Source organism: Mirounga angustirostris, unplaced genomic scaffold (genome assembly GCF_029215605.1).
Source record: "Mirounga angustirostris isolate CCGP_5_RB_7025 unplaced genomic scaffold, mMirAng1.0.hap1 SCAF_34, whole genome shotgun sequence".
NCBI lineage: Eukaryota > Metazoa > Chordata > Mammalia > Carnivora > Phocidae > Mirounga > Mirounga angustirostris.
Genome location: NW_026991742.1, coordinates 131,284 through 275,462, shown reverse-complemented (window position 1 = coordinate 275,462; position 144,179 = coordinate 131,284). Strand labels below are relative to the sequence as shown.

Below are 144,179 nucleotides of genomic sequence, written 5' to 3'. Positions count from 1 at the left end.
AACACAAAACCAGCCCTACAGGAAATCTTGAAAGGGGACCTCTAAGCAAAGAGAGACCCTAAAAGCAACATAGACCAGAAAGGAACACAGACAATATATGGTAACAGTCACCTTACAGGCAATACAATGGCACTAAATTCCTATCTTTCAATAGTTACCCTGAATGTAAATGGGCTAAACGCCCCAATCAAAAGACACAGGCTAACAGACTGGATTCAAAAACAAGACCCATAGATATGCTGTCTGCAAGAGACTCATTTTAGAACCAAAGACACCCCCAGATTGAAAGTGAGGGGGTGGAAAACCATTTACCATGCTAATGGACACCAAAAGAAAGCTGGAGTGGCAATCCTTATATCAGAAAAATTAGATTTTAAATCAAAGACTGTAATAAGAGATGAGGAAGGACACTATATCATACTTAAAGGATCTATCCAACAAGAAGATCTAACAATTGTAAATATCTATGCCCCTAACATGGGAGCAGCCAATTACATAAGGCAATTAATAACAAAAGCAAAGAAACACATCGACAACAATACAATAATAGTGGGGGACTTTAACACCCCCCTCACTGAAATGGACAGATCGTGTAAGCAAAAGATCAACAAGGAAATAAAGACTTTAAATGACACACTGGCCCAAGTGGACTTCACAGACATATTCAGAACATTCCACCCCAAAGCAACGGAATACACATTCTTCTCTATTGCCCATGGAACATTCTCCAGAATAGATCACATCCTAGGTCATAAATCAGGTCTCAACCGGTACCAAAAGATTCGGATCATTCCCTGCCTATTTTCAGACCACAATGCTTTGAAACTAGAACTCAATCACAAGAGGAAAGTCGGAAAGAACTCAAATACATGGAGGCTAAGGAGCATCCTACTGAAGAATGAATGGGTCAACCAGGAAATTAAAGAAGAATTAAAAAAATACATGGAAACCAATGAAAATGAAAACACAACTGTTCAAAATCTTTGGGATGCAGCAAAGGCAGTCCTAAGAGGAAAGTATATAGCAATACAAGCCTTTCTCAAGAAACAAGAAAGGTCTCAAGTACACAACCTAACCCTACACCTAAAGGAGCTGGAGAAAGAACAGCAAATAAAGCCTAAACCCAGCAGGAGAAGAGAAATCATAAAGATCAGAGCAGAAATCAATGAAATAGAAACCAAAAGAACAGTAGAACAGATCAACGAAACTAGGAGCTGGTTCTTTGAAAGAATTAACAAGATTGATAAACCCCTGGCCAGACTTATAAAAAAGAGAAGAGAAATGACCCAAATCAACAAAATCATGAATGAAAGAGGAGAGATCACAACCGACACCAAAGAAATACAGACAATTATAAGAACATATTATGAGCAACTCTATGGCAGCAAATTAGATAACCTGGAAGTGATGGATGCATTCCTAGAGATGTATCAACTACCAAAACTGAACCAGGATGAAATAGAAAACCTGAACAGACCTATAACCACTAAGGAAATTGAAGCAGTCATCAAAAATCTCCCCCCCCCAAAAAAAAAGCCCAGGGCCAGATGGCTTCCCAGGGGAATTCTACCAAACATTTCAAGAAGAATTAATACCTATTCTTCTGAAACTATTCCAAAAAATAGAAACGGAAGGGAAACTTCCAAACTCATTTTATGAGGCCAGCATTACCTTGATCCCAAAACCAGACAAAGACCCCATCAAAAAGGAGAATTACAGACCAATATCCCTGATGAACATGGATGCAAAAATTCTCACCAAAATACTAGCCAATAGGATCCAACAGTACATTAAAAGGATTATTCACCATGACCAAGTGGGATGTATCCCTGGGCTGCAAGGTTGGTTCAACATCCGCAAATCAATCAATGTGATACAATACATTAACAAAAGAAAGAACAAGAATCATATGATCCTCTCAATAGATGCAGAAAAAGCTTTTGACAAAGTACAGCATCCTTTCTTGATCAAAACTCTTCAGAGTATAGGGATAGAGGGTACATACCTCAATATCATAAAAGCCATCTATGAAAAACCTACAGCAAATATTATTCTCAATGGGGAAAAACTGAGAGCTTTCCCCCTAAGGTCAGGAACGCGGCAGGGATGTCCATTATCACCACTGCTATTCAACATAGTATTGGAAGTCCTAGCCACAGCAATCAGACAACAAAAAGAAATCAAAGGCATCCAAATTGGCAAAGAAGAAGTCAAACTCTCACTCTTTGCAGATGATATGATACTTTATGTGGAAAACCCAAAAGACTCCACCCCAAAACTGCTAGAACTCATACAGGAATTCAGTAAAGTGGCAGGATATAAAATCAATGCACAGAAGTCAGTGGCTTTCCTATACACCAACAACAAGACAGAAGAAAGAGAAATTAAGGAATCCATCCCATTTACAATTGCACCCAAAACCATAAGATACCTAGGAATAAATCTAACCAAAGACACACAGGATCTATACTCAGAAAACTATAAAATACTCATGAAAGAAATTGAGGAAGACACAAAGAAATGGAAAAACGTTCCATGCTCATGGATTGGAAGAACAAATATTGTGAAGATGTCAATGCTACCTAGAGCAATCTACACATTCAATGCAATCCCCATCAAAATACCATCCACTTTTTTCAAAGAAATGGAACAAATAATCCTAAAATTTGTATGGAACCAGAAAAGACACCGCATAGCCAGAGGAATATTGAAAAAGAAAAGCAAAGCCGGCGGCATCACAATTCCGGACTTCCAGCTGTATTACAAAGCTGTCATCATCAGGACGGCATGGTACTGGCACAAAAACAGACACATAGATCAATGGAACAGAATAGAGAGCCCAGAAATGGACCCTCAACTCTATGGTCAACTAATCTTCGACAAAGCAGGAAAGACTATCCAGTGGAACAAAGACAGTCTCTTCAACAAATGGTGTTGGGAAAATTGGATAGCCACATGCAGAAGAATGAAACTGGACCATTTCCTTACACCACACACAAAAATAGACTCCAAATGGTTGAAAGACCTCAATGTGAGACAGGAGTCCATCAAAATCCTAAAGGAGAACACAGGCAGCAACGTCTTTGACCTCAGCCGGAGCAACTTCTTCCTAGAAACATCGCCAAAGGCAAGGGAAGCAAGGGCAAAAAGGAACTATTGGGACTTCATCAAGATAAAAAGCTTTTGCAAAGCAAAGGAAACAGTCAACAAAACCAAAAGACAACCGACAGAATGGGAGAAGATATTTGCAAATGACATATCAGATAAAGGGCTAGTATCCAAAATCTATAAAGAACTCATCAAACTCAACACCCAAAGAACAAAGAATTCAATCAAGAAATGGGCAGAAGACATGAACAGATATTTTTCCAAAGAAGACATCCAAATGGCCAACAGACACATGAAAAAGTGCTCAATATCGCTCGGCATCAGGGAAATCCAAATCAAAACCTCAATGAGATACCACCTCACACCAGTCAGAATGGCTAAAATTAACAAGTCAGGAAATGACAGATGTTGGCGGGGATGCGGAGAAAGGGGAACCCTCCTACACTGTTGGTGGGAATGCAAGCTGGGGCAGCCACTCTGGAAAACTGTATGGAGATTCCTCAAAAAGTTGAAAATAGAGCTACCATATGATCCAGCAATTGCACTACTGGGTATTTACCCCAAAGATACAAAAGTAGGAATCCGAAGGGGTACGTGCACCCCGATGTTTATAGCAGCAATGTCCACAATAGCCAAACTGTGGCAAGAGCCAAGATGTCCATCGACAGATGAATGGATAAAGAAGATGTGGTATATATACAATGGAATAGTATGCAGCCATCAAAAGGAATGAGATCTTGCCATTTGCAATTACGTGGATGGAACTGGAGGGTATTATATTGAGTGAAATAAGTCAAAAAGAGAAAGACATGTATCATATGATTTCACTGATATGAGGAATTCTTAATCGCAGGAATCAAACTGAGGGTTGTTGGAGTGGGGTGTGGGGTGGGAGGGATGGGGTGACTGGGTGATAGACACTGGGGAGGGTATGTGCTCTGGTAAGCGCTGTGAATTGTGCAAGACTGTTGAATCTCAGATCTGTACCTCTGAAACAAATAATGCAATATATGTTAAGAAAAAAAAAAGAAGAAGGTAGCAGGAGGGGAAGAATGAAGCGGGGGAAATCGGAGGGGGAGACGAACCATGAGAGACGATGGACTCTGAAAAACAAACAGGGTTCTAGAGGGGAGGGGGGTGGGAGGATGGGTTAGCCTGGTGGTGGGTATTGAGGAGGGCACATTCTGCATGGAGCACTGGGTGTTGTGCACAAACAATGAATCATGGAACACTTCATCTAAAACTAATGATGTAATGTATGGGGATTAACATAAGAATAAAAAAAAAAAAAAAAAAGAATCAGCGAGGTGACAGCAGGACCGAAGATGATGGAAGTAGAGTTCACAGAGAAAAAATGGACAGTAGTTAGTGACTGGCTGGATGCAATTATAGCATCTTAGATCAGTTGTCCCTATAGCTTGGGGATGCTTTCCTGCCTCAGGTCTCCTGGGGGAAGGAGCAAGACTGACACCAAGATTGATGAAGGCTTCAGGACCCACTGAGCAAAGAGTTAGTAGTGCCAATCAGAAACAGGAGAGCAAGGGGTCAGCCTGTTTGCAGCCTACGTTTATGATTGGTTTAGGATGACTTGGGTCAAGGTCACGGATGTAAGACCTCAGCCAAGCACGAGGTTAGAGGACAGATTAGTCTCCAGACAAGGAGATGAGAGGATCTGCCAGGGCAAAGTCACAGGAATAGGTCAGCATCATGGCAACATAATCAAAACACAAAGCCAAGAAGAAACAATCCCCAGAAATGGATTTTGGCTGGGGAGCTTGGTAAGGATAGGATGTAAAAGGAGCGTTTGGTAGAAGGCCAGGTGTATAAACTGAGTATAACATATGTACAGTCTAGGAATGGGATCTCTGCAGGCATCAAACAGGACAGATGCATGAACCAGAACGAATGAGTGGAGCACTTTGTATTTATTTGTGCAACAAATAATTTTTAAAAGATTTGTTTATTTATTTGAGAGAGGGCATGGGGGATGGTGGCAGATGAGGAGGGAGAGGAAGAAGCCAACTCCCCGCTGAGCGCACAGAGCCCACACAGGGCTCAAACCTATGACCCCGAGATAATGACCTGAACCAAAATCAAGAGTCAGAAGTTCAACAGACTAAACCACCCAGGCACCCCTGTGCAACAAATATTTTTTTTTAATTTATTTGAGAGAGAGAGAGAGCACGAGAGGGGGAGGGGGGAAAGGGAGAGGGAGAAGCAAACTCCCTGCTGAGCTGGTAGCCTGACGCAGGGCCCAATGCCAGTACCCCAGGATCATGACCTGAGCCAAAGGAAATGCTTAATGAGCTGCCCAGGTGCCCCAACAAACAAGAAGGTCACTTTCACTAAGATTTAAGCTAATGGAAATTAAATCCAAGGACATGCCATTTCACACATGACAGATGGGCTAAAACTTAAAAATCTGTCAATGCCAAAATTGACAAGGATGTGGATTTGTGAGCGGTGCAGAATGAACTGATTCACTGCTGGTGGGAATATAAATTGATTTAGTGATTCTCAACAGCCATCTAGCAATTTCTAGTAGTTAATGATGCATATACCCTACAACCCAGCAATTCCACCCTTGGTGTGTACCCTAGAGCAGCTTGCCCAAGTGTGCAAAGACAAGAACATTCACTGCAACATGCTGCTTTTGCTGGCAGTGGGGAAGGTCATCAAGTCATCTCTAGGAGAATTGGTAAATGATACATAGCTATCCAATAGGATGCTATATGGTAACAAAATGAATAAATTAGTTACATATATCAACACAAATGATTTTCACAAGGTTAAATGAAAAAAAGTTGAATATGGATGCATACACTATTTAATTCCATTCTTTTTTTTTTTTTAAGATTTTATTTATTCATTTGACAGAGAGAGACACAACGAGAGAGGAAACACCAGCAGGGGGAGTGGGAGAGGGAGAAGCAGGCTTCCCGCGGAGCAGGGAGACCGATGTGGGGCTCGATCGCAGGACCCTGGGATCATGACCTGAGCCGAAGGCAGATGCTTAACGACTGAGCCACCCAGGCGCCCCTAATTCCATTCTTTTAGAGTAAAAAAGAATGCTAAACACTAAATTCAGGAGAGTGGTTGCCTCTGGGTATTGGTGGGGACTTTGATCAGTAAGTAAGGAAGTCAAGGGGCTTCAGTTTTTCGATTATGCTTTATTTCTGATGGCCGAGGGAATGTATGCTGCTGTTGTTCTATTATTTATGACTTCTCCCATGTATAAAATGTTTGATTACGGAGCTCTTACTGCTGTGTCTGTGAGCACACTCTTGGAAAAGGATGAGACAATGAATGAGCAGCGTTCACTGAGAGGCGTGGAGGGGTCGGGACAATTGATGAGACCTGTGACTGTAGTTTAAGGCGAGCGGGCAAGATGGGACAAAATGCAAGGAGTGGCTCCAGGGAGAGGGAGCATCACAGCTGCATCAGGGACACAAAGATTGGAGCGCTGGGTAACAGGGGAGTCTTGGGCATGGCTGATCCTTGCGTGCAGGCAGCTTCTTGGGGAGGAGAGGTTGAACGGTGAGGGGCCACCTGGAGAGAGGTCCTGAATTGAGACCAGAGGGTGGAGCCTTTGCACTGTGCACAAACCAGTCATTGCACGGCTGCCCCCTGGGAGGGGGGCCCTGCAGCTGCAGGCAGCTCCTCAGAGGGACTTCTCTGAGCCATCAGCAGCTAGCACTCCCGGCCACGGAGGAAATGAGAGGCTTTGTCCCAAGGAGCGCATCTGGGCAGCACACTGTAGCGCTGGCTGCAGTCCACCTTGGCACCACTCGGATCCAGGAGCGTCACAGGGGTCACCACTGGAAGAACATCTCTAGGATTCTGCTTGCTTCCTTTTGTGGAAATTTACAAGAGGAAGGTTGACCCGATCTTGGAGCCCCTCCTCCTGGGTGGGGGAAGGCATGTCACTGTGGTGTTGGCTTGCATTTCCTACGATCTCATGATGAAAATCGCCCCATGTGCTCACTGGGTCGTCTGACTATCTTCTTTGGAGAAATGTCTATTATTTCCAGTGAGGTTCTTTAGGTTCTTAAGTTGGAGGGGTTTTGTACACATTCTAGATGCAAGACTCGTATGAGATTTGCAAATATTTCCTACCATTCTTTGGGTTTCCTTACATCCTCTTGAGATTACCCTTTCATTCACAAAAGTTTTTAGCAACGTTGAAGTCCAGTGTCTCCGTTTTCTCTGTTGTTGCTTGGGCTTCGGGTGCCATACAAGAGACACCATATTGCCAAATCCAAGGGAAGGAAGATCTGCCCCTAGGTGCTCTTAGCTTCCATTTGAGTGTTAAGAATTTTCGCTCTTAAAGTTCATTCTTGGATCCATGTGGAGTTCATTTTTTATAGGGTGGAAGGGAATGCTCTGACTTCACTCCTTCGTATGTGGATATCCGGTTTCTCAACACCGTTTGTTGGAGACACTGTTTTTGCCTCATTGAATGATCTTGGTCTCCGTGTTCGAAAACAACTGACTGTACATGTATGTATTCCTTGATTCTCAGCAGTATCCCATTGATCCATATGTGTTGGTCTTCTCTGCTCATACATTTCGGGAAATATTATAATCTCGTACAGAGTTTTTCAAATTCTTAGGATTATTTGCATAGAAGATCATGTCCTATATAAATAAACTTTTTCTTCTTCCTTTCCATTTGTGAGCTTTTAGTAACTAATCTTGTATAATTTCTCTGACCAAACTTCCATAACAATATTGAAATGAAGTGGTGGACATGGGCATCCTTGACTTTTTGGGGATTTTAAGGAGAAAACTCTCAGTCTTTCACCACAGAGAATGATATACATATGAGTTATTTTTCATAAATATCTTTTATCATAATTTTTAAAGAATTATTTATTTATTTATTTATTTATTTATTTATTTATTTATTTGAGAGCATGCAAACCCAAGATTGGGGAGGGGCAGAGGGAGAGAATCTCCAAGCAGACTCCCGACTGAGTGCAGAGCCCTCCCTGGAGCTCAATCTGAAGACTCTTGAGATCATGACCTGAGCCCAAACCAAGAGTCGGACACTCAACCCACTGAGCCACCCAGGCACCTCTCCTTTATCACAATTTAAACTTCTATTTCTATTTCATTGAGAACACTTGTTATGAAAAGGTTTGGATTTTGTCAAAGCTTATCCTACAACAATTGACATGGTCATGTTTCTTCTGGATGTGGTCTAGGACACTGATTCGCTACGTTGAACAGCCTTTGCATTCCCGGTGTAAATCACACTTGGTCATGATGTAGAGTCCTGTCAATGTGCTGCTAGATTCTGTCTGCTAGAATTCTGTTGAGGATTTTTGCCTCGCGCTTCATAATGGATTTTGGCCTGCAACTGTCTTTTCTTGTAAGGTTTCTTTGTCAGTCTTTGGAATCGGGACAATGCTGGCATTCTAGGGTGACGTGGGAAGTGTTCCCTCCTCTTGTACTTTTTTCAGACTTTCAGAAGGATTGGTATTCCGTCTTCTTTAAACGTGTGGGACAAATCACCAGGGAAAACATCAGGTTCTGGACTTTTCATTCTTGGGAAGTTCTCATGACTGCTTCAGTCTATTTACTTATTAGAGGTCTGCTCAGGGTTTCCATTTCTTCTGGAGTCACTTTGGTAGTTTGTGTGCTTCTCAGAATGATCTGCTTCATCTCAGGGAGCCAATTGGTTGGTATAAAGTGGTTCCATTTTGTCTTTTTGTCAATTTTGGTAAGTCTGCAAAAGTAAGAACTGTTGTTTTCACTGATTTTTCTCACGTGCTCTTCTCTTCCATGTATCTCTGCCCTAATCTTCATAGTTTCCTTTGCTCTACTAACGTTGATCTTCTCCTTCGACTGAACCAGAGGAACCTTCGAACTGTTCCAGATGCCAGCCAGCCAGAGGGCCATTGTCTAGGTCTGGGTTGTTGGGTAGAGAAGCAATACAGACTGGAGTGGATCAGGCTACCTGGGCAATTTCTACCTCACCTGGCATTCCAGGTCACCCCCAGACCGTCATTTCAGGCTGAAGCTCTCCTCCTGCCAGGCATGATGCCCAGCAACAGACTGACCTGACTTCCCATGAACCACTCACGACCTTACGGCCTTCTGTGCTCTAGGAACAAGCAGACTAGCTGAATTTTGCCAAGGAGCACTGCCCATGAGCAGAAAACCTGCATAGCTCAGGGCACCGTCTTCTGTGTGCTTCCTTCACACCTTCCCATGTGTGGGTCACAGCCACCTGTGCCCATGGACACCCTAGAGCACCCATTCACCCAGGGTGTCGGATCAATGCAAAGTCAGCCCTTCAATTCTGCCACCACACCCCCAACACAACAGCCAAGACCAAAAAGAGCGCTCACTCCAAGTCCTGGGACCAGCTCAGATGCAGCCCCTACCTGCGCAGCAGGGACATCGCCTACCCGCTCTGCATGCTCCTCCAGCCCGATGGAGATGTGGACGACATTAGTGTGGGTTTTGTCCCAGGATCCTTGATGGCCAGGAAAAGGAGGTGACTGTCCCACCCTTTCTCCCTGACAGACATCCCTTCCTGGAGCCTGGGTCCCCACTCCACAGCCACAAGGTGCCAAGAAGACTCAGTCTCTAGAAGCTTCTGGGCTAGATGCTGACCGGGGTTGCCTTACACAGTCTGGTGTTTCTGCTGGCCTTGCCGTTCCTCAAGTTCCGGAGTGGACCTCCCAGTCGTCGCTGGAAACCTCAGGCATCATCTCAGCCTCTGTCAGCACCTCCCCCTCCTCAGCCTCCATCACATCTGTGGCAGCCTCGGACTCACACGAGTGCCGTGTCTCGGGGTCTGCAACCACGGCTCCTCGCTGCCGCTCTCCATGCAGCAGGTGGGCGCTGCTGCCTCAACCCCATCAGCCTGGACATGAAGATCGGCACCATGTCCAAGAGCATCCCGCTGAACTGGGCACGTGGAGCGTCCCTTTGGTCTCCTGACTCAGACGTCTCTGAGTAATGACCTCACTGGAACAGCTAGCTACTCTGACAAGAAGCCACCTCTGGACCTTCCAGGCAGCATGCCCAGGCCTGGAAGGACGCAGACGACCACCACGGCCCCCACTCTACACAGGAGGAAACTGCGGCAGCCTCCTCACCTCCGGCTGGTGCTTGCTTGGTGATCCATGCTTGGGTGGGGACAATAACATGCCCACCAAGCTCCTTCTAAATCTACGATGCTGTGGCTCTGGTAAGACTGGCCGGATTGTGTCCCCTGAACCCCCCAACCCGCAGTGTCCCCTGACTCCTTGCCCAATATCCAGAGAGCCCTGCGTGATCGGGTCTAGACATGCTCCCCAGTGTGCACCCCTCAGCCCACTCCAGCCTGTGTAGGGCCTTCGTCCCCCAGGGAGCCCGGCAGGAACTTGCCCCTCAGAACCCCTGCCGTCCCTCCCTATGACCCCCATCCAGGATGGCCTCACCTCCAAGCCTGGGCTCAAAGTCTCCTTCCTCTGGCTCCTCTGTAAGCTCAGGCTTTGGGTCAGATTGAGCTGGGTTCAAACCCACAGCAGGGCCATGTCACGGCCCTGTGACTGGCAAGCTCCTGTGGGAACTCCTGGGACCTCAGTTTTCTACTTTGGAGATGGGGTCAGTGACTCCCACCTCAGGAGGATGGGTTGGGGTTGAAAGCAGGGAGATGAAGGTGCGTGAGTCCTGGATTTTGGGGAGAGGGGCTGCTGCCAGGAAGACAGGGGGAGGGGATGTAGAGGAGGAAAAGGCAGCCTGACCTCCTCCCTGCCACACGTGTCCCCATCACCCTCCCCTGACCCCCCCGCCATGCACTGAGATGAACACTGAAGTGGAACGTGGGGGCCAGGACAGCAGCGGGGGTATATTTCATTTCTCTCTAGTCCCAAGGTCTCCATGTCCACTCAGTCCAGCGGCCCTGCCTGGCGGGACTGGGGCTGGCCCCCGGCCTAAGAGGACGTGAGGGTCACTGAGCAGGCAGTGGAGATCGGGACACGGAGGACCAAGGCCACAGCCAGCCCCTCGGGGTTGCGCAGGCCTGCTGGCAGGTGGGGTCCCGCGCAGGCGCTGTCTGCTGGGCCGTGTGCGCCTGCGCAGGATCCACCTGCCTCCGACCCACCGTTGGTGGGAGGGCCCCGCCCACCCAGAGTGCACCTGCGCCACGTCCACCCAAAAGGTGGGAGCCGACCGGCCACGCTGAGCCATGCTAATGAAGGTCCTCCTCCAAGCCCTCATGGGACAGTCGGCAAACTGAGGGCAGGAGAGGCAGGGACTGGCCTGGGACCCACCAGCTGAGCAGAGGCTAGAGGAACAGGGAGGGTTCCAGCTTCCGAGGCCAAGCTTCACCTCGCAGGGGGTTTCCTTGGGAACGAGGGCCCCTAAGATCTGCCCACACTCCCATGTGGGGGCCTTTCCTCTGGTCACCCTCGCGCGGGCACACGTACGCACAAGGCTCTCTGCGTGCGCGCGAGCAAGCGCACACACACTCACACACACACGCACACACACACAAACTCCCCAGGGGCGTCCAAGGGGGCGTGGACCCTGGAGGGGACAAGGGGAATGAAGGAGGAGGTTGGACACAGCTGGGCCTTGGGCTGTGGGCATTGTCTCCTGGGAACATGCCCGGGGCCGTAGCATGGGGCTCAGGGGAGACATGCCAGGCTGATGGCCCGGGCGTCCCCAAGATGCCCAAGGGCTGTCACAGGCACCCACATTCTAGAGACAGCCCCCTTCCTACTCAGTTCACTTGGCTGGAGATGCTGCAATCCTGCTGTATCCCGAGGTCCCCAGGATGTGGTCTCAGCGAAGCCGACAGTGAGAGCCGTTGCCTCCACTGCAGACCTGGGGTCAGGTCCCACCCCTGACACCTCTGACCATTTGCCTGGAGGGGCCCAAAGGGAACACAGGGAGGCCCAGAGCCAGCCAGGCCAGCCAGACACCGCTGTGATCCGACCGGGCAGCCCAGCGCCCCTCTGTGTGTGTGTGTGTGTGCAGAGGTCTCAGGCAGGGTAGCCCACCCTGAGCAGGAGCAGGGTGATGAGGCGCCAGATGCCTGATGGGTGAATCATGTTGACACCCCGGGTCAAGGCTGGCTGGGAGGGACGGGGTGTGCTGGGGCGGCCTCCTTCTCCCCAGGGTTGATCCGGAGCCCTGTCGATACATGTCACTGCACCCCGGGCGCAGGGCTGTGCCCGCACGGGGCTGTGTCTGATCTGGGGGCAGCAGTGGGCCTGGGCAGGAGGATGATGAGGACGGCCGGGCAGGGCTGTGATGCCTCCAGGCCGGGCGCCGCTCACTGTCTTCGCAGAGTCCCATGGAAGAAATGGGGGACAAGCTCGTCAACAGGAGCCTCACTCGACGGCTCCCCGGCGTGGGGCACGTGCATCAGGCAGTCGGTAAGGGCTGGTGCGGGCTCAGGGGGAGTGTGGGGACGAGGGCGCTCCAGGACCGGGCTCGGGGAGGGCCGGGAGGGTCTCCTGCCCCGACGCCATTCGGGACACTGACGACCCGGGGTGCCACGACGGCTGTGCCCCTTACGTGGCCATGATCTCAACCCAAGGGGTCTGGGCTGCTCCCTTCACACACACACACACACACACAGACACACACGCCAAACACACACACACACCCAGTCCTTCAAACACACACACACACACACACACACACACACACCTGGTCCTTCACACACAGACACACACACCCGGTCCAGCCCCAGCCTTGGCCAGGTACAAAATCACCCTTTACATACGTGGAAGATGATCCAAACCAATTTGGATATTCTGTTGCACTTCAGGACACGGACAGGAATAGTTTTGCAGTTTCTGTGTTGTGAACTGTCCCTCCTTTATCCACAGAGCAGCCCCACCGTGAACCTGAGTGGGCCCTGCCGCTGGGGGCGAGCCAGAGGCAGTGGGCGGTCCCTGCTGACAGCCTGAGGAAGCTGGTGGAGCCGGGCCAGGCCCTCTCCTGTGGCCCCTCTCCCGGAGCACCTCCCAGAGGAACGCCTCCCCAGCCCTTCCCACACCTGCTGCTCACCAAGGTGAGCAGGGCCCCCCGTCCCGCCCGGAGACTCCCCCTCACCTGCGGGCTGTGTGTTTCGGGGCTGGCACGTCCCCTCTCCGACCCGCAGGTGTCTCCTGGGGACCCTGCGTGCCACGAGGCCAGGCCCCACACACGGGGTTGCCGTCGGGCCTGTTGGGACCGCTCCCCGACCCTGTGGCCGGCCCACGGGGAGGGTGGCCTGGGGCTGAGGCCGTTCCTCTCCACCGTGAAGGAGCTCTCTGCCCCAAGCCTCGTTGTCTTGTGTCCAGGGCAAAGCCGCATTCCTGGCTGTGAGGAGGTTTCAGATTCCATCTGGGGCTCCCATCCTGGGTTAAGCCAGAGCAGGCATCCCTGGGGGCTGGCAGAGGGGCCCCAGAGCCACTCAGACATCTGAAAGGTGCTGGCTGGGCTTCATCGACTCCACACATGGACAGGAAGCCACTTCTAGACATTTCCCATACTTCAGGGAACAGGGCAGACAAATGTCCCTGCCCCGCGGGCCTCTTTCTAGGTGGGGGTCCGCCGCTAAGCCTAGACACAAAGCAGAGATGGGCACACGACGTTCCATGGGACGCCCTGCCGGCCTCCTCTACATACGGATCCCTCTGCTCTCATTGTCCGAAGGATGACGGGCCCTAGGACGAAGAAGAGCCCTTGTCTCCGAGGTGGTGAGGGAACGTGGGGGACCGGTCAGGTGCGGAGCCATGGGTCTCGTGCACATCTGCCGCAGGGCTGGGTCATGGTACAGGAGGTGTGGGCCGGTCGTCTGTGCACAACTGGCCATGACACACCTGGCTGGCCTTCTCGGTGGGGAGGCCTGCGTGCCTGGTGCACCTGTCCCCCACCTACCCCTGGAGGAGCAGCCACGTTCAAGCCTTTCCATGTCCGACCCTCAGGGACAGTTGGGAACCTGGGTCAAGAGAGGCAGGGACTGGCCCAGGACAAATGAGGGGTGCAGAGTCCAAGGAGCTGCTTTCCATTCCTAGGCCAGTCCCAACCCTCCCATGAGGTTTGCTTTGGGGGTGAGAGCCCCTCAGATCCTCGGGAAGAGCTACCCACCCCGTCCCATGTGGGGACATGACCTTGGCATCCCCAGGCACGTAGAGGCACGTGCACCTGCACACCCAGCCCCCCCACACCCCCCCACACACACACACCACTCTGACTGCCCAGCTGGGGGTCGGAAGGGGAGGACACCCTGGGAGCGAGGTGGGTGACAAGGGGGAAAGAAGAAACAGGTTGCAGACAGCTGGGCCATGGGGCAGGGCATCAGGAATCCTGGCAAGGACCCAGATCCATAGCATGGGGAGGGGAGACAGGCCAGGCTGAGGGTCAGGGGTCCCCGAGGGGCCCAGGGGGTTTGCCAGGGCACTGGGAGAGGACTGGGTCTGGGTTCCGGTGTCCATCACCAGCCTGGGCACTTGGAAGCAGGAAGAGATACCCACCCCCAAGTCCAGAGGGGCTACAGCACAAAGGCCTCAGCTTACTCTTCTGTCACTTGGGCTGTAGAGATGCAGTGTCCCTAGGGTCCCACAGGCTTGTGGGAGAGCCTGTTGGCCCTGGATCTCCATCCCCGACCCCCTGTGCTCCCAGTCCTGGGAAAATGCTTTGTCCTCCCTCGAGGTCCTTCGGAGCAGGGGACAGACTGGGGGCTTGGGGGCCTGAGGACCTGGGTACGCAGAACGTGGCAGAGCACTGACCACTAGTCTGGGGACCAAGGCCAAGACCCTCCTTGTTGCAGCCTCCGGGTCTCCATTTGGAAGAGGTTCCAGATTCACTGCTCTGGTCCGGGTGACAAGGCCTTAGGAAGGAATGGAGCACCGGGACAGAAGAGGGAAATACGGACAGGGGAGGCTTCTGAGGTTTCTCACATCACCCCTGGAGTCCACAGATCCTGCTCCTGTGAGAGACACAGAGACAGAGACAGAAACAGAGAAGGAGACAGAGAATGAACACACGACAGAGGGAACCAGAAGAAGTCACAGACTTTCCTCCATCAGCTTGGAAATGACATCCCAGCATTTGGCCCCATTCTCTTCCTGAGAGTGCGGTCACACAGGCCATCCACCCCGGAGGGGAGGGGATTCCACAGGGATGTGTGAGCAGGATGCGGGAATGCCCGGGAACCACTGTGGGGACTGCCCAGCACATGGGCGCAGACGAGGCCCCGGGCCTGAGCCTAAACCTAATGGGAGCCCCTGGAAGTGTGCGTCACCAGGGGACAAGGTCGGAATCCGTTCATTGCAACCTTCCCACAGGGGCTGGGAACAGGCAAGAAGGGGGTGGCTTTGCCCAGACCCCAGAGCAGACCCAGGCCCCTCTGAGCTGTGCTCCATGTCCCGCCCAGCCCCTGGCTCATCCTTGCAATCCCAAGTGTGCACCAGCCTCCTGTGAGAGCAGGTATGGAACATGTGTAGAGGTCCTAGCCCTGATGGCGTCCCTAGAAGCAGAAGCCAGAATATCCCCAATGGGCAGATGGGCAGACTGGGTAGGCCCTGAGAGGCACAGGGTCTGTCCTTGGTCACAGCCCCGGGCACGCGCAGGAGCCCGGTCTGAACCCAGCTCTGCGTCCTCACAGCGGGGACACGGGCTGCACCCAGGCCTTGGGAAGGCTGTGGGGGGGCTGTGAGGGAGTCATTGTATGGATGGGGCATGGGGGGAGGGGGAGCATTGAGCAGCTGGGGGAGGGGGCCCTCGGGGGCGGGGCTCTTGTGTGAGGAGGAAGTTGGGTAAGGGGACCCCAGGCAGTGGTGACCTCACTTCCCTGACAACAGAGTCCAACAGCATTTGGAACCCAGGTAACAAGACACCCACATTCCAGAGACAGCCCCCTGCCCAGCTCATTTCGTTGGAGATCATCCAACCATGAACATGTGGGCTTGTTGCCTCCCTAAGTCTGGATGCTGCAGGCTGAAGAAAGCCCGCCCTGCAAACGCTGGCCCCCGCTGGGGATGTCCGATCAGGGCTCCCCACCGCCTCTGGCCGTTTGGCCGGAAGGCCCGAAAGGTGACTCCAGGAGGCCCAGAGCCGGCCACCCAGCCCCACAGGGTCTAATCCACCTGTGCAGCCCCAGGTCCCCCTCCGTGTGTGTGTGTGCGTGCGTGTCTGTGTGTGAGTGTGCGTGTGTGTGCGTGTGTGTAAAGAGGGGTCATGCGGGGTGGGGCCACCGTGAGCAGGAGCAGGCTGATGAGGGGTCAGATTCCCAGTGGCAGGTCTTGTTCAAGGTCAAGGCTGGCTGTGTGGGATGGGGTGTGCGTGCCCTACCCCTTCTACCCAGGATTTATCCCGATACCCCTGCAGGGATGGGTCACTGCATCCCGGGTGCAGGGCTGTGCCCTCACAGGTCTGTGTCTGATCTGGGAGCAGCAGGGGGACTGGGCAGGAGGACAGTGAGGATGGCCGGGCAGGGCTGTGATGCCTCCAGCCGGCTACCCGTCCCTGTCTTTGCAGAAGGCCACGGAAGACCTCCCGAGGCGGCTGGCGGACATGCCCTCCTCCCTGACGGAGGGGTTGACCCCACAGGCATCCCCCAAAACAAGTGCTGGGGATTGCCAGGCAAGACCTCCAACACCCCCCAGACCACTGTCCCAGGTGGTTGGTCACCGGACAGTGGTCCAGGAGCCGGAGCCCACGGAGACCGAGCCCGAGGGTGGGAAGGCTGGGGCTGGGTGTTTGTGGTGTGTGGGGATGGGTCGGTGCTGGCCCCACAGGGACGAGCCCCCAGAGGCTGGTGTGGGGCCTGGAGCAACGACTGGGCTCAGAGCACCCAGCGGGTGGACTGCGGTCGGGGAGACGCCCCGGGGAGGGCTCCTTCCTGGCTGCGGCTTCTCTGGGAGGCCCTGGGCTGGGTTCTGTCTCTGCAAAGGCCCACGGAGAGCGGGCTCGGGGTGAGCTTTTCTCTTCTCACAGCTGCCCCACCACCTGAGGAGCTAGAGCCGGTTCCATCTCCATCGGCAGCTCTGGACGGAATGGTGGTGCCTGCAGCGACCTCAGGGGGAGACCAGGAGCCGGCAGGTGACCCGGCACCCACCCACGGACAGCCTGACGTGGACCAGGAAGAACTTGCACCTGCCCCGGACCCAGCTCCTGCCCTGGATCCTGCCCCTGACCCAGCTCCTGCCCTGGATCCTGCACCTGCCACTGCTCCAACCCAGCTCCTGCCCCTCTTCCTACCCCTTCCCCTGCCCCTGCCAGAGCCACTGCCCCTTCCCCTGCCCCTGCCCCTGCCTGAGCTCCTGTTCCTGCTCCTTTTCCTGCTCCTGCTTCTGCCCCTTCCCCTGCCAGACCTGCTGCCCCTGCCCCTGCCCGAGCTCCTGTTCCTGCTCCTGCTTCTGTGCCTTCCCCTGCCCCTGCCCGAGCTCCTGTTCCTGCTCCTGCTTCTGCACCTTCCCCTGCCCCTGCCTGAGCTCCTGTTCCTGCTCCTTCTCCTGCTCCTGTCCCTGTCCCTGCCAGACTCGCTGCCCCTTCCCCTGCCCCTTCCTGGGCTCCTGTTCTTGTCCCTGACCCTGCTCCTGCCCATAACCCTACCCCTGCCAGACCTGCTGCCCCTTCCCCTGCCCCTGCCTGAGCTCCTGTTCCTGCTCCTTTTCCTGCTCCTGCTTCTGCCCCTTCCCCTGCAAGACCTGCTGCCCCTGCCCCTGCCTGAGCTCCTGTTCCTGCTCCTTTTCCTGTTCCCATTTCCGCCCCTTCCCCTGCCAGACCCACTGCCCGTTCCCCTGCCCCTGCCTGAGCTCCTGTTCCTGCTCCTGCTTCTGCCCCTTCCCCTGCAAGACCTGCTGCCCCTGCCCCTACCCCTGCCCCTGCCTGAGCTCCTGTTCCTGCTCCTTCTGCCGCTGCCCCTGCCCCTGCGCCTGCCGGAGCTCCTGTTCCTGCTCCTTACCCAGGTCCTGTCCTGGATCCTGCACCTGCCATAACTGCTGATCCTGTTCCTCCCCTTTCCCCTGCCCCCAGCCCTGCTCTTACAACTGGCCCTGCCCCTGGCCCTGCTCTTACACCTGGCCCTGCCCCTGGCCCTGCCCCTATCCCAACCCCTGCCCCTACTCTTGCTCCAGCAGGGCTCCCAGAGCCACATCCAGAGCCCACAGCCCTGCGGGGAGAGCTCCTTGTACAATTACCCTTAGGTCCATCGCCGGACCCCGACGCCCCGCCAGATTGTGTCATCCCCTCCCCCTATGTTCTTTCTCTCTGGTTCATATTGTTATTTTATCTTTTCATGGTCTGTATACTGTTTATTATTTGTTTTAAATAAAATTACTTGTTTTCAACTGAACATGTGATGAGCATAAGTACATTCCCAACGCTGTGCCACCACACCCCAGAACATTGCTGCGGAATATCTCATGTCTCAAAGGAGTCCCCGAACCAGAAGCCCCCCTGCCCATTTCTCCCCCAGCCCAGACCCTGGAAACCCCTAAGCTGCTTTCTCTCCCTATTCTTTTACTTGTTCTGGATGTTTCTGTACGTGGAATCATGCAATAGGAGCCTTTGTGTCTGCCCACTTATTTTCAAAGGGGACTCGTTTTCTTCTGTTTATTTGTCATAAAATTTCCCTTATTCGATATTGAAATCCCCGATTGATTACAGATCAGATGTAATCAGAGAGGCCACTTTAGGAATTATGGGCACAGGGACGCCTGGGTGGCTCAGTCGTTAAGCGTCTGCCTTCGGCTCAGGTAATGATCTCAGGGTCCTGGGATCGAGCCCCGCATCGGGCTCCCTGCTCCGTGGGAAGCCTGCTTCTCCCTCTCCCACTCCCCTTGCTTGTGTTCCCTCTCTCGCTGTGTCTCTCTCTGTCAAATAAATAAATAAAATCTTTTTTAAAAAAAGGAATTATGGGCACAATCTCGGGGCAGAGACCCCTGTTCCTGCTGGGACACCACAGCCTGACCCCAGACAGGAAATGGCTGGTTACTCCTGTGGCCCACACAGAAACCAGGGAAACGCAGAAAGCTGGAAGACACACCACAAAGCAAGGCCAGAGAAAGGTTTCACCTGACTCTGGTCCAAACCACGCTCTGAGTCCCACCCAGGAAGGCACGTTCATACCAAGAGGAGCTGACACGCACCCGGATACAGACATTTCTTTTCCCTTGACTGGGGGGTTGGCCAAGGTGGAGAGCGGTTTGTGGACCTCCGTGGTGTTGCTCACAATGACCACTGCCCTTTTTGAGCAAATACCATGGGCCAGGAGGGTGCGGTTGCTTGACCGACCTCCAGTGGTTCGGCTTCACTCACAGAGAGGGAGGGCCTGAGGCTCAGAGCACAAGAACTCAAACCCCAAAGCTCCCCTAGCTCCAGAATAGGCCTCAGTGCCAGCTGCAGCCCCTAAGGAGACCCTGAAGGCCCAGGGTCCCACCAGTGAGGGGCTGGGGGGGGGGCGATGAGGGGCCTCACCCAGAGTCTCCCAACAAACGGCAGCTGAGAGTCAGGCCAAGGCAGGCGGTGGGACTGACGCTGGCTCCTGCCAGGCTCCTGGCAGCATGAGCGATGGCAGGCTGAGCGATAAGAAACTAATAATTTATGTTTCCAGCTCCCGCGGCCCGGCGCCAAGGGAAGGCTGGGCCACAGCCTCCTCCTCACACTGAGCGGCCGCAACCCTTTATTGCACAAATTATTAACGACCAAAGAATGAATGACTCTGTAATCAGATCAGGGCTGCCAGCACTTCTCATTTTGTTTATTTGTATAAACTCTGAAGCCAGGGTCTAGCCTGACCTCAGAAAGTCAGTCTCATGCTAGACGGGTGTGCAGGGCCCCTCCTAAACAGAGCACACCCCTCTCTCACCCTCACCCAGGACTCCACGGGGTGCTGAAGACAGAAGGTGTCGAGGAGGGGGACAGGGAGGTTGGTCTGACTGGGCTGGGCCCCGGGGCCAGGGTCGGAACTCTGTCCTTCAGCCTGCCTCAGGGCCATCTCCTACCCGTTCTCAGGGCCAGGGGTAGCCCAGGGCTTGGTGGCGAGAGAAAGCTCCCCTGTCCCTGCATGAAAGCCTCTGATCCCTACCTGTCTTTACCCTTCTTCCCCAGTGCCTGCTTTGTCACACTGATGGTCCAGGCCAGCAGCAGCCCCAGGCTCCGTGCCCCACTCTGTCCGCTTCTCCTGCCTGGCCTCCCATCCTCTTTCCCCTTCTCAGGCTGATCTCTCCCCTGCCCTCCCTTTTCCTGTCCTTCTGCTGGGCTGTGCTATCCTCCCTTGGGTGCAGGGACTCAGGCCATTAGGTTCCTGTGGCAGCGCGGAGGACTGAGCTGCCTATGGCCCTCTCACAAGCCCACTTTTAATCCCATTGACCTCTCGTTATAATACAGAGCATAAATTCAGATTTGGAGAGCTTATGTTCCATCATAAATTGGGCCGGCAGACTTCCGATCAACAAGATAAAGCTGTCTCCTGTGAGGTGGGTGTTTTATTAGTCTTGGCCTCAGTGCTGCAGGCACTGGGATTGGGGGACGGGGGTGAGTCCTCTGCTCTGGAACCCTCCCGTGCTGTTCAGAGCAGCCTGATGGTGCCCAGGGATCTGAGTGCTTCCTATCATCATGGGCAGGCACCAGGAACCTAGTCATCCCCTGGACCTGGGCTGTAAATGCCCTTAGACCCCCATCCCCACATCACCAATCTGAGTGGCCACTACTCAATCCCCAGGCTGGGCACTCGAGGGTCAAGACGGAGGCTCGGTGTGCACCCAGGCATGTGCATGTCTGTGCCCCACCCTCCCTGGTAGACCTTTGAGAACCTGGCCAGAGCCAGAGTAGGGTTGGGGGATGGGGGGAGCAGCTGGACCTGCCTGGAAACCCTGGGGGCAAAATGGCTGGAGGAGGGGGGCCCAGAAAGAGGGAAGTCAAACCCCCGGTTCCAGAGATGTGATGGCCTGGTCCAGCTTTACTTGCAGGTGTAGACACAGGCAGAGTCCCTACAGGCAGAGATGGGGAGGTCTTGGCAGCTAGGGCCACTCTGGGCCTGGGCTCCTGCCACTCACCCAGAACTGGGAGTGATGTCTGCTGGCCTTGCCTGCCCCTCCCTAGAGGTCAGGTCTTTCTTCAAAATCTCAGTCTCTGTCAACACCACCTCCCTCTGCCACTGCCACTTCCAGCTCAGCTTCCGTACCAGCCTGCCAGAATCACTTCTCAGTGAAGTCACCCAAATCAGCATCCCCAGGGGGGGCTCCACTTGGCCCTTCTGAGCACCCTCGTCTGCCCAGGGCCTCAGCAACACAGTAAGAAACCTGTGGGTCCAGGGTATGTGCTGGTGTTCTGGGGTGCAGGACACCCTGACAGGAAAGGAAGGCAATCCAGGGAGGCTTCTTGGAGGAGGGATTGCTGCTGTAAGTCTTGAAGATAAGCAGGTGGGAGCAGGGCCAACATCACCACCAGGCACAGAGAGCATAGAACCTGGATCCCTGGTGCCTTTAGAGATGACAAAGACATTTTACTTTAATTTCCCTTAAAACCAGAAGGAAAAAAAATAATATAATAATAATGAAGATTAAATAATATATCTACCATGGATTATATTTGTCTTTATATCAATAGGGTTATAAAATATAATTTAAAATTTTTCAATGGAGGAAAGGACTCCCAAATGCAGAAGTTGCTACACAAGTGGTAACGGGGCCACAGAATAGTGATATTAGGGAGTGACGCCCCTGGGCAAAGGCAACAACTCAGCCATGCTCAGATACTGAAGAAGACAGGGAAACAGGAAGTTGAGCCCAGGGGCAGAGGCAAGGCCTGGAGGCCAAGGGTCCCAGACTGTTCCCAAAGGAGCCCCTGGAGAGCAAGTTGGCCAGATGTGCCCATCAGGTACTGGATGAGTGGGGGCAGAGTCTGGGAGTATCACAGAAATATCATAGGTGAGAGGGGCCAGACTAGGTATTAGAAGGAAAGGGATCTAGAAGGGAGCACATATGAGGTTTGCTGATTGGCTAATGGGGAGGAGTATGGTGCCTGCTCTCTGAGGGACTGCGAGCGAGATGGGGATGACAGCATGGCGGTAGGAAAAAGACTCAGGGGGCTGTGGGGTGGATGCACAGGGCAGGCTATTATATTATTTTCTTCCTTCTGGTTTTAAGGGAAATTAAAGTAAAATGGCTTTGTCGTCTCTAAAAGCACCAGGGATCCAGGTTCTATGCTCTCTGTGCCTGGTGGTGATGTTGGCCCTGCTCCCACCTGCTTATCTTGAGTGTCTGGACTGAAGCTAGAGACTCAGGTTCATAGTCTGTAAAGGAAACCACAGAAGTCTTATGAAAGAGAAGAGTGCCTAGGGTCCCAGACTGTTCCCAAAGGAGCGAGATGGGGATGACAGCATGGCGGTAGGAAAAAGACTCAGGGGGCTGTGGGGTGGATGCACAGGGCAGGCTATTATATTATTTTCTTCCTTCTTGTTTTAAGGGAAATTAAAGTAAAATGTCTTTGTCGTCTCTAAAAGCACCAGGGATCCAGGTTCTATGCTCTCTGTGCCTGGTGGTAGAACCCACCCACTTACCCAGTCACCCATCATCCACTCATTCACCCGTCAGTCCATCCCCCCACCCATCTACCCCTCAACCCAGCCTATGTTTGAGGGGCGGGTGAGGCAGAAATGAGAGGCGAGGCTGATCTGAGGGGATGGTCTCAGGGCATGTGCCCATGAGTGAAGCTCATCTAATACATAGCAAGGCGTCAACTAGAAGCACTAAGAAAAATCCCAATGTATTGAGGCCAAAATCACGGTATCAAGCAGAAGCTGACAATTCGCTGAGGACCATGTTCCTGGATGGAAGATGGGATAACCCAGCAGGAGTTCTGGCTTTGCCCCTCACCAGTCATGAATCACCCTGTCACGTCTCTGAGGCCCCGGGAGCTCAGGAGCCCACATATACCTGCTGGACCTTAGACACACAGTTACTCAACTGCCAACATGTGGCAGACTCATATTTTGGCAAGGCCACCCAGCCTGGAAGAATGGTCTGTCTGTTCTCCTGGGAGGGGTCTATAGCACGCTGACCTCTGTTAGCATCTGCATGTACACAGAGCATCAAAGGTCAGGATCCTTTGTCCTGAGCAGGGCATGAGGACTCCACATTTGGCGATGCCCATATTCCTCTATGCAGAGGTAAAACCCCCTCAGACCAGCCCTGGTCCCTCCGGTTGCCTCTTCTGCTCCCACTTCCCCCAGGCCCCCAAGCAGCCTAGCCAGTCTGCAGGTGGGAAGGCCCCCAAGGCCAACCTGGGACTATTAAATGCCCCGGAGAAATTGGCAGGTTGTGGCCTTGGACAGAGCCCTGGAATTGCTGCCCCTCCCCTGCCGGAGGTAGGTGTGGGTCTGGCCTCTGCCGATGGGCTCTGCTCAGGGTCTCAGCCCGTACCAGGCTGTGCTCTTCAGCCTACCCACTTCTGAGACTGCACCTGGGGCACCGTGCATAACTGCACACGGTTGGGCATCACAGAGTTCCTGTTCTCATGGCACAGTGTGCGGGGCCACTCCGCGCAGAAGGTGAGTTGACCCCATGGAGGACTTAGTGGGTTGCAGTAATAAAGGAACCCTCACACCCAGGGGTGCCTGGGTGGCTCAGTTGGTTGAGTGTCTGACTCTTGGTTTCGGCTCAGGTGGATCTCAGGATCATGAGATTGGGCACCCGCATTGTGCTCCCCACTCAGCATGGAGTCTGCTTCCCCTTTCCCTCTCTCTCTGTCCCTCCCCCCACCAAATAAGTGAATCTTTAAAAATAATAAAAATAAAGGAAACTCACACCCAGACAGGCACTCACAGATGTCAGTGCATTCGGGGCACCCCACAGGGATGTCACCAACTCAACCAGCCCTTGGAGGAATGGGCCCACTGGCAAGGAGGACCGGGCCTTGGGTGGGGTCAGGCTAAGTCGATGACCTCAAACAGCCAGCCTGGGCTGGACTCGTGAAATCGTGAATTCACTGACCACCTCGGCTTGCTACTTCTTGAGGCGACAAATCCATGCCGCCAAAGTGACTGTTGGTCTTCCTGGTGAGCCTGACGGTGGGACTGTGTGTGAGGTACACCCAGACCACACCTCCTCCCAGCGCAGGCAGGCGCAGAGTTGCAATACTGCTGCAGCATAGTGGATGAGGCCTTGCCAAGAGGCCTGAGAACTTTCTCTCTCTCTCTCTGATGAAGAGGATGCCTGTGGCCAAACTCTTGAGAATCTTCTGGGGACAGGAGGGTATTCAGAGTCCTGCCTGGGCAGAAGCCCAGTGGACAGGTGCTGGGAGAAGAGGTGAGCAGGGATGGGGCTTCCCCAGGGCAGGGAGGCCAAGCTGGGCTGAGTGGGCCACACCAGGATGGACCCCTGTATGCAGCCCTCAAATGCTGACACGGGGGTATGTCAGAAAACAAAAGTCCTGCTCATAGGGAGCTCACACTCTGCAGGAAGTCCAACGTATTAACAGTTGCTCCCAGAGCCAGTCTGGACTCCCTGTGCAGCCTGGGAGTCTTTCAGAGCTGGGCCTGGAGACAGCAGCTGTAGCCCCCCCCCTCCTAGCCCTCCACCAACTGACCCCTCACCTCCAGTTTCCCTCTGCCTCCAGGCTTTCTGTGCTGAGGGTCCCCACCTGAATGTCCCCTCTTCTCCTTCAACTTCCACCTGGCAGTCCTGGCAGAGAGCCCACGGGAGCCCATTCTGCCCCATCATGCTCATCATGCTCCACTCCAAGGCCCCTCCCACATCCAAGCCCACTCCTCCCCCAGTACCCACTCCCCCCCATGGGAGCCTGACCGCTGCCCTACGACTCTGAGGACAGCACATCCTAATGTCTCTATCAGGACTGTGGTCACAGGTCTGCCCAGGCCAAGACAGCTGACCATGCAAAGAGTAAACATGTGACCAGCCGAGTTGGGATTGACCCTCCAGGGCCTATACCCCCACAATGAGGAGCGTGGGTCCCTAAGGCCTTCATGTGGGATCTACGCTGACTATGAGCTGATGTGGACAGCAAGACTGTGGTCACAGGAGGAGGGAAGCACATTCACATATAAGCACACAGTATGGACACACACGAGCACACAGGAAACCCTACACTCTCAGGTAAGGGTCTCCTCGTCTCTCACACTCAGCCCCTGCTGGCACATTCCTGGGACGTAGGGGTGTAATGGGACTGGAGCTGAGTCTGCGTGCTGCACCCAGCTCTACTACTCCACTCTGGTCATCTCCCTGACCTGACATCTGAAAGAGGGGGTGACTGGTGCTGCAGAGGCTTGTGCCATGAGGGATGAGGACCACGTGGGGCTTTGGCACCCACATGCACCCAGCAGGGCACCAGCTGCGTCCGGGGGTCCCCCCAACCCCGTTTCCACCCCAAGCCATGTCCAGGCAGTAGGCTGGCAATGTCGACAGGGAGAGAAAGGGGTGACACCAGCCCTCATGCCCATTCACTGGGATAGATTCTTTGGTCCCTAGGGGCCCTGGAAGACTCTGCTCCTGCCCTTTACTTGGCCCTACCTTGGAGTGGACCCCCCAGGTCCTGCACTCTGGGCCCATTTATGGAGAAAGCATCTAGGGTGTGCCAGGCCTGCCTTACCATGCTGACCAGGGCACATGTAGCCACATCTTACCCTGACTGCTCTCCTCTGAGCCAAAGGGAACCCACAGATTTTGAGCCCCTATCTCATTTTTCAGATGGAGAAACTAAGGTCCAAAGAAGGGCAGAGAAGACTGGGTCCTTCAGTGGCTAGCCAGGAGGACCCAAATCTCAGGCCCCTGCAGAGTCTGCCGTCCTTACCACCTGTGTCAGCCTACCTCAGCATAACCCTGGCCAAGAAGGGTCCACAGCCCCCGGCAGGCTGCTCTGGGGCAGGTGCTGCTCTCTGTCCCCAGTGATGCCAGCAAGTGGGTGTCTTCGTCCCTCCTCAAGAGGGGCCAAGCAAGCAGAGCCAGTGGTAGCCAGACTCCGACCCATGTTGCCAGACCAGCAACTTCCTCTGTACGACATCAGTGTACCCAGCGCACCCTGTGTGTTGAGCTCATTTGTGTCCTTGTATTGGTGTCTGAGAAAGTGTGTGTGTGTCCCAACTTCTGTGTAACACAGCAGGTGAGTATCGTGTAACCAGTGCTCTCCGGCAGCGTGTGCCCTGTGGGTGCCCCAAGTCTGCACACCCACGGGAGAACGTAAGGTGGACCCTAGGTCCTATCTCTTTCTCCTTTAAATGGCATATGTTAAGGTCAGTGAACAGACTGGGCTCGGAAACATCTCTACTCCTGAGACAGAGACGGCATGGCCTGCCGCCAGCTCATGGCTGGCCAAAGGTAAGGCATGTCCTCGCAGGGCAGCCCCTCCTGTGTCTGACCTGCAGCTGGAAACAGACACATTCCTCCCAGAGCAAAGCTCCGGCCACTCTTGTAGTGAAAAGAAGGGGAACCTGCCCCTCAATGTTCATAGCAGCAATGTCCACAATAGCCAAACTGTGGAAGGAGCTGAGATGCCCTTCAACAGAAGAATGGATAAAGAAGATGTGGTATATATGTACAATAGAATATTCCTCAGCTGTCAGAAAGGATGAATACCTACCATTTACATTGACATAGATGGAACGGGAGGGGATTATGCTAAGTGAAATAAATAAATCAGAGAAAGACAATTATCATATAGATTCACTCCTATGTGGAATGTCAGGAATAGCACAGAGGACTACAGGGGAAGGGAGGGAAAACTGAACAGGAAGAAATCAGAGAGGGAGACAAACCATGAGAGACTCTGGACTCCGGTAAACAAACTGAGGGTTACAGAAGGGAGGAGGGTGGGGGGATGGGGTAACTGGGTGACGGGTATTAAGGAGGGCACATGTTGTGATGAGAACTGGGTGTTATAGGCAACTAATGAATCACTGAACACTACATCAAAATCTACTGATGTACTATATGTTGGCTAATGAATTTAAATTTAAAAAATTAAATAAAATTAATGAATAAAAAATAAATCCACGGCAGGAAATGGAAATAACCCAGAGGGCGCCATGCTCCTGGAGGCTGAGCTAGCGGTCACGGCCAAGGCCTCTGGCGGTGAGGTCACCGGGGTTCTGAGAGGTGGCTCGGTGCACCCCTGACCCTGAAGCCCCATGGCCATGGCAAGGTGCAAGGACTGGGAGGGAAGACCCAGCCAGGACCCGTTCTGGCTCCACGGCTGCTACAGGGCTGCTCCCAGCCCCACCAGGCGGTGTCTGTTTAGAACCAGGGAGAAAACCTTTTCCCTCAATTGTTCTTTTTAAAAATGGTTGCTCAGCATTGACACAGAAAAACTTCTGACATAAAACTGGAGCCGTTCACAGCTGCAAATGACCCAGAAGTGAAAAAAATGTAGTGAACGCAAAGAGAGGACGTTGTATCCCCAGGCAGGCCTCCTGTGAGCAGGTGCGGCTGGGGCACTGGACACGCCAGTGCAGGCTCCACAGTGTCCCTCGAGGGGACAGAAGTAGGAACCTGCTCTGATGGCTCCGCTGAAGTCAGCACCCCCTGCTGGAGACGGGGACAGCCCCTCATGAGTTCCAGGTGTCCTGGTGATTCTTGGGCACGGCCCAAATCTCAGCTTCTTCATGACCCGGAGCCAGCCCAGCAGCTGCACCCAGGTCCTCCAGGGCCAGCCCAATAGCTGTGGGTCCCGCAGGTCCTCCAGGGACAGCACCTTGGTGGGCTTGTGGTCCAGCAGGTACCTGTTCAGGTGGCTCTTATCGTACCACATGGCCTCAATCCCATTGGCCCAGTTGACCACCATCACCTGGTGACAGGCTGAGGTCAGTCGGTGAACCTCCGCCACAACCCCCCAAAAAAGGCCCCCATGTAGTAGAAGTCACCCTGGTCCTTGGGGATGTGGGCCTGGGACTGGGACCAGCGCTCATAGCTTAAGTCCTCATGGGCCACCCAGTAGAAACCGGGGTGCAGGGTGCCAAAGAGGGGGGACAGGATCTCCACGCCCACGTGGTCACAGAACTTCATGTCCACATCCCCGCACACCATGTCATCCACCTCATAGAGGAAGCACTCCTCATAGAAGCAGCTCATGATCGCCATGTGCTGCATGGACACATCCTGCCAGTGTGGGGCACCGCGGACCTCAAGAACCACCACCCTTCAGTGCTCCTGGAGGGGCACACGGGACACAGCAACCAGCTGGTCGGTGAAGACATAGTAGATGACCCTGTGTCCACCATGAAGTGATTCTGCAGGAACAGCTCCAGGATGACCCCGTATCCACAGGGGCAGGGGACAGGGCAGGAAGAGGGTCACTGCCAGAGGCTGGCAGCAGGACCCCAGAGCTGGGGGTCATGGACGTGTGCACCTTCTTCATGGGGACAGGCCCTGGGCTGCTTTAAGCAACAGCCACCTCCTGACATGTCCTGAGTGAATCTGCCGGCAGGGCCTCCCTACCTTCTGCTCCCAGAGATGGGGGCCATCAGTGCCCCATCTTACAAAGGGGAGCCTGAGGCTTGGGAGGCTGGAAACCCATGCAGCCGCACAGTCAGCATGCTGGAGCCAGGAACACTCCCCCTGTGCTGAGCTCCTGGGCAAACCCTGCAGGTGCCCTCCCCTAGCTGCCCCCCTGCAGGTTCTGTCCCCACCTGCCATGAGTTGAGCACCTTTGGGCACAGCCTGTGTTTCTATGTCCTACAGACTGGGTAGAATCAGCAGGGCCGGCCAGCTGCCCCACTTTACTTTGAGTGGGCTGTCGCTGGTCCCCAACAGAGCTGTCTCCACCCCCTATAGGGTCCTCCCTTGAAGGCTACTGGGCCTCTGGATGACAAGGTCCATCAGTAAACCACTGGTGTTCCTAGGAGGGGTCACCCTCGAACTCCCCAGATCAGGAATCAGGTTCAGCCTGTGGAGAGGGAAGGGGAAAGATGACCCCTGGAAGAAAAGGGGGCTTGCTTAGACCCCAGCCTTGAATCCAAGGGTGTAGCTTCTGGTTCCAGGTCTACATCTCCCCGGCCCCAAGAAGTTGGAAGTCTTGTCCAACTTCCTTACATGGCTGGTCCCCCTTTGAGGGGACTACCTGCCCCTCACTATGGGGACAGCAGCTCCCCCATTGTCAGCAAGGGTTGTGAGCCCCTCTGAGACTGATTTTTTTAAAGACTTTTTTTTGACAGAGAAAGAGACAGCTAGAGAGGAAACACAAGGAGGGAGAGTGGGAGAGGGAGAAGCAGGCTCCCCGTTGAGCAGGGAGCCTGACATGGGACTTGATCCCAGGCCCCTGGGATCACGACCTGAGCCGAAGGCAGACGCTTAATGACTGAGCCACCCAAGCGCCCTGAGACTGATTTTTTTACGCAGGCACTAAGACTACTTCCCTGTGCCTGCCCCCATACCTCGCAGGTTAGTAAATCGCTCACACAGGGAAGGCAGGTACTACATTTAAGTTGGGGATGAGCACACACACCCAGCAGACATGAGTCAGGTCACCAGGGGGCAAGTAGAGGCCCAGCCAATGGGAGAACAAGCCAGACATGATGCAAGGGGAGAGAAGAGTGCTCCTGGCAGAGGGCACAGAGAATGTAAAGGATTGGTGTCAGGCCCAAGGCACATGTGGGACAACCAAACAGCTTGGTGGCCCACAGAGGGGGGCTGCGGTGGGAGAGGTGAGGCTGGAGAGGACAGACAGGTGGGGAGCGGATCGCAGAGAGGCTCAAAGGTTATGTTCTGAAACGATCAATCTGGTTACCGGACGAGAATGGTCTCTATACAGCAGAGGACAGGGAGACCCTAATCCTAACCTCTAACCCTTAACCCTAACCCCTAACCCTAACCCTAATCAAACATCATGCTCAATTTTGAGGACTAACAGCTCTACTCTGAACTCACAAACAAGTCCATCATTCTGGCTTTCACTCATTGCCCAGTCTTGTACTGAAAGTTCTACCCAAAACAATAAGGCAAGAAATAAGGCGCCCATATGTGAAAGGAAACAGTAGAACTAGATCTTTTTGGAGACCAGAGATGACATCATCTTATACAGAGAGCTTCTTAAAAGAATCAACAAAAAATCATTACCGCCAGTTACCTAATTCAGCAAAGTTACAGAGCAAAATATCAATACACAAAAATCTCTCTTATTTGGATACACTAGCAATGAATCATCCAAAAAGGAATTCAAGAAAACAATTCCATTTTAGGGAACATCAACATTGACCAAATACTTACGGATAGATATAATCAAGGTGCAAGTCCTGTCCACCGGAAGTTACAAAACATTGCTGAAAGAAAGGGAAACTTGAATAACTCTGAGGACACCCCACGGTGATGAAAAGACATACTATTGATAAGATGGCAATAGTACACAATGCGATGTGGAAATTCAATGTGTTCCGAAGGAAATTCACAAAGGCCTTTGGGAAGAATTGCACAAGCTAATCCTAACAGTCATATGGAATTTCAAAGGACCACAAGATAGCCAGAACAATCTTGAAAAAGAAGTTCAAAGGTGAAAGGTCATACTTCCAATGTTCAAATCTTAATACAAAGCCAACAATAAGTCAAACGTTGTGCTATTGTCGTAAAGGTATGCATACACCCTGAAACAGAGAATGCATTGTATGTTAATTAACTGAGTTTAAATTAAAATTTTTTTCAATAAATAAAATAATTTTTTTAAAACAAGGTATGCATACAGATCAGTGGGATTGAACTGAGAGCCGAAATAAACCCCTTCATCTATGGTCCACTGAATTTTGACAAGGGTCGACAACATTACATTGGGAGACAACTGGTTATCCATGTGCAGAGGAACGATACTGGACCCTTACCTCATACCACATAGAAACATTAGCTCAAAATCAGTAAAGGCTTAAATGGAAGAGGTAAAATTACGAGAAATAAATGGGGCTAAATCTTCATAACCTTGGATTTAGCAGTGTTTTTAGATCTGACACCAAAGCATAAGAAAAGAAAGAAAGAATAGATAAAATCATATCCCCCAAATTAAAAATATTTTCAGGGCGTCCAGGTGGCTCAGTAAGTTAAGCATCTGACTCTTAATTTTGGTTCAGATCATGATCTCAGGGTCATGAGATCAAGCCCCATGTCAGGCTCCACGCTGAGTGTAGGGCCTGCTTGAGAGTCTCTCTCCCTCTCCCTCTGCCCCCGACCGCTCGCACACTCTCTCCCTCGCTATTAAAACAAATGTTAAAATAATTTTAAAATCTTGGTACATCAGAAGTTACTAACCTAGGGGCGCCTGGGTGGCTCAGTTGGTTAAGCGACTGCCTTCGGCTCAGGTCATGATCCTAGAGTCTTGGGATCAAGTCCCGCATCGGGCTCCCTGCTCAGCAGGGGGTCTGCTTCTCCCTCTGCCCTCTTCCTTCTCGTGCTCTCTGTCTCTCATTCTCTCTCTCTCTCAAATAAATAAATAAAATCTTAAAAAAAAGAAGAAGTTACTAACCTGAATATGAAAAGACTGCCCCCAGAAGGAAGGAAATATCTGTACCTTATGTATCTAGTAAGAGTCTGTTGTCCAGAATATATAAAGAGCTTTTACAACTCCTCAACAAAAAGACAACCCAATTTTTAAAATGGACAAAGGACTTTGATAGACCCTTCTCCAGAGAAATCATGGGGAGTTGGGTGTTTAATGCATACAGAGTCTCCCTCGGGGAGAATGAAAAAGTTCTGGAGAATGATGTATAACCGTGGGAACTCAGCTAAGGCCAGAGAACTGTGTACCTAAAATGTTTTAGGTGGTAAATGTTATTTATGTTTAGTCACAGTGAAAAAATGAATGAGGGACTGATGCATGTCACAACATGGATGGACACTGAAAACAGCCCAAGTGACAGAAGCCAGACAGAAAATACCACTCAGATTAGAGCCATCTGTACTATTCCAATCCATCAGGGTTGTGCAAATAGCAGGTCTCAGGAGCAGCTCCAGAAAAAGAAAACTGAATCCGAATGGAGAAAGACATTTCAAACAGTGGGGCAGGTGGCGACAGCTGAAGTGGGTCTGTGGTCTGGGTTATAATGTGGAAAAGGAGATGATTTCCTCATTTAGGGTTACGTGGTGCTTCTGCATGAGAGTGTCCCTGTTTGGGGTAAAACGCACTGAATCACTCCGTGTGAAGTGATAAATGTAGTAAGGAGACGACAGCTGGGGGGTCTGAGTGTGGAGATCAAGTGTATTTGTGCTGCTGTGACAGGTTTACCACACTTTGAAATCTCTACAGAGTCAACTACTCTTCCAAACAGCCATGTCAGCACCAGGTCACAGAAGCAGAGATGACATCAAACTCCAGGATGGAGGCCAAGCCCTCCCAGATCCAGTTCACCCATCATGGAGCAGCCACTCGCCCTTGTAGGAGGCCACATGGTGGCAAGAGACTCGTGGGAGGATTAGGTCGGTGCCCCCTGTCTCTTGGGTGCAGTAGAAGCAGTAGAATCTGGAATTCCAATTTTCCACAGTGCTCCACCAAAAACTGGTTAGAACTGTGAAAATGCATGAAGGGAAGCCTCAGGAAAGTGGACTGGGGACGCCAGAAGGGGAGGCTGGAGGGGGGAGCCTGCCACTCAGGGTCGGTTACAGGAACAACTGTCAGTTACAGACCCAACATTAGAACCCTCCACAGGAGAGACTCACCAGTCACAGGCCCCAGAGGGGAAGATGCAGGTTTCACCTCCTCCAAGAAACCCACCACCCCTGCAGCTCAGCAGGTGACAACCCTCCATCACCTGAAGCCCTGCTTTTCTCCAGTGGACTTTCCTTCAAAACAACCCTCCCAACTTCCCCCACCTTCCCAAGAAATAATGTTTCTCTCCTTTCTTTTTCTTTTTTTTAAGATTTTATTTATTTATTTGAGAGAGAGAATGAGAGACAGAGAGGACGAGAGGGAGGAGGGTCAGAAGGAGAAGCAGACCCCCCGCTGAGCAGGGAGCCCGATGCGGGACTCGATCCCGGGACTCCAGGATCACGACCTGAGCCGAAGGCAGTCGCTTAACCAACTGAGTCACCCAGCGCCCTATTTTTATTTTTTTTTAAAGATTTATTTATTTGACACACAGAAAGAGAGAGAGAGCAGGAACACAAGTAGGGGGAGTGGGGAAGGGAGAAGCAGACCCCCCGCCGAGCAGGGAGCCCGATGCAGGACTCGATCCTGGGCCTCCAGGATCAAGACCTGAGCCGAAGGCAGTCGCCCAACCGACAGAGCCCCCAAGGCGCCCTCTCTCTTTTCTTTCTTGCACTTGCCTGTGATGTGGCCGTAGCTTGCTTGTCCTGGATTGCAAGTCTCTGCTATTCCCAAATAAACCCATTTTGCTGGTAAAATAACTGGCAGTTTTAGTTTAGGATTAACAGAACTAACAAATTCGATAAATTTGCAAGAAACGAAACCAACATACAAAAATCAGTTGCATTTCTATGTGCTCATAACAAACTATCAGAAAAAGAAGTACAGAGAACAATGCATTTCCACCTGCATCAGAAAGAACACTATATCCTGGAATCCATTTCACCAAGGAGGTGACGGACCTGTTCTCTGACACCCTGATGACCGGCAACGAGGGAGACACACGGAGACGAGGAGACACTCTGAGCTCACGAAAGAGCGGACACTGTGAAAATGTCTACTCTGCCCAAAGCCGTCTACACAGTCCGCGCCGTCGCTGCCCAACTTCCAGCCGGGTCTTCACAGACCCCGAACCAACAGCCCCGAAGCGGGTGTGGACGCGGGGAGGACCCCGCAGGGCGGAGGCCGGGGGAGCACGAGCACCGCGGCGGGAGGCCGCCCCCGACCACAGACTGCCGGAGGAGCCCCCGGAACCGAATCCGGGCGCGCATAAACACGTGCGCGTGGGCCGCCGGGGCAGGTCCGAGGCCCGAGAGCGGAGGCCCGACAGCCCCGCGCGCCACACCGCCCACGAAGCCCCGGAAACGCCCCGGTCTGTGCACCCGCCCTTCCTCCGCGGGGTCCCGTGAGCGCGGACCCCCTCAGACGGCTTCTCCTCACCTTCTCCTCCCACCGCGGGTCCTGAGGAAGCTGGGCTCCTGCCCTTGTGGACGCCGCCCCACATCCTCCACAGCGGGTCCTGAGGAGGCCGGGCTCCTGTCAGCGTGGACGCCGCCCCGTGTCCTCTACAAGCCTCCGCAGCGGGTCCTGTGGGTATGGACGCGGACCCATGTCCTCCCGAAGCTTCCACAGCGGGTCCTGAGGAGGCCCGGCTCCTGTCAGCGCGGACATCAGGTTCCGAGGTCCGGCTCCTGTCCCAGCGGCTGCGCAGGCCGGGCTCCGGGCGGGAGCCGGGGTCGGGCGCCCTCTGCAGGCGGGGGACGCAGTGCAGGACAAGGTGAGCTCAGCGGTCAGTGGAAGCACCTGCTCGCTCCGGGGTCCCGCGAAAGCCATTAAATTCTGAAAATTCAAGCTGAATGGAGCCCAATATCCCCCCAACTTCTCCAAAATTAGCTAAGGAACAATTAATTGGAAACAATATGGAAGGACAACACTCCCTTACCCAAACAGTGCCACTGAACATGACCCTGCCCCTGACTGAACATGATTCTGACACAAACTTCATCTCAAGCCTGGTCCTGACCCTCACCCAGGACCCTAACCCTAGCCCGCAACCTGAACAATGTTCACAATAATCAAAAGGTAGAAACCATGCAAATGTCCATCAGTGGCTAATGCATAAACAAAGTATGGTTAAGGGTTTGGGTCTGGGTTCAGGGTCAAGTTTGGGGCAGGGTTCTAGATCAGGGTTTGGGTTTAGGATCAGGGTGAGGGTGAGGGTTTTGGGTGAGGGTGAGGGTACTGGTTAGAGTTAGAGTTTAGGGCTTTAGGCTTATGATTTAGGGTTTAAGACTTAGGGCTTAGGGGATAAAGTTCAAGGTCAAATTTGGGGTTTGGGTTCAGGGCTCATGACTCAGAGTTCGGGTTCAGGGTTTGGGTTCATGGTTCAGGGTTTGGATTCAGGACTTGGTTCAGAGTTCTGGTGTGGGGTTCAATTTCAGGTTTGGGATTCAGGGTTCCAGTTTGGTGTTTAGGGTCACGTTAGGTTTTAGGGTTAAAGTTAGGGGTTAGCGTTAGGTTTAGGGATTACACATGTTCTTCAGTTGTCATCATGGACACAAAATTTCTATCTGAAGTTTCTAAATCTGAAATCTATTTAGTCTGGGTGTCAGGAGCTTGTTCAGATTTTAGGGTCACAGTAACTGCCTACCAACAGCATTCTGACCCTAGAGTTTCCCAGTCACCCAGATGCTATTTGTTTTTGTTTTTTTTTTTCTTGGTTCAAACATGCCCTCTCCATAGAAGGGTGAGCTGGTGGCAAATTTGGGGTGATTTCACAGTGGTAGAGGTGTGAAACCAAATATTGTGGAAATGTCCATAGAAAATGAAAAAGGAGACAAATAATTTGTCGACTCCTGATTCTTCCACAACAACAAAGACCAAGTTCCCGACAGAATCTGATAATGTTCCCTAGGAAGGACTATGGTACTCATTACCAGTACCAAAAGAGGGCCCCCTCCCCTGGTTTAAACTAAGAATCACAGGAGGATACTTCCTATTTTGTTGTCAGAAATAAAATTTTATTATTTGGATGTTCCAGTGGACAATATGTGGAGGGCATTGCCAACATTTCCCACTCTCCCCAAATCCTCATCAACACACGGATACAATGCAGACAACATAGTAATGCACTGCTCATTGGAATTCCAAGAACAAGGAGGGCTATTAGAACTAATAAAAATATATCTACTATTAAACTCAGAAAAAGCACTCTTTATGGGCACTTAATGAGGACCCCTAGCCTTAAGATCTAACATCTCATCCTATGGAATCCACCCATAAAAATCGTCAATAACAATAGCCTGCCAACCACTGTAACCACCCCACGATTTACCTATAGACTTGTAATACACACTCCAACCGCTAGAGGCACACTTCTCAGCAGCCGAACAGGACTTGCCCACCCCCGGGGGAACAACTGTTACAGTGATGTAAAAAAATCCCACTCCTTGGAAATCCCAGCCGTGAGGACAAAGGCACAGAAACTACACCCATAACTTAATAAAAGACAGACATCTCGTTAGCCAGATGCTGCAGATCACCACCACTCTCACGAAGTCACTCCACAGTGGACTCCAGATCTGTCTTCTTCCCAGGATTACGAGGTGCGCCACATTCTTCCAATATGCCACCCTTAGAACAAAACCTTTAACTGTCCTCGTCGGTCCTGTGTGCAGGCTCACAGTGAGCCCTGCGAAAGCCAGACACCTTCTTGAGAGCACTCAGCCTCTTGCGCATATCCTAGCAGATAGAGGGTGCCGCCGCTCTCCCCAACTTCTGTACCAACTGGAAAATACTTTGAACAAGTCTTGTCATACTCCATACAAAAGGCATATTCTTCATCTGCAAAATTACTGACGGTGAAACACCACGGATTCCTCGCACCTTCTTGAACCTAGGTAAATTGGAGATACAGATTGGCCAGAGCTATTATCCCCAATCCCCATACCCCCCGCACACACACACCCTTACCTTGTGCATTCCAGACTAGTTTCCATCAGCTTTGCTCATTCTCAGCCATTGTGTCTGCAGAATAGTAGAGTAGAACTGAGGTGCCGGGACTGAGGTGCTAGGTACTAAGCCAGCACCTTGGACCCACTCACTACCAGAAATCAACACTCATTTTATCAACAGATGCATCACAGAAGATGTTGCCACCATAGCAATTAGAAAAGTCGTTACAACAGAGGAACTAACAACCTGTACCAGTCTCCACGGCCCCCTCCCTGGCTCCAGGGATTGGCTCATCCATGGACATGTGACCTGGTCCCAGCCAGTGAGGTGGCAGGAAACTCGGATCTCGGCCTGCAGAGCATAGCATGGGGTGGACCACCCAGGCCGGGGGCTTTTCCATCAGGACTGCAGAAGTGGCCTAGGCGAGGCCAGTGCCAGCCCCACAGAGGGCCCAGGAAGCCAGGGGCTCGATAACATTGCTGAGGGCTGAATCGAACTCGTCCTGAAGCCCACGCATGCTAGGTCCTCCACTGACTCCCAAGAACCGTAAATGTGCTCACGGTCTTGGCCTGAACAAGATGACCGTCTGCGTGGTATATACCCCGCAAGATGTACCCTCCACGCAATGGGGACATATTCAGCAAAACCATACCTACATGTACTTCAACCAACATCTCATGGGAAGCTTGCGGCATTCAGATAAATGCGGGGGAGTTCCTAGGCCTTAATTATTGGTCAGTCTCGCTATCATCTTTCCTTTCAAGTTTAGGGGCCGGGTCAGGCAGGATAGATCCCAGTGTACGCCCACGTTGCCATTTCAGAATAAGAGCCCTCTCCCCCACCGTCCATCAGGTTGCAAATCTGGGGTGTGGGAAACTACCACCCATGGGCCAATGTGACCTCCCCCTGTATTCTGTAAATTAAGTGTGGCTGGAACATGAGCTATGGAAGGTCTGTGGCTGCTTTCAAGCCACAGTGCAAGAGTGGAATCATCGTCAGAGAGACCATGTGGATCGCAACGTCTAACAGAAAATCTTTACAGAAGACTTTACAGAAGAGTCTGTGCCAATCCCTGTTCTAAAAGGTAATATTATCATGTCACTCCTTTGACTAGAACGTAGCACCTTCTGGGTAAAATCTAATTTCTTTACCCCCACAGGCAAGGACTTCCATTGTTTTAGCCAGAACTGCATATCCATCCTCCTCTATTTATACCTTTAATGGCACATCTACATGTCTGCTGCCCAGTGTGAATTCACTGTAGTTTACATGGTACTGATGCTCAGAAATGGAGGTGTAAGTGTGAACATGTGAGTGTGAGCGTGTGTTGACTCTTTGTTAGCCACGGTATGCGAGTAGAACACAATACAGTAGCGTGCTTTCTGTCTCACAGTGACGGCCACATTATGTGGTTAACTAATGACATCAGAAGGAATCCACCTTCATAGAACAAACTTCGTCTGGGAAGATTCTCAAATCCCTTGTCCTGGGCCCTATGCTCCACCGCGGCTGGGGGCACACAGAGGGACAGAGATGCCTATGGTTCCAGGACAAAAGATCCCGAAACCAATTACTTACCTGTCATCCAGCCAGGCAGCTGTGAGAGAGATCTACTCGTAGCAGAAAGGACAGAACGAGAGACAACAAATGACAACATGGAGTGACAAGTGCCACTACAGAGGACGCTCAGGAGGACTGGGGTTTGCAGGGTTGGCCAGAGCAGGGGCAGGGGGACCAGGAATGCTCCAGGAGGTTGATCACAGTTGTGTCCTTGCGTGGCTACACGTGTCAGTGTGACTGGCCATTGGCCAGACAGGAAATGACAGGGGGGGAGGGGGGGGGGTCGCTACAAAAGAGATTTCTTTCCATACAATTTTATTTTGCATGCTTTTCTGACTCCCTAAAGCTGGATGAGTATAACATGAGGTATGTAGTTTGCCATTTCTTTAAAGTCTGAGGTACGGTACACAGAGCACACTTGAGATTTATTTTTGTTGCTTTCGCAGTCTGATGACTTTTCCTGCCTTTATATCTGACCCAAGGACAGGGAACAAAGTCAACACAGATTTGCACACTTTGAAATGTCAACAGAAATCTGCAAACCCAGGTTCCCACAGGATTGGAAGTTTAAGGACCAGAGTGACAAAAAGGGGAGGAAGATAGCAAGTAACCAAAAGAAGATGTCATGTGTCTGTGAGCTGGCCACCTTCTCTACCTGTCAGAAGGAAGCCATGCCTGACAGGAGGGAGCCACACCTGGACCTGGTCTCTCTGGGCTGCCCTTGAGCAGAGCAGAGGATGTGCTGAGCTGGGTGTGGGTGTCGGGGGAAGAGATGGGCAGCTGGCCACAGATGTTACCTGCCAAGTACCTGTAGGACCAGCTCCCGGTCCTCAGCTAAGGTTAAACAATAAATACGTTTAGTTACATATTTACTGTGACAGGAAAGGTGCTCAGTGCTTTGGGTGACTATATTCTTAAAAACACTTTATGGAGGTATGACTGACATACAAAAAGCTGTCCATAATTAATATATGCACCTTGACCCTGAACCTAACCCTAATATCTAGTTAAGATATACTCGATTTAGAATATGGCTTATAAATTATATGGTGGTTTTTAGTAGCTAGGGGATCCAGGGACCAACCTATTCCATCTTCTTCTCCCTTGAATTTGACAGATTGGAACATATTCTGCCACGTGCTATGTGGAGAGCGGCCACACGGGGGCAACAGTGAGTAAAGAGTAGGGCAAACCCGGGCACAAAGCCAATTCTTCCTTTATCCTGTAAAACCTTGCTCATTCAATGTTCACAGATCATTCTATAGATTATTAAAAGTGTGACTTTGCTGAACTTTTTAAAAAACAAACTAATTCTTTGAAACCATTAAAAATATAAGATGTTTTAAAAAATCTCGGAGTTGGCGAGCAGATGAAGACCCAAGGGCCTGGGAAAAGGCTGTGACTATTGAATATGTTCAGATCTAATTAGGAAACAAGTATGATTTACAGTCCACTTATTTTCACAAGGAATTTGTGTCAACTAACAGTACTGAACCCACACAAAAGAGTGCAGCTCAGAGGAAAACAAAATGAGAATCAACAGCCTCAAGAGGCAGAGAAAGAGCCACACCCGGGAGCAAAGAAGACATACCACAGAGGCTAGGCTCAGGCTGATTTGCAGCCCGTAGGTCCTCTGGAGCTAGAATGCCCCCAATGCCCCTGGGGGTCGTGGGTCGGGCAGAGCTCAAACCCTGATGCTGCATTGTTGTAACCAGTGACAGGTCTCCTGGTCACTTCCTCCATGAGACACCCCCCACGCCCTGACTACTCCAGCCCGCTTCTGGGAATTCCCATTCCTCTTTCTGACCCCGTTGTTTTTCCCTTCACTTACAAAGTATATAGTATGTTTACCTACATACTATTCTGTCATTTAAACGTTTTTGACATGTTCTCACTGCACTGTACTTTGCATCATCCACCCTGATGTATAATCACTTGTTGCATTGCATGACTTAACTGGGGACTAGGAATACCCTCACGGTGTCATGGGGCTAGTGTCCTGGGCAAGGTCCTCACTAGGTCCTCATCCTGCAGCTGTTGCACGAAGGCCTGATCCAGGCACTGCTGTTTTCGTGCAAGCAAGACAGCACAAGGCAAATAAGCCAAAACCTTGGGTTTCAGTTCGGATACTCATGGCCCCTCAGCCACATCAAATGGCGTGAGGGCACACCCTGAATATACTTGCTAGTCCAATGTTGCCCTAGGGAATTCCCATGGAACAGCCATTGTGTCAAATGGGGGAAAGCAGTGTGAGTGGGGAGGGTGGGAGTTAGAATTCCTGAGATAGAATCAGTCTTGGAGACTGCTTAGCACTTAATAGGAGTTCATTACATAGTTCTTGAATGAATAAATGAATCTAAAAACATTTCCTAATTTTAGAAATGATGAGCCTGAAGCTCAGATTAAGTGACTCACCTAAATTGTACTGGAAATTGGTGACAGAGCCAGACCGAGATCTGAGATGGCCTCCGGCATGATCCCCCTGAGTGGCTTTAGCTCGAGCCATAATCACGCATTTAAATTTTCTGGACTCCCAGGCTCTCATGTGGCTCTTCATGTGGCATATTCTGGGAACAAAGGTCATGTCAGTGTCACAGAAACCTCTTACACTGGTTATAATGAGACGTTGTGAGGTCAATGGAATCCCAACCCATAGGCCATCTCACAGTTTGTCTGCAAAGATATGGTTGGTGGGAAACCCACATACTGACAGAGGGTTAGTGTCAGAATACTACTGAGGTTAGGTGCAGGGTCAGGGTGGGGATGAGGGTCAAGGTCACCCCAAAGGTCAAGGTTAGTGTGAAGATAAGAATCAGGGTGAGCAGGGTCAGGGTCATAATCAGTGCTTTAGGGCTACTGTCAGGGTCAGTTTTAGTAAATGGTCAGAGTGAATGTCAAATTATGACTCATTTTGAAAGTTAGGATCCAGATTACTGTGACAGTTGGGTCCAATTCATGTTCAGGGTGAGAGAGGGTTCCAGCTCAAAGTCAAGATCAGAGTCAGAGTGAAGGTAAGGGTCAATTCTGGGTCAGTATCATGGAGAATGCCAGATTCAGAATCAGGTTAAGGGTACACTGCAAGGTCAGTAACATGGTGAAGGTCAAACAAGGTAAGGGTCACGTTCAGGACCAAGGATAGGGTGAGTGTAGGGTCAGGATCAGGGCCCAGTGTGACATCAGCATGGTGGCCGCAAGAGTCTTCCCTTTTTTCCTCTCCCCTTTTATTTACAACTACTTTGACATTCATAATCAAACAAAAGTGCCTCTGCTCATCACACCAGGACACCCAGATTTCTATGCACCTGTGCATCAGAAAGTAGGTGGACAGGACTGTGAAGCGGGTTGCAGATCCAAGGAAGTTGATGAGCCTGCCCCACCCTGACTTGCTATGACAGGGGAAGGGTCATGGGATCAAGCCCCACATCAGGCTCCCTGCTCGGCACAGAGCCTGCTTGTCTCTCTCCCTCTCCTTCTGCTCCTCCCCCTGCTTGTGCTCTCTCTCTCTCTCTCAAATAAGTAAATAAAATACTTTTTAAAAAGAAAATAAAAAGGGGGGCGGAGCAAGATGGCGGAGGAGTAGGAGACCTGGATTTCGTCTCCTCTCAGGAATTCAGCTGGATAGGGATCAAACCATTCTGAACACCTACAAACTCAACAGGAGATCGAAGAAAAGAAGAGCAACAACTGTCTCAGCAGAAAAGCGACCACTTTCTGGAAGGTAGGACGTGCGGAGAAGTGAATCCGAGGCGATATTCGGGAGGCTAGACGGCGGGGGAGGGGCCTCCGTCGGCCGCTTCTGGCAAGTGATAGAAGCACGGAGCACAAAATCGGAACTTTTAAAAGTCTGCTCCGCCGAGGGACGTCACTCTGGTGGCTAAGCGGGGGGTGGAACCCTCCGGGACAGTGTGGTCTCAGGACCCTCGGGGTCACAGAAAGACCGGGGGTGCCTGAGGGCAGCAGGGCTCCCAGGTATCGGAGCGGGGAAGCCGGCTGCAGAGGCGGAGCCCAGGCGCGGGCTCTCAGCTGGGGTTGCCATTAACCGCGATCCGCGGCCCAGTCGGGCCCCTGCTCCTCCAGCAGGGACCCAACAAGCGGCAGATCCGGGGAGACTCACCTTCCTCCCCCGGGAGGAGCCGCGCGGGAGTGCACCGCAGGGATCTGCTGGGTTTGGAGACTCCAGACCGGGTCCGGTGCCAGAGATAGAAACGCGTGGTCACAGGCCGGTTGAGCACGGAGTGCAGCTGCAGACCGGGGAGACGGGAGTGACTGACGGCTTTTCTCTGGGGGCTCACTGAGGAGCGGGCCCGAGTTCTCGGCTCCTCCGGGGCGGAGATTGGGAGGCCGCCATTTTCACTCTCCGCCTCCAAAGCTGTACGGAAAGCTCGCAGGGAACAAAAGCCCCGGAGAGCAAACCCGAGCAGATGACTTAGCCGGGAGGGGGCAAGGGCGGGGCTATTCCGCCTCCGGCAGAGACATTTGGAAAACACGGCAACAGGCCCCTCCCCAGAAGATCAGCGAGAACAGGCAGCCAAGACCAAGTTTACCGATCAATGAGAACGGCAGAACTCCAGCGCTAGGGGAATGCTGCACATAGAATTCACGGCTTTTTTACCATGATTCCTTAGTCTTTTAAAGTTAATTTTTTTTTAACTGTCTTTTTGTCTTTTTATTTCTTTTTGAATTTTTCTTTTTCCCTTTTTCAAACAACATCTTATCAATCCCTTTTTAAAAAAAAAACATTTTTATTTTTCATTTTTAGAGTCATATTCTATCCCTTCATAGTAGTTACCCATATTTTTGGCTTATATATATAAGTTGTTCTCTCTTTAAAATTTTGAGATAGTTTCTTCTAACAGATTAAAATATACCCTAAATCTCTAGTATATGGTGTTCTCTATTCCCCTGCCTGATCACATCCTCTCCCTTTTTTTTTCTTTTTCTTTTTTCTTTTTTTAAATCCTCTTTCTTTTTTCAAACAACTTCTTATCAATTCCTTTTATAAAATTTTTTATAATTTCCATTTTTACAGTCATTTTCCATCCCTTCATCATATCAACCCTTATTTTTGTACATATATAAGTTTTTCTTTCTTTAAAATTTTGGGAGACACTTTCTTCTAAAAGACCAAAACACACCCCAAATCTAGTGTGTGGCACTGATCTATATACCATATAGATCATATTTGATCACATTCTGGTTTTTCTTTTGTTGTTGTTCTTTTGTTTTGTTTGTTGTTGTTTTTATCTTTATCTTTTTCTTTTTTTTTTTCTTTTTTTTTTTTCTCTCTTTCCCCTTCTTATCCCACTGCTTCAGGTCTTTTCTGATTTGTTTAGAGTATATTTTCTGGGGACGTGGTTACTCTGCTAGCATTTTGTTCTCTCATTAATCTATTCTCCTCTGCACAAAATGACGAGACGGAAAAAATCACCTCAACAAAAAGAACAAGAGGCAGTACCGACTGCCAGGGACCTACTCAATACGGACATTAGTACGATGTCAGATCTAGAGTTCAGAATCATCACTTTAAAGATACTAGCTGGGCTTGAAAAAAATATGGAAGTTATTAGAGAAACTCTTTCTGGAGAAGTAAAAGAGCTAAAATCCAACCAAGTAGAAATCAAAAAGGCTATTAATGAGGTGCAATCAAAAATGGGGGCACTAACTGCTAGAATAAATGAGGCAGAAGAGAGAATCAGTAATATAGAAGATGAAATGCTGGAAAATAAAGAAGCTGAGAAAAAGAGAGATAAACAACTACTGGATCATGAGGGCAGAATTCGAGAGATAAGTGATACCATAAGACGAAACAACATTAGAATAATTGGGATCCCAGAAGAAGAAGAAAGAGAGAGGGGGGCAGAAGGTATAATGGAGCAAATTATAGCAGAGAACTTCCCTAATTTGGGGAAAGAAACAGGCATGAAAATCCAGGAAGCACAGAGAACCCCTCTCAAAATCAATAAAAATAGGTCAACTCCCCGACATCTAATAGTAAAACTTACAAGTCTCACAGACAAAGAGAAAATCCTGAAAGCAGCTCGGGAGAAGAGATATGTAACCTACAATGGTAGAAACATTAGACTGGCAACAGACCTATCCACAGAGACCTGGCAGGCCAGAAAGGACTGGCAGGATATATTCAGAGCACTAAATGAGAAAAATATGCAGCCAAGAATACTCTATCCAGCTAGGCTGTCATTGAAAATTGAAGGAGAGATAAAAAGTTTCCAGGACAAAAAAAAACTAAAGGAATTTGCAAACACAAAACCAGCCCTACAGGAAATCTTGAAAGGGGTCCTCTAAGCAAAGAGAGACCCTAAAAGCAACATAGACCAGAAAGGAACACAGACAATATATGGTAACAGTCACCTTACAGGCAATATAATGGCACTAAATTCCTATCTTTCAATAGTTACCTTGAATGTAAATGGGCTAAATGCCCCAATCAAAAGACACAGGCTAACAGACTGGATTAAAAAACAAGATCCATCGATATGCTGTCTGCAAGAGACTCATTTTAGACCCAAAGACACCCCCAGATTGAAAGTGAGGGGGTGGAAAACCATTTACCATGCTAATGGACACCAAAAGAAAGCTGGGGTGGCAATCCTTATATCAGACAAATTAGATTTTAAACCAAAGACTGTAATAAGAGATGAGGAAGGACACTATATCATACTTAAAGCATCTATCCAACAAGAAGATCTAACAATTGTAAATATCTATGCCCCTAACATGGGAGCAGCCAATTATATAAGGCAATTAATAACAAAAGCAAAGAAACACATCAACAACAATACAATAATAGTGGGGGACTTTAACATCCCCCTCACTGAAATGGACAGATCATCTAAGCAAAAGATCAACAAGGAAATAAAGACTTTAAATGACACACTGGACCAAATGGACTTCACAGACATATTCAGAACATTCCACCCCAAAGCAACGGAATACACATTCTTCTCTACTGCCCATGGAACATTCTCCAGAATCGACCACATCCTAGGTCATAAATCAGGTCTCAACCGGTACCAAAAGATTCGGATCATTCCCTGCCTATTTTCAGACCACAATGCTTTGAAACTAGAACTCAATCCCAAGAGGAAAGTCGGAAAGAACTCAAATACATGGAGGCTAAAGAGCATCCTACTGAAGAATGAATGGGTCAACCAGGAAATTAAAGAAGAATTAAAAAAATACATGGAAACTAATGAAAATGAAAACACAACTGTTCAAAATCTTTGGGATGCAGCAAAGGCAGTCCTAAGAGGAAAGTATATAGCAATACAAGCCTTTCTCAAGAAACAAGAAAGGTCTCAAGTACACAACCTAACCCTACACCTAAAGGAGCTGGAGAAAGAACAGCAAATAAAGCCTAAACCCAGCAGGAGAAGAGAAATCATAAAGATCAGAGCAGAAATCAATGAAATAGAAACTAAAAGAACAGTAGAACAGATCAACGAAACTAGGAGCTGGTTCTTTGAAAGAATTAACAAGATTGATAAACCCCTGGCCAGACTTATCAAAAAGAGAAGAGAAATGACCCAAATCAACAAAATCATGAATGAAAGAGGAGAGATCACAACCAACACCAAAGAAATACAAACAATTATAAGAACATATTATGAGCAACTCTATGCCAGCAAATTAGATAACCTGGAAGAGATGGATGCATTCCTAGAGATGTATCAACTACCAAAACTGAACCAGGATGAAATAGAAAACCTGAACAGACCTATAACCACTAAGGAAATTGAAGCAGTCATCAAAAATCTCCCAAAAAACAAAAGCCCAGGGCCAGATGGCTTCCCAGGGGAATTCTACCAAACATTTCAAGAAGAATTAATACCTATTCTTCTGAAACTGTTCCAAAAAATTGAAACGGAAGGAAAACTTCCAAACTCATTTTATGAGGCCAGCATTACCTTGATCCCCAAACCAGACAAAGACCCCATCAAAAAGGAGAATTACAGACCAATATCCCTGATGAACATGGATGCAAAAATTCTCACCAAAATACTAGCCAATAGGATCCAACAGTACATTAAAAGGATTATTCACCATGACCAAGTGGGATTTATCCCTGGGCTGCAAGGTTGGTTCAACATCCTCAAATCAATCAATGTGATACAGTACATTAACAAAGGAAAGAACAAGAATCATATGATCCTCTCGATAGATGCCGAAAAAGCTTTTGACAAAGTACAGCATCCTTTCTTGATCAAAACTCTTCAGAGTATAGGGATAGAGGGTACATACCACAATATCATAAAAGCCATCTATGAAAAACCTACAGCAAATATTATTCTCAATGGGGAAAAACTGAGAGCTTTCCCCCTAAGGTCAGGAACGCGGCAGGGATGTCCACTATCACCACTGCTATTCAACATAGTATTGGAAGTCCTAGCCACAGCAATCAGACAACAAAAAGAAATCAAAGGCATCCAAATTGGCAAAGAAGAAGTCAAACTCTCACTCTTTGCAGATGATATGATACTTTATGTGGAAAACCCAAAAGACTCCACCCCAAAACTGCTAGAACTCATACAGGAATTCAGTAAAGTGGCAGGATATAAAATCAATGCACAGAAGTCAGTGGCATTCCTATACACCAACAACAAGACAGAAGAAAGAGAAATTAAGGAGTCGATCCCATTTACAATTGCACCCAAAACCATAAGATACCTAGGAATAAATCTAACCAAAGAGACAAAGGATCTGTACTCAGAAAACTATAAAATACTCATGAAAGAAATTGAGGAAGACACAAAGAAATGGAAAAACGTTCCATGCTCATGGATCGGAAGAACAAATATTGTGAAGATGTCAATGCTACCTAGAGCAATCTACACATTCAATGCAATCCCCATCAAAATACCACCCACTTTTTTCAAAGAAATGGAACAAATAATCCTAAAATTTGTATGGAACCAGAAAAGACCCCGCATAGCCAGAGGAATATTGAAAAAGAAAAGCAAAGCCGGTGGCATCACAATTCCGGACTTCAAGCTCTATTACAAAGCTGTCATCATCAAGACAGCATGGTACTGGCACAAAAACAGACACATCGATCAATGGAACAGAATAGAGAGCCCAGAAATGGACCCTCAACTCTATGGTCAACTAATCTTCGACAAAGCAGGAAAGAATGTCCAATGGAACAAAGACAGTCTCTTCAACAAATGGTGTTGGGAAAATTGGATAGACACATGCAGAAGAATGAAACTGGACCACTTCCTTACACCACACACAAAAATAGACTCCAAATGGTTGAAAGACCTCAATGTGAGACAGGAGTCCATCAAAATCCTAAAGGAGAACACAGGCAACAACCTCTTTGACCTCAGCCGAAGCAACTTCTTCCTAGAAACATCGCCAAAGGCAAGGGAAGCAAGGGCAAAAATGAACTATTGGGACTTCATCAAGATAAGAAGCTTTTGCAAAGCAAAGGAAACAGTTAACAAAACCAAAAGACAACCGACAGAATGGGAGAAGATATTTGCAAATGACATATCAGATAAAGGGCTAGTATCCAAAATCTATAAAGAACTCATCAAACTCAACACCCAAAGAACAAAGAATCCAATTAAGAAATGGGCAGAAGACATGAACAGACATTTTTCCAAAGAAGACATCCAAATGGCCAACAGACACATGAAAAAGTGCTCAATATCGCTCGGCATCAGGGAAATCCAAATCAAAACCTCAATGAGATATCACCTCACACCAGTCAGAATGGCTAAAATTAACAAGTCAGGAAACGACAGATGTTGGCGGGGATGCGGAGAAAGGGGAACCCTCCTCCACTGTTGGTGGGAATGCAAGCTGGTGCAGCCACTCTGGAAAACTGTATGGAGGTTCCTCAAAAAGTTGAAAATAGAGCTACCATATGATCCAGCAATTGCACTACTGGGTATTTACCCCAAAGATACAAAAGTAGGGATCCGAAGGGCTACGTGCACCCCGATGTTTATAGCAGCAATGTCCACAATAGCCAAACTGTGGAAAGAGCCAAGATGTCCATCGACAGATGAATGGATAAAGAAGATGTGGTATATATATTCAATGGAATATTATGCAGCCATCAAAAGGAATGAGATCTTGCCATTTGCAACGACGTGGATGGAACTGGAGGGTATTATGTTGAGTGAAATAAGTCAAACAGAGAAAGACATGTATCATATGATCTCACTGATATGAGGAATTCTTAATCGCAGGAAACAAACTGAGTGTTGTTGGAGTGGGGGGTGGGGTGGGAGGGATGGGGGGACTGGGTGATAGACACTGGGGAGTGTATGTGCTCTGGTAAGCGCTGTGAATTGTGCAAGACTGTTGAATCTCAGATCTGTACCTCTGAAACAAATAATGCAATATATGTTAAGAAAAAAAAAAAGAAGAAGAAGAAGAAGGTAGCGGGAGGGGAAGAATGAAGCGGGGGAAATCGGAGGGGTAGACGAACCATGAGAGACGATGGACTCTGAAAAACAAACAGGGTTCTAGAGGGGAGGGGGGTGGGAGGATGGGTTAGCCTTGTGGTGGGTATGTAGGAGGGCACATTCTGCATGGAGCACTGGGTGTTATGCACAAACAATGAATCATGGAACACTTCATCTAAAACTAATGTTGTAATGTAAGGGGATTAACATAAGAATAAAAAAATTAAAAAAAAAAAAAAAAAAGAAAAGAAAAAGACATTACAACTGAGACTGCAGAAAAACTGGATTGTGAGACTAAACAATTACAAGCCAAAAACTCAGATAACTTAGAAGAAACAGATCCATTCCTAGAAACAAGCAACCTACAAACTGAATCAGGAAGAAATAAAAAATCTGAACAAACCAATAGAGACTGAAGAAATTGAATCAGGAATCAAAAACCTTCCAACACAGAAACCTCCCTCAGGACCAGACAGCTTCACTAGAGATTCTACCAGACAGTCAAAGAAGAATTAACACCAATTCTTCTCAAACTCTTCCAAAATATTGAGGAGGAGGGACTACTTCCAAAATCACCTTGCGAGGCTGGCATTGCCCTGATACCAAAGCCAGAGAAGGACGCCACAAGCAAAGAAACCTACAGACCAATATCTCTGATGAATCCAGATGCAAAAACTCTCAACAACATATTACCAAACTGAATTCAAGAACATATAAAAAGGATTATACATCACGAGCAAGTAGGATTTATCCCTGGAATGCAAGGATCATTAAACATACACAAATCAATAAATGTGATCCATCACATTCATAAAATAAAAGGGAAAAAATCACATGATCATCTGAAGAGATGCAGAAAAACCACTTGACAAAATACATTATTTCATAAAAACCCTCAGCATATCGGGTATAAAAGGAACATACCTCAGTATATTAGAGGCCATACGTTATGAGCCCATGGCTAACATTAGACTTGCTGGTGAAAATTGAAAGCCCTTCGTCAAGAAGCAGGAACAAGACGTGGATGCCCACACACACCACTCTTATTAAGTTTGGTATTAGAAGTCCTGGCTAAAGCAATTAGGACAAAGAACTAACAGGCATCCAAATCAGGAAGGAAGAAGTGAATCTGTCACTGTTTACAGATAATATGATTCGGTCTATAGAAAATCTAAAAGGCTGTTAGAGGTCAGTCAAGTTGCAGGATACAGAATCAACTTACAGAAATCGCTTATGTTCCTATACACTAAGAATGAAACATCTGAAAAAGAAATAAAGAAAACTACCCCATTAACAATAGCATCAAAAACAATAAAATATTAGGAATAAATTTAACCAAGGATGCAAAAGTCCTGTACAGTGAACTATAAGACTTTGTTAAAAGAAATCAAAGAAATGGAAAGACAAACAAATGGAAAGACATACTCTGTTCATGGATCAGAAAAATTTATATTGTTAAAATGTCCTTCTTGAGGAAAAAAGAACAAAACCAGAGATATCACACTTCCTGACTTCAAATTACACTACAAAGCTTCAGGAATAAAAACAGTATGTTACTGCATAGACAGACAAAAATAGACACATAGACCAATGGAACAGAATAGAAGGCACAGAAGTGAACCCCTGCTTATACAGTCAAAAAATTATTCAACAAAGAAGCCAAGAACACACAATGGGGAAAGGACAGCCTGTCAACAAGTGAGGTGGGGAAAACTGGATGAGTACATGCAATGAAATTAGACCCACCAGTCACAAAAATTCACTCAAATAGATTAAAGACTGAAACAGAAGGACCTGGTACTATAAAACTCCTAGAAGTAAATATAGGGAGGAAGATCCTTAACGTTGCTTTTGGCAATGATTCCTTGAATATGACACCACCAGCACCAAAGACAAAAGTGAAAATGAACAAATAGGGCTCCAGGAAACTTAAAACCTTCTGCACAGCAAAAGGAACCATTAACAAGACAAAAAAGCACTCTACAGAATGGAAGAAAATTTTTGCAAGACATACATTGGATAAGGAGTTGAGTTTTTTTTTAAAGATTTTATATATTTATTTGACAGAGACAGACACAGCAAGAGAGGGAACACGAGAAGGGGGAGTGGTAGAGGGAGAAGCAGGCTTCCCACGGAGCAGGGAGCCTGATGCAGGGCTCGATCCCAGGACCGTGGGATCGTGACCTGAGCCAAAGGCAGACGCTTAACGACTGAGCCACCCAGGCACCCTGGATAAGGAGTTATTACTGAAAATATATAAAGAACTCATACAACTCAAAATCAAAAAAATCTGACTGAAAAATGGTTGGAACGAGACCTTTCTCCAAAGAACACATCCCAGGGCCAACAGACACATGAAAAGATGCTCCACATCACTCATCATCAGGGAAATGCAAATCAAAACCACAATGAGATATCACTCACACCTGTCAGAAGGCCTATTATCAAGAAGACAAGAGATAAAAATTGCTGGCTAGGGTCTGGAGAAAAGGGAACTCTTTCATGCTGGTATGCATGTACATTGACTCAACCACAATGGAAAACAATATGAAGCCTTCTCAAAAATTAAAAATAGACCCAACAATGATGCAGTGTGATTCCACTTCTAGGTATACACACAAAGGAAATAAAAACAGGGTTTTTGAGAGAGATATGCACTCCTATGTTTACCGCAGCGTTGTTCAAAATAGCCTGTAAGTGAATGGATAAAGAAGATGTGGTATATAAATACAATGGAATATTAGACAGCCATGAGAAAAGAGGACATCCTGCCATTTACAACAACATGGTGGACCTTGTGGAAATTATGCTAAGTAAAATAAGTCAGACAGAGAAAGACAAATACTGTAGGACATCATTTATAAGTGTAATCTAAAAAACCCAAACTCACAAAAACAGAGCAAAATGGTGGTTACCAGGGGTTGGGGAGTGGAGAGGACAGGGCAGATGTTGCCTAACGGTACAAATTTATGATGAACAGTGAGCACAGACAACAATATTGTATTATAATCAACAAACTTGCTAGGAACCTAGAACTTAATTATCCTAATGACTAAAAAGACAGGATAATTATGTAATATGATAGAGGTGCTAATTGTTGCAATCATTCCATGATATATAATGTATTAAGATACATAAATGTATCAACATGTACACCTTAAATTTATACAATGTTGTATGTCAAATATATTTCAATTAAAATAATGGATCAGAGTCAAGATCTGGGTAAGTCTATAGGGTGAATATCAAAGCAAGGTTGTGCATCAGGGTCACAGTCGAGGATAGGATAAGGGCCTGTGTCAGTTAAGGATTTGAATAAGGTTCAGGGTCAAGGTCAGGGTTAAGTGAAGTTTCATGATCAGTATGTGGGTGGATCAGGATCATGAGGGTCAGGAACATAATCAAGTCCAGCTGAGGTTCAGTCAGATCACTGTTAGTGGAAGGGTCAAGATCAGTGTTAGGGTGAGAATCAAGAAGAGGGTGAGGGTTAAATTCACATGAAGTCCAGGATAAGGGTCGGTGACAGAGTGAAGCGTCAGGTTAAGGCTGAGTTTTGTCAGCAAGGTGTGAGGGTGTCTCAGGGCCTGAATGACAATCAGTCACATCAATCCAGGGTTGTTGAGTGTTAGAATCAGGGTCAAGACCAGGGTTCAGAGTAGGCTCAGATCTGTGTGAGGGACAGAGTCTGGGTGACGGTTGCATTTTGGGGTCAAAATCAGAGTCTGGTTTATCAATAAAGGAAGATCAGGGCTAGGGTCAAATTTAGATGACTGTCACTTTTATGGTCAAGGTCATGACGAGAGTCTGGGTGAGGATTATGGTCAGAGTCAAAGCAAGCCTCAGGGTTAGAGTTAGGATAAGGTCACAGTCAGGGTCGTGGTAAGGGTCAGATAGCATTAGGATATTTTCAGTGTGAAGTTCTTACTGAAAATCAGGGTTATGTGAGGGATGTAGTCAACATCAGTGTCAGAGTCAGACATGATCAGGGGAGGGTCCGGGTGAGACCCTCAGGTAAGAGTGAGGTTGAGTGAAGGTCAAGTTGTGGGTAGGATTAGGGAGAGCATTACTGTTAGAATGAGGGTAAAGCTTAGGGTAGAATCAGAGTCAGGGTCATAAGTCAAGTTCAGAGTTGGAATTAGGGTGTGTGAGGTTGAGGTTCAGGGTTAAGTGAAACAGGGTCATGGTCAAGGTGAAGGTCAAGTGTCACAGTGAAGTTGGTCAGCAAGCCCTTCCCCACCACCCAGCACCACATGCAGCTTTTGCAGATGCCACCTCCTAAAACGCTCTCCTGCACTGAGCTCACCTGCTTGGAGTCCTCAGTGCTGCCTAACCCTCCCTGCCGACCTCCATGGGGATACAAGTGTCACGAAGGCAGGGATCTTGGAACAGAATGTTTTGTCCATTGATGGATTCCAAGCACTCAGAAGAATCTGTGGCCTACAGTAGGTGTTCATTTGAAAGCTTATTTATTAAGCAATGAGTATCCATTAAGGTATTTCTAGAGGGAAAAAGTACATCTGGAAATAAAAGAAACTGTTCACAGTAGTTCTCTGTGGAAAAATTACAAGAAACGTTCATGGTTGACTTGACACATGTCCAAACTATTTAAAATTTTTAAAAATTAATGTTGATTATTTTATAATGACCAAAAATGGATTCTTCCACTTTGAGAAAAAACAAAGAACTCCAGGTAAAGTTCCTGGTAAAGTGACAAGAGACTCATTGCACTGTAGCTATTACCCAAACCTCAAACAACTGGCCACCTTTTGGGGAGCCTTGGAACATCCTCAAAGAAACCCTACTCTAGTTCTCTTCTCTAAGGAGGAAAGACAAACCAAGAGACAAGACAACAGAGAAGGTCTATTTATTCAACAGCAGCTTTGAAAAGGAATCCTTGAGACAGTGAGGTGATGTATTTCCCCATTTCTACTTCACTTCTTTGCACATGGTTCTGTCCTTCGCAGGCTAGAGCCTGATCCAGAAAAGGTGACTGTCTTAGATGTATGTATACATGACCTTGGAGGGCACAGTCTGGAGGTGCAGATGGATGGGACATTTGTAAAAGTGGGACAGCAGAGTCTCACTGTAGCCCACCAGGAAGTAGAACTTCTGTGCCCTCAGGACCAGGGCACAGATATCCAACTGGTTAGCCCAGCGCTTTAAGATCAGCTGGACAGTCAGACACCCTGGGAAGGTGCCCAGCATGAACTTTAGGAGGGAAACATCCTCCACTGTTGGCTCTGCAGCATGGTCCTCCCCATCCAGGTTACCTGAAAGGAGAAGGGCACCTCGAAGACTCAGCAGAAACTCCAGAGGTAACATCCAAGAGCACTGGGCACTCAATTCCACCCCCACTCTAGTTTCTTCACTGTTCTTCTACAAGTGGAATAAAAATAATAACACTTTAAAGTTCAAAGTACATTACTTCATTACATTCACAGACAAATCCTGTGAAGTATGAATTATCGGTTATTGCAAAAGGGGAGACTGAGGCCTTAGCAGGGCACAAAACTTAGATGATCCTTTCCTGTTTAGCCTTTTCCCACTCTTTCTGGATGTTTATAGAGGCACTGGCCATCCCTTAGCCCAGAGAGATGAGGCCACCAACTACTTCTGAGACTGGGGACATGAGCTCTCTCACCAGCCAGGGCCATGGCCTCAAGCAGTGGATTCTCAGTGTAGATCCTGAGACTCCTACACCTCGTACAGTATGCCTGAACAGTCTCCACACCCATAGTAGAAGGGAAGTAGAGTCCTGATGATGATGTTTGGCTGATTTGTGGTCCTTACTTCCAACCACTGAGCCCTAGAACTTTTGCCTCCAGATAATGCTGTTATTGTCATTAATTAACATGCTTGATTGAGGTGAATCCCTTAGAAGTCTCCATCCCTTAGAAGTCTTTGTATTTGTCTGTTGCAGAATCAACACTTCTCTAGGCACATGGACATGGGATGTGCTGGAGTTGGCTCATATTAGCTCCTGACTGTTAAATTTTGGGGACTTTTGTGAGAGAGAATTAAACTATTGGTAGCTTGGACCAGCCATTGTAGGAATATTTACGCCACAGAGCTTGGCTAACCCTTCAATCGGGGGCCGTATTTCCCCCAACCAAACTGGTTGCCAAACACTTACCAGCAAGCCTCTGATCACCCACACAACAACTCTGTGCACCCTCTCCCTTTGATGTAGAGAATCTGAAGCAGAGAAAGATTAAATCCCTTGTCTCAGACAGTACAGTCAGTGAGCACGAGAGCTGATATTTGAACCTAAGTGGGCTGGTTGCAGGGTCTGCACGCCACCCTCAGCGCACCACGTCCCTGCAGGGAAGGTGAGGCCCCAGAGGTCAGAGGCTCCTGCTTTTGAACAGCATTTGCCCTCGGGCTGGGGAGAAGGTAGGTTGTTTCAGGGGCACAGGGATTAGAAGGGTTGATCTGATGCTAGAGGGAGGGATTGCATAACTCCCATCCTATGGAGACAAAGCTCATTAATTTTATTAAGACCTTAGGGTCCCACAGTCCACAGACAATTAGTCCCTGATTGTGGTACAGAGGCAGGGGACTATCTAGAGGAACCATGCCAGCATTTGCTATCCCTGTGGTAGGTAAAGAGGTCCCCCACTGCTTCTTTCTGTCAGGAATAACAAGGTGGTCTCCTCCCTACCACTCCAGAGACTCCCCCAGGCTTCTAGATATTCCCCCAAGCCTCTGATCCAATCATGTAGGATCCCATTTTTTAAAGTACTCAACTTCCTTCTGTTCCATCGACTTCTGTCTGAGTTGGACCTGACTGCAACAGCACAGAATTACAAAACCTTAGGACTGGAACAGTCTAAGGCTCATACAACATAGCTGACTCATTAACATGCCTGTCCTCCATTGCAGTAGGGGCTCATGGGGTCAGCTAATCAATGGCACCCTGGCCCTGGTCCAAATCACAGTGGCTCTGTGAGGTCCATGGACCTACCTAGTAGTCATTTTTATAGTTCCTGAATGTGTAATTGGAATGCATACACCTGGTGTTTGGCAGAATCCCCACATTGGTTCTTGGGCCAGTGGAGTAGGTGATATGGTAGGAGGATGCTGAGGGGGAGTCCCGAATCTGTACTCCCTTCTCCACAAAGACACTAAGTCCAGAGCAATATCACAATCCAAAGGAAATGGTGCAGATTGATGCAGGGGGTGGTTGTTCCTATCCTGTCCACTTCATTGACCACTCTGGTCACTACAAACACCCGACCAGATCCTGGAAGAAGACAATGAGCCACCAGAAACACAACCAGGTAGTTGTCCTAACTACAGCTTTCATGCCTGATTAACATGGTTTGGGGCTTAGTTACATGGCTCTTGGGTACTGGTGAATGTGTTTTCAAATACTATCAGGATGGAGGACGAGAAGCAGTTTGCATCTACATGGTGTGAGTAAAACTGTACGTTTATGTTACTATATCATAACTCTGGCATCATAACGTGGTCCAAAGGGACGTGGACAGCATGTGCTGGTATCTACACTGTGTGTGCACGGCTGTATGTTTACGTTACTATACCATAACTCTGGCATCATAACGTGGTCCAAAGGGACGTGGACAGCATGTGCTGGTATCTACACGGTGTGTGCACGGCTGTACGTTTATGTTACTATATCATAACTCTGGCATCATAACGTGGTCCAAAGGGACATGGACAGCATGTGCTGGTACTACAGGCAGAAAAATGTGGTCTGTCCTATTTGCTGATTTCTGTAGAAGGAATATTTCTACCATACCCAATTTTAAGCTGCCAGCGTGACTTTACTGAAAATGCAGATTTGGAGAGCTGTACATGGTAACACACCCCCACGCAGTATATCATAGTATTTTTTTTTAATCATACAGACACAATAGATGTCAATAAGCACAGTTTAGCATAAAATATAGCTCTTCCCATAAGCAGCCTGAGGTGATCTCTGGAAATATTTCACTATTCACTTGACCCAGATAACCCTACAAAATCACGCCAATCAAGAGGTTCGAATCTTTGTGTTCACTTTAGGAACACACATGAAACTGCCCAGGCCATCAAAAATATGCATATCTGGAAAGCCACCAAGTATTGAAGGATGTCACATTGCAAAAGCAGCGTGCACCACTCTCTGGCTACAATGGTGGAGTTGGGAGGTGTGCCCTGGCCAAACAGTGGGGCTGGACACGGGGCTGGTGGCCCAAAAAGAGTGCTGATTTTTACTGCACATGCTTAAAAATGAAGAGAGCAATGCTGAGCTTAAGCGTTTAGATGTAGATTCTCTGGCCATTGAGCACATCCAGGTGAACAAAACCCTCAAGATGCGACACAGAACTTACCGGGTTCATGGTCGGATTCACCCACACGTGAGCTATCCCTGCCACATTGAGATGATCCTTACTGAAAAAGAGCAGATTGTTCCTAAACCAGAAGGGGAGGTTGCACAGAAGAAAACGATATCCCAGAAGAAACTGAAGAAACAAAAGTTTATGGCCTGTTAGTAAATTCTGCATAAAATAAATGCAAATAAAAGTTAAAAAAATCACAGAATATAGTAAAATAGCTAGGAAATGATCAGTTTTAAATATTATCTCTGCTTTTAATATAACTTATAAATTTATAATGACTTATTTTTAATAGCTGTATTTAACAACTGGTTTGCAAAATGCCTGAAAATCTAACAGCTCTCATGATATTTTTTTTCAAAGATTTTATTTATTTATTTGAGAGAGAGAGAGAGCATGGGGAGGCGGGGAGGTGGGGACGGAGTGGCAGAGGGAGAGGGAGAAGCAGACTCACCACTGAGCAGGGAGCCCAACGAGGGGACTCATCCCAGGAGCCTGGGATCATGACCTGAGCTGAAGGCAGATGCTTAACCCACTGAGCCACCCAGGTGCTCCTTTCATGAAACAATAGGAGGCAGCTCCAGCACCCCCTGGACATGGGCCTTCTGGACATTCCACAAAACCTCACTTGGTTCCATCATATTGATGACATATAATTATTCAAGCAGGGTGAGCCAGAATTGGTGAATATGTTGCTGGTATCGGTACAACAACTGTACTCCCAAGAGTGGGAGAGAAACCCTATGAAGATTCAAGGCCTGGGACGGAGCAAGATGGCAGAGGAGTAGGAGACCTGGATTTCGTCTCCTCTCAGGAATTCAGCTGGATAGGAACCAAACCATTCTGAACACCTACAAACTCAACAGGAGATCCAAGAAAAGAAGAGCAACAACTCTCTCATCAGAAAAGCGACCACTTTCTGGAAGGTAGGACGTGCGGAGAAGTGAATCCGCGGCGATATATTCGGGAGGATAGACGGCGGCGGAGGGGCCTCCGTCCACGCTTCTGGCAAGTGATAGAGCCGCGGAGCACAAAATCGGAACTTTTAAAAGTCTGCTCCGCTGAGGGACGTCACTCTGGTGGCTAAGCGGGGGTTGGAACCCTCCGGGACAGTGTGGTCTCAGGACCCTCGGGGTCACAGAAAGACTGGGGTTGCCTGAGTGTGGCAGAGCTCCCAGGTAACAGAGCAGGGAAGCCGGCTGCAGAGGCGGAGCCCAGGCGCAGGCTCTCAGCTCGGGGTTGCCATAAACCATGATCTGGGGCACAGTCGGGCCCCTGCTCCTCCAGCAGGGACCCAACAAGCGGCAGATCCGGGGAGACTCACCTTCCTCCTCCGGGAGGAGCCGCGCGGGAGGGCACCGCAGGGATCTGCTGGGTTTGGAGACTCCACCGGGGTCGGGTGCCAGAGATAGAGGCGCGCGGTCACAGGCCGGGTGAGCACGGAGTGCGGCCGGAGACCGGGGAGATGGGAGTGACTGGCGGCTTTTCTCTGGGGGCTCACTGAGGAGCGGGGCCCCGACTTCTCGGCTCCTCCGGGGCGGAGATTGGGAGGCCGCCATTTTCACTCTCCGCCTCCAAAGCTGTACGGAAAGCTCGCAGGGAACAAAAGCTCCGGAGAGCAAACGCGAGCAGATTACTCAGCCATGAGGGGGCAAGGGCGGGGCAATTCCGCCTCCGGCAGAGACATTTGGAAACCACGGCAACAGGCCCCTCCCCAGAAGATCAGCAAGAACAGCCAGCCAAGACCAAGTTTACTGATCAATGAGAATGGCAGAACTCCAGCACTAGGGGACTACTGCACATAGAATTCACGGCTTTTTTACCATGATTCTTTAGTCTTTCAAAGTTAATTTTTTTAACTGTCTTTTTTTCTTTTTTTCTTTTTGAATTTTTCTTTTTCCCTTTTTCAACCAACATCTTATCAATCCCTTTTTTAAAAAAAACATTTTTATTTTTCATTTTTAGAGTCATATTCTATCCCTTCATAGTAGTTAACCCTATTTTTGGCATATATATATAAGTTGTTCTCTCTTTAAAATTTTGAGATAGTTTCTTCTAACAGATTAAAATATACCCTAAATCTCTAGGATATGGTGTTTTCTATTCCCCCTGCCTGATCACATTCTCTCTTTTTTTTTTTTTAAATCCTCTCTTCTTTTTTCAAACAACTTCTTATCAATTCCTTTTATAAAATTTTTTATAATTTCCATCTTTACAGTCATATTCCATCCCTTCATCCTATCAACACTTATTTTTGTACATATATAAGTTTTTCTTTCTTTAAAATTTTGGGAGGCACTTTCTTCTAAAAGACCAAAATACACCCCAAATCTAGTGTGTGGCACTGATCTATATACCAGCCTGATCATATTTGATCACATTCTGGTTTTTTTGTTGTTGTTGTTTCGTTTTGTTTTGTTTTGTTTGTTTTTGTTTGTTTTTATCTTTATCTTTTTCTTTTTCTTTTTTTCCTTTTTTTTTCTCTCTTTCCATTTCTTTTTCCACTGCTTCAGGTCTTTTCTGATCTGTTTAGAGTATATTTTCTGGGGACATTGTTACTCTGCTAGCATTTTGTTCTCTCATTAATCTATTCTCCTCTGCACAAAATGACAAGATGGAGAAAATCACCTCAACAAAAAGAACAAGAGGTAGTACCGACTGCCAGGGACATACTCAATACGGACATTAGTACGATGTCAGATATAGAGTTCAGAATCATGACTTTAAAGATACTAGCTGGGCTTGAAAAACATATGGAAGTTATTAGAGAAACCCTTTCTGGAGAAGTAAAAGAACTAAAATCTAACCAAGTAGAAATCAAAAAGGCTATTAATGAGGTGCAATCAAAAATGGGGGCGCTAACTGCTAGGATAAATGAGGCAGAAGAGAGAATCTGTAATATAGAAGACCAAATGATGGAAAATAAAGAAGCTGAGAAAAAGAGAGATAAACAACTACTGGATCACAAGGGCAGAATTCGAAAGATAGGCGATACGATAAGACGAAACAGCATTAGAATAATTGGGATCCCAGAAGAAGAAGAAAGAGAGAGAGGGGCAGAAGGTATAATGGAGCAAATATAGCAAAGAACTTCCCTAATTTGGGGAAGGAAACAGGCATCAAAATCCAGGAAGCACAGAGAACCCCTCTCAAAATCAATAAATAGGTCAACACCCTGACATCTAATAATAAAACTTACGATTCTCATTGACAAAGAGAAAATCCTGAAAGCAGCTCAGGAGAAGAGATATGTAACCTACAATGGTAGAAACATTGGATTGGCAACAGACCTATCCACAGAGACCTGGCAGGCCAGAAAGGACTGGCAGGATATATTCAGAGCACTAAATGAGAAAAATATGAAGCCAAGAATACTCTATCCAGCTAGGCTGTCATTGAAAATTGAAGGAGAGATAAAAAGCTTCCAGGACAAACAAAAACTAAAGGAATTTGCAAACACAAAACCAGCCCTACAGGAAATCTTGAAAGGGGTCCTCTAAGCAAAGAGAGGCCCTAAAAGCAACATAGACCAGAAAGGAACACAGACAATATACGGTAACAGTCACCTTACAGGCAATACAATGGCACTAAATTCCTATCTTTCAATAGATACCCTGAATGTAAATGGGCTCAATGCCCCAATCAAAAGACACAGGCTATCAGACTGGATTCAAAAACAAGACCCATCGATATGGTGTCTGCAAGAGACTCATTTTAGAACCAAAGACACCCCCAGATTGAAAGTGAGGGGATGGAAAACTATTTACCATGCTAATGGACACCAAAAGAAAGCTGGGGTGGCAATCCTTATATCAGACAAATTAGATTTTAAACCAAAGACTGTAATAAGAGATGAGGAAGGACATTATATCCTACTTAAAGGATCTATCCAACAAGAAGATCTAACAATTGTAAATATCTATGCCGCTAACATGGGAGCAGCCAATTATATAAGGCAATTAATAACAAAAGCAAAGAAACACATCGACAACAATACGATAATAGTGCGGGACTTTAACACCCCCCTCACTGAAATGGACAGATCGTGTAAGCAAAAGATCAACAAGGAAATAAAGACTTTAAATGACACACTGGCCCAAATGGACTTCACAGACATATTCAGAACTTTCCGTACCAAAGCAACGGAATACACATTCTTCTTGTGTGCCCATGGAACATTCTCCAGAATAGATCACATCCTAGGTCACAAATCAGGTCTCAACCGGTACCAAAAGATTGGGATCATTCCCTGCCTATTTTCAGACCACAATGTTTTGAAACTAGAACTCAACCACAAGAGGAAAGTCGGAAAAAACTCAAATACATGGAGGCTAAAGAGCATCCTACTGAAGAATGAATGGGTCAACCAGGAAATTAAAGAAGAATTAAAAAAATACATGGAAACCAATGAAAATGAAAACACAACTGTTCAAAAGCTTTGGGATGCAGCAAAGGCAGTCCTAAGAGGAAAGTATATAGCAATACAAGCCTTTCTCAAGAAACAAGAAAGGTCTCAAGTACACAACCTAACCCTACACCTAAAGGAGCTGGAGAAAGAACAGCAAATAAAGCCTAAACCCAGCAGGAGAAGAGAAATCATAAAGATCAGAGCAGAAATCAATGAAATAGAAACTAAAAGAACTGTAGAACAGATCAATGAAACTAGGAGCTGGTTCTTTGAAAGAATTAACAAGATTGATAAACCCCTGGCCAGACTTATCAAAAAGAGAAGAGAAATGACCCAAATCAACAAAATCATGAATGAAAGAGGAGAGATCACAACCAACACCAAAGAAATACAAACAATTATAAGAACATAATATGAGCAACTCTGTGCCGGCAAATTAGATAACCTGGAAGAAATGGATGCATTCCTAGAGATGTATCAACTACCAAAACTGAAGCAGGAAGAAATAGAAAACCTGAACCGACCTACAACCACTAAGGAAATTGAAGCAGTCATCAAAAATCTCCCAAAAAACAAAAGCCCAGGGCCAGATGGCTTCCCAGGGGAATTCTACCAAACATTTCAAGAAGAATTAATACCTATTCTTCTGAAACTGTTCCAAAAAATAGAAATGGAAGGAAAACTTCCAAACTCATTTTATGAGTCCAGCATTACCTTGATCCCCAAACCAGACAAAGACCCCATCAAAAAGGAGAATTACAGACCAATATCCCTGATGAACATGGATGCAAAAATTCTCACCAAAATACTAGCCATTAGGATCCAACAGTACATTAAAAGGATTATTCACCACGACCAAGTGGGATTTATCCCTGGGCTGCAAGGTTGGTTCAACTTCCAAAAATCAATCAATGTGATACAATACATTAACAAAAGAAAGAACAAGAATCATACGATCCTCTCAATAGATGCAGAAAAAGCATTTGACAAAGTACAGCATCCTTTCTTGATCAAAACTTCAGACTATAGGCATAGAGGGTACATATCTCAATATCATAAAAACCATCTATGAAAAACCTACAGCGGAGATCATTCTCAATGGGGAAAAACTGAGAGCTTTCCCCCTAAGGTCAGGAACGTGGCAGGGATGTCCACTATCACCACTGCTATTCAACATAGTATTGGAAGTCCTAGCCACAGCAATCAGACAACAAAAAGAAATCAAAGGCATCCAAATTGGCAAAGAAGAAGTCAAACTCTCACTCTTTGCAGATGATATGATACTTTATGTGGAAAACCCCAAAGACTCCACCCCAAAACTGCTAGAACTCATACAGGAATTCAGTCAAGTGGCAGGATCTAAAATCAATGCACAGAAGTCAGTGGCATTCCTATACACCAACAACAAGACAGAAGAAAGAGAAATTAAGGAGTCGATCCCATTTACAATTGCACCCAAAACGATGATACCTAGGAATAAATCTAACCAAAGAGACAAAGGCTCTGTACTCAGAAAAGTATAAAATATTCATGAAAGAAATTGAGGAAGACACAAAGAAATGGAAAAACGTTCCATGCTCATGGATCGGAAAAACAAATATTGTGAAGATGTCAATGCTACCTAGAGCAATCGACACATTCAATGCAATCCCCATCAAAATACCATCCACTTTTTTCAAAGAAATGGAACAAATCATCCTAAAATTTGTATGGAACCAGAAAAGACCCCGCATAGCCAGAGGAATGTTGAAAAAGAAAAGCAAAGCTGGCGGCATCACAGTTCCAGACTTCCAGCTCTATTACAAAGCGGTCATCATCAAGACAGTATGGTACTGGCACAAAAACAGACACATAGATCGATGGAACAGAATAGAGAGCCCAGAAATGGACCCTCAACTCTATGGTGAACTCATCTTTGACAAAGCAGGAAAGAATGTCCAATGGAACAAAGACAGTCTCTTCAACAAATGGTGTTGAGACAATTGGATAGCCACATGCAGAAGAATGAAACTGGACCATTTCCTTACACCACACACAAAAATAGACTCCAAATGGTTGAAAGACCTCAATGTGAGACAGGAGTCCATCAAAATCCTAAAGGAGAACACAGGCAGCAACCTCTTTGACCTCAGCCGAAGCAACTTCTTCCTAGAAACATCGCCAAAGGCAAGGGAAGCAAGGGCAAAAATGAACTATTGGGACTTCATCAAGATAAAAAGCTTTTGCAAAGCAAAGGAAACAGTCAACAAAACCAAAAGACAACCTTCAGAATGGGAGAAGATATTTGCAAATGACATATCAGATAAAGGGCTAGTATCTAAAATCTATAAAGAACTCAGCAAACTCAACACCCAAAGAACAAATGATCCAATCAAGAAATGGGCAGAAGACATGAACAGACATTTTTCCAAAGAAGACATCCAAATGGCCAACAGACACATGAAAAAGTGCTCAATATCGCTCGGCATCAGGGAAATCCAAATCAAAACCTCAATGAGATACCACCTCACACCAGTCAGAATGGCTAAAATTAACAAGTCAGGAAACGACAGATGTTGGCGGGGATGCGGAGAAAGGGGACCCTCCTACACTGTTGGTGGTAATGCAAGCTGGTGCAGCCACTCTGGAAAACAGGATGGAGGTTCCTCAAAACGTTGAAAATAGAGCTACCATATGATCCAGCAATTGCACTACTGGGTATTTACCCCAAGGATACAATAGTAGGGATCCGAAGGGATACGTGCACCCCGATGTTTATAGCAGCAATGTCCACAATAGCCAAACTGTGGAAAGAGCCAAGATGTGCATTGACAGATGAATGGATAAAGAAGAAGTGGTATATATATACAATGGAATATTATGCAGCCATCAAAAGGAATGAGATCTTGCCATTTGCAATGATGTGGATGGAACTGGAGGGTATTATTTTGAGTGAAATAAGTCAAACAGAGAAAGACATGTATCATATGATCTCACTGATATGAGGAATTCTTAATTGCAGGAAACAAACTGAGGGTTGCTGGAGTGGGGAGTGGGGTGGGAGGGATGGGATGACTGGGTGATAGACACTGGGGATGGTATGTGCTCTGGTAAGCGCTGTGAATTGTGCAAGACTGTTGAATCTCAGATCTGTACCTCTGAAACAAATAATGCAATATTTGTTAAGAAAAAAAAAAGAAGAAGGTAGCAGGAGGGGAAGAATGAAGCGGGGAAAATCGGAGGGGTAGACGAACCATGAGAGACGATCTGAAAAACAAACAAGTTTCTAGAGGGGATGGGGGTGGGAGGATGGGTTAGCCTGGTGGTGGGTATTGAGGAGGGCACGTTCTGCATGGAGCACTGGGTGTTATGCACAAACAATGAATCATGGAACACTTCATTTAAAACTAATGATGTAATGTATGGGGATTAACATAAGAATTAAAAAAATGTGTAGACTTGATTCATGGCCCAACGTATCATCTATTTGGATAAATATTGTAAGACCACTGGAAAATAATGTATTCTGCACTTACTATGTAATGTTCCATATATGTTAATGAGGTCCCATTTGTTACCAGTGTTTTGTCTGCTTTTTCTATCAGATATTGAGAAAGGTATATTAAAATCTTCAAACAATGCTACTCTAGTCAACATTGCATTGGAGAATCTCTGAAGTGTTATAAGCCAAGAGAAACAAAAAGGAATAAGAATTGAGGAGCTCATTGTGACTATTCACAGATAATATGATGGTGTGTACATAGAAAATTCAAAGTAGTCTATTAATACACTATTAGATTTAAACATGGAAAACTTGTAAATCTTAGAACCAAGGAAGCAATCCAGAAAGCAGCCAGGGGGAAGAGATTTCTTACATATGGAGAGAGGAACATCGGATTAACGTCACACCTGTCCATAGGGACCTGGCAAGCCAGAAAGGGCTGAAAAGACATATTCACGGTACTAAATGAAAACATGCAGCCAAGGATACATAGTCAGGGAAATGTTGCAAAAGAAAACTAAACCTGGGGGGCGCCTGGGTGGCTCAGTCGGTTGAGCGACTGCCTTCGGCTCAGGTCATGATCCTGGAGTCCCGGGATCGAGTCCCACATCGGGCTCCCTGCTCGGCGGGGAGTCTGCTTCTCCCTCTGACCCTTTCATGCTCTATCTTATTCTCTCTCTCAAATAAATAAATAAAATCTTTAAAAAGAAAAGAAAAAAAAAAACTAAACCTGGGGGCATCACAATGCCTGACTTCAATCTATATTACAAATCTGTGACAGGATGGTATTGGCTCAAAAACACATAGATCAATGGAACAGAATAGAAACCCCAGAAATGGACCCTCAACTCTATGGTCAACCAATATTTGACAGATCCTGGAATGAATATCCAATGGAAAAAAGACAGTCTCTCCTATAAATGGTGCTGGGAAAATTGGACAGCCACATGCAGAAGATTGAAACTCGACCATTCTCTAACATCATACACAAAGATAAACTCAAAATGAATGAAAGACCGCAATGTGAGACAGGGGTCCATCAAAATCCTAGGGGAGAACAGAGGCAGTAACCTCTTCAACATCGGCCAAAGCAACTTCTTTCAAGACACGTCTCTGAAGGCAAGGGAAACAAAAGCAAAAATGAACTTTTGGGACTTCATCAAGATAAAAAGCTTCTGCACAGCAAAGGAAACAATCAACAAAACTAAGAGGCAACCCATGGAATGGGAGAAGATATTTGCAAATGATATTACAGATAAAGGGCTGGTATCCAGGATCTATAAAGAATTTCTCACACTCAACACCCAAAATAGTAATAATACTAATACTAATAATCCAATCAAGAAATGGGCAGAAGACATGAACAGACATTTCTCCAAAAAAGACATACAAATGACTAACGTTTAACATCACTAACCATCAGGGAAATTCAAATCAAAACCACAATGAGATACCACCTCACACCGGTCAGAATGGCTAAAATGAACAAGTCAGGAAATGACAGATGTTCTGAGGATGTGGAGAAAGGGGAACCCTCTTTACACTGTTGGTGGGAATGCAAGCTGGTGCAGCCACTCTGGAAAACAGTATGGAGGTTCCTCAAGATGTTAAAAATAGAACTGCCCTACTACCTGACAATTGCACTACCGGGTATTTACCCCAAAGACACAGACGTAGTGAAAAGAAGGGGCACCTGAACCCCAATGTTCATAGCAACAATGTCTGCAATAGCCAAACTGGGGAAGGAGCTCAGATGCCCTTCAACAGATGAATGGATAAAGATGTGGTCCATATATACAAGGGATTACTCAGCCATCAGAAAGGATAAATACCTACAATTTGCACTGACGTGGATGGAACTGGAGGGGGTCATGCTAAGTGAAATAAGTCAAGCAGAGAAAGACAGTTACCATATGCTTTCACTCATATGTGGAACATAAGGAATAGCATGGAGGACCGTAGTGGAAGGGAAGGAAAACTGAATGGGAAGAAATCAGAGAGGGAGACAAACCATGAGAGACTCTGGACTCCGGGAAACTAACTGAGGGTTACAGAAGGGAGGAGGGTGGGGGGATGGGGTATCTGGGTGATAGGTATTAAGAAGGTCACATGTTGTGAGGAGCACTGGGTGTTATATGCAAATAATGAGTCATTTAACAATACATCAAAAAATAAAGATGTACTATATGTTGGCTAATTGAGCATAATTAAATAAGTAAATAAATAAATATGCTTTCTACATGAAAAACAAATAATGGGTACAGAATTTCAGATTTGCAAATGAAATGTTCTCAAGATATGTATCACAGCAGTATAAATATACTTAACACTACCGGACTTTATCCTGAAAATGTTAAAATGGCAAAATCAATGTTATGATTTTTTACAACTTTTTTCCCTTTTTTATTATGCTAATCACCATATATTACATCATTTTTCCCTGCCTACTATCTTCTTTTTTCTTAACATATAATGTATTATTTGCTTCAGAGGTACAGGTCTGTGATTCAACAGTCTTACACAATTCACAGTGCTCGCCATAGCACATAACCTCCCCAATGTCTATCACACTGCCGCCCCATCCCTCCCACCCCCCAACACTCCAGCAACCCTCACTTGGTTTCCTGAGATTAAGAATTACTCATATCAGTGAGATCATATGACAGATTTTTTACAACTTTTTAAAAGTACATTCTGTAGGATTCCATTTTTATAAAGATTTTATTAATTTATTTTAGAGAGAGAGTGTGGCATGGGAGTGGTAGGAGAGGGAGGAGGTGGAAAAGAGAATCGTGAGCCCACGCTGCCCTGAACACAGACCCTACATGGGGCTCCATCCCACACCATGAGATCACATCCTGAGCCAAAATCAAGAGTCAGCGGCTTAACGGACTGAGCCACCATCCATCTCCTTGGGCATTACTGCTGTTCCATTCCCTGCTCCCTCCACCACTGCTGTGCTGAACACTCCTGAAAACACATCTGTGAAAAACCGGGCCAGAGTTTCCAGGGGTGAGTCTGAGGCCAAGCACTGCCAGGTGATGGGTGCACGTGTGGCCTGGGATGGGTGCTGCTCACTGTTCTCCCAGACAGGGGTGCCCGTCACTCTTCTCTCCAGGGGACCTGTGGGGAACCCCCATGTCCTCAGGCACCTGAGGGCCGCCCGGCCCAGGAATTCACCTTCTCTAGCAGAGGACAGATGGGGCTTCTTTCTCTGGCCAGGAATCTGAACCCTGATCCTGGGAAAGGAGAGCTCTCCTGGACTCCTCACCCAGCCAGGCAGCTGTGGCCACGATGTATGTGATGGAGCCAGAGCGGCTGGGCCTTGGAGGGAATGAGTGCCTTAAACCAGCCTTGCGCAGGGCATGTGTGAACAACAGCCCCTGCTTCCGGGGGAGCAGTGATGTGTGCGGAAGGAAGGAGGCTGGGGTGGAGCCTTCCAAGCCACACCACAGTCTCTCCCTTGGTCCTGAAACCAGCAGGAAGGGAGCTCTGAGAGCGGAGACGAGACTCCAGGAGGATTCCTATCCAGAGAAAGGGTGCCCGGAAGCAGCCAGCCCCACCGGCCCACAGACCATTTGCACAGGATCACCTCCTGTGCTTCCTTAGCAAGTTGTCCGTCTTCGTGTGTGGACTGTGACTGGCTGGTGCACTTCCAGAGGCAGACTAGAAACTTTTCAGTGCTTGCTCGTGGGTCAGAGGACCACCGCCCAAAGAAGCAGAGGATGTCCCTCTTCCTCCGGAGCTGGGGAAGGCAGCCACCGACCTGGAGCAGGACCGGGTCCAGGAGTGTGTTCTTTCTGAAGCCTCCACTTTTAGTGGGCGTGGCTGTGCCTGAGAAAGGCCCACTGAGCCCCAGAGTCAGGAGCAGTGAGGGGCTGTCTCCAGCCCTGGCCCAGGATCATGACCCGAAACCATCCTGTCTTTGGGAGGACAGGTCTCCTTCAGGAGCCAGGGAGGGGACTGGCCCCTCTCCCCTCACCAGGTCTAGGACGCCCGGGACCTGCAAGAGCTCTTCATCTGAGGAGGAGTCATGGAGAGCGTGTGTGTCTCGTCAGCCCAGCAAGTGAAAGAACCAAACCCCAACGCCCAGGTTGTAACAGGAGCAGAATTTCAATGTACCATTTAGGGGCAGCCTCCTCCATTCTTTCGTGGCCTTAGGGGACCCCAGGGAAAGTCTTTGTTCTCCTTCCGTCAGAGACAGTAGCTGGCCCTGTGTCACGGGGTCCCCACCACATCCCCATTCCTGAGGAAGAGCCACACACAGGGGCCTGTTGTCTGGAGTGTGGTCGGCCACTGCCCCTGGGCTCCCAGCCAGGGGCCTGGGGGCTGCATGGAAGGGCTGGATTGCTTTTGGGGGGAGGGGTGCTCACTGCCGACACGGCTCACCATCCCCCACTGCACTCTGCAATCCAGGTTCTGTGCCCAGCACCCCACATGTTCCTGCCATGGGAGCAATCATTCAGCATTGCCCCATTGCACAGAGGAGGAAAGTGAGGCCCAGAGAGGGGAGGTACATGGCTCCAGTCCCAGGGCTGGTCAGCAGAGAAGCTGGAAGGCCAGCCCTCCACAGCCCCTGCTAGCCCAGCCAGAGACTCCCTGAGCTGAAAGCAAGCCCTCCCCTGCCTGCCCAGCCACACACTGGCCCCTGAGCTTCATGATGGCCTGTTCTTGGCCCTGAAGGTGTTGCTGGCCGACTAGGAGGGGGACTCCAGCTCGGGAGACAGGCTGTAGATACAGGACAGAGGGACACGTCTGAGCTAATAGGAGCCAAACTCTGGTCTCCCTCCCAGAGCCTGCCCAGGAGCTGAAATCTGGGTGCCCTAGGGTCCAGCACACAACAGGGTCTGCACTGACCAGGGAGCCATGGCCCCCAGGGAGAGTCCACTCTGCCCTCTCCCCGCTCCTGCCTGGCCTCACCTCTCCTCACTGTGGGGCTGCAGGACCGGAATCAAGCCCCATTGAGCTGGCTCTGCTCCACCTTGTAATGAGTTTGCTGCCCCCGGAACAGCTGGATATCCTGGGACTGGAGGGAGGACTGGCTGCAGACAGGGACTGGGCTGGGGAGGATGCGGGCCTTGTTGAGGGTGAAGGATGGGGCAGGGGCTGGGTACTGGGGCTGAAATCACTGAATGCCCATGGGGTCCCTGATTACAGTAACGACCACCTTCACACTCGGGCATCCTGCTGGGGGGCCCCTCCTCCCCGGCCTCCTTCCCGCCCCTCTGACTCCAGCAAGGGCTGCAGCCAGGGACAGGCTGGACCTCTGTGCTGGGTCCTGCCAGGAAGACAAGGCAGAAGGAGGAGAGGAGAAGGGGAAGGGGTGGACTGATCTTCTCCCTGCCCTGAGTTGGCCTCCAAGGATGCCTCCAGGTCCTCTGGCCCAGCCCTGCACTTAGCTGGACCCTGAGAGGGTATCTGCATTCCAGGCCAGCTGGGTGGGGGGTATTCAGTGACTTTTGCATCCGCACATGTCCACCCCACCTGGCCTTGCACCCTAAGGCCTGCTGGCCAGGATGGGTGTGGTTGCAGGTCTCAGTGGACTTCAGGGCCACAGAGCAGTTGGTGGTGGTGAGAGAATGTGGGGGACCGGTCAGGTGCGGAGCCATGGTTCTGGTGCACATCCGCCACAGTGCTGGGTCATGGTACAGGAGCTGTGGGCAGGTCATCTGTGCACACCTGGCCATGACACACCTGGCTGCCCCTCTCGGTGGGGAGGCCTGTGTGCCTGGTGCACCTGTCCCCCACCTACCCCTGGAGGAGTAGCCACGTTCAAGCCTTTCCATGTCCGACCCTAAGGGACAGTTGGGAACCTAGGTCAAGAGAGGCAGGGACAGGCCCAGGACAAATGAGGGGTGCAGAGTCCAAGGAGCAGGGCTGCTCTCCAGTCCTAGGCCAGTCCCAACCCTCCCATGAGATTCGCTTTGGGGGTGAGAGCCCCTCAGATCCTCAGGAATAGCTACCCACCCAGTCCCATGTGGGGACATGACCTTGGGCATCCCCAGACACGTAGAGGCATGCGCACCTGTACACACACACACACACACACACACACACACACCCCACTCTGGCTGCCCACCTGGGGGTCAGAAGGGGAGGACACCCTGGGAGCGAGGTGGGTGACAGGGGGGAAAGAAGAAACAGGTTGGAGACAGCTGGGCCATGGGGCAGGGCATCAGGACTCCTGGCAAGGACCCAGATCCATAGCATGGGGAGGGGAGACAGGCCAGGCTGAGGGTCACGGGTCCCCAAGGGGCCCAGGGGGTTTCCAGGGCACTGGGAGAGGACAGGGTCTGGGTTCCGGTGTCCATCACCAGCCTGGGCACTTGGAAGCAGGAAGAGATACCCACCCCCAAGTCCAGAGGGGCTCCAGCACAAAGGCCTCAGCTTACTCTTCTGTCCCTTGGGCTGTAGAGATGCAGGGTCCCTAGGGTCCCACAGGCTTGTGGGAGAGCCTGTTGGCCTTGGATCTCCATCCCCGACCCCCTGTGCTCCCAGTCCTGGGAAAATGCTTTGTACTCCCTCAAGGTCCTTCGGAGCAGGGGACAGACTGGGGGCTTGGGGGGCTGAGGACCTGGGTACACAGAACGTGGCAGAGCACTGACCACTAGTCTGGGGACCAAGGCCAAGACCCTCCTTGTTGCAGCCTCCGGGTCTCCATTTGGAAGAAGTTCCAGATTCACTGCTCTGGTCGGGGTGACAAGGCCTTAGGAAGGAATGGAGCACCAGGACAGAAGAGGGAAACACGGACAAGGGAGGCTTCTGAGGTTTCTCACATCACCCCTGGAGTCCACAGATCCTGCTCCTGTGAGAGACACAGAGACAGAGACAGAAACAGAAAAGGAGACAGAGAATGAACACACGACAGAGGGAACCAGAAGAAGTCACAGACTTTCCTCCATCAGCTTGGAAATGACATCCCAGCATTTGGCCCCATTCTCTTCCTGAGAGCGCGGTCACACAGGCCATCCACCCCGGAGGGGAGGGGATTCCACAGGGATGTGTGAGCAGGATGCGGGAATGCCCGGGAACCACTGTGGGGACTGCTCAGCACATGGGCACAGATGAGTCCCTGGGACTTGAGCTTAACCGTAATAGAATCTCCTGGAAGTCTGTGTTGTGAGAGGACAAGGTCAGAATCAGTTCATTACAACCTTCCCACGGGGTTTGGGACACAGGCAGGAGGGGGGTGGCCTTGCCCAGACCCCAGAGCAAACCCGGGCCCCTCTGAGCTGTGCTCCATGTCCCGCCCAGCCCCTGGCTCATCCTTGCAATCCCAAGTGTGCACCAGCCTCCTGTGAGAGCAGGTACGGAACATGTGTAGAGGTACTAGCCCTGATGGCGTCCCTAGAAGTAGAAGCCAGAATACCCCCAATGGGCAAATGGGCAGACTGGGGAGGCCCTGAGAGCCACGGGGTCTGTCCTGAGTCACAGCCCTGGGCACGCGCAGGAGCCCGGTCTGAACCCAGCTCTGTGTCCTCACAGCGGGGTCACCTGATGCACCCAGGCCTCCCGGGGGCTGTGGGTGGGCTGTGTGGGTGGCACTGTATGGATGGGGCATGGGGGGAGGGGGAGCATTGAGCAGCCGGGGGAGGGGGCCCTCGGGGGTGGGGGTCTTGTGTGAGGAGGAAGTTGGGTAAGGGGACCCCAGGCAGTGGTGACCTCACTTCCCTGACAACAGAGCCCAACAGAATTTGTTACCCCGGTAACCAGGCACCCACATTCCAGAGACAGCCCCCTGCCCAGCTCATTTCTTTGGAGATCCTCCAACAAAAAGCATGTTCGGGTGTTGCTTCCCCAAATCTGGACGCTGCAGGCTGAAGAAAGAGCGCCCTGCAAACGCTGTCCCCCGCTGGGGATGTCGAATCAGGGCTCCCCACAGCCTCTGGCCATTTGGCCAGAAGGACAGAAAGGTGACACCAGGAGGCCCAGAGCCTGCCACCCAGCCCCACACGCTCTGATCTGCCTGTGCAGCCCCAGGCCCCCCTCCGTGTGTGTGTGTCTGTGCGTGTCTGTGTGTGAGTGTGCATGTGCGTACGTGTGTGTCTGTGGGTGTGCGTGCGTGTGGTGTGTAAAGAGGGGTCATGCAGGGTGGGGCCACCCTGAGCAGGAGCAGGCTGATGAGGGTCAGATTCCCAGTGGGCAGGTCATGTTCAAGGTCAAGGCTGGCTGTGTGGGATGGGGTGTGCGGGCGCTGCCCCTTCTACCCAGGGTTTATCCCGATAGCCCTGCAGGGATGGGTCACTGCATCCCGGGTGCAGGGCTGTACACTCACAGGTCGGTGTCTGATCTGGGAGCAGCAGAGGGACTGGGCAGGAGGACAGTGAGGATGGCCGGGCAGGGCTGTGATGCCTCCAGCCGGCTACCCGTCCCTGTCTTTGCAGAAGGCCACGGAAGACTTCCCGAGGCGGCTGGCGGACATGCCCTCCTCCCTGACAGAGGGGTTGACCCCACAGGCATCCCCAAATACAAGTGCTGGGGATTGCCGGGCAAGACCTCCAACACCACCCCGACCACTGTCCCAGGTGGTTGGTTACCGGACAGTGGTCCAGGAGCCGGAGCCCACGGAGGCCGAGCCCGAGGGTGAGAAGGCTGGGGCTGGGTGTTTGTGGTGTGTGCGGAAGGGTGGGGGCTGGCCCCCCAGGGACGAGCCCCCAGAGGCTGGTGTGGGGCCTGGAGCAACGACTGGGCGCAGAGCATCCAGCGGGTGCACTGCAGTTGGGGAGACACCCCAGGGAGGGCTCCTTCCTGGCTGCGGAATCTCTGGGAGGCCCTGGGCTGGGTTCTGTCTCCGCAAAGGCCCACGGAGAGCAGGCACGGGGGTGAGCTTTTCTCCTCTCACAGCTGCTCCACCACCGCAGGAGCTAGAGCCGGCTCCAAATCCATCGGCAGCTCTGGACGGAGGGGTGGTGGCTGCGACTTCAGCAGGAGACCAGGAGCCGGCAGGTGACCCAGCACCCGCCCACGGAGAGCCTGACGGGGGCCAGGAAGGGCCTGCTGGACAACCTGCCTCCGGAGAGCCTGCCCCTGTGCCTGCCAGACACGCCGCCCTTGCGCCTGCCCCGAACTGTGGCCCTGCTCCTGCCCCCGACCCAGCTCCTGCCCTGGATCCTGACCCATCCCTACCCCTGCCAGTGCCCCGGTTCTTGCCCCTGACCCAGATACTGTCCCGGTTCCTGTACGTGCCAATGCGGCAGACCGTGTCCCTCCCCTTGCACCTGCCCCCTCCCCTTCCCCGGCTTGTGCTCCTGTTCCGGCCCCTGTCCCAACTCCTGCCCCTGCCCCTGCCCCTGCCCCTGCCAGAGCCAATGTTCCTTCACCTGACCCACCTCCTGCCCCTGCACCTGCCCCTTCCCCAGCACCTGCCTGTGCACGTATTCTTGCCCCTGACCCAGCTCCTGACCCTGCACCAGCCCCTTCCCTTACCTGTGCACCTGCTCTTGCCCCTGATCCGGATCCTGACCCTGACCCAGCTCCTGCCCTGGATCCTGCCCCTTCCCTTGCCCCTGCCTGTGCTCCTACTCTTGCCCCTCACCCGGGTTCTGCCCCTGCCCCTGCCTGTGATCCTGTTCCTGTCCCTGACCCACCTCCTGCCCCTGCACCTGCACCTGCCCCTTCCCCTACCTGTGTTCCTGTTCTTGCCCCGGACCCAGCTCCTGCCCTGGATCCTGTCCCTTCCCTTGACCCTGCCTGTGCTCCTATTCTTGCCCCTGACTCGGGTTCTGCCCCTGCCCTGCCTGTGGTCCTGTTCCTGTCCCTGACCCACCTCCTGCCCCTGCAACTGCCCCTTCCCCTACCTGTGTTCCTGTTCTTGCCCCTGACCCAGTCCCTGCCCTGGATCCTGCCCCTTCTCCTGCCCCGGCCTGTATTCCTGTTCTTGCCCTTGACTTGGCTTCTGCCCCTGCAACTGTCCCTACCCCAGCCGCTCCCTGTGCTCCTATCCTTTCCTCTGACCCAGCACCTTCCCCTTTCTCTACCCGTTTCCCTGCCCCTGCGTGTGCGCCCATTCTTGCCCCTGACCCACCCCCTGCCCCTGCACCTGTCCCTTCCTCTGCCTGTGTACCTGTTCCGGCCCCTGCCAGAGCCGATGCCCCTTCCCCTGCCAGTGTCCCTCTTCCTGCCCCTGCCCCTGCCAGAGCCGATGCACCTTCCCCTGCCTGTGTCCCTGTTCCTGCCCCTGCCCCTACCAGAGCCGATGCCCCTTCCCCTGCCTGTGCCCCTGTTCCTGCCCCTGCCAGAGCCAATGCTCCTTCCCCTGCCAGTGTCCCTGTTCCTGCCTCTGCCCCTGCCAGAGCTTATGCCCTTTCCCCTGCTTTCCAGGGCCGCTGCACCTTCCCCTGGCCCTGCCTGTGCTCCTCTACTTGCCCCTGACCCAGCTCTTACCGTGGATCCTGCCCCTGGCCTTGCTCTTGCATCTGGCCCTGCCCCTCCTCCTGCTCCTTCAGGGCTCCCAGAACCACATCCAGAGCCCACATCCTCACGGGGAGAGCTCCTTGTACCATTACCCTTAGCTCCATCACCCGACCCCAATGCCCCGCCAGATTGTTTCATCCCCTCCCCCCATGTTCTTTCTCTCTGGTTCGTATTAACTGTTCTATTCTCTTTCCATGTCCTATATGCCATTTATTATTTATTTTAAATAAAATTCATTGTTTCCAGTTGAACAAGTCCTGAGCATCAAGTACATTCCCTACGCTGGGCCACCACACCACAGAACATGGCTGTGGAATATCTGCTTCCCCAAAGGAGTCCCCGAACTAGAAGGCCTCCCTGGAAAACCCTAAGCTGCTTCCTCTCTCTCTTCCTTTACCTGTTGTGGAGGTTTCCTGTACGTGGAATCACACAGGATGGGCCTTTGTGTCTGCCCCCCTATTTTCAAAGGGGACTCCTTCTTTTCTGGGTTGACTTGACATAGAATTTCCCTTATTGGATGTTGAAATCCCCGATGGATTACAGATGAGATGTAACCATAGGGCCCCCTTTGGTAGATATGGACACAATCTCGGGGTGGAGACCCCTGTTCCTGCTGGGACACCTCAGCCTGACCCCAGACAGGAAAGGGCTGGTTCCCCCTGTGACCCACAGAGAAACCAGGGAAATGCAGAAAGCTGGAAGACACACCCCAAAGGGCCAAAGCATTGCTCACAACCCAAGGCCACAGAAAGGTTTCCCATGCCTCTGGTCCAAACCATGCTCCAAGTCACTGGGTTCCACAGGGACAGAGACGAAATGCATGCAAGGCCAAGGGGAGGGGGACAGGCATGGGGGGAGTCAGAGATGCAGGAGCTCCCGGGGAAGGACTCTGGCAAAGGAAACCCTATGGAGGCAGCACTGGTCACCCTCAGACTGGCAGGTGTCTGGTCTGGGGACCAGCAGCCCTGGCGAGAACGGGAGGAAACGCAGGTCCCTGGGAGAGAAGGGGGACGGGCACCCCTGTCTGGGAGAACGGTGAGCAGCACCCATCCCAGGCCACAGGTGCACCCATCACCTAGCGTGGGCAGCTCACTCCCACCGTGTCGAAGGGAACACCGTGTCCATCAACCTCTATTTGCAACAGAATCCATAAAGTGGAGTTTCTGGGTCAACACGTATCCAGTGTTGAAGGTACAAGCCTCAATTTCCAACATCCCAGGTCTGCTTGTCCACCTTGAGCCTTGTTTGGGAAGCAACGGTGGGGATCCCTGGGGCTGTGTCCTGTGGGAGGGGTGGGAGGGGGAGCTCTGAGTGGAGTGACAAAGGTACCCGGGGTGACCTGCCCAGCAGGGACCCTCCCGCCCCCAGCCCCTCTCCTGACCTCGTGCACGATGGCGAGGGTGTGACGGTGAAGGTGCTGGCCCTTGGCTGGTGAGTTCCCTAGATGGTGCTGGAGCTGCTCAAGCTCCAAACCGGGCTCTGATTCCAGAGCTGGCGCGAGAGCTGAAGCTGCAGCTGCCCCAGTCTCGGGAGCTGCGGCACGCATCGGTGGAGGACCTGGCTCGAGCTCTGGGGCAGGTGCTGTAGCTGAATCCCCCTCCAGAGATGATCCAGACCCGGTTCTGCACTTGGATAGGGCTCTCGAACCCACGAAAGGCTTTCCTCCCCTGCCCACTTCATGGATGACAAAACTCGGGACAGTTACGGGACCGGCAACATGGTGGTAATGGCTACAGGGGGATTCAGACCAAGGATCCTGCATCCCCTTCACCACGTGCCCCACGCGGGTTGGTCCTGAGCTGCCAGACGGGGACAAAGGCCTGACCCGCTGCTCCCGGCAGCTGCCCCCAGCTGAGCAGAGACACTTGCCGGGGACGTGAAGTCCTCGTTTGACCTTTGCTCGGGCCAGCCCCACGCGAGCAGGGACCGTGCTTCCTCACCGCTGGGTCCCCAACCACCAGAACAGTGCCTGGGAGGTGGTAGCACTTCAAAGTTTAGTGAGTCGCTGGGATTCCCCCAGCAGCACCGTGATGCGGCGGATGTTGTTACAGATGAGAGGTCTGGGCCACAGACTCTTGTGTTCACGCTTTCTTCCACGCGGGCATCACCCACACCTGTGTCTGTTCGCTGGAACTCAGAGGGGACCCCCAGACACCCTCCCTGTCCTCGGAGCTCCCAGCCTAATTGGTGGGTCAGCATCTCACCCACGGTCAGCAAGTGGGCGATACAGAGCTAGAGCATCTCGAGCACGAGACCTTGCATGAGCTGTGGGGCAGCTAAGATCTCGAACCATCTGACGCACCAGAACGTGCCCCCGCGCTGACTCGAGCCAGCCCTGGAAGCAGCTCGAGAGCCTGAGCCAGGGCCCCGCACACTAGAGCCCCTCCAGCTCCGATCCGTGGTCCCCCTCCGGAGTCAAATGCAGCTACGGGGTGAATTTCAGAGCAGAGCCACCTCCACACCAGTCCTCCCACCCGATCTGGCACCACAGGGAGAGTGTGAGGCAGCCCGAGAACGAGAGCCAGGTCTCGAGGCAGCTCAGCGCTGCTGGGGGAGGCCGGTTTCCTCTGACAAGGCACAGGGACGGGCAGTGGGGATCAGCACAGGGTGATCCCCCTGGCAGGGTGGTGATCTTCTCTCCTCCTGCTGCTTCAGCACCATCTCGAGACGGAGAACTGGCCTCTGCCCCAGGGCTGGTCACCGCTGCAGAGTCGACGTGGCTGCAGAAGCAGCTACACACCCAAAGCCCGCTGCAGAGCTCGAGGCATTTGCATGTCCTGCTGCGGGGCCTTCGCCAGGAGCTCGGGAGCTGGAGCCACGTGCGCCCCAGTGGGAGGAAGCCCCTGGACCTACGGCTCCATCGCCGACTGCAGAGCTAGAGCCAAGGCAGGACTCCGAGCTGGACCAGCTCCACAGTCAGCTCCGGCGGCACCTCCGACCTGGAGCCAGTGCTGGCTCCCCCTGCAGAGCTAGGGCCAGTGGGAGCGAGACCCAATCCAGCACCAGCTACAGCCAGCTCCGGCCCCACCTCCCGGAGCAGCTGATGAGCTCCAACCAGGGCCAGTTCCAGCACCAGAGTCGGCCTGTCCTCACCAGCGAACGCATTCCTTTTCTTCTCTTTTGGCTTTGGTTTCTTTTCATGTCTCCAGGTATATTTGTAGCTTAAGATAAAATAAACTTTATCTTTTTAAACATTTCAAAGTGTGCAAACCACTGTTATCAACTCCATTTCCCGTGCTGGCACCATCACCCTATCTAGTCCCAGAACATTTAATGCCCTGGAGAGAAACCCCACACCCTCTGAGCAGGCAGTCACTGGCCATTCCCCATCCCCCTGCTCGCAGGCAACCACTGATCTGGCACCTGTCATTTACCTGGGACGAATTTTTCATACACGTGAGATCATACCGTATGTGGTATTTGGGGTCTAGTTTCTTCCACTGAGTAGGATGTTTTCGAAGTTCACCCACGTGATAGCGTGTATCACTACTTCATTCCTGGCATGGCTGAATGAATCCCATTGTATGAACAGACCACGTTGTGTTTGTCCATTCAAGTGTGGGTGCACCTGTGGGTTGTTTTCATCTTTCGGTTATTGTCCAGAGGGCTGCTACGAAGACTTACGTGTAGGCTGTTGTTAGAGGGCCTGCATTCCATTCTTCTGTTTAGATAATGAGTGGAGTTCGGCCAAATGAGAACAGTATGCTCAACGTGTGGACGACCTGCCACACCCTTTGCCACAGTGGCTACGCCATATTACATCTCCCCCAGCAATGGAGGAGGGTTCTGTTTCCCCAGATCCTCTCCGACATGGTTATTTATGCTTATTCACTAGAGCCCCTCTTCCTGGGTGGGGGAAGGCATGTCAATGTGGTGTTGGCTTGCATTTCCTACGATCTCATGATGAAAATCGCCCCATGTGCTCACTGGGTCGTCTGACTATCTTCTTTGGAGAAATGTCTATTATTTTCAGTGGGGTTGTTTAGGTTCTTAAGTTGGAGGAGTTTTGTACACATTCTAGATGCAAGACTCGTATGAGATTTGCAAATATTTCCTACCATTCTTTGGGTTTCTTTACATCCTCTTGAGATTACCCTTTCATTAACAAAAGTTTTTAGCAACGTTGAAGTCCAGTGTCTCTGTTTCTCTGTTGTTGCTTGGGCTTCGGGTGCCATACAAGAGACACCATATTGCCAAATCCAAGGGAAGGAAGATCTGCCCCTAGGTGCTCTTAGTTTCCTTCTGAGTGTTAAGAATTTTCGCTCTTAAAGTTCATTCTTGGATCCATGTGGAGTTCATTTTTTATACGGTGGAAGGGAATGCTCTGACTTCACTCCTTCGTATGTGGATATCCGGTTTCTCAACACCGTTTGTTGGAGACAATGTTTTTGCCTCATTGAATGATCTTGGTCTCCATGTTCGAAAACAACTGACTGTACATGTATGTATTCCTTGATTCTCAGCAGTATCCCATCGATCCATATGTGTTGGTCTTCTCTGCTCATACCTTTCGGCAAATATTATAATCTCGTACAGAGTTTTTCAAATTCTTAGGATTATTTGCATAGAAGATCATGTCCTATATAAATAAACTTTTTCTTCTTCCTTTCCATTTGTGAGCTTTTAGTAACTAATCTTGTATAATTTCTCTGACCAAACTTCCATGACAATATTGAAATGAAGTGGTGGACATGGGCATCCTTGAATTTTGGGGATTTTAAGGAGAAAACTCTCAGTCTTTCACCACAGAGAATGATATACATATGAGTTATTTTTCATAAATATCCTTTATCATAATTTTTAAAGAATTATTTATTTATCTATCTATTTATTTATTTATTTGAGAGCATGCAAGCCCAAGAGTGGGGAGGGGCAGAGGGAGAGAAACTCCAAGCAGACCCCCGACTGAGTGCAGAGCCCTCCCTGGAGCTCAATCTGAAGACTCTTGAGATCATGACCTGAGCCCAAACCAAGAGTCGGACACTCAACCCACTGAGCCACCCAGGCACCTCTCCTTTATCACAGTTTAACCTTCTATTTCTATTTTATTGAGAACACTTGTTATGAAAAAGTTTGGATTTTGTCAGAGCTTATCCTACAACAATTGACATGATCATGTTTCTTCTGGATGTGGTCTAGGACACTGATCAGCTACGTTGAACAGCCTTTGCATTCCCGGTGTAAATCACACTTGGTTATGATGTAGAGTCCTGTCAGTGTGCTGCTAGATTGTCTGCTAGAATTCTGTTGAGGATTTTTGCCTCGCTCTTCATAATGGATTTTGGCCTACAACTGTCTTTTCTTGTAAGGTCTTTGTCAGTCTTTGGAATCGGGACAATGCTGGCATTCTAGGATGACGTGGGAAGTGTTCCCCCCTCTTGTACTTTTTTCAGACTTTCAGAAGGATTGGTATTCTGTCTTCTTTAAACGTGTGGGACAAATCACCAGGGAAAGCATCAGGTTCTGGACTTTTCATTCTTGGGAAGTTCTCATGACTGCTTCAGTCTATTTACTTATTATAGGTCTGCTCAGGGTTTCCATTTCTTCTGGAGTCACTTTGGTAGTGTGTGTGCTTCTCAGAATGATCTGCTTCATCTCAGGGACCCAATTGGTTGGTATAAAGTGGTTCCATTTTTGTCTCTTTGTCCATTTTGGTAAATCTGCAAAAGAAAGAACTGTTGTTTTCACTGATTTTTCTCACGTGCTCTTCTCTTCCATGTATCTCTGCCCTAATCTTCATAGTTTCCTTTGCTCTACTAACTTTGATCTTCTCCTTCGACTGAACCAGAGGAACATTCTAACTGTACCAGATGCCAGCCAGCCAGAGGGCCATTGTCTAGGTCTGGCTTGTTGGGTAGAGAAGCAATACAGACTGGAGTGGATCAGGCTACCTGAGCAATTTCTACCTCACCTGGCATTCCAGGTCACCCCCAGACCATCATTTCAGGCTGAATCTCTCCTCCTGCCAGGCATGATGCCCAGCAACAGACTGACCTGACTTCCCATGAACCACTCAGGACCTTAGGGGCCTACTGTGCTCTAGGAACAAGCAGACTAGCTGAATTTTGCCAAGGAGCACTGCCCATGAGTAGAAAACCTGCATAGCTCAGGGCACTGTCTTCTGTGTGCTTCGTTCACACCTTCCCATATGTGGGTCACAGCCACCTGTGCCCATGGACACCCTAGAGCACCCATTCACCCAGGGTGTTGGATCAATGCAAAGTCAGCCCTTCAATTCTGCCACCACACCCCCAACACAACACCCAAGACCAAAAGGAGCGCTCACTCCAAGTTTTGGGACCAGCTCAGATGCAGCCCCTACCTGCGCAGCAGGGACATCGCCTACCCGCTCTGCATGCTCCTCCAGCCCGATGTAGATGTGCACGACATTAGTGTGGGTTTTGTCCCAGGATCCCTGATGGCCAGGAAAAGGAGGTGACTGTCCCACCCTTTCTCCCTGACAGACATCCCTTCCTGGAGCCTGGGTCCCCACTCCACAGCCACAAGGGGCCAAGAAGACTCAGTCTCTAGAAGCTTCTGGACTAGATGCTGACCGGGGTTGCCTTACACAGTCTGGTGTTTCTGCTGGCCTTGCCGTTCCTCAAGTTCCGGAGTTGACCTCCCAGTCGTCGCTGGAGACCTCAGGCATCATCTCAGCCTCTGTCAGCACCTACCCCTCCTCAGCCTCCATCACATCTGTGGCAGCCTCGGACTCACACGAGCGCCGTGTCTCGGGGTCTGCAACCACGGCTCCTCAGTGCCGCTCTCCATGCAGCAGGTGGGCGCTGCTGCCTCAACCCCATCAGCCTGGACATGAAGATCGGCACCATGTCCAAGAGCATCCTGCTGAACTGGGCACGTGGGGCGTCCCTTTGGTCTCCTGACTCAGACGTCTCTGAGTACTGACCTCACTGGAACAGCTAGCTACTCTGACAAGAAGCCACCTCTGGACCTTCCAGGCAGCATGCCCAGGCCTGGAAGGATGCAGACGACCACCACGGCCCCCACTCTACACAGGAGGAAACTGCGGCAGCCTCCTCACCTCCGGCCGGTGCTTGCTTGGTGATCCATGCTTGGGTGGGGACAATAACATGCCCACCAAACTCCTTCTAAATCTACGATGCTGTGACTCTGGTAAGACTGCCCGGATTGTGTCCCGTGAACCCCCCAACCCGCAGTGTCCCCTGACTCCTTGCCCAATATCCAGAGAGCCCTGCGTGATCGGGTCTAGACATGCTCCCCAGTGTGCACCCCTCAGCCCACTCCAGCCTCTGTAGGGCCTTCGTCCCCCAGGGAGCCCGGCAGGAACTTGCCCCTCAGAACCCCTGCCGTCCCTCCCTGTGACCCCCATCCAGGATGGCCTCACCTCCAAGCTTGGGCTCAAAAGCTCCTTCCTCCGGCTCCTCTGTAAGCTCAGGCTTTGGCTCAGATTGAGCTGGGTTCAAACCGACAGCAGGGCCATGTCACAGCCCTGTGAGTGGCAAGCTCCTGAGGGAACTCCTGGGACCTCAGTTTTCTACTTTGGAGATGGGGTCAGTGACTCCCACCTCAGGAGGATGGGTTGGGGTTGAAAGCAGGGAGATGAAGGCGCGTGAGTGCCGGATTTTGGGGAGAGGGGCTGCTGCCAGGAAGACAGGGGGAGGGGATGTAGAGGAGGAAAAGGCGGCCTGACCTCCTTCCTGCCACACGTGTCCCCATCACCCTCCCCTGACCCCCCCGCCATGCACTGAGACGAACACTGAAGTGGAACGTGGGGGCCAGGATGGCAGCGGGGGTAGATTTCATTTCTCTCTAGTCCCCAGGTCTCCATGTCCACTCAGTCCAGTGGCCCTGCCTGGCGGGACTGGGGCTGGCCCCCGGCCTAAGAGGACGTGAGGGTCACTGAGCAGGCAGTGGAGATCGGGACACAGAGGACCAAGGCCACAGCCAGCCCCTCGGGGTTGCGCAGGCCTGCTGGCAGGTGGGGTCCCACGCAGGCGCCGTCTGCTGGGCCGTGTGCCCCTGCGCAGGATCCACCTGCCTCCGACCCACCGTTGGTGGGAGGGCCCCGCCCACCCAGAGTGCACCTGCGCCACGTTCACCCAAAAGGTGGGAGCCGACCGGCCACGCCGAGCCACGCTAATGAAGTTCCTCCTCCAAGCCCTCATGGGACAGTTGGCAAACTGAGGGCAGGAGAGGCAGGGACTGGCCTGGGACCCACCAGCTGAGCAGAGACTAGAGGACCAGGGAGAGTTCCAGCTTCCGAGGCCAAGCTTCACCTCGCAGGGGGTTTCCTTTGGGAACGAGGGCCCCTAAGATCTGGGGGACCCCTGCCCACACTCCCATGTGGGGCCCTTTCCTCTGGTCATCCTCGCGCGGGCACACGTACGCACAAGGCTCTCTGCGTGCACGCGCGCACACACACACTCACACCAACACACACACACTCTCACACACACACACACTCACACACACACACACAAACTCCCCAGGGGCGTCCAAGGGGGCGTGGACCCTGGAGGGGACAAGGGGGAAAGAAGGAGAAGGTTGGAGGCAGCTGGGCCGTGGGCTGAGGTCATTGTCACCTGGGAACATGCCCAGAGCCGTAGCATGGGGCTCGGGGGAGACATGCCAGGCTGATGGCCAGGGCATCCCCAAGATGCCCAAGGGCTGTCATAGGCACCCATATTCTAGAGACAGCCCCCTTCCTACTCAGTTCACTTGGCTGGAGATGCTGCGATCCTGCTGTATCCCGATGTCCCCAGGATGTGGTCTCAGCAAAGCCGACAGTGAGAGCCGTTGCCTACACTGCAGACCTGGGGTCAGGTCCCACCCCTGACACCTCTGGCCATTTGCCTGGAGGGGCCCAAAGGGAACACAGGGAGGCCCAGAGCCAGCCAGGCCAGCCAGACACCGCTGTTATCCGACCGTGCAGCCCAGCGGCCCTCTGTGTGTCTGTGTGTGTGTGTGTGTGTGTGTGTGTGCAGAGGTCTTGGGCAGGGTAGCCCACCCTGAGCAGGAGCAGGTTGATGAGGGGCCAGATGCCTGGTGGGTGGATCATGTTGACACCCCGGGTCAAGGCTGGCTGGGTGGGACGGGGTTTGCTGGGGCGGCCTCCTTCTCCCCAGGTTTGATCCGGAGCCCTGTCGATACATGTCACTGCACCCCGGGTGCAGGGCTGTGCCCACACGGGGCTGTGTCTGATCTGGGGGCAGCAGTGGGGCTGGGCAGGAGGACATTGAGGACGGCCGGGCAGGGCTGTGATGCCTCCAGGCCGGGCACCGCTCACTGTCTTCGCAGAGCCCCATGGAAGAAATTGGGGACAAGCTGGTCAACAGGAGCCTCACTCGACGGCTCCCCGGCGTGGGGCACGTGCACCAGGCAATCGGTAAGAGCTGGTGCGGGCTCAGGGGGAGTGTGGGACGAGGGCGCTCCAGGACCGGGCTCGGGGAGGGCCGGGAGGGTCTCCTGCCCTGACGCCATCCGGGACACTGACGACCTGGGGTGCCACGACGGCTGTGCCCCTTACGTGGCCATGATCTCAACCCAAGGGTTCTGGGCTACTCCCGTCACAGACACACACACACACACAGACACACACGCCAAACACACACACACCCAGTCCTTCAAACACACACACACACACACACACACACACCTGGTCCTTCACACACAGACACGCACACCCGGTCCAGCCCCAGCCTTGGCCAGGTACAAAATCACCCTTCACATACGTGGAAGATGATCCGAACCAATTTGGATATTCTGTTGCACTTCAGGAGAGGGACAAGAATAGTTTTGCAGTTTGTGTGTTGGGAATTGTCCCTCCTTTATCCACAGATCAGCCCCACTGTGAACCTGAGTGGGCCCTGCTGCTGGGGGCGAGCCAGAGGCTGTGGGCGCTCCGTGCTGACAGCCTGAGGAAGCTGGTGGAGCCGGGCCAGGCCCTCTCCTGTGGCCCCTCTCCCCGAGCACCTCCCAGAGGAACGCCTCCCCAGCCCTCCCCACACCTGCTGCTCACCAAGGTGAGCAGGGCCCCCCGTCCCGCACGGAGGCTCCCCCTCACCTGCGGGCTGTGTGTCTCGGGCCTGGCACGTCCCCTCTCCGAACCTCAGGTGTCTCCTGGGGACCCTGCATGCCACGAGACCAGGCCCCACACACGGGGTTGCCGTCGGGCCTGTTGGGACCGCTCCCCGACCCTGTGGCCGGCCCACGGGGAGGGTGGCCTGGGGCTGAGGCCATTCCTCTCCACCGTGAAGGAGCTCTCTGCCCCAAGCCTCGGTGTCCTGTGTCCGGGGCAAAGCCGCATTCCTGGCTGTGAGGAGGTTTCAGATTCCATCTGGGGCTCCCATCCTGGGTGGAGCCAGACCAGGGATCCCTGGGGGCTGGCAGAGGGGCCCCAGAGCCACTCAGACATCTGAAAGGTGCTGGCTGGGCTTCATCGACTCCACACATGGACAGGAAACCCCTTCTAGACATTTTCCATAATTCAGGGAACAGGGCAGACAAATGTGCCTGCCCCGCGGGCCTCTTTCTAGGTGGGGGTCCGGCGCTAAGCCTAGACGACAAAGCAGAGATGGGCACACGACGTTCCGTGGGTCGCCCTGCCGGCCTCCTCTACATACAGATCCCTCTGCTCTCATTGTCCGAAGGATGACGGGCCCCAGGACGAAGAAGACCCCTTGTCTCCGAGGTGGTGAGGGAACACGTGGGACCGGTCAGGTGCGGAGTCATGGGTCTCGTGCACATCTGCCGCAGGGCTGGGTCATGGTACAGGAGCTGTGGGCAGGTCGTCTGTGCACACCTGGCCATGACACACCTGGCTGGCCCTCTCGGTGGGGAGGCCTGCGTGCCTGGTGCACCTGTCCCCCACCTACCCCTGGAGGAGCAGCCACGTTCAAGCCTTTCCATGTCCGACCCTCAGGGACAGTTGGGAACCTGGGTCAAGAGAGGCAGGGACTGGCCCAGGACAACTGAGGGGTGCAGAGTCTAAGGAGCTGCTCTCCAGTCCTAGGCCAGTCCCAACACTCCCATGAGGTTTGCTTTGGGGGTGAGAGCCCCTCAGATCCTCGGGAAGAGCTACCCACCCCGTCCCATGTGGGGACATGACCTTGGCATCCCCAGGCACGTACAGGCACGTGCACCTGCACACCCACCCCCACACACCCCCCCCCCACACACACACCACTTTGCCGAGCTGGGGGTCGGAAGGGGAGGACACCCTGGGAGCGAGGTGGGTGACAGGGGGGAAAGAAGAAACAGGATGCAGACAGCTGGGCCATGGGGCAGGGCATCAGTACTCCTGGCAAGGACCCAGATCCATAGCATGGGGAGGGGAGACAGGCCAGGCTGAGGGTCAGGGGTCCCCAAGGGGCCCAGGGGCCTTGCCAGGGCACTGGGAGAGGACAGGGTCTGGGTTCCGGTGTCCATCACCAGCCTGGGCACTTGGAAGCAGGAAGAGATACCCACCCCCAAGTCCAGAGGGGCTCCAGCACAAAGGCCTCAGCTTACTCTTCTGTCACTTGGGCTGTAGAGATGCAGTGTCCCTAGGGGCGCACAGGCTTGTGGGAGAGCCTGTTGGCCTTGGATCTCCATCCCCGACCCCCTGTGCTCCCAGTCCTGGGAAAATGCTTTGTACTCCCTCGAGGTCCTTCGGAGCAGGAGACAGACTGGGGGCTTGGGGGGCTGAGGACCTGGGTACGCAGAACGTGGCAGAGCACTGACCACTAGTCTGGGGACCAAGGCCAAGACCCTCCTTGTTCCAGCCTCCGGGTCTCCATTTGGAAGAGGTTCCAGATTCACTGCTCTGGTCCGGGTGACAAGGCCTTAGGAAGGAATGGAGCACCGGGACAGAAGAGGGAAACACGGACAAGGGAGGCTTCTGAGGTTTCTCACATCACCCCTGGAGTCCACAGATCCTGCTCCTGTGAGAGACACAGAGACAGAGACAGAAACAGAGAAGGAGACAGAGAATGAATACACGACAGAGGGAACCAGAAGAAGTCACAGACTTTCCTCCATCAGCTTGGAAATGACATCCCAGCATTTGGCCCCATTCTCTTCCTGAGAGTGCGGTCACACAGGCCATCCACCCCGGAGGGGAGGGGATTCCACAGAGATGTGTGAGCAGGATGCGGGAATGCCCGGGAACCACTGTGGGGACTGCCCAGCACGTGGGCGCAGACGATGCCCCGGGGCCTGAGCCTAAACCTAATGGGAGCCCCTGGAAGTGTGCGTCACCAGGGGACAAGGTCGGAATCTGTTCATTGCAACCTTCCCACAGGGGCTGGGAACAGGCAAGAAGGGGTTGGCTTTGCCCAGACCCCAGAGCAGACCCAGGCCCCTCTGATCTGTGCTCCATGTCCCGCCCAGCCCCTGGCTCAAAAAAAACACAAACAAACAAAACTCCCCAACACGTCAGAAAAGCGTTAAGCCCTGTCCTGTATATTGCTGTTGAGGTACATTATTTATCAGCGCCGCGTTCCGTTATTATAAATAGACAATCAATACATTCAAACGTAAAAGAGTTGCAGGAAGATCAATCGCCAAATGAAGGTAAATCTTCTAGTGGGACTCACCCCGCAGCCTGGCCACTGGAGCAAACATGCGTTTCCAGCGTCGCCATTTGTCACTACTGATTCTGCCCGTGCGAGACAAGACGCACGTCACTGCGCTGACAAGGAATGATCTATCCTCCGTCACAACACACAATTTGCAACCTTCAGTCTCATTTGAATCCTTACCTCTAAAGTCTTTATTCTGGTAGAGAAATCATGGAGGAATTAGGTTTTTGTCTCAGAAGTCTGCCTATAATTACTTTTAGTATCAAACAGTTGCCAAAGCTAACATAACAATATTGAGGGACACAACACTGGGCCTTAGCTAATAGGCTTAAGCACAGTACGCAAGCGGCTGTGCCCGGAAGCAGAAAAGGGAGAGCTGGTGATAGGGAGACTAAGAGAAGGAAAAATGCCCTCACCTGAGTCAGCCCTGGGGACTGTGTGTTTCCAAGGAGTTGCTCATTTATTCCCTCCACGTGGCTTAACAGCCTGGTCTTCTGGTTAGGAGAGACCAGTCTTTGGGAAATGGCTCAATGATCTAATCTGTCTTTTCTCTTGATTATAAGGGAAAATGGCTCATCCTAAGCAAGTCATAAGCGGTGAGATAAAATATATTTTTCCAGTATAATTCAACAGACATCTGTACAGCTTCTGTCAAATGCCATCTCAAGGCACTGTGGGATCCGTGTTCATTTATCAAATGCTTACTGAGTGCCTGCTCTTGGCCAGGCTGTAGGCTAGGTGCTGGGGTCACAGCGATGAGTAAGACAATCCCCTTCTGTCTCAGTCCATTCAGGCTGCTGTAACAAAACTACCATAGATTGGGTGGCTTAGAGTCAACAGAAATTTATTTCTCCTAATTCTGGAGGTTGAAGATTCAGTGTCTGGTGAGAGCGAGCTTCCTGGTTCATAGACATCTGTGTTCTCTTTGTACCCTCACATGGCAGAAGGGATGAGGGAGCTCTCTGGGGTCTCTTTAGTAAGGGCACCAATCTTATTCATGAGGGCTCCACCCTCATGACCTCATCACCACCTTCACCATCACATTGGGGGTTAGACTTTCAACAAACGAACTTTGAGGGACCACAGCGTTCCTTCTATAGCACTTTCTCGCATAGAGCTTCTAGCCTCGTAAGGGAGACAGTCATTAAACACATCATCACACAATGAAGTGATTCACGGAAATTGTGGAAATCGATGGAGCTGGACAGGTGCTAGGAGGACCTATGAGGAGGGTCTGGTCTGAGTGCTTGAAGCAGGTTTCCCTAAAGAAGTGATGTTTACGCTGAGAACCAAGGGAGTTCACTAAGTGAGGAAGGGGGCATGTCGGGAAGGGGGAGGTAGTCTGGTCTTGTTCTCCAAAAGCTCCCAATAGAGCACGGAGCCCAAAACATGAATGAATAGTTCTGATCCTGGGCAGACTGTAGATGTTGTGTGCTGCGAGACTGTGGATGGATTCCTGCAGGATGAGTCTCCCTGAGCCTGACCCTGAACCCCTGGCTCAGTGTGGGAGAGAGCAAAAGGAACAGCCACTGCCACGGACAAAGAGCAAGAGAGAGAGAACTGTTCTTCCCGGCCAGTCCTTCTGAAGCATCGTTGATGCTTAATAAACAGAAAATAATATGGCCATCCTTGGCATTCTTTCCTCACCCGGAGAAGTACTTCAGTTTCTAATCTTTCCTTTGAAAGATGAAAATGAGGACTTGGCAAAGACGCAACACATCTGAGATGTGAAAAATTAAAAATCGTCCTCCTCTAGCTCAAGTACAGCGAAAGGTGCCATCGTGAACGTTATGAAAAAGGCATTACGGTTTTATGAGGCAATGCCACATGTGGCTGAAAGTAGGGCACACATGCGAGTTGAATCTGGGAACTTCTCATTCATTCCTCCAATAACTATTTAATGAGCATCTACTACATGCCGAGCAGACAGGGTCCTTGACCTCCTGGAGTTTTGCATTCGAGTAGGAGAGAGAGATGATAAACAAATAGAACTCCAGGTAGTTCTAAGAAACTGGAGTGGATTCAGGGAATGGAGAAAGCCAGGAAGGAGAACAAAGGGAACGAACGTGGCAGGATATAGTGGTGGAGAAAGTCCCCTCTGCAGGGCCGGCTTCCTGAGTGCATGCCTGGGGCAGTGGCAAAAGCCCGCCCTCAGAGGGGACTCTATGCCTGGGCTTTAATCCCCCGCAGCGGCCATCTTGCATCTTTTAATAACGTTAGATTTGCGTTCATAACTTGTAAGTGCAATCTGATGGGACAATGGAGCCTGTGTCTAGGGCTTGGAGCCTTAGCTCCCCGCTCCTGCCACCTCCGTTAGCTTCTTGGCTGTCTGCTCCCCAGGCCCCTAGCAAGAGTGGGAGCAAGGCTTGGGCACAGGGGGAATCAGGGCAGGCACAGGGTAGGGGCCCCTATGAAGGTCTGCACTTAGCCCATGAGCCCATAAGTATCCTTGCACCCAGAGGAGCATGAAGACATTACATGGCAAGTAAAACACCTTGACAGATTGAGAAAGACCACAAAAGAAAGGAAAAAGCTTTTCTTCCTGCTTTTTGATCGAGGGGCCCTGCCCTACTTTCATGGTGTACTGGGCCCTGTAAATTATTATCCCTGGGCCTGCCCCACTGAGGAGGGGACATATGAGCAGAGATATGAAAGGAGAGATGTGGGCATCCGCACCCCAAGCAGAGGAAACTTGAAGTGCTAAGGCCTCGGGCTGGAACAAGCTTGATGAGTTGGAAGAGCAGCAGGAAGTCTGGTGTGGCAGGAGCATGCCCAGTGTGTGTGTGGGGGGGAGGGTGGTAAGGTCGGAGATGTAGCCTGGGCCCCAGGCTGTGGGGCTCCCTAGGTATGATGAGGCTCCCACCCTCCAGTCTAGATGGAAGCTGTGGGGTGTTCCAGGCAAGAAAATTATATGGTCTGATTTAAGGTTTTAAAGACTGGGTTTTAGGGGGAGATGGTGAGATTTATCTTATTTTTGGTTTGTTAATGTAGTACCTGATTCCTATTCCATCTTGCCACTGAGGAGGTTGGTGGCCTTGAATGAAGACAGTTACAGAGGCAGGAACAACGGTGCTGTGAAAAGGGGTGGGGGAGACAGGTGACAGGGCCCCCGTCCGCGGAGGCCATGGGTAAAGATGGTTCGTGGAAGCCGAGAGAATGATCTGAGGGGAAGGGTCTGAGGCTTTCATACTCTCCGGTGAAGTAAGAAGCACGGTCATGTGCCAAGACCGCAGCGTGGCAGGGGAAGGCGATCCGGAGAGCGAAGAGAAGGTTTGGAACCTGTGAGAAGAACAAGAGAGCCCCACCTTGGGACAAGAACCAGGATCTTGGCAGCACGGGTGGCCCGGCTCTGGTGGGAAACCCTTCTCCTTTTGGAAAGGAAGCTCCAGCACCTAAGTTCTGCACCCCATCCTTTAGCATTCCTACAGTCTCTCCCGCTGAACCCTACTCTCCTTCCTTGCTCCCCTTAAAATGCACGAATTTCCACTTTTTGCGCCACAAGAGGCCTCGTGACATGGCTGTTGGAGCCGTGTGCCTGGCTCTGCTCCTGTCTGCATCTGTAAGTGCACCACACCTTCACCACCTGCTCGCCTACACTGTCGCCACTCATTCCCTAGTCTCTCACCAGAGGATTCGATGCTATCATGTTATCGAAATTGCCCTGAGAGGTCCCCTAGGATTCTCATCCTATTCTTGTCATAGATTGTGTGTGAACGATGCTTCCGTCTTCTGTCTCCACCTCTCATTTAAAAGTCTTGTTCTTCATTTGCTGGAACCTGATCTCCCATGACGCTCCTCCTACCTCTCTAGTCACCATAATCTTTACCTTCTCTGTGGCTCTTTTTCCGTGTCTTGGTCCCTCATCGTGGGCACTGCCTGACACTCGGCTCTGCTCACTGCTTGGCCTCCTCACCCCCTCAGGAAGCTCACCTGCTTTCCTGACATCAACTATTCCAAATAAACTTGGCCTCCCAGCTTAATGATCAACCCTTGGTATATGATTCCCAAACATAACTTTCAGCCAGGCTTCTCTCCCCCAGACTCTGTTGTCATATTTCCAACTGAAAATCAGCATGTCCAAAACAACCTCAAAACTTTTCCTGCAAAAATTCCTTCACAGGTTCCTCAAAAAATTAAAAATAGAATTACCATATGATCCAGCAATCCCACTTCTGGGTGCATACCTCAAAGAATTGAAAGCAGGGACTCAAAGAAATACTTGTAGACCCATGTTCACAGCAATGTTGCTCACAATAGCCAAACAAGGAAGCAACTTGATGAATGAATAGATAAATAAAATGTGGTCTATGCACACAATGGAATATCATTTGGCCTTAAGAGGGAAGGAAATTCTGACACCTGCTACAACATGGATGAATCTGGAGGACCTTATGCTAAGTGAAATGAGCCTGTCATAAAAAGACAAATATTGTATGATTCCACCGTTGTGAGGTATGTAGAGTAGTCAAAGTCATAGAGACCAGAGAGTAGGATGGTGGTTCCCAGGAGCTGTGGGAAGGAGGGAACTGGGAGTTAGTGTTAAATGGTACAGGTTTTCCGTTTTGCAAGGTGGGAGGGGTTCTGTGGAAGGATGGTCACCCAACAACCTGAATGTACTTAATCCACTGAACTATACACTTTCCAAGAGTTAAAATGTAAAAACTAAATGGTACATGTATTTTATCATAACTTTTTTTAAAAATCCCTTTTCAGTTTCCCAACTTCTAGCAGCATTACTATTCTTGAGTCCACCATGCCCCCGACTGTGAAGCTAATGTTCACTGTGCCCTACCCTTGTCCTCCCCACACAATGTGTCTCATCAGTTTTGTCTTTCAAGCGTGCTGTAGATGTATTCCTTCTTCTTCATTCCTATTGACTCACCTGCTGAAGACACAGACTGAAGTGACCCTAGAGGTCTAAGCCTCCGCTTTCTCCTATAACTGGAATCTTCTCTAATGTCTCTGGCCAAGACTATTCAATCACTCATTCATTCAGCAGGTATTTACTGAATACCTATTATGTATACTGGGAATATAGCATTGGATAAAGAAGGCAAGGTCCCTGCGCTCATAAAGTTCATACTGTAGTCAGGCAGATCGACTGCAAACAGGTAATGATTTAGGATAGTGATAACTGGTAGAGAGAAAACAGCCCAGGCTGTAACATGACAGAAAGTGATGGTGGAGGAGGTAGGACGGAATTCTTCTTTAAATTGGGTGATCAGGAAATCTTTTCCAAAACAGTGACATTTCAGTTCAGACCCAGATGAACAGAAGGAGACAGTCATGGTTCTAGAGGTACCAGGCAGGACACATCCAGTGTGAAGGCCCTTGGGAATAAACCTGGCTTTTTTAGGAAACCACGAAAAGACTGGTATGGCTTGGGAGGCCTGGATGGCTCAGTCGGTTAAGCGTCTGCCTTCGGCTCAGGTCATGATCTCAGGGTCCTGGGATCGAGCCCCGCATCCGGCTCCCTACTCAGTGTGGAGCCTGCTTCTCCCTCTGCCTGCCCTCCTCCTGCTTGTGCTCTCTCTCTCTCTCTCTCTCTCTAATAAGAAAGGAAGAAAGAAAGAAAGAAAGAAAGAAAGAAAGAAAGAAAGAAAGAAAGAAAGAAAATCTTTAAAAAAAAAAAAAAAAAGACTGGTGTGGCTTAGTGCAGGCACCTAAGAGGAGAACCATATGAGTCTGGAAGGGGGGCCATGGTCAGGCAATGTGGGCATTTTAGGTCAGGCTGAGGAGCTAGAGCTTCATTCTAAGTTTGAGGTGAAGCCATAGCAGGGTTTTAAGCAAGGCATGATGTCCTGTTTTGCTTTTTTAGAGGATCCTTCTGGCTACTTTACTTACTGTATGGAGAATGGGTTGTAAGGCTCATAAGAGGAAGGGCAGTTAGGAGGCAGTCAAAGGAGTCCCCCTGACAGATGATAGTGGCCTGGGCTGGGTGAAAGCAGTGCATGTGGAGACAAGTGGACAAAGATGTGTTAAAAATACTTCAGAGATAGAAATGGTAGGATTTGTGGATGGACTGGATGTGGGGATAAAGGGAAGGGAAGAATCAAGGCTGACTCCCAAGGTTTGGGCTCAAGCAATGGGTGGACAGTGATGTCATTTCATGAGGTGAGGAAGTATGGGTGGACAGAATCATATATCTGCTTGCACACTCCTAATACTGGGAACTCACTGCAGGGACAGGCTATCATGCCACTGATATTTGAAAAGTCTTGTACAAAGTCCAAATTTGTTTCCCTATGAATTTATTCTTTTCTCCCAATTCTCCTTCAACAAAATGAACCAAGTCTTTCCTCTTTCCTATATGACAGTCCTTTTCTATACCGTACGTTGAGGAGAATAACTATGCCCTTCTAAGTATTCTTTTCCCTGAGCTAAATGTCCCTAACTTACTAACATTTGTTTCCTTATTCCTGGATCCCTGCAGATTCAAACTAGTCTTCCTCATACCAGTCTATCATGCAAACTTCAGCCAGAGCCATCTCCCTAATGCACCAGTTATCAACCAACAAGACGTAGGCATTGTCCTGGGAAAATATACGTAATAGGTGCCAAAATTAGATTCTTCTATCTCAGTTTTGCTAAGGCAAGAAGATAATAGGTGCTATCTCTTAAAAACACCACCATGCAAAAATTTCAGAGTTAGCAGCCAAGATGATCCTTAAACTCTTTTGTCCCCATCTCTAATATGAGTTGAGGATGGAGATTAAGAGATTTGTGTGAAGGACAATGTGTGACCTGGCTGTGAATCCCATGCCTCCCAAGGGTTGGGGGCGGGATGCTCCCCTTTTACCACAAGTCAGGGGAAAAGGGCTTCAGGGTATCATTTGGTGAGCTTGATGTGTGACACCAGAGTTAGGTGGGCATCGGAGACTGGTGTCTGACCCCTGTCTGGAAAATCTAAAAGGTAAAGTTGTTCTGATGGCCAAGGTGGAGAAGCAGAAGCTAAACTGGCAGCCTCCCATACAGAGTGTGTAGGGGCAACAAAGGTGAGGATATTTCTCATGGAACTCATGTGGCTCATGTGGGGATGATGGCTGGCATGGAGCCATTTTGAGTTCTGCCCGAGAAGACCACCTGGAGGTCTGTGGAGAGAGGGTTGCCAGGAAACTGGGGCTGAGGAGGGTGTCATTTGGAGGAAAATGCACCACCTGTGTCACAGGAAATGCTGTTGAAATTTCCCAGTGAAGCCTTCCAAGAATCCACAAAAAGGCCCAGGAAAGAGCCTTAAAATGGGTCCCTAAATAGTGAAGCCCTATTAGGATAGTACTGTCGAATAAGAACTTTCCTGCTTTCTCTAGCTGTCATCTCCTATTCCCCTTCCAATATAGGAAGTCCAGAAATCACTTAGTGGAAAGGGTGAGGAGAGGCAGAAGCAGTCGGTGAGCATGGGAGAGAACCCACCCCTTCTCCTCCTTTGTGCAGAAGGACCTAGCTGGGAAATAGGAGGAGGATCAGCTTTGAAATTTTGATTAGTACATGGTCCTGCACACTATTAATTATTGAATTAAAACTGTGATTATTATTTAAAGAGACTCTAAGGGTGAGCAAGGGAAGAACTTGCCCCATTTTTAAGACACTGACGAAGTCCAAAATAGTCTCTTTCTGATAGCACTTCAAGAGTCCTCCCTGTTCAAAGTTGTGGTTATACGCAGAATGAAAGAAGCTTTTGCTTTGTCATTCTCTTGCTTTAAGAGGTCCCTTTAATACCTCTCTCACCTTTTAGATTAAAGCCAACCTCCTAAGCACAGAGTTTGATGTCCTCTATTACCTATCTCGTGTATATTTTTCCACTAAACTTCCCATGATTCCAAATAGAACATTTGACTTTAGTCAGGTGGTCCTCTGTGCTTTGTAATAACAACTAGTATTTATTGCACATTAGTTGTGCTAAGCAGTATATCATTTAAGCCTCATAATAACCTCTTGAAGTCGACGTTATTATTACCCCATTTTACAAATGAAGAATCTGAAACCACTAATAAATGGTGAGGCTGTGATTAGAACCCAAGCAGTTGATTCCAGTGCCCACAATCCAAACAGCCAAGCATACTGTGTGTCCTCTCACAACATACATATATTCTTTGCTCTCAATCTATTTTGGGCATGTCCCCCTACTCCCCTCTCCTCTGCTTATGCCATCCCAGATATCTTTCAAATTCCAGCTCAAACTCCTCCTCCTCTGTGAAGCCTTCCCTAATTACTTTGCAGTTTTCTCTATTCTCTGAGCTCCCAAAACATTGAGTCCATGTCAAAGACTTTAAAATTTGAACTGTGCTGTTTTACTGTTGTCATTTTGGGTGCCATTTGGGTAAGCCCCTAGAAATTCCTTCAAGGATAAGGCCTGTCTGTGTTCCATGCTGTACTTGTATTCACCAGGGCAGTGGCTCACCAATTTTAGTACAGAAAGATGTCAACAGACAGTTCACAGAATAAGAAATGTAAGTGACACTGAAATGTATGAAAAGATGCTGGACCTCATTATAATAAGAGACATGCAAAGTCTCACTGAGTTACTATTTATCACCTCTCAAGATAGACAAAAATCCAAAAGTGGAACAACATATCCTGATGTCAAGGCTGTAGGGAAATAGGATCTCTCATACATGGCTTGGGAGAATGCGAAATGAAATAACTCTCATAGATGGGAATTTGGCAGGTCTAGCAAGATTACATGTGCATTCCTTTTGACCCAATAATTCCACTTTTGGGAATCTATCCTAAAGATACACTGGCAAAAATCCGAAATGCTGTATGTTCAAAACTATTCTTTGTAGTACTCTTTGTAAAAGCAAAAGACTGGGGGAACACCCAGTCAGTGTCAATCAATAGAGGCCTGGTTGAATAACTATAGTACCTCTATATAAAAGAGTACTGGGCAGGAAGAAGGAAGGATTGCTACAGACTTCTTTGGATGATCTCCAGGATCTATTGTTAGGCGAACAAAGCAAAGACAAGAAAAATGTGTACAGTATGCTACGGTTTGCATAAGAAAGATAGGAATATGACTATTTCTATCTGTGCTTATTTTTTCAAAGGAAACAATGGAAGAATAAACTGAAAACGAATTAAAGAACGTATTGTCCTGGACATCCCAGACGAGGTGAAAATCCAATTCAACAAATATTTATCAGGTGCCTACTATGTGCTAAGGGCCGTTCTAGGGATTCACCAGTGAATAAAACAGACAAAAACAATATTGGGCATACACCGCAGTGAAGGTAGGCAGAAACACACAACAGATATTGTTAGGGGCTGAACTGTGTTCCTCCCTAAATTCACATGTGAAAATCCCAAACCCCAGTACCCTAGGAGAGGACCGTATTTGGCAACAAGGTCTTTAGAGAGGTGATCATGTAAAAATGAGGGGAGGGGGCCCTCGTCCAACCTGACCAGCGTCCCTACCAGAAGAGGAAATCTGGACATGCAAGAGACACCAGGGATGGGTGGGCACAGAGGAAAGATCAGGTCATGACACAGAGAGGGGCACCATTTGCAAGCCAAGGACAGAGGCCTCAGGAGGAACTGAACAGGGTGACACCTCGATCTTGAACCTCTAGCCTCCAGAACTGTGAGAAAATAAGCATCTATTGTCTCAGCCATGAGTCTGTGCCATTATGTTTTGGCAGCCCACACAGACCAAAACAGATATTAGTTTATACAAATAACTTTATAGCATGTTAGAAAAGGACAAAAGAGCATTTTTAAAAGGCATAAGTAAAAGAGATCAAGGCTACTGGGGAGGCAGGGGGTGGGTTGCTGTGTTAAACTGGATGGTCAGAGGACGCCACACAGAGAAGGGAAAAGATAAGACCTATGAGAACAGGAAAGAGGTTGGCGGGCAGGGAGCGAGTCAGACATGGTACGCAGACTGCTTTACTTCTGTCAGTAAGGTTTTGTTTCTTGCGCTTGGTGGTGGGATCATTACATTATTAGCTGCACCTTTTGGTCTGCCTGTAAGATTTCATCGTAATTTGTTGGAAAGCTTAGCACCTGGACCCTGGCCAGTTGTAATGACAGGAGCATGGAGGGCAAGGCTGAGCTGAGACTGCAGAGTGAGGGCGAAGAGGGTGTGAGGGTACCAGCAACACCAGCCACAGGTGGCCCAGGATATCATGACTGAGTGCGGGGGGTGGGAAAGGGAAAGATGTCTAGGACGACTCGCTGCCCACCCCCTGCACAAGAGAGTGGCGAAAGGAGTGCCCTTCCCAGGACACAGGACAAGGAGCAGGTGCAGGGGCTAGGGAATGGGGACCCTGAGCTCAGTGTTGACAAGTTGTTTCTGAGGTCTGGTTGGTGTTCGGTGGCAGGAAAAGAGGAAGGAGATGAAAGTGTGTGTCACATCTATGATTCTAGAATGCTCAGACTCGATGCTTGAGGGTAGCCTCTTTTCTGCTTAGACACCAAGGGCAGGACACAAGATCAAGTCGAAATCACGTTCCACTGCAGTTCCTGGGCACTCAGGTGCTGCTCACACCACTGGATTCCCTGCTCAGAAACCCTGGAAGCTGCCTCTCTCACCCAGCCCCGTCCCAGGCCACCTGTACACGCTGCTCAGGGAATGCCAGCCTTGGTCAGGAAGGGACTTAGACATAGCTCGGCAGCAGCGCCCTCCCTCTTTTTCATAAAGGCTTAAATTTTACAATAAACTTAGGTTTACAGAAAAGTAGTGAAGATATTACAGAGTTCCCATCTTTCCCACACCCAGCTGCCTCTATTATTAACATCTTACAGGAGTGCATTTGTCACGATGAATAAACCAACAGCAGCCCAAGGGGACCAAGATAATGCTCTGCACAAAATTAGAAGTGGCAGGTCCCCCAAGTACCTTTATATCAGTGGTCATACCCTGAATACTCGGGTTTGTCAAGACCCAGGCTCTGGTGTCCAGAAGACCTAGGCTAATCTCAGCTTGGCCCCTTCATAGTGCTGTCCCCTTGGTGGGTCCTCTGTGCTCCCTTTCACACTCTGTAAAATGGGATAACAGCCAACTTCGGCTTTGGTGAGGACTGAGTGAAGACAAAACCCGGCACAGTCAGTGACTGGTCAAGCTGAATAGATGTTGGTAGTATTATTACTATTATTATTATTGCTGCTGCCGTTGTTGTTGTTCGCAAGCACGAACAGCACAGCCCACCCCTTGTTTCCTGTGCCCGTCTCTCACCAGCATACCATGGCCAGAACAACGCTCGGCTCTAACATTTTTCTAGAACCCGTATTATTTGTGGCAATGACCAAAGGGGAACGGTGCTCAGCTGCCCAAGAAAGGCCCATGAAGCAGCGCAAAACTCCAAATAACCCTTGAGGCCAAGAGGGACTTTGGGCTTCATGTGGATCATCTCAGCTGGAAGACGGGCCGTCAGGGACGGTCTCAGCACGTCCTTCCGCTAAGTGATGTTTTCCAGACTGCAGGTTGCAGCCCATTAGCAGGTATGGAAATCAGTTCCATGGGTTGTGACCAGCCCTCCCCAGATGCCAAAAAAAAAAAAAGAGAGAGAAAAAAAGGAAATAGACTACAATAGAAAATTTGTAGAAAGGGCGTCATTTGTAGAAAGTATACTTTTTTTCTCAGGAAATTAATTTTGTCTTGAGTGCGTGTGCGTGGTCATGTGTGTGTTTGTGCGAGTCTGCTGGGTCATGCTGTAAGATGTCTTTCTATGGTCAGTAGTCAAAAAGCTTTGTGAGTCACACCTCTAAAATCTGTGCAGGAATGAGGCCTGGGGGTGGTTATTAAGCCAACCACAAGGAATAAAAGAGAAGGAAGAGCTTTTATTTATTTATTTATTTATTTATTTATTTATTTATTTATTTATTATTTTTTATTACTTTTTATTTTTATTTTTTTAAAAGATTTTATTTATTTATTTGAGACAGAGAGAATGAGAGACAGAGAGCATGAGAGGGAGGAGGGTCAGAGGGAGAAGCAGACTCCCTGCCGAGCAGGGAGCCCGATGTGGGACTCGATCCCGGGACTCCAGGATCATGACCTGAGCCGAAGGCAGTCGCCTAACCAACTGAGCCACCCAGGCGCCCCTATTTATTTATTTTTTAAAGATTTTATTTATTTGAGAGAGAGAGTGAGAGACAGCACAAGAGGGAAGAGGGTCAGAGGGAGAAGCAGACCCCCTGCTGAGCAGGGAGCCCGATGCGGGACTCGATCCCGGGACTCCAGGATCATGACCTGAGCCGAAGGCAGCCGCTTAACCAACTGAGCCACCCAGGTGCCCAAGAAGGAAGAGCTTTTAGGACCAAGAGTCAGGACTAGGGGTAGGGACTGCATGGAAGGTGCTGGAAGCTTCTCACTCCACCGCAGGCCCCACCCACACCTCAGGTTGTTGTATTATCCCTTTCTGGCTCCTCTTAAGAATTTGCAGCTAAAAAGAAGAAGAAGAAGCACCAACCCCGTAAACAATAAGGACTTGTGTGTTTGTCTGCAGGGGCGGGGAGGACGAAGTCCTAGAGCCCATGTAGTGGGGCCCCAAGCCCCAGGGGATGGGGGGGGAGGTGGCAGCATGCATCAGCACTGGCAACTCCAGCAGGAGAGCAGGGGTCTCGAGGGGGCCTTCAGCCCTTCTCCTGAGCTCTGGTACCTCCAGTCTCTCCTCAGTTTTGGGCAGTCCCTCCAAGACCCCGGAGCGCACCCATCCTGAACTACATGCACTTCCCAGATGGGCCCACTGCCCTCTCTTTCTTCCGGTCTCACATGTCTTACCCACACCTTCTCCTCGGAACCCTCGCGGACCTCCACTCAGAAGGCACCTCCTTCCTGCAAACACCAGGCCCCGTGGTCTCTCTGCCGCGTGGCTCCCAGGGTGTCCATTTTGGTGTGAGACTGAGCTCCCCAGGCAGGAGCTGGGTGCGGTGCCCTGCATTCCCACTGCCTACCTACACGCGCAGGGACACCGAGTGATGCCTGGTTCATTTTTTAGTTAATGAGTCGGTAGGGAAGAGGAGGGTGAGCACTCTCCTTTGCTCTATGGGGCTCTGGGTCCAGAATTTCCAGGAACCTGAGCCATGAGGAGGTCTGGGAGCAGCAGGAAATGCAAGTCCGAGGACAGATGTGAGTCAGAGAGGCCAAGAAACAACACCAAGGGAGAAGGGGGCACCGCCCAGACCCATGGGTGGGACTGGGACTGGGTTCCAGAACGGGCTGTGGCCGCCTTTGTCTTTTATTCTTGGGCCGGTGGGGGCCCAGCTCCTGTCTCTGGGGCACCTGAAAGGAACTTCAGGACCTCTGACTCCAAGTTCAAAGGTGGGAAAGTACGAGGTCCCTGTGGGGCGTGGCAAAGAAAGCAGAAGGGGCTGGGACCCGTGCGTGGGGGGGTGGCCTGGAGGGCCAGCGGCGGGGGGTGGTGGGGCACAGATTTGTATCCGAGGTACTGGGAGACCACCACCGGGGGAGGGGCTGCAACCACCATCCCCTATGGTTCCATGCAAACTGGCGTATATTTTTCTAGGAAGAAGACCACAGCTTTCATCACATGCTCAAAAATGTCGTGATGGCGAACAGTAAACAAGCCCTGTCTTTGGGGAATCTCCCTCTGGCCACGGTGGAAAGAGTAGAACCGAGTTTCACTAGTTTCCCTGGTAGAAAAACATGCGCCATGGCAAGATAGTGTGCAAATATTTGATATCTGACGTTTGGTTGTTTAAGAAGATTGCCTACCTCTCCACAGAAGAGCTAGAATTTTCTAGTAGAGCTGGCTGCCAATGAGCTACACGCACCTGTTACGTTCACAGGGACCTAGCTGTCCCGCTGTGCACTCTCAGCCCTCTCCCCAGGGATGTTCTCTCCTTTGTTCCTTGCCCCACAGCTGGTTCTCACTCTTGGACTCAGAGGCCCCCTGATAGGACACCCCTCCCTCCCCAGGGGCAGTCCCAGGCGGTGATGGTGAGGCAGGCTGCCCTTCCCTTTGCCGTCCTGTCCCACCATGACGGCAACAACGGTCCCCGGTGTGTCTGACTTCTCTGAACAGCTGGGGATGAAATAGGGGGAACTGGAACATCAGAGGGAAAAAAATAATAATTTCATATGATTCTCCTCCTGCCCTAAGAGTTAGGCAGGAGGGAAGTTTGACCCTACATAAGGAAACCCTTCATGGACTCTTGAATTTCTCATCTTGCCCTCTTAACCTCTGTGCCTCCCTCTTCTAGGCCTATGGTGCAAATATCCACCCTCCCCTTTAGGGAGCCCCCTTCCCTATCCACAGGGCTGGTTTCACCCCAGAACACATCCTCCTCTTCTCCCTAGAAGGACATGGTAGTTCCTGGTGACACTTTCCCCAAAGCCCAATGTACTTGGCCCCTCAACAGTCATCCCAGAACTTGGAATAAGGGGGGCACGGCAGAGAAGGCGGGGGAGGACCCTACCTATCCACTAGGTCTGAAAACTCCAGTCCAATGGCCATTATAGAACCAGGATTCTTCCTGTTCATCTGTTGGGTCACCATCATTCAGACACAAATACATCTAAAGACACACTTTAAATCTCAGAAACGGTACAGTCTAGGTCTACATTAAGGGAGGCAATGGTTGCTCCAAGCACAGTCATCTGCACAGGTCCCTTGCCCACGACGGATACCGCGATTCTTGTGCAGAGCTGTGTTTGCCCCTCGCGCGGCTCCCCTGCCCGCACCCTAGCTTCCAGGCAGTGCCTTCCAGTCCCACAGAAATAAAAATACACTTTGCTGTATTATGTGATAACATTCAGTCCTGCTACAGAAGATAAGGAAAACAAATGGGATGGCTGCCACTCATAAGGAGTCTTAAGTAGGGATAGAAAGCAAATAGCTTGTAAACTATGAGCGAAGCTCATGTGTTAAAGCAGATAGTAAGTAACCTATAAACATGGAATGAAGAAGAGCGTTCCCTGTAGATAAAAAGGGATGGCGAGGGGCGCCTGGGTGGCTCAGTCATTAAGCGTCTGCCTTCAGCTGAGGTCATGATCCCAGGGTCCTGGGATCGAGCCACGCATCGGGCTCCCTGCTCAGCGGGAAGCCTGCTTCTCCCTCTCCCACTCCCCCTGCTTGTGCTTTCTCTCTCACTGTGTCTCTCTCTGTCAAATAAATAAATAAAATCTTTTTTAAAAAATTCCATATGGGGCACCTGGGTGGCTCAGTCGTTAAGGGTCTCTCTTCGGCTCAGGTCATAATCTCAGGGTCCTGGGATCGAGCACCCCATCGGGCTCCCTGCTCAGCGGGAAGCCTGCTTCTCCCACTCCCACTCCCCCTGCTTGTGCTCTCTCTCTCACTGTGTCTCTCTCTGTCAAATAAATAAATAAAATCTTTTAAAAAAAATTCCATATGCGGCACCTGGGTGGCTCAGTCATTAAGCGTCTCTCTTCGGCTCAGGTCATGATCCCAGGGTCCTGGGATCGAGCCCTGCTCTGGCTTCCCTGCTCCTTGGATGGCCTGCTTCTCCCTCTCCCACTCCCCCTGCTTGTGTTCCCTCTCTCGCTGTGTCTCTCTCTGTCAAATAAATAAATAAAATCTTTAAAAAAAATTCCATATGGGGCACCTGGGTGGCTCAGTCGTTAAGCATCTCTCTTCGGCTCAGGTCATAATCTCGGGGTCCTGGGATCGAGCCCCGCATCGGGCTCCCTGCTCAGCTGGAAGCCTGCTTCTCCCTCTCCCACTCCCCCTGCTTGTGTTCCCTCTCTCGCTGTCTCTCTGTGTCAAATGAATAAATAAAATCTTAAAAAAAAAAAAAAGGGATGACGAGACCAAGTCATAAAGCACAAAGCATGTCAGGCTGATAGCTAAATCATCCCTGCGTTGGCCAATTTGAAGACCCCGTGTGCTGGTGCTGTGTCAGCCTGTGAGTTTTGCCTTAGGAATGAAGATCAAGCCCATGGCCATGGAGCTCCCGATGAGCAAGCTGCATCTGACATCCTTGCTACTGTGTCTGATAGAGCATGTGTGTGTTGGCTTCAGGCTGAGGCGCCACGTTCAACCTTGTACTAGGCAGGTTCTCCAAAGAAATAGAACCAATAGAATGTGTGTGTGTGTGTGTGTGTGTGTGTGTGTGTGTGTGTGTGTGTAGAATAAAGAATTAGCACATGTGTTTATGGAGGCTGCCCAGTCCAAAATCCAGTAGGCCAACAGGCTGGAAACCCAGGGAAAAGTTGCCGTTTGAACCCAAAGGCAATCTGCTGACAGCATTCCCTCTCTGTCTCTGGGGGAGATCAGTCTTTTTCTTGAGACCTTCAACTGATTGGTTGAAAATGGATTTCAATCCGCTTTACTTACTCTACTGATTTAAATGTGAGCCCCGTCCAAAATATACCTTCACAGAAATAGCTACAATAGTGTTTGACCAAATATCTGGGTGCCATAGCCTAGCCAAGTTGACACGTACAATTAAGTATCACAAACCTCAGCTCTGGTTCTCGCAACCTCCTCATCATTGGGCAAAGCTGATGTAGCTGAGAAAGACAGAAGTAGGAGCTCGCACAACCCAGGAATCAGATGGTGAGGTCCTTCCACACCACTTTCACACTACCCTAAGTGTGTTACCCTGCCTCATTTCTTTCCCCTTGCTTCTTGTTTTACGTTTTAAAATGGATTTAATAAACTGTGTTATTGGGTCATCTTAATTTCATCTGTGAACTTTTCTCTTCCATGACCTCTGGAATAGCTTACCTGGTAGTGGACTTGGAGGGTACTATTGCATAAGGTGCCCAAAGACCTGGCATCAGCTTTGCAATGACATTTTCTGTGGGCAGTGGGGATGGGAATGGGGGTGGTAAGGATCAGAACCCTCTACTCTATTACTGGCTGAATGGGTTCCATTCTTCTTTTCTTTTTTTCTTTTCTCTTTAGAGAGAGAGGGGGTGGGGAGGGGCAGAGGGAGAGGGAGAGAGAGAATCTTAAGCAGGCTCCACACCCAGCATGGAGCCCAACGCAGGGCCCAATCCCATGACCCTGAGACCATGACCCAAGCTGAAATCAGGTGTCAGATGCTTAACTGACTGGGCCACCCAGGTGCCCCTGAGTTCCATCCATTCTTCTACTTACAAACTTCCCATAACTATTTGACTGTGTTTTTCAGGGACCAGACAGCTGGGGAGAAACTGTATGTGCCTTCTGTCTGCAGTAGTTGGTTATAAGGAAGGACAGGAGCGCTAGTCAGAGGCTCTGATGAAAAACAGAAAGGACAAGCAGAAGTCCCCAGGTCCATCCCCTCCTCTGTCCTCCTGCAGGAACCCCAATCTCGGCCATCATAGAGATCACCACCTCCAACTTGGAAAGGGAGTCTTTGCTCTCCTGATGTGCATGGGTGTGTACAGGAGCTGGGGGTGGCCCAGGTTGGCAGTTAAGCTCCTTAAAAGCAGGGACTCATTTTTCTTTGAACCCCAGCACCTACATCGTGCCTGGCTCATTAGAGGTGCTGAGAGAAGTCAGCTGAATGGAGGAAGAGCTGGAGGGAGATGTGTTGCTGACATCCCGTGCTGGAAATCTGAACACAGCGTTGTCTAGGAGTGGTGATGGGAGTGCTTTGGCACCATGCATGGCACCAAGCATCCAATACAGGCAGGCACCGATGGACGTAAGTCAGCTTTTGGCAATGGATCTGGGGACGTCACTAGCATATATAACTCCATTTTATAGAATTTTATGGGATAGGGGTTATAAATTCTAATGAATTTACTTTCAGAATCAACTTACTTGTGAGTTGAGAACTGCCTGTCCACATCACCCCCAATGCCAACCAACCCTTAAATGCAAACGTGTCTATATACTGGTGAATCTCTGGGAAAGCTTTCAGCTTCACCTAGTCCGCTGTCTCGCAGTGATTTTGCATTCCATCCTGCGCCTCCTCGCTTGGGTGCCGTAACACCCCAGGGCAGAAACTGTTCCTTGTTTTCACTCCTTCTCACTGCACACTCTCAGCTGCCACCCAGTAAATTGTGAATGCAAGAAGTAATCACACTACTTCTTAGGAGAGACTCATTTTCCACTCACACCTTCTCCCTGGGAAGCGGGAGGGGGAGGTTGTGAAGGGTGAGTGATGGGGAAGGGTATGCACATTGGTGCTCACAGCATCCCCCAGGCACACCCACTCATTCCCAAGGAGGGTGAGCCACCACGTTTAAGAACTTCCTGCTTCCTTTCACTGAAATTATTCTGCCTGACTTAATCCTCTAGTGTCAGTGGTAGAGGAGGGGTTTTTGTTCTTCAGAATGAATGTTTTTAGTAGGGAAAAGACTCAGTTTACGAGAGAGTCAATGTCTCGAATGAATGGAACATGCTAAATGATTGTGAACCTCAACAGTTCCTCCACCATGAGCCTATGCAAACCTTTTAGAGTAGCCCAGGAAATGGGGTGTGGAGAATATTTTTGTAGCAACATATATTTGAGTTAGATCAGTGGTTCCCACCTGGGGATAATTTTGCACCCCGGGAACACGTGGCTATGTTTCGAGACATTTTTGGTGTTCGAGATTGGCGGGAGAGACGAAGGCCCGAGATGCTGTGAAACATCCACCAATGCACAGGACAGCCTTCCCCCCACCCACAAAGAATTATCTAGCCAAAAACGTCAATGGTGCCGAGATTAAGAAACCCTAAGTCAGATATATGTGGTCTGCCAACATTATGATATTACCTAGGAAAACATCCAGACTCCACGTTTGCAAAGATTAAAATGCATAAAAAGGCAAATTATGTTCTTCTAAATTCTATTTCCTTAGCATTGGTTTACTCTGCAGGTTTAAACCACGATTCGAGAATTTTTATGTTTCCCTTAAAGTTTCATCTCTCCCTGTTAGCCGTCTTTCACAAGTCAATCAGGTTTTTATTACTCAAAGCACGTCATTATCGCATGAACAGAAGAAAAACGACAAAATGTACTGAGATACGGTAGCTGGCCCCCACCAACTAAGTCACTTCCGCAGGTTGCATTGTCTGAAAACGGCTACATCAGTGTCCCCCATCCTACCTGCTCTTCTTGGTATGTGATTTCACATGCCTCCCCTGGCCAGGTGGGGCCCAGGTTCCCTCCCGCTGAAGCGGGGAGGGTTTATAATGATGGCACAAGTCACATGATGTGACTTCGGAGGCCAGGTCATTAAATAGCGTCCTCTTAATCCTCTTGGAACCTAGCCGCCATGCTGTGAGGAAACCCAAGCGGCCACATATGTATGTTCTGGCCAACAGCCCCAGGTGAGGAGGTGAGGTCCCCACTGACAGCCAACATATATCACCAACATGCCAGTGAGCAAGGCTTTCGACGGTGTCTGCCCTCAGCCACCGAGTCACCCTCAGTCTTTGCATGTTCCCAAGGAAGGCCTCAGACTTTGTGGAACAGAGACAAGCTGTCCCTGTTGTGTCCTTCCCAAGTTTCTAACCCACAGAATCCGTAAGTATAATAAAAGCATTGATTTAAGCCACAGAGCTTTGGAGTAATTGTTTTGTAGTAAGATATAGAGGAACAATAATTCTTCCCCAATTGCATACAAAATATTTCCTGCAATAAAACTGCCAAATTGCTGTACAAGATCTTCTGCCAAAATGGTAAATGAGTGGCAAACATGCGATCACTGTCCTCTCCTGTACCTCAAGCAGACATCACTAATTAATCGCAGAACTCTTTCTTGGTGAGCAGGAATCCAGTCTTAAGACCCTCCCAACAAAACACACCAGCAACCCAGTGACTGGGGCTGACCCACAGTTCGAAGCCTCTTTGCTTTCCCCAATGTGTTTTGTTAAGAGTTGAGGCTGGTTGCCCCTGACTTAGTCCCAGACAGAAGGATTTATTTCTTGTTTAATCAGGTGCACACAGAAGGATGTACAACTTTGCAGCACCTGTTCACAAACATTCTGTTATATTGGCTTGGTAGACAACTATGGGGGAATCTTTTTATTATAATTTTTGAGAATTTGGCTATAAAACAACAATAGCAATCTACTGATGCCAAGAGCTGCTTTTAATAAAAACAAACAAACTCAAATCTCTACTACAAAAGAAAAATGTTTAAACCACTTTTTAAGACTAACATAATGAGATGGGCCTGTCTAATCTGTGATTGAAGATTGTCAACTTTATGCAATAGTTCAGACACAGAACCTTTCATTTTAGTGTGATGAGCCAAGCACATGGTGAAAGGGGGGCCTTGGTACACATGTCATTTTGAGGTTTGTTCAGTGCACATTATTGCACCAGGTCTGGGGAAGAGCATGAAGCCACGGTGCCCTCTCTTTTTCAACTTTCTGTTTATGAATTTGATGTCTGTACCTTATGACTGACAACTAAATTTCTCTCATCTATCAGGGATTCTGGGAAGCCAAATTTGTTTATTTTTTAAAGAATTAATAATGGTTATTTGAGGAAAATGACTCCAGTGATTGAATTTCTGGACAGGCAGGCAAACCACATGTCAGAAGGACTTTTTAACCCAAGATTTCAAGGATTCTGGAGACAACACAGTCCTCTTAATCTATCATGGTAGCTTTTTGGACTTTAAATAAAGTCACCTGTCAAGGGGGGTAGGAGTGGTGACAGAAAGGAAAAGTCACACCGGCTGGAATTCTCTAATAGTCCTTTGGAGTACATTTAACGAAAATCATAATTTAACCAAGGCAATAACCATAGGAATATTTTTGAGATAATTAGGCCTTGCCTTCTGTGCCTCTCTGTCTGCTTCCCTGGGTCCCTTTCTCACTTTCAAACACACCCACTCTCCCCTCACCCCTCGTTCAAACCTACCAACCAACCCTGTGTCTTCCCTTGGTTTCCTCTGTCCTCCCCTGTCCCCTTTAGGGCTTCCTAGTTCTGTCCTAGTCCTCTAGAAAAACAGTGCGACCCCTTGGCTAATCTGATGAACTGATTCAAGATGAGGTGTTACTGTCGTCTTTTTTCTATTAAGAGTCACTGCCCTATAGGAAAAATTGAGAGAGCCATCGACATTTTAAAAACAAATTTCATTGTTTTCATTATGTAGAAGACTACATAAAAATGGAAAATGCCTGGTACACCTGGGTGGTTCAGTTGGTTAAGCGTCTGCCTTCGGCTCAGGTCATGATCCCAGGGTCCTGGGATCCAGCCCCGCATCAGGCTCCCTGCTCCGCGGAAGCCTGCTTCTCCCTCTCCCACCCCCCCTGCTTGAGTTCCCCCTCTCACTGTCTCTCTCTCTCTCTCTGTCAAATAAATAAATAAAATCTTTTAAAAAATGGAAAATGGCAAATGAGGTAAAAATTGTCCAAGGACATTAGACACTCTCAATTCTTTGTGATATATATTGTGGTGTCCATTTTCCTGATGTGGAAATGGAGGCTTAGGCGAGTCAAGAGATTGTTGAAGGCCCCCGGATCCAAACCCAGATTGATGGAACCGTGCAGCACATGCTCTTCACGGCCAAGCCTCCCCACCTCCCGTTAACGTATCTTGGCTCTGAGGGACTGAGTAGGATCGGCTTTCCTGGGCAGCTTGTATGAGCCGGGGCACTTTACCATCCTGGTTCCCCATGGCCAACATTGAAAACAGCACACGTTTATGGTGGCAGCTAGGCTGAAGCACTTAGAGGATGACTTGCTTTGACTAGCCAAGAGCTTACTCATTTAAACACCGATTTTTAAATGTGTGTGGAAATTTTTCTTAAGTGTATTATGTAATCCCTTGCCTTCTTAAGCTGGATATTCTAAACATAATATAGCCTTTAGCCTTTCCTTATATACTCAAGGTTCTGCCATGTGAACATTAGCTACAGTTAACGAGGCTCTAAGACAGTAGTACCCTCGGGACTGGTGAAGTCCATAGGGCTGGTTTTAACCTACATTTTAAGTGGTCCCAGACTACTGTGCTCTCTGAGTTCTTGTGTCTGCTTTTCATAGATTTTCTGTCATGCTGTCAGCCTCTTGGGTATTGACTCTCGATGCTATTCGTATATGCCCACATTAGCCCTTCTTTGCCCTCTTAGATTTGCTACTAAGAATCTCTGGTGGATGTAAAGCCAAGATATTTAAGCATATTTTGTCTGGGGAAAAAAAAAAAAAAAAGCAAATACTCACTGAATGGCCGAGGGGATTTCTTGTGAGGAAGGAATATGAATTTTAGGGAATGGGATTTATAACATCTATTTTAACTTCCTGACTCTCTGGGTCAGTAGTTGATGAGATTGTCAGTTAACCAATGTACTAGCAATATCCATTGGTACCTGCCTGTCCATAACTCCCTTTAAGGGAATCTGTCTATTTACCACAGTCCCTGCTCCTTAGGTGGCCATACTTTGCCCTATTGAATCATGTCCCACCCCCTGCCAGCCCCATGACCTCCCCTACATGGATTGGATGAGTGGAGTGCCTAACCCAAGGGCAGCTAGACCATAGACTGGCCAATGACCAGGGGAAAAAGATAAGGCGAGCTTAGCCCGTCCCAACTCTGGGGCATTTGAATTGGGGAACACATTAAGGCAGGTTGGTTAGGGGTGGTATTTGAAACAGAAAGTTCATGAAGTAGAGTTGGGGTCCATGAGGCGTCACTGTATCATGAGCCATCTGAAGTGATGATGCAGCAGAGCTAAGGAAACCAGCTCGAAGAGAGAAGGGAGGAAATGCATGGGGAGAGGCAGAGATACACTTTAGGCAGGGAGAGAGAAAGAGAGGGAGAGAGAATGTTGAGATTTGGTCCATGTGTATCTTTGCTCCAAACACAAGTTTTCTTGAGGCAACTTGAGTGAGTCTCTGTGTCTCCCACCCAAAAGAAGCTAAGTAGAAAAATCAATTTCTGAGAGCTGAGCTCTTAGCGTACCTTACTATATTCTCTGGATTCTGTGCAAGCAGGAAAACATAAACAATGTAACCACAGAAGACAAATAACAGAATGTGAAACGGAGACAGCTAAAGTCAGAATTAACACAAAAGACAAATATGTAGGAAGAAAAAGATAACAGCTGATAATAGCTAATAATTACACTAAAATACACGGCCAGCCCCCTATGGTAGCTTGAGTAGTCAATGCATCAACACAGAAGCAAAGATGAAATGTAAAATAATCACAAGGCTGGTGAGCGGTGCTAAGGTTCTTTTTTTAATCAAGTGATTACAACCTGCATACAACTCCTGGTTACATGTGTGTAGCATGTGTGTATGCATGAGTGTGCGTAAGGGGAGCACCGTATAGGGGGTAGGGAGGGATGTAACCATCCCCATGAGGTCCTACAACAGTCTGTGTAAGGAGGCATGGCTAGACGGGTGCTCCCAGGAGAGCCCCATGGAGAAGAAGAGCAGACTAGATTCAGACAGTTACAGAAATAGCCAAACCAGACGCCACCACTCATCCCTTCACCCATTCTTAATGGCTCTGGAGAATGTGCGTCAATGGATGCTTTCTCACCTCCACAGACGTTAGCAAGGCCGCTGGAGAGCCTCTGACCTCTGTTCTTACACCATAAGGCAGTTGGCCTAAGGTCAGAAAGCAGTGAATACACACCTTCCTGGAAATCACACATTCCTGAAAACCACTGACCTCCAGAGATTTCTCTGCAGTTGTGCTGGCCTCGAGCCCAAGGCTGGGGAGAGGTGGGTGGGGCTGCTGTCTATCCACACGGTGGCCAGTGTCTCAAGAGTGTCTTGCTGGAACAAAGAGACAGAGGCCAGGAAACCAGGGTTGTCGCTGGGAATGCAAGAGAATGGGCTGGAGATGACGAGCAGGACAGTGTCCCGGAAAGGCGAGAATAACACACCGAGGTGCTGGGTATCCAGAGCCCAACGACTCAGGTCTGTACCTGAAAACCAGGCTACCGTGGGAAGCTGCTACCAATAGGAGCCATGACGAGGGTGGGCTGTACACCAGGAACTTCCAGACACCATGATCTCTGTCCACCATAGGCAGTTAAGGGACAGGGATAAAAGGGGAAGAGGAGAGAGAAGGGGATGTCAGGTGGGGGACACAAGGACGATGCAGAGAGTGACAGAGAAAGGGGACGGGGGAGGCCATTTAAGAAAATGCAACTCAAATGGGCAAACTGTGGCCCAAGCAGTTAACATTTTCCCCAGAAAACATCCTTCCTTCAGATAACAAAACAAAATCATGACCCAAACCGGAAAAATGCTTGGGGTAGCCCTCATGAAACAGATAAGAAGGTTTCATGAGATCATAATCAACAAGTCAGTGACATTTGGTCTAGATTCTAGAAACTAAATTTTTCTTGTTCATGGTGGCTTCACTAATTCCCCTTGAGTCCCATGTCAACAGAACTTGTAAAACTGAACCCTGGCGGGCGCCTGGGTGACTCAGTTGGTTAAGCGACTGCCTTCAGCTCAGGTCATGATCCCAGGGTCCTGGGATCGAGTCCCGCATCGGGCTCCCTGCTCTGCGGGGAGCCTGCTTCTCCCTCTCCCACTCCCCCTGCTCGTGTTCCCTCTCTCGCTGTGTGTCTCTCTGCCAAATAAATAAATAAAATCTTAAAAAAAAAAAAATTGAACCCTGGCAGGACATCAGTTGGAGAGAGGAGCGGTGTCACCTACATACCAGCCTCGGGGACTCTGAGAGTCCTACTGGCCTGAACCTCGCTAAGTGTTCTGGGGGTAAACAAGGACGAGGCCAGGAGGTGAGGAGGCTAAGGGAAACCCCTGCCCCAGGACACCATCCTGGGTGGCAGGGAACTCACCCCAAAGTGAGAGCAGCATGTGGGCTCCTTCCCCAGTGACACCCGGTGTCATCCTCAGGGCTCAGCTACCTGACCAGCAGTGACATCCAGCCCACATAACCACTCCCTCCTTGCTGAGCATTTCTTTCCTTGGATCTTAGATATTATGCTTCCCCCATGTCTTCTCTTCTGACTTCATTCATGAGTACTCTTTGTGAAAAAAATTCATAGTCTCCCACAGTCTCCAAGTCTTTTCCCCTTTTTCTTAAATTTTTTCTGTTGAAGAAGTAGCTTATCCTCTAGAATTTCCCACAGTCTAGATTGGGCTGCTTACATCCCATAGATTCTTTAACATATTACAGTCGCTTGTATTTCCTGTAAATCAGATCTAGGGGTCTAATCAGATTCAAGTTCTACGTTTTGGCAACATTTCATAGGTGGTGTTGGAAGTACCTAGTGTATGGTTGAGTCTTTTTATAAAGTCAGAAACCACTGATGTTCATTACCTAATGACTGATTCCATTAGTTCAGTACGGAGCTACACCGTGGTGATATTCCTCTCTCATTCTTCCTTCACTTGCTAGCTATACTACTCCATTAAGGCAACTTCCTGCACCACTTATGTGGTGCTCCTGAGCTCACACAAGAAATTCAGCCCTCCTGCTTCACCCAGCTGCAGCTAGCCGAGCGGCCAGGGGTCATCTCATCTCTCTGAACTGGTTTTCCCATTTACAAAATGAGAATGATCGTATGGACCAACTCATGGAATTGTCGTAAAGGCTAAAAGAATAATACACGCAAAGTTCCTGACATGCAAGCATTTCATGGATGTGAAGAGCTGTCCTTATTTTCGCCATTGGAACACGGATTTCCTAACCAGCACCCAGAGATCACAGCCCAAGCACGCTGAGCAGGGTTTGGCTTTTTATCACAAGTCATCACCACGGGCTTATTGCAGCCCCCGACAGAGTTGTTTGCAAGAAGGATAGCCATCCCTCTGCCTAGTGCTTTGTCCTGAGGCCCCTGACAGTCCCCAGCACCCTGCTCTACAGACAGGAGACCCTGAGAATTGGTGGCAGAATCTGAGCAAGGCAAGCACCGGGGTCATCCTCAGTCCTGGGCAGTCCCACCTCTCCCAGGGAAATGCTCTAGAAGGCAGAAAGGATTAAATGGTACCCTTTTAGCAACATCTCCAGGCTAAGCTGCCCTTTCTTCATAAACTTCTATTAGGAACATACTTACATTTCCTCTGGTTTTGGCAAGTCCGTGAATTAATTCAGCCCTATTGTCAGAACAGTTGGTTGCTCATTTATAACAAGAAGAATTTTATCGGCTTTGTGAAAACCACTCAGGCACATTTAGGACCTAAAGGCATTTGTCTCAAAACTGGCTCTAGGTTTGATTTCTGTATTTCTGTGCATATTAAATCTTTATACTGCCACTTACATCCCCTTTAATGGTCCCCACTTAGTGGAGGATCCTGGAGTCTTTGGTAGAAGTTATAAAACTAAGAAGCCATTTGTAAGTCAATCTACTTCTGTTGTAAAGGTGAATCTAATTTTAGTGCTTAAACCAAAAGCTGAGTTTCTGGGTTTTTAGAAAGAGTCTGTGCTCTCCAGCCTTTATTTAGAAGAGAGCTGGGTAGACGGCCTGGCCTGCAGGGTGATCGCATTCGTGAGGGGCATGGCCTAGGACTTGTCTCCTCTTGAGGCCTAGGAATAAAATGCTGTTTCCTCAGTATCTGCTCATGTCAAGAGCTTGCACTCAGGGTCCAAGACCAAACTTATTAGCTGCTTAGCCCTGAAAAAGCTACTTAACCTCCCTGAGCCTCTGTTTCCTTGTCTGTAAAATGAGAGATTCAAGGTGTTGTTGGCATGAGAGACAGCATGAGATAATGCAGCTGAAGCACTGAGCACAGCATCTGGCGCCTTTTAAGGACTCGATAATTCTTAGCCATTATCATTATTATAGTGACTACCAGACTCTGGTCCTGGCTGGCCAGGCACTATATCACAATTTTTGTTTAAAAAGTTGAGACTGGGTGGCTCAGTTGTTTCAGCATCCAAGCATCCAACTCTTGGTTTCAGCTCAGGTCGAGATCTCATGGGTCATGAGATGGAGCTCCCACATTGGGCTCCGTGCTCAGCCGGGAGTCTGCTTGAAGAGTCTCGCCCTCTGCCCATCTTCCCACCCTCTCCCTCCCACCATCTCTCTCAAATAAATAAATAAATCTTAAAAAAATATATATTTAGTTGAAATACTACTCAACAACAAAAAGGAAAAACTATTGATACACACAACTTAGGTGGATCTCAGGGGCATTATGCTGAGTGTGAAAAAAGCCCATCTCAAAGGGCCATACTGTGGAACTGGGTTTCTGTAACATTCTCAAAACCATAAAATTACAGAGACGGAGAACAGATTCAGAATTGCTAGAATGGTGGGAGGCAGGTACACAGCTATAAAGCAGAAGCACGAGGGCCCATTTGGCCTGATGGTTTTCTGTACCGTGACTGCCATGGTGGTCACGTGAATCTATACATGCGATAAAACGGCAAAAAGAAATATACACACACATTGCACCAATGTAACCAATGCAGAAAACTGGGACCTCTCTGCACTATCTTTACAACTTCTTGTGCATCTATAATTATTCTAAAAGAAACATTCTTTTGAAAATGGTTTTTAGTGTTTTCATTAAAAAGTCTAACTATAGCTCATAGCTGGGACACATAGTGTTCATGTCCTTTCCTTTTTCCATCTGCATTTCCTTTCTCGTGGGACATTTCTTCCTCTAGATTTAAAAAACCCCCTCACCTCTCATTCGCTGTGATTCACTATTTACCTAGTATCTGTGCTTTCCAAACTCTGTCAGGATGTGAAATCCCCCTGGAGGCGGTCATATACATCAGGATATCCATCAGTCCCATTTTTTTTTCTTGTGAACTCGCCCCAGAACTCTCTGCCACCTCCCATCTAGCTCCAAAATCCCCTTGTTGGGCGCCAGGCCGATTCTGTACCCATTTGCTTAGGAAAATATCTGGTAGGCTGCACACAAAAGTTGTGGGGTTTTTTTAAGATTTTTTAAAAATTTATTTTATTTTATTATGTTATGTTAGTCACCATACAGTGCATCATTAGTTTTTGATGTGGTGATCCACGATTCATTGTTTGCGTATAATATCCAATGCTCCATGCAGTACGTGCCCTCCTTATTTTATTTATTTTTTTGTCAGAGAGAGAGAGAGCACAATCAGGGGGAAGGGCAAAGGGAGAAGGGAAGGGAGAAGCAGGCTCCCCGCTGAGTCGGGAGCCCGATGTGGGGCTCGATCCCAGGACCCTGGGATCATGACCTGAGCCAAAGGCAGCCACTTAACTGATGGAGCCACCCAGGTGTCCCTGAACACCAAAGTCTTAAATTCTGGATTTTACAGGGGGATGAGATTTCAAAATATCTAATTATTATTATTATTTGCTTACTTACATTTTCTGATTTTGCTGTAATTTGTATTACTTGTCTTAGACCATCATTATATCCCTTATCATGGAAAGAGGGAAGAGGGCATACAGTCCAGAAAAAAATAATAAAAGGTCTAACTCAGCCACTGTGAGCACAGGCAGGAAATCCTGGGGAGTATTTAATTGGGTGCTAAATGCTTGGCAGGTACCACAGATCATCCCTGGCTCATAGCTGCCCCCCCCCGACAACACCCCTTATTCCCACCCTCCCTCATTTCCCTCCACCGAATCCCTTAGACATGTTTAGTCTCTGTGTCTACTACCCCGAGCCAGGCTCGAGCCCCAGTTACTGGTCATTGCAGCGAATCTGACTCTTGCAGCTGGATGGGGAGGCCGGAACGTAAAGGGGCTTCAGATTCTCAAGCTGTCAGAAGGTGCGGTGGAAGCCCGTGCACAAGTCTGGCCTCAAAATGGAGTATTGAAGAGACCAGCAGATTTTCTCGTGCTAAATTTAACCTCATTCTGATTCTCTCACACCATATTAGACCAAAGAGTTTCTTATCTCCTCTCTAGACTGGGATTATTTTACAAAAAGTGACCTTCTCTTAAGTACCACAGAAAGAGGTGGAGTGGGCATTCCGTTACGCTTGGGTAAAAGGCAGTAAAAAAGAAATGTCTGGGATGGAAGGAAGGAGGCCTCTCGTATGCAGAAGGTGTGAGCTGTGCAGTGCACCCTTTTCTCAAAATGAAGTCATTTTGCGTAGGTGCTCCTGTGGAGCTGGGGAAGTACCGTGCCCACTCCCCCCACCACTGTCACAGTTTCTCGAAGATTCTCACTCACTCCTTACAAGCGCGCGTGGGGGGGGTGTTGCATGGAACCTCAGAAGTATGTGTAAGTGTAACAAATTCTAAAGAAAAGAGCTTTAAATACAGCATGTCAGGTGGAAATAAGCCTTATCAACTCAGAAATTCTGAGGCAGAACCTACCAAACAAGCCATAGAGCATCTCAGCGATTGCTGCAGATTTTCTGTGAGTAGATTTGCTGCCTTCTGGTAAAACAAAAACACGTTTAACAGGCCCCCAAGTCCCCCCGGCTGGATTTGTTTTACATTCAAGAGCAAAGTCATTAATGATATTTCATGGTAAGTCTCAAATTCTCTATCTTCTGTAATCTCTCAAGGTTCTTGAGGATATTAAAAACACTTCCCAGGAACATTATAAGAAAAACGATCTTTTAAGTGCAGCTCACCATATAATAGGATTTTTTTTCTATGTCCGTTCCATAGCTCCTTTTAACAAAATGTCATGATTCAAGTACAGAAGTCCCTGGGAATCCCTTGGCATATTAAAGCATTTTGAATTTGTTAATTTGATTTAAGAAAAAGCCTGGGTAACCTACTTAGAAGACCTATCAAACCTCCACTTCGTATGTGGTTGGTTGTATTTCCTTAAGTGCATAAAAGACCTTGGAAATTCTTAATTTAATCAAGATTATTCACCTTGGCAAGATACCCCTGTACAGATAGCCAGCGGTGGTAGATGAGAGCAAATCTGTCTATTTGCATAAGGCAAGAAGAGCTGTGATTTTACTATGGAGGCAGAACAAGGACTGAGGACAATCCCGAAATCTAATGACTAGAAGTAGAGACAGCAAATCTCTTCACTGTAAATTTAAAATCTGTAGTAGGCTCTTCTCTGTCTGTCTGTCTCTCTGCTATGGTATGTCACCGTTTGCAGAGACAAATCGTTAACAACAAAAAAATGCTTCTGCCAGAACAGAGGGTTTTTTTGTTTTGTTTTAAGATTTTATTTTCATTTATTTGACAGAGAGAGAGACACAGTGAGAGAGGGAACACAAGCTGGGGGAGTGGGAGCAGCTGGATGCGTGGCTCGATCCCAGGACCCTGGGATCATGACCTGAGCCAAAGGCAGACGCTTAACAACTGAACCACCCAGGCGCCCCGAGAGGGTTGTTTATTTTTTTTAAGATTTTATTTATTCATTTTCTAGAGAAAGAGAATGCACATGCACGAGCAGGGAGAAGAGCAGAGGGAGAGGGACAAGCAGACCCCATGCTGAGCACAGAACCAGACTCAGAGCTCAATACCAGGACCCTGAGATCACGAACTGCACAGAAACCAAGAGTCAAATGCTCAACCGACTGAGCCACCCAAGGCACCCAGAACATTCCGTTTTTATTAAAAATCCCCAAGAAGTCAGAGCCTTATGGGCAAATGTATGAATCACAGGGAAGAGATGAGCTAGTCATTATTTAATTTTATTTTTGTGCCAGAGGATGTTTCTTTAATGATGGAACAATGTTGCTCAACTAAGAGACCCTAGGCCCCCTTACCTTGGCCAACATCTTTGAAGACAGGAAAGATTCATTTCCTCTCTTCTTCCCGCCATCCCCTTTCCTTCATGCTCTAGAATCTCTTGGAATTTCGGGTGAAGCCTTAATCTCTGCTCCTTTTCCTGAGTTTTAACAAAACTGAAATCTCCTGATCTTCACCCCACCTTTTTGTTTCTGCTTTGCTTTCATTTTATATTCTGTAAAACTTTTTTTTTCTGTAAGGATGTACAAAGCAACTCTAAATTATGGTTCTCTGTGTGGAAGTAGGGTGAGCAAGAGGGGCCTTTTAACTGTGTTCCCTTCAGCACTGTTAAGATTTTGTTTTATTATAAGCATACACTACTTCTACCGTATTTAAATATTATTTTCTGATTCCAAGTAGTGTACATTCATGGTAGATAATTTGTAAAATAGTGAAAAAGGGAAAACTCGAAAACCATTCCCACCCTTGGCCATGCCTGGTGAGAGCCATCGTCCGCAGTGTGGATGCTACTCAGCCCCTCTCAGGAGGGACCCTCTGGACTTCTGTGGGGCGGGAGGAGGGGAAAGGAACAGACCTGTGGCTGGCGAAATGTTATCTCCAGGTCTAGATAATTTTTATAAGATCTCAACCACTCCACTTTTTCAGCTTCACCCATACCCAACTCCAGCTTCCTGAGACTTTCTGGGGTTCTGAGGAACGGATTGGCTTGCTTCTAGTTCCCCTCTGGCCCCTGCCCCCAGGCCCTTAGCGATCATCTTTTTGGTATGTCAAGTCAGTTAAAGCTCATCTGTTTGCTTTCAAGCTTCTAAAATTGTAGGACCTGTCTTAGGTGCTCTGGTCTCCTCTCCTGTTCTTTACCTTTATGGGCTTTTGCCTTTTTGATCATTTAATGTAATTTTGTAGGGTTTCCCAAGGGAGGAGATGTAAATACATAGGTTCGACTTGCCACCTTTAACTAGGAGTGCCCATATACTGCTTACATTTTTAAGGACTACGTAATATCTTGCATATAATTGTGCCAGAATTTGTTTAACCTTATCCTACAAGTCCCGTTTTGCCTATATTATTTATTCCCTTAAGATAAAACACAAAACATGGACCTGTTGGCCCTAAGATTTCCTCATGTTGGAAGGGGATCCATTTTCTATTTGGCCAAAGCTCTATGCAAGTTCTCTCTTCCCCATCCCCGAGAGCCCGCCACTTCCCTTGGTGCTCCACTTCCTCTTGCATTGTTCCTCCTTGAAGGGTGCTCCTCAATTCTGTTTGACTTTACTTCTGTTTGGTTGCCATTCCCTACACACAGCTCCTCTGGGCCTCAGGGAACCGGCTTCCTGCTCTGAGCACACCCAACCAGGATCAGAATGTCTTCCTGAAACACTCCACAGGGCTCCCTTCCAGTAATGTTTTGCATTTTGCCTTTAGCCTGAATTTCCATGTTGGCTCTTCTGTATGGGACGCTTCATCAGAATGCTGGTCCCTTTGCTTTTCCGCCCTGTTTTATCTCTGCAGCTTATGTTGTGACATTCTCTCTGCTCCTCTACTAGTTGGTATGATGAATATTTGGGCCTTAGTCTTATTAGTCTGTATTTCAGAATCTCTTAGGCAATTGCATGACTAAATCTGCCTATGATTTTGTTGGTCTACTCTCAGTAGCAAAGAGAGCTTGCTTAAAAACAAGACAAGTGCTGTGTATAGATAGAATCTCTCTTGCTAAAACTTTACAGGGTAATATGCTCAAGCTGCTCGATTTTTTACTGTCTATTGACTTGAGCATGTTTGGGGGCGGGGGAGGGAGGTCCATGGGTGGTACACAGTCCCTCTTGGGCTCACCCTCTCCTAGTTCCAGACACATGTGGAACCCCCAAGGACATTTTAGCCATTTAAAACCCAGCAGCAAACAAGCCTGAGGGTCTTCCTCAGGGATGGGATGAGGCGGGGGGTGGGGGGGTGGGGGGCTGTGCCCTTAATTCCATGTATCCTTCCAGTAAAGAAAGTACCACTAATACTACACCCATTAATACTTAAAATCACAGAAACACAGCAGCAATTTTAGATTTTAATGACAACCTCACAAGACCCAAAATGATGGAGGTTAGACACCATGAAATGTGCTCTATGCCTGTTTCTTGCTCTTCTTATGAGCATTTCCGTCATTTTGTATCTTCTTTCTCTGCCTGTTTTTGGATATGTGTCAGCTTGTCCATTTCTGTTGCTCAATCTATGTACCGATTTTATTCTCCTTTTCATTTTTCCCTCTCATTAGCTTTTCCACCCCTCTTTCCCTCTTCTCTAACAGGTTATAATACAGAATTCTTCTCCCGTTTACAGTTTTGTTCTGTATCTTGAATGGCTGTCCATTTCCAGTCGTATATATTTAATAGTTTTCTGTTCTCAATTTTAAAGGAAGATGACTGAATTCTTTTTATGTCTTTCTCTTTAAAATATAAATTACTTTCGAATTGTTGGGTTTGGGACTCATTTTTCCCCCCGTCTGTGGGTCAGTATCCCCTAGTAACAAGGTTTCTTGATACAACAAAGCATTCCTTGACTAACATTTCCAAAACACTACAAAGGTTCTGCCAATTATCCAGTCACTTCTGTATGCCCATATATCCTTCTTCTTGGTGATTTAGCAAGTTTAATATTAACACAACAAGTAAAATATATTTCAAATACAGATAATAAAAATAAGTTAACAGGGCACCTGGGTGTCTCAGTCGGTTGAGCATCTGACTCTTGATTTCGGCTCAGGTCATGATCTCAGGGTGGAGAGATCGAGCCCCATGTTGGGCTCCGCACTCCTCGGGGAGTCTGCTTGGAAAGTCTCTCTCTCTCCCTCTCCCTTTGCCCCTCCCTCTCCTCTCTCTGTCTCTCTCTCAAGTAAATAAATCTTAAAAAAAAAAAGTAACAGCTAACATTTGTCAAGTGCCAGGCATTCTTCTTGAGACTTGATGGTAATCGCCAACTTTGAGCTTTACTCAAATGTCCCCTTCTCAGTGAAGCCTTCTTCGGCCACCCTATCTAAAATGACAACGTTGACTTTTACTATCTCACTGGCTTTACTTTTTTCTCCTTAGTGTTCATCCCTAACATACTATATTTTTCATTATTTAGCTTCTTATTTCTCATTCTCTGGAATATATGCTCCCAGAGGACATAGGTTTTTGTGTGCTTCGATCATTGCTAGATATCCTGGCACCTAGAACAGTCCCTGGCACATGGCGGGCCCTCAATAAATACTTGTCAAGTGAATGAATGAATAAATGAGCTCATTTAACCTTCACCACCACCCCATAAGATAGCTGCTCTTATTTATTTCCATTTTTAAAAAGATGTTATTTATTTATTTGAGAGAGAGTAAGAGCGAGAGAGATCACACAGGGAGAGGAAGAAGTAGACTCCCTGCTGAGCAGGGAGTCCGATGCGGGGCTCAATCCCAGGGCCCTGGGATCATGACCTGAGCTGAAGGCAGATGCTTAATTGACTGAGCCACCCAGGTGCCCCTGTTTATCCCCATTTTAAAGATGGGAAAGCCAAGGCACAGAGCGGTTAGTGAACCTGCTAAGGTATCTAACTTGTAAGGGAAACGGCTGGTAGCCTAACCCCAGCAGACCGGTTCCATAGTCCCGTTCTTTTTCTCTTTTTTTAAAGTAGGCTCCATGCCCAGCATGAAGCCCAGCACGGAGCTTGAACTCACAACACTGAGATCAAGACCTGAGCTGAGATTAAGAGTCAGCTGCTCAACCAACTGAGCCACCCAGGCACCCCATAGGCCTGTTCTTAGTAACTAACAATGCTTGGGGACCCACTATGCACATTTATTTTTTAAAGAAAAAAAATTTTTCAGGAAAAAAAGAACAATTGAAGCCTTCCCAGTTCTGACCCCTTCCAGCCTTCCTCAGAGGTAAACACTGTCCTGAAGTTGTATATTTTAGGCATGTAATTTACTGTTTGAACTGCCTTCCCAATGGCTTCTGAGCCACGGGAACAGTGTGTGGAGGCAGAGGATCTACATAATTGAAAACTTCCCAAATCCATCTCTCAAATAAAGTATTGACTGCTTTTGTTCCTTTCATTTTCCTATTATTTTTTTTTTCCTTCTCTACTTACAGACACTCATTTTTCTAGCTGGAAATAGAAAACATTATCAGATTGGAATAACAGTCCTTCTTGCTGTACTTTTTCCCCAAAGACGGGATGAATTTGAGCCTCGTCAGAAAGCCATCTGCTGTGTACGCACAGACCTATTCAGAGCCAGAAAAAGAAAAAGAAAAAGGGGGAAAGCCCAGGCTTACTCATTTTAAAACAAAGAGTGGTGGCTTGTGAACTGCATGCCTTTGACAAAGGCTGACCACTGGGCGGTGTGCACAACAGGGAACAGAGGGTGTGAGGAGCTCTGCACTATTCACAGTGACCTTGCTGACCTTGGCTACCCATAAAACAAAAGGCGCTTGACGAACAGGGGAGAAGCCTCCACATCCAGCCCTCAGCAATCAGGCCAGTTCTCCTGGAAAATGGCCATTGGATTTGTGGTTTGCTGCCCATACCATCATTTCCAACCCCTCTACTGGTTAGAATGAACTCACTGTTATTCCTGCGGTGTCAGACCTTGCCAGTCTTGGTTCAGGCCTACCACAGGACGATGCTGTGAGGTCTTCAGAGGACACGTCATTCGATCCAGGGGACTACACCTGCCACCCAAGGGAGCATTCACGTTTGCTGCTGCAGACCAGCAGATCTGAAGCTGAGGGGCTTCCCACTCCTGGTTTCTGCCCAAATACTTCGTTCTCTACCTTCCTAGACTCAGCACAGCAAAAAATAAATGGCAGCATGAAAGCTCAAGGCCCAAATGAACATTTTCATATTCTTGAGCACATTTGAATACTGTTCTTTTTGTTCTCCAATTCATCTTTTAATGCCTCTATTTTTTATAAACACAAATATAGGCTGGTTGTAAAAAATATTTAAAGAATATATAAATATATAACTTAGAAAGTTAAACATCTTTGTTATCCCACCTCATAGATAATTGTGAACAGTTTGATGTATATCCTTCTAGAGTTTTTTACCATCTGCACACTTTTCATTTATGTAAAGCTCTACACTTTCTAGCACTCTTAGTACATTATGGAATCTCCTTTCCATAGTTCTCATTCTCCCATTCACCTCTGCTCACTCATTGAACATGTCTTCCCTGTTTGACTATAATCTCCATCAGGATGGAGACCCTGCCTGTCTCACGTAGTGGTTGCACCCCCCAGGGTCTACCACTGTGCCTGGCACACAATTGGCACTCAGTATAAACTGGCTGAAGGCATGGTTCTCACTCTGGCATGAAGCAGGCGGGACAGGTTCTATACGGCCTCTTCTCTGGTAAAGAAACAGACTCGGAAATGATTCGTAACTCGTCTACGTTCACAGCTATTCCACAGTCGAGCTGAGTCTCAAACCCGGGTCTTCTGATTCCAAATCAAGAGTTCTTCCCATCAAAGTACAGCTTCCCCTTAATAACTGCCAGAAAATCAGGACCAAGTCCCCAACCAGAGGCTTACCCATGTCCAACCTACCCCACGAAGTCTCCATTTCACAGAGAGGAGGAATGCATTCAGTTTTGATATATTTGAGTTGGCAGAAAATAAATTAGAATGGAAAGATCCCCCTTCATTACTTCAGAAGATAAACCAGTGTTCAGGGAGTGACCTGTGAGGCTGCTTGCTGAGTAAATTATTCAAACATGGTGCTCAGTTCCTTTTGGCCATGCTGACAGAACAGTTGGTGTCTCTTAACTCTTGCTCTCACACCCCTGGGCTCCTGGCTGCACACAATTAGCTTCCAGAAGCTCGGGCAAGCTTGGGTCTCCATGGTGTCCGCTGGAGGTGAGGATCTACACAGTCAGTTGACTACAGAATGACTTCTCTATCCAAACACTCAAGCCTGGCCAAGGAGTAATTGAAACTGGGATTGGTCCAGAGATTCTCAGGCATGCGGCTCCTGGGAAGAGACTGACCTCCCAAATTACTCTCTTTTGTGGTATAATCCTTTTTTTTTTCCTCTGCCACTCTTGCATAGAGCTGAACTCCTTTATTTTCAGAGGGGACAATTTTTTTCAGGGAGGAATTGTGCCAATTCTTCAACAATAATGTTACTACTTAAAGGACATTTGTCTTTCTGCCCTTGATTTGATTTTACATTAAGCCAGTTTCAGTTAGTCATTCTGGTATAGAATCACTAAAGGCAGCCCTTTCGACACTCATGGTTTTAATCACAGAAAAAGAAATATTTTTCTCTGTTTCTGCTCTTTTCTTCTCTCTTCTCCCTTCCTTCTCCCTGTCCTTCCTCCTTCATGCTCTTCCTTTCTTCCTTTCTATATAGAACATCTTAAGATACTGTTTTGCAAAGTGCTTTGTTCATGGAAGACATTGGTTTTATATATTTTTTCAAAAATAGTACATAACCCTGACTCAACCAGATATTTAAAAAGTCCCAACTATTAAAGCAGTCAGAGTAGATGGGCCTGATCATGGATAGATCAAGAGTATAAAACTCAATGCAGTTGCAAGTATATGTGGGAATAAAGTACATTCTAAAATTAACAACTTTTCAGATCAATACAGAAAAAGTGGATTATTCAATAAATGGTGATGAAAAACACTGGCCCTTTGGAAAAAATAAGCCTAATCCAAACCTCAGTTTTTATATCAAAATAAAATCCAGAAATATCATTGTAAAAGTTCATGTAAAAAATGAAACCATGAAAACAGTACAAAATAAGTAAAATTTTTTATAATTTGGGCATGGAAAAAACTTTATGACATTAAAAAAAAACTCAGATTAGAAAGAACTGGTAGATTTTGCAATATAAACATTACATCCCCTCACGAAAAAGAAATATACCCTTAAAAAGTTAGATGAGAGTGAACAAATTATGAAAATATATAGGATGCACATAAGGTTAATATCTTCAATATACAAAATGCTTTCATGAATCAATAAAATTTATTCATCTATCCTTCTATCAGGGTAGTAGGATTTGGGACAATTTTTACTTTCTTTACAGTTTTCTGTACTTCTGATTTTTTTTTTTTACAACTCTTTTTTTTTTTTTTCAAGATTTTATTTATTTATTTGACAGAGAGAGACACAGCGAGAGAGGGAACACAAGCAGGGGGAAGGGCAGAGGGGGAAGCAGGCTTCCCGCCGAGCAAGGAGCCCGATGCGGGGCTCCATCCCAGGACCCTGGGACCATGACCTAAGCTGAAGGCAGATGCTTAACGACTGAGCCACCCAGGCACCCCTACAGCTAGTATTTTTAATACATCAAAGCCATTATCAGTTTGAAAAAAAATTACTTAAAAAACATGTAGATGGACATCTTTTAAAAAAAAAATACTTAAATTCAAAGCCCAAAATAACTTTTCCAGAATTGTCCAATGCTTCTGCTTTATAATATTAACCATTACACTTAGCCTTTAATATTCTCATGTAGTAAGATAAGACCAACTAAAAAAACAAGATACATGAGAAGTAGTAAGAAAAACTCATAAGACAAAAGAATTTTAAAATGACAGGGCAGGCCCACACTGAAGTTATGTGTTCTTTCAAAACCAGATTTGTACCTCGGAATAAGCCTAACCAAAGAGGTAAAGGATCTATACTCTAGGAACTACAGAACACTCATGAAAGAAATCGAAGAAGACACAAAAAGATGGAAAAACATTCCATGCTCATGGATTGGAAGAACAAACATTGTTAAAATGTCTATGCTACCCAGAGCAATCTATACCTTCAACACCATCGCGACCAAAATTCCAATGACAATTTCAAAGTGCTGGAATAAACAATCCTAAAATTTGTATGGAATCAGAAAAGACCCTGAAAGAGGAGAAGGAAATGTTGAAAAAGAAAAACAAAGCTGGGGGCATCACGTTGCCAGATTTCAAGCTATATTACAAAGCTGTGATCACCAAGACAGCATGGTACTGGCACAAAAACAGACATATAGACCAATGGAACAGAATAGAGAACCCAGATATGGACCCTCAAGTCTATGGTCAACTAATCTTTGACAAAGCAGGAAAAAATATGCAATGGAAAAAAGACAGTTTCTTTAATAAATGGTGCTGGGAAAATTGGACAGCTATATACAGAAGAATGAAACTCGACCATTCTCTAACATCATTCACAAAGATAAACTCAAAATGGATGAAAGACCTCCATGTGAGACAGGAATCCATCAAAATCCTAGGGGAGAACAGAGGCAGTAACCTCTTCAACATCGGCCACAGCAACTTCTTTCAAGACACGTCTCTGAAGGCAAGGGAAACACAAGCAAAAATGAACTTTTGGGACTTCATCAAGATAAAAAGCTTCTGCACAGCAAAGGAAACAGTCAACAAAACTAAGAGGCAACCCATGGAATGGGAGAAGATATTTGCAAATGATATTACAGATAAAGGGCTGGTATCCAGGATCTATACGGAATTTCTCACACTCAACACCCAAAATAGTAATAATACTAATACTAACAATCCAATCAAGAAATGGGCAGAAGACATGAACAGACATTTCTCCAAAAAAGACAAAAAAATGACTAACGTTTAACATCACTAGCCATCATGGAAATTCAAATCAAAACCACAATGAGATGCCACCTCACACCGGTCAGAATGGCTAAAATGAACAAGTCAGGAAATGACAGATGTTCTGAGGATGTGGAGAAAGGGGAACCCTCTTTACACTGTTGGTGGGAATGCAAGCTGGTACAGCCACTCTGGAAAACAGTATGGGGGTTCCTCAAGATGTTAAAAATAGAACTACCCTACTACCTGACAATTGCACTACCGGGTATTTACCCCAAAGACACAGATGTAGTGAAAAGAAGGGCACCTGAACCCCAATGTTCATAGCAACAATGTCTGCAATAGCCAAACTGGGGAAGGAGCTCAGATGCCCTTCAACAGATGAATGGATAAAGATGTGGTCCATATATACAAGGGATTACTCAGCCATCAGAAAGGATAAATACCTACAATTTGCACTGACGTGGATGGAACTGGAGGGGATGATGCTAAGTGAAATAAGTCAAGCAGAGAAAGACAGTTACCATATGGTTTCACTCATATGTGGAACATAAGGAATGGCATGGAGGACCGTAGTGGAAGGGAAGGAAAACTGAATGGGAAGAAATCAGAGAGGGAGACAAACCATGAGAGACTCTGGACTCCGGGAACCTAACTGAGGGCTACAGAAGGGAGGAGGGTGGGGGGATGGGGTATCTGGGTGATAGGTATTAAGAAGGTCACATGTTGTGACGAGCACTGGGTGTTATATGCAAATAATGAGTCATTTAACAATACATCAAAAAATAAAGATGTACTATATGTTGGCTAATTGAGCATAATTAAATGAGTAAATAAATAAATATGCTTTCTACATGAAAAACAAATAATGGGTACAGAATTTCAGATTTGCAAATGAAATGTTCTCAAGATATGTATCACAGCAGTATAAATATACTTAACACTACCGGACTTTATCCTGAAAATGTTAAAATGGCAAAATCAATGTTATGATTTTTTACAACTTTTTTCCCTTTTTTTATGTTGTTAATCACCATACATTACATCATTTTTCCCTGCCTACTATCTTCTTTTTTCTTAACATATAATGTGTTATTTGCTTCAGAGGTACAGGTCTGTGATTCAACAGTCTTATACAATTCACAGTGCTCGCCATAGCACATACCCTCCCCAATGTCTATCACGAAGCCGCCCCATCCCTCCCACCCCCCACCACTCCAGCAACCCTCAGTTGGTTTCCTGAGATTAAGAATTACTCACATCAGTGAGATCATATGACAGACTTTTTACAACTTTTTAAAAGTACATTCTGTAGGATTCCATTTTTATAAAGATTTTATTAATTTATTTTAGAGAGAGAGTGTGGCACGGGAGTGGTAGGAGAGGCAGGAGGTGGAAAAGAGAATCGTGAGCCCACGCTGCCCTGAACACAGACCCCACATGGGGCTCCATCCCACACCATGAGATCACATCCTGAGCCCAAATCAAGAGTCAGCGGCTTAACGGACTGAGCCACCATCCATCTCCTTGGGCATTACTGCTGTTCCATTCCCTGCTCCCTCCACCACTGCTGTGCTGAACACTCCTGAAAACACATCTGTGAAAAACCGGGCCAGAGTTTCCGGGGGTGGGTCTGAGGCCAAGAACTGCCAGGTGATGGGTGCACCTGCGGCCTGGGATGGGTGCTGCTCACTGTTCTCCCAGACAGGGGTGCCCGTCACTCTTCTCTCCAGGGGACCTGCGGGGGACCCCCATGACCTCAGGCACCTGAGGGCCACCCGGCCCAGGAATTCACCTTCTCTAGCAGAGGACAGATGGGACTTCTTTCTCTGGCCAGGAATATGAACCCTGATCCTGGGAAAGGAGAGCTCTCCTGGACTCCTCACCCAGCCAGGCAGCTGTGGCCACGATGTATGTGATGGAGCCAGAGCGGCTGGGCCTTGGAGGGAATGAGTGCCTTAAACCAGCCTTGCGCAGGGCATGTGGGAGCAACAGCCCCTGCTTCCTGGGGAACAGTGATGTGTGCGGAAGGAAGGAGGCTGGGGTGGAGCCTTCCAAGGCACACCACAGTCTCTCCCTTGGTCCTGAAACCAGCAGGAAGGGAGCTCCAAGAGCGGAGACGAGACTCCAGGAGGATTCCGATCCAGAGAAAGGGTGCCCGGAAGCAGCCAGCCCCACCGGCCCGCAGACCATTTGCACAGGATCACCTCCCGCGCTTCCTCAGCAAGTTGTCCGTCTTCGTGTGTGGACAGTGACTGGCTGGTGCACTTCCAGAGGCAGACTAGAAACTTTTCAGTGCTTGCTCGTGGGTCAGAGGACCACCGCCCAAAGAAGCAGAGGATGTCCCTCTTCCTCCGGAGCTGGGGAAGGCAGCCACCGTCCTGGAGCAGGACCGGGTCCAGGAGTGTGTTCTTTCTGAAGCGCCCACTTTCAGTGGGCGTGGCTGTGCCTGAGAAAGGCCCACTGAGCCCCAGAGTCAGGAGCAGTGAGGGGCTGTCTCCAGCCCTGGCCCAGGATCACGACCCGAAACCATCCTGTCTTTGGGAGGACAGGTCTCCTTCAGGAGCCAGGGAGGGGACTGGCCCCTCTCCCCTCCCCAGGTCCAGGACGCCCGGGACCTGCAAGAGCTCTTCATCTGAGGAGGAGTCATGGAGAGCCTGTGTGTCTCGTCAGCCCAGCAAGTGAAAGAACCAAACCCCAATGCTCAGGTTCTAACAGAAGCAGAATTTCAATGTACCATTTAGGGGCAGCCTCCTCCCTTCTTACGTGGCCTTAGGGGACCCCAGGGAAAGTCTTTGTTCTCCTTCCGTCAGAGACAGGAGCTGGCCCTATGTCACGGGGTCCCCACCACATACCCATTCCTGAGGAAGAGCCACACACAGGGGCCTGGTGTCTGGAGTGTGGTCGGCCACTGCTCCTGGGCTCCCAGCCAGGGGCCTGGGGGCTGCATGGAAGGGCTGGATTGCTTTTGGGGGGAGGGGTGCTCACTGCCGACACGGCTCACCATCCCCCACTGCACTCTGCAATCCATGTTCTGTGCCCAGCACCCCACATGTTCCTGCCATGGGAGCAATCATTCAGCATTGCCCCATTGCACAGAGGAGGAGAGTGAGGCCCAGAGAGGGGAGGTACATGGCTCCAGTCCCAGGGCTGGTCAGCAGAGAAGCTGGAAGGCCAGCCCTCCAAAGCCCCTCCTAGCCCAGCCAGAGACTCCCTGAGCTGAAAGCAAGCCCTCCCCTGCCTGCCCAGCCACACACTGGCCCCTGAGCTTCATGATGGCCTGTTCTTGGCCCTGAAGGTGTTGCTGGCCGACTAGGAGGGGGACTCCAGCTCGGGAGACAGGCTGTAGATACAGGACAGAGGGACACGTCTGAGCTAATAGGAGCCACACTCTGGTCTCCCTCCCAGAGCCTGCCCGGGAGCTGAAATCTGGGTGCCCTAGGGGCCAGCACACAACAGGGTCTGCGCTGACCAGGGAGCCATGGCCCCCAGGGAGAGTCCACTCTGTCCTCTCCCCGCTCCTGCCTGGCCTCACCTCTCTTCACTGTGGGGCTGCAGGACCCGGAATCAAGCCCCATTGAGCTGGCTCTGCTCCACCTTGTAATGAGTTTGCAGCCCCCAGAACAACTGGATTTCCTGGGACTGGAGGGAGGACTGGCTGCAGACAGGGACTGGGCTGGGGAGGATGCGGGGCCTTGTGGAGGGTGAAGGATGGGGCAGGGGCCGGGGGGCCTTGTGGAGGGTGAAGGATGGGGCAGGGGCCGGGTCCTGGGGATGAAATCCCTGAATGCCCATGGGTTCCCTGATTACAGTAATGACCACCTTCACACTCGGGCATCCTGCTGGGGGGCCCCTCGTCCCCGGCCTCCTTCCCGCCCCTCTGACTCCAGCCAGGCCTGCAGCCAGGGACAGGCTAGACTTCTGTCCTGGGTCCTGCCAGGAAGACAAGGCAGAAGGAGGAGAGGAGAAGGGGAAGGGGCGGACTGATCTTCCCCCTGCCCTGAGTTGGCTTCACGGATGCCTCCAGGTCCTCTGGCCCAGCCCTGCACTTAGCTGGACCCTGAGAGGGTATCTGCATTCCAGGCCAGCTGGGTGGGGGGTATTTAGTGACTTTTGCATCCCCAGATGTCCACCGCACCTGTCCTTACACCCTAAGGCCTGCTGCCCAGGATGGGTGTGGTTGCAGGGCTCAGTGGACTTCAGGGCCACAGAGCAGTTGGCGGTGGTGAGAGAACGTGGGGGACCAGTCAGGTACGGAGCCATGGGTCTCGCGCACATCCGCCGCAGGGCGGAGTCATGGTACAGGAGCTGTGGGCAGGTCATCTGTGCACACCTGGCCATGACACACCTGGGTGGCCCTCTCGGTGGGGAGGCCTGTGTGCCTGGTGCACCTGTCCCCCACCTACCCCTGGAGGAGCAGCCATGTTCAAGCCTTTCCATGTCCGACCCTCAGGGACAGTTGGGAACCTGGGTCAAGAGAGGCAGGGACTGGCCCAGGACAACTGAGGGGTGCAGAGTCCAAGGAACAGGGCCGCTCTCCAGTCCTAGGCCAGTCCCAACCCTCCCATGAGGTTCGCTTTGGGGGTGAGAGCCCCTCAGATCCTCGGGAATAGCTACCCACCCTGTCCCATGTGGGGACATGACCTTGGTCATCCACAGGCACATAGATGCATGCGCACCTGCACACACACACACACACACACCACTCTGACTGCCCAGCTGGGGGTCAGAAGGGGAGGACACCCTGGGAGCGAGGTGGGTGACAGGGGGGAAAGAAGAAACAGGTTGCAGACAGCTGGGCCATGGGGCAGGGCATCTGGACTCCTGGCGAGGACCCAGATCCATAGCATGGGGAGGGGAGACAGGCCAGGCTGAGGGTCAGGGGTCCCCAAGGGGCCCAGGGGGGTGGCCAGGGCACTGGGAGAGGACAGGGTCTGGGTTCCGGTGTCCATCACCAGCCTGGGCACTTGGAAGCACGAAGAGATACCCACCCCCAAGTCCAGAGGGGCTCCAGCCAAAGGCCTCAGCTTACTCTTCTGTCACTTGGGCTGTAGAGATGCAGTGTCCCTAGGGTCCCACAGGCTTGTGGGAGAGCCTGTTGGCCTTGGATCTCCATCACCGACCCCCTGTGCTCTCAGTCCTGGGAAAATGCTTTGTACTCCCTCGAGGTCTTCGGAGCAGGGGACAGACTGGGGGCTTGGGGGGCTGAGGACCTGGGTACGCAGAACGTGGCAGAGCACTGACCACTACTCTGGGGACCAAGGCCAAGACCCTCCTTGTTGCAGCCTCTGGGTCTCCATTTGGAAGAGGTTCCAGATTCACTGCTCTGGTCCGGGTGACAAGGCCTTAGGAAGGAACGGAGCACCGGGACAGAAGAGGGAAACACGGACAAGGGAGGCTTCTGAGGTTTCTCACATCACCCCTGGAGTCCACAGATCCTGCTCCTGTGAGAGACACAGAGACAGAGACAGAAACAGAGGAGACAGAGAATGAACACATGACAGAGGGAACCAGAAGAAGTCACAGACTTTCCTCCATCAGCTTGGAAATGACATCCCAGCATTTGGCCCCATTCTCTTCCTGAGAGCGCGGTCACACAGGCCATCCACCCCAGAGGGGAGGGGATTCCACACGGATGTGTGAGCAGGATGCGGGAATGCCCGGGAACCACTGTGGGGACTGCCCAGCACATGGGCGCAGACGAGGCCCCGGGGCCTGAGCCTAAACCTAATGGGAGCCCCTGGAAGTGTGCGTCACCAGGGGACAAGGTGGGAATCCGTTCATTGCAACCTTCCCACAGGGGCTGGGAACAGGCAAGAAGGGGGTGGCTTTGCCCAGACCCCAGAGCAGACCCAGGCCCCTCTGAGCTGTGCCCCATGTCCCGCCCAGCCCCTGGCTCCTCCTTGCACTGCCCAGTGTGCCCCAGCCTCCTGTGATAGCAGGTCCGGAATGTATGTAGAGGTCCTACCCCTGATGGTGTCCCTAGGAGTAGAAGCCAGAACACCCCACTGTGCAGATGGGGAGCCTGGGGAGGCCCTGAGAGGCACAGGGTCTGTCCAGGGTCACAGCCCTGGGCACGCACAGGAGCCCAGTCTGAAGCCAGCTCTGTGTCCTCACAGCGGGGACACCGGCTGCACCCAGGTCTTGGGAAGGCTGTGGGGGGGCTGTGAGGGAGTCATTGTATGGATGGGGCATGGGGGGAGGGGGAGCATTGAGCAGCTGGGGGAGGGGGCCCTCGGGGGCGGGGCTCTTGTGTGAGGAGGAAGTTGGGTAAGGGGACCCCAGGCAGTGGTGACCTCACTTCCCTGACAACAGAGCCCAACAGAATTTGGAACCCCGGTAACCAGGCACCCACATTCCAGAGACAGCCCCCTGCCCAGCTCATTTCTTTGGAGACCCTCCAACAAAAAGCATGTTCGGGTGTTGCCTCCCTAAGTCTGGAGGCTGCAGTCTGAAGAAAGAGCGCCCTGCAAACGCTGGCCCCCGCTGGGGATGTCGAATCAGGGCTCCCCACCGCCTCTGGCCATTTGGCCGGAAGGACAGAAAGGTGACACCAGGAGGCCCAGAGCCTGCCACCCAGCCCCATACGCTCTGATCTGACCTGTGCAGCCCCAGGCCCCCCTCCGTCTGTGTGTGAGTGTGCGTGTGCGTGCGTGTGTGTCTGTGGGTGTGCGTGCGTGTGTGTGTGTAAAGAGGGGTCATGCAGGGTGGGGCCACCCTGAGCAGGAGCAGGCTGATGAGGGGTCAGATTCCCAGTGGGCAGGCCATGTTCAAGGTCAAGGCTGGCCGTGTGGGATGGGGTGTGCGGGCGCTGCCCCTTCTACCCAGGGTTTATCCCGATAGCCCTGCAGGGATGGGTCACTGCATCCCGGGTGCAGGGCTGTGCACTCACAGGTCTGTGTCTGATCTGGGAGCAGCAGGGGGACTGGGCAGGAGGACAGTGAGGATGGCCGGGCAGGGCTGTGATGCCTCCAGCCGGCTACCCGTCCCTGTCTTTGCAGAAGGCCACGGATGACCTCCCGAGGCGGCTGGCGGATATGCCCTCCTCCCTGACGGAGGGGTTGACCCCACAGGCATCCCCAAAAACAAGTGCTGGGGATTGCCGGGCAAGACCTCCAACACCACCCAGACCACTGTCCCAGGTGGTTGGTCACCGGACAGTGGTCCAGGACCCGGAGCCCACGGAGACCGAGCCCGAGGGTGAGAAGGCTGGGGCTGGGTGTTTGTGGTGTGTGGGGATGGGTCGGTGCTGGCCCCACAGGGACGAGCCCCCAGAGCCTGGTGTGGGGCCTGGAGCAAAGACTGGGCTCAGAGCACCCAGCGGGTGGACTGCGGTCGGGGAGACGCCCCGGGGAGGGCTCCTTCCTGGCTGCGGCTTCTCTGGGAGGCCCTGGGCTGGGTTCTGTCTCCATGGAGAGCAGGCTCGGGCTGAGCTTTTCTCCTCTCCCAGCTGCCCCACCACCTGAGGAGCTAGAGCCGGCTCCAACTCCATCGGCAGCTCTGGACGGAGGGGTGGTGGCCGCAGCGACTTCAGGAGGAGACCAGGAGCCGGCAGGTAACCCGGCACCCACCCACGGACAGCCTGACGTGGACCAGGAAGAACTGGCACCTGCCCCTGGCCCAGCTCCTGCTACTGTTCCTGCACCTGACCCAGCTCCTGCCCTGGATCCTGCACCTGCCACTGCTCCAACCCAGCTCCTGATCCTCCTCCTACCCCTTCCCCTGCCCCTGCCAGAGCCACTGCCCCTTCCCCTGCCTGAGCTCCGGTTCCTGCTCCTTCTCCTGCTCCTCTCCCTGCCCCTGCCAGACTCCGCTGCCCCTTCCCCTGACCCTTCCTGAGCTCCTGTTCTTGTCCCTGACCCTGCTCCTGCTCATAACCCTACCCCTGCCAGACCTGCTGCCCCTTCCCCTGCCCCTGCCTGAGCTCCTGTTCCTGCTCCTTTTCCTGCTCCTGCTTCTGCCCCTTCCCCTGCCAGACCTGCTGCCCCTGCCCCTGCCTGAGCTCCTGTTCCTGCTCCTTCTTCTGCCGCTGCCCCTGCACCTGCACCTGCCGGAGCTCCTGTTCCTGCTCCTTACCCAGGTCCTGCCCTGGATCCTGCACCTGCCATGACTGCTGATCCTGTCCCTCCCCTTGCCCCTGCCCCTAGCCCTTCTCTTACAAATGGCCCTGCCCCTGGCCCTGCTCTTACAGCTGGCCCTGCCCCTGGCCCTACCCCTATCCCAACCCCTGCCCCTCCTCCTGCTCCCGCAGGGCTCCCAGAGCCACATCCAGAGCCCACAGCCCTGCGGGGAGAGCTCCTTGTACAATTGCCCTTAGTTCCATCATCGGACCCTGACGCCCCGCCAGATTGTTTCATCCCCTCCCCCTATATTCTTTCTCTCTGGTTCATATTGTTCATTTTCATGTTCTGTATACTGTTTATTATTTGTTTTAAATAAAATTACTTGTTTTCAACTGAACATGTGATGAGCATAAGTACCTTCCCAACGCTGTGCCACCACACCCCAGAAGATTGCTGCAGAATATCTCGTGTCCCAAAGGAGTCCCCGAACCAGAAGCCCCCCTGCCCATTTCTCCCCCAGCCCAGACCCTGGAAACCCCTAAGCTGCTTTCTCTCCCTGTTCCTTTCCCTGTTCTGGATGTTTCTGTAAGTGGAATCACACAATAGGTGCCTTTGTGTCTGCCCACCTATTTTCAAAGGGGACTTGTTTTCGTCTGTGTTTATTTGTCATAAAATTTCCCTTATTCGATATTAAAATGCCTGATGGATTACAGATCAGATGTAATCAGAGAGGCCGCTTTAGGAATTATGGGCCGAGACCCCTGTTCCTGCTGGGACACCACAGCCTGACCCCAGACAGGACAGGGCTGGCTCCTCCTGTGGCCCACACAGAAACCAGGGAAATGCAGAAGCTGGAAGACACACCACAAAGGGCAAAAGCATTGCTCACAACCCAAGGCCAGAGAAAGGTTTCCGATGCCTCTTGTCCAAACAACACACCAAGTCACTGGGTTCCACAAGGACAGACACCAAATGCATGCAAGTCCAAGGGGGGAGGACAGGCACGTGCAGAGTCAGAGATGAGGGAGCTCCCGGGGAAGGACTCTGGCAAAGGAAACCCTATGGAGGCAGCACTGGTCACCCTCAGACTGGCAGGTGTCTGGTCTGGGGAGAGCGTGAGGAAGCGGAGATCCCCTGCAGGTACCCTGGAGAGAAGGGTGACAGGCACCCCTGTCTGGGAGAACAGTGAGCAGCACCCATCCCAGGCCACAGGTGCACCTGGCATGCTTGGCCTCTGACCAACCCCTGGAAACTCTGGCTCGGTTTTTCACAGATGTGTTTTCAGGAGTGTTTATCACAGCAGTGGTGGAGAGAGCAGGGAATGGAACAACGCTAATGCCCAAGGAGATGGATGGGATCCACAGTCCCAGTCCTCATGATAGAATGTCCTGTAGCCACTGTCACACTGTCATTCGGGGCACAGGATCCGGGAAGCCCCTCCTGAGACCCCTCCTGCCACCCTGTTCCTGGGAACATTCAGAATTGGAGGAGGAGGAGGTGGAGAGGATCCAGGATAACAGAGGGCCAAGGAGAAGGAAGGTCAGCACTGGGAGGACCTGAGCCACCATCCAGGGCCGGGGCTGTGGTGCCCTCGGACCTCACCACAAATAAGGGCTCCTGATGGATGGACCCAACTTCTGCGGTTTCCCTCCCTCCCTCCCTCTCTCTCCCTCCTTTTCTCCCATCCTCCCTCCCTCTCACTCCCTCCCTCCTTCCCCCCTTCCTCCCTCATTCAGCAGAGGACCACGGGTCCCTGCTGTGTACTGAGCAATGGGGCTTCATCAGTGAGCACCCCCCAACCCACATGGTCACGTCCACTGTGGGAGGTGACAGGGGTCAGTCTCACGGCTAGGAGTGGTGATGAGCACCAAGAATCTGCTCCTGAAAACAGAGGCCAGTTACACAAAGAATGGAGAGACCCATGCTTATCACTTCCTCTAGAAAAATCGAGTCCTGAAAAGTGATGAAGAGTGAGTATATCCTAGACTTCCTGCAGTGTGAGTTCTAATGGCAGGTACGCACTGATTCTTAGAACAAACAAAGTAAATTACCCAGTGTCGACTGGGGGGTTGTGACTAACTTTTCTGACCCAATGACAGCATTTCAGCTAACATCTCCAGGGCTTCCAAGTTGTCCCAAGGGTCTCTGCGATCCTCTGATCCTTCCATTGACCTCCTTGGGAAGCTCTGTCTTGTCGTCTTCCTTGTCTCCTGCCCCTTCTGGGACCCTTCTCTGGCCTCCCCGCCAGGGCCACCCCCACCAGGACTTCCTGTGCCCCGTGGCCTGGCGCCCGCATCCCATGGGGGTCCTGGGAGCCCGGTGCATTGTGCAAAGCCTGTGCACTCCCTCTGGGGTCACTTGGCATCTCCCCTGCAGCTGCCTGCATCTTCCTGCACTGGGTCTCCTCCAAGCATTCTGTGAGGCCAACCTGTGTCCGTGTCACGGGCACGGAAGCGAGAGTCCAGAAGGTCCAGATGACCTGCTCCCAGTCCCAACGTCTGGAGCCTGGGCCAAGGATGGTCAGCGAGCAGAGGAGGACTTAAGCCTAGGAAGCCTGAGGGAGGACATGGCACAGTGAGCCTGCAGGAGGAGAGTGAACACCGTGGGGACCTGGCGCTCAGGCCTACTGGGAGACCACATCCCATCCTCACTGGCTCTGTCCTCAGGGCTGGAGGTCGTCCAGGTACCCACCCTCCCAGCCTGTAGGCTGCCAGTGGCTGCCAGGAGAGGAGGCACCTGGTGCAGGAGAGAGCCTTCAGAGAGGAGGGGACAGGTGCTCCCCCAGCAGCTGGAGGAACTCGGGGTATCCACCCTCCCAGCCTGCAGGCTGGCAGTGGCTGGCAGGAGAGGAGGCACCTATGCAGGAGAGAGCCCTCAGGCAGAGAGGAGGGGGCAGGTACTCCCCCAGCATCTGGAGGAACTCAGGGTAGCCACCCTCCCAGGCTGCAGGCTGGCAGTGACTGGCAGGAGAGCAGGCACCTAGTGCAGGAGAGAGCCCTCAGGCAGAGAGGAGGGGGCAGGTGCTCCCCCAGCAGCTGGAGCAACTCGGGGTATCCACCCTCCCAGGCTGCAGGCTGGCAGTGGCTGGCAGGAGAGGATGCAGCTGGTGCAGGAGAGAGCCCTCAGGCAGAGAGGAGGGGGCAGGTGCTCCCCCAGCAGCAGGTGCACTGGGTCGGGCTGAGGGGGCATCATTGGACAGCAGTGCCTGCAGCTGGGGTCTCCACACAGACCCTCTCCTTAGGCTCAGCACAAGCTTGTCTGGATGGCCTTTGTCCCCCAAATACAAAGTCTGGTCCAGGGCCCCCCCACCAAGTCCTGACTCCCAATCCTTTGTACTCAGCTCAAGTGACAAGAAATGGCCAATAGTTTAGGTGGTGTTGGGTGCACAGGGAAATTTGCTTTTCTGGCCCATGCTGTAACATTGCTGGCATTTTAAAGATCTCAGGGCTCTGAATCAAAAACAGTAGGATGCCGGGGACCCCAGCTGGCTTTCTGGAAACCTACCTCTGTGCCTTCCAGCCTTCCCATCCCACCAGCTCTGCTCAGAATCCCTCCGGGCCACAGACCCACAGTCTTGGGTCCTCAGATGGCCCAGGCGACGTGCCCTCAAAAAGTGATCCCGGTGGGGCAGTAGGACACACTGCAGATTCCAGCAAACCCCCCTCCCAGAAACTGAGGGTACCGCTGGATGAGCTGTCTGAAAACAGCCAGGTCAGGGTTCCAGGAAGACACCAGAGGCACAGGAGTCACTGAGGGGCATCTGAAGCTCAGGTACGGGCAGTCAGAGCTTCCAGGCCCTTCTTCCCTTAAGCTCCTCATTCCTCAGCCTTTCTTCCAGTGATTCTGCTCAGTTTCTATCTGCCCCAACTGTTATCCATTGCCTAGGCAGCAGAGACTCACATATGCCTTTAAATGTTTTGGACAATGAATGTTCACTTCAGTACATAGCCACTTCACTACTGGGAGAGTTGGTAGAAAGCAAAAAGTCACAGAGGACTCCAAGGGTCTGGACTTGGTGTTTCCCTCTCCTGAGATGGGGACACCTGTGGGATGAGCAGGTGGCCAGCTGGTGGGGGGTGGGCAGGGACCTGACGTGGACAGATGGGGTAGGTGAGGCCCGAGGTCCCCGGGGTATGTGCCTGGCATCTGGACTGAATAGGTCTTCAAAGCTGCAGATTGGCTGGGATCATCTTCAGGCGGAGGAAGAAGGTGAGGGGAGCAGAAGGGACTGAGGAGGCTTGGCTTAGACAGGAGAGGGCTGAGACACTCCTTTGGGGGGAAAGTGGGTCAGGTCCAGGCTCACAGGGACAGACCTTGAGGCCATTGGGCTATGTGAAATAAGCCAGTCCCTAAAGGACCAATACGGGAGGACCCCACTTGTGAGGGACAGAGAGCACTCTGATTCATAGAGGTGGAAGGAGCTGCTGGGTGCCGGGGCTGAGGAGGGGAAATGGGGGGTTAGTGTCTCCTGGGTAAAAGTTCAGTTTGGGAGGATGACAAAGTTGTGGCAGTGGATGGAGGTGGCAGGTGCAAAAGAGTGAATATACTTATTGCCACTGAATTGTACCCTGAAACGTGCTTAATGGTATCAGGTGTATGTCTATTACACAATAGGAGAGTAGTGAGTCAGGAGGACGGGTCCATCGAAAGTCCCAGGAAGGCCCAAGAGCAGGGATCCTGTATCTTAGTTCTCGCTCTCATGCTCTGCGCCTTGTTGGGTGTCTAAGCTCACAGTACCATCACTAAATGCTTGCTAAGACACAGTGCAGGCGGATGGTCCAGAGAGAGTGCACAAACCATCTGTGGGCACTGAGGAATCCCAACGGCACATGCATCCAGACTGAGTGAATGCCCACATTTCACAAACACCAGCATAAAGAGCCATTTAAAACGAAGGCAGACGCCACTCTGGAAAACACTAGGGAGGTTCCTCAAAAAGTTTAAAAAAGAGCTACCTTATGACCGAGCAATTGCACTACTGGGTATTTACCCCAAAGATACAAATGTAGGGATCCGAAGGAGCACGTGCACCCCAATGTTTATAGCAGCAATGTCCACAATAGCCAAACTATGGAAAGAGTCTAAATGTCCATCAACTGATGAATGGATAAAGAAGAGGTGGTGTGTGTATATATATATATACAGAGAATATTATGCACCTATCAAAAAAATGAAATCTTGCCATTTGCAACGACGTGGATGGAACTACAGTGTATTATGTTAAACAAAATAAGTCAATCAGAGAAAGACAATTATCCTATGATCTCAGTGATATGAGGAATTTGAGGAACAAGACAGAGGATCATAGGCGAAGGGAGGGAAAAATGAAACAAGACGAAACCAGAGAGAGAGACAAACCATAAGAGACTCTTAATCTCAGGAAACAAACTGAGGGTTGCTGGAGTGGAGGGGGTTGGGAGGAGTGGGGTGACTGGGTGATGGACATTGGGGAGGGTATGTGCTATGGTGAGCACTGTGAATTGTATAAGACCGATGAATCAAAGACCTGTACCCCTGAAACAAATAATACATTATACGTTAATTTAAAATTCACTAAAATAATAAAAATAAAACAAAAGCAGGTGACCTCAAGCTGTATTACAAAGCTGTCATCATCAAGACAGTATGGTACTGGCACAAAACACACACATAGATCAATGGAACAGAATAGAGACCCCAGAAATGGACCCTCAACTCTATGGTCAACTAATCTTCCACAAAGCAGGAAAGAATACCCAATGGAAAAACGACAGTCTCTTCAATAAATGGTGCTGGGAAAATTAGACAGCCACATGCAGAAGAATGAAACTGGACCATTCTCTTACACCATATACAAAGGTAAACTCAAATTGGATGAAAGACCTCAATGTGACACAGGAATCCATCAAAATCCTAGAAGAGAACACAGGCAGTAACCTCTTCGACCTCAGCCACAGCAACTTCTTGCTAGACACGTCTCCAAAGGCAAGGGTAACAAAAGCAAAAATGAACCTTTGGGACTTCATCAAGATAAAAATCTTCTGCACAGCAAAGGAAACAGTCAACAAAACTAAAAGGCAAGCCATGGAATGGGAGAAGATATTTGCAAATGACATTACAGATAAAGGGCTGGCATCCAAGATCTATAAAGAACTTCTCAAACTCAACACCCAAAAAACAAATAATCCACTCAAGAAATGGGCAGAACACATGAACAGACACTTCTCCAAAGACATACAAATGGCTAACAGACACATGAAAAAATGCTTCACATCACTAGCCATCAGGGAAAAAGAAATTAAAACCACATTGAGATACCACCTTACACCACTCAGAATGGCTAAAATCAACAAGGCAGGAAACAACAAATGTTGGTGAGGATGTGGAGAAAGGGGAACCCTCTTACACTGTTGGTGGGAATGCAAGCTGGTACAGCCACTCTGAAAAACAGTATGGAGTTTCTTCAAGACGTTACAAATAGAACTACCCTACCACCAGCAATTGCACTACTGGGTATTTACCCCAAAGATACAGATGTAGTGAAAAGAAGGGGCACCTGCCCCTCAATGTTCATAGCAGCAATGTCCACAATAGACAAACTGTGGAAGGAGCCGAGATGCCCTTCACCAGACGAATGGATAAAGAAGATGAGGTATATATGTACAATAGAATATTCCTCAGCTGTCAGAAAGGATGGATACCTACCATTTACATTGACATAGATGGAACGGGAGGGGATTATGCTAAGTGAAATAAATAAATCAGAGAAGGACAATTATCATATAGTTTCACTCATATGTGGAATGTCAGGAATATCACAGAGGACTACAGGGGAAGGGAGGGAAAACTGAACAGGAAGAAATCAGAGAGGGAGACAAACCATGAGAGACTCTGGACTCCGGTAAACAAACTGAGGGTTACAGAAGGGAGGAGGGTGGGGGGATGGGGTAACTGGGTGACGGGTATTAAGGAGGGCACATGTTGTGATGAGAACTGAGTGTTATAGGCAACTAATGAATCACTGAACACTACATCAAAATCTACTGATGTACTATATGTTGGCTAATGAATTTAAATTTAAAAAATTAAATAAAATTAATAAATAAAAAATAAATCCGCGGCAGGAAATGGAAATAACCCAGAGGGCGCCATGCTGCTGGAGGCTGAGATAGCGGTCACGGCCAAGGCCTCTGGCGGTGAGGGCACCGGGGTTCTGAGAGGTGGCTCGGTGCACCCCTGACCCTGAAGCCCCATGGCCATGGCAACATGCAAGGACTGGGAGGGAAGACCCAGCCAGGCCCCGTTCTGGCTCCACGGCTGCTACAGGGCTGTCCCAGCCCCACCAGGCGGTGTCTGTTTAGAACTAGAGAGAAAACCTTTTCCCTCAATTGTTCTTTTTAAAAATGGTTGCTCAGCATCGACACAGAAAAACATCTGACATAAAACTGGAGCCGTTCACAGCTGCAAATGACCCAGAAGTGAAGAAAATGTAGTGAACGCAGAGAGGACGCTGTATCCCCAGGCAGGCCTCCTGTGAGCAGGTGCGGCTGGGGCACTGGACGTGCCCGTGCAGACAGTACTGGACTCCACAGTGTCCCTCGAGGGGACCGAAGTGGGAACCTGCTCTGATGGCTCCGCTGAAGTCAGCACCCCCTGCTGGAGACGGGGACAGCCCCTCATGAGTTCCGGGTGTCCTGGTGATTCTTGGGCATGGCCCAAATCTCAGCTTCTTCATGACCCGGGGCCAGCCCAGCAGCTGCACACAGGTCCTCCAGGGCCAGCCCAATAGCTGTGGGTCCCGCAGGTCCTCCAGGGACAGCACCTTGGTGGGCTTGTGGTCCAGCAGGTACCTGTTCAGGTGGCTCTTATCGTACCACATGGCCTCGATCCCATTGGCCCAGTTGACCACCATCACCTGGTGACAGGCTAAGGTCAGTCGGTGAACCTCTGGCACAACCCCCCAAAAAAGGCCCCCATGTAGTAGAAGTCACCCTTGTCCCTGGGGATGTGGGCCTGGGACTGGGACCAGCGCTCATAGCTTAAGTCCTCACGGGCCACCCAGTAGAAACCGGAGTGCAGGGTGCCAAAGAGGGGGGACAGGATCTCCATGCCCACGTGGTCACAGAACTTCATGTCCACGTCCCCGCACACCATGTCATCCACCTCATAGAGGAAGCACTCCTCATAGAAGCAGCTCATGATCGCCGTGTGCTGCATGGACACATCCTGCCAGTGTGGGGCACCGCGGACCTCAAGAACCACCACCCTTCAGTGCTCCTGGAGGGGCACACGGGACACAGCAACCAGCTGGTCGGTGAAGACATAGTAGATGACCCTGTGTCCACCATGAAGTGATTCTGCAGGAACAGCTCCAGGAAGACCCCGTATCCACAGGGGCAGGGGACAGGGCAGGAAGAGGGTCACTGCCAGAGGCTGGCAGCAGGACCCCAGAGCTGGGGTTCATGGACGTGTGCACCTTCTTCATGGGGACAGGCCCTGTGCTGCTTTAAGCAACAGCCACCCTGGCTTGTCCTGAGCAAGTCCAGTGGCAGGGCCTCCCTACCTTCTGCTTCCAGAGATAGGGGCCATCAGCACCCCATCTTACACAGGGGAGCCTGAGGCTTAGGAGGCTGGAAACCCATGCAGCCCCACTCTCAACATGCTGGAGCCAGGAACACCCCCCTCTCCTGAGCTCCCAGGCAAACCCTGCAGGTGCCCTACCCTGGCTGAACCCCTGCAGGTTCTGTCCCCACCTGCCATGAGTTGAGCACCTTTGGGCACAGCCCGTGTTTCTATGTCCTACAGACTGCGTAGAATCAGCAGGGCCGGCCAGCTGCCCCACTTTACTTTGAGTGGGCTGTCGCTGGTCCCCAACAGAGCTGTCTCCACCCCCTATAGGGTCCTCCCTTGAAGGCTACTGGGCCTCTGGATGACAAGGTCCATCAGTAAACCACTGGTATTCCTAGGAGGGGCGACCCTCGAACTCCCCAGATCAGGAATCAGGTTCAGCCCATGGGCAGGGAAGGGGAAAGATGACCCCTGGAAAAAGAGGGCTTGCTTAGGCCCCTGCCTTGAATCCAAGGGTGTGAGCTTCTGGGTCCAGGTCTACATCTCCCTGTCCCCAAAACATTGGAAGTCTTGTCCAACTGCCTCACATGGCTGGTCCCCCGTTGAGGGGACTACCTGCCCCTCACTGTGGGGACAGCAGCTCCCCCATTGTCAGCAAGTGTGGTGAGCCCCTCTGAGACTGATTTTTTTTAAGATTTTATTTATTTGACAGAGAAAGAGACAGCTAGAGAGGGAACACAAGGAGGGGGAGGGGGAGAGGGAGAAGCAGGCTCCCTGCTGAGCAGGGAGCCTGACATGGGACTTAATCCCAGGCCCCTGGGATCACGACCTGAGCCGAAGGCAGACG

The 144,179-nt window shown here is 49.7% G+C and overlaps 1 pseudogene; it reads right to left on the bottom strand.

Annotated features, from left to right (window-relative positions):
• Positions 1-27,714: 27,714 nt before the first annotated feature.
• Positions 27,715-142,963, bottom strand: LOC135363149 (histo-blood group ABO system transferase 2-like; annotated as a pseudogene).
• Positions 142,964-144,179: the final 1,216 nt, after the last annotated feature.